Source organism: Rhinolophus sinicus, chromosome 17 (genome assembly GCF_057876585.1).
Source record: "Rhinolophus sinicus isolate RSI-liver-muscle chromosome 17, RSI-T2T, whole genome shotgun sequence".
Classification (NCBI taxonomy): Eukaryota; Metazoa; Chordata; class Mammalia; order Chiroptera; family Rhinolophidae; genus Rhinolophus; species Rhinolophus sinicus.
This window is the reverse complement of record NC_142517.1, coordinates 171,627,705-171,771,883: the sequence shown is the minus strand read 5'-3', so window position 1 is coordinate 171,771,883 and position 144,179 is coordinate 171,627,705. Positions and strand designations below refer to the sequence as shown.

Below are 144,179 nucleotides of genomic sequence, written 5' to 3'. Positions count from 1 at the left end.
AATATGAATATAATCTAAAAGTTAGGGAAAACAGAAAAACGTTATGTTAGATTAAAGGGGAATTATTGATTTGTAAGCATGTTTTTGAAACTAGTAAATGAAATGGAAAAGAGGAGTCTTATAGAGAGTTAGACATTACTTGCCTAGTAATTTTTATGTCATCACGAGTGAAAAAAAAACCTTAAACAAATGATGCATTTACTTGAGCGCCAATTTAATCTTTAGTTATAGTTAACGGCCAAAATTGAGTCTCAAGCAGTAAAGTCATAGATGCAGATCACTGAACTGCATGATTAGATCTTGATATATAAGACACTAGGTTGCCTTTTTGAAGCTGACTCAAAACATCAAGCAAATACTGTGCATTGATATTTTGTTTTATTTTAGTTTCTATGAGGTGGTAAATCAGTATATCCAGTTATCAGGAAAGAAAGAGATTTCTATCTTTTTATTATTTATATATTTTCATCTAAGAACTCTAACCATTCATGTTTTCTTTGACTGAGTGTTTCCGCCCTATTCTCCTCAATTTTGAATTCATTTTCAGAGAACTTGAATTTTATGTTGAAATTTCAGTTAGCTTACATCGTAGTTTAAAATTACCAAAAATGTAGTTTGAACTTTTAGTATTTTTATTGTATTTATTTATTTATTTATTTATGTTAGGCATTTAGTACTGTCTCAAATATCAGAATATATTTAGAGAGTGAAATAATAGCCAAAAAGCCTAATTATATCAAATATACACCCATAGATATATATGTTCTTGTTTATTATTGAAGTATAATCAACATGCAAGAAAATCAATACATTTAATTGTATATTTGATGAGCTTTGGCAAATCAAGATATGAAACATTCCAATCATCTCAGAAATTTATGTTTTCCCCCTGTCTGTCCAATCCCTAACGCAGTCACTGTTTGGAGTTTTAGCACCTTTCTGATTTTAGAAATGCATGTAAATGCAATTATATACCATGTGCTCTATTTTATCTGGATTCTTATGTGGAACACAATGTTTTCCAGATTTAACCATGTTGTTTCATGAATTAGTAGTTCATTCATTTTTATGTCCAAGAAATATTCCACTATATGAGTATACTGTAAAAGTTTTATCCATTCACTTGTTCATGGACATTCAGGGTTTTTTTATTTTTTTTAAATGAATTTTACTCAGGTATAGTTTACATAAATTAAAATGATTAGATTTTAAGAATACAATGTAATGAGTTTCAACACATTTATACTCTGTGGTACCACAATCTCAATCAAGATAAAAATTATTCCTATAATCACTGAAATTTTCTCCTGATCCTTTGCCTTCAATACCCTGACCTCTGGGTAACCACTGATCTGATTTTTATCACGATAGCTTTAATTTTCCTATTTTGGAACTGCATGTAAATTGAATCATCAAATATGTTTCATCTGGCTTCTTTCACTCAATGTTTTGGTTTTTTGAAAAAGTCATCCATGATAATTTAAAATATTCTATTATTTTAAATCAGTAGTTTATATCATTTATTACTTATTAGTTTCACAATGTAAGCATATACTAAAATTTTCATATTCATTCTCCTGTCAACGGGCATTTGTGTTGTTTCCCGCTTTTAACTATCATGAATAAAAATGCTATAAATATCAGTTTTACAAATCTTTCTGTGAGCATATACATTCTATACTCAGTAAGTTCCTATTGCTGGGTCATAGTATAAATATATATTTAATCATATAACAGTTTTCCAAAGTAGTTGTACCATTTAAACTCTCACCTGAAATTAAAGAATTATAGTTGCCCTACATCCTTGCCAGCATTGGGTATAATCAGTCCTTTGTATTTCAGCCATTTTAGTGGGTTTCAAGTGCTATCTTACTGTGTTTTTTATTTGTATGTCCTTGATGACTAATGACAATTGATGAACATTTATAAAGTGTCAGACATTTTTCTAAGTGATTTTCTTGTATTGTGTACTCAAAATAACTGTAAAGTAGGCACTGAAAGGACTGATAATCACAGAGAGCTACTTCATTTTTAAATATTTCCATGAGATTATGTAACAGTTGCAACTCTTCCCATACCTCACTCCCTTCACAACTGAACTTTGGGCAATTTTCAGAGCAAAGTGACATATTTATTGAATTATTTATGCATTTCTTAATCATTAACGTGTATAAAGCTGTATTATTAATTTTACTACATTCCCATATTTTTTTGTTTTTTTCCCGTGTGTCAATGACAGGATTTTTGAATTATGTGCCTGTAAGCCTATTTACCTATAATACCTGTGAATTTTGTCATTTATTTACTTAGCAAAATCATTTATAGGAACACATATGTCTCATTATAGCAGAACTGACTATGTCTTTTTTCCTTGCTGCTTTAAAAATCTTTCTTTTTTATTTTTTCCCCAGCAATTATACTATGATAGCGTAATACTGGGTTTTATCATGTTTTTCTAGTTTGGTGCACCTAGTTCTTATAGAATAAATAGATTGCATTATTTTATCAGTATTATGAATTCTTAATCATAAATCCTTCAAACATTTCTCCTGCCCCATTCTCTTTTAGCACTTCATTTATACTTTATGTAGCCTTTTTTCATCATATACATCTGTATACATCTGTATTTCTCTCTTTTTGTTCTGTGTTTCAGTCAGTATACTCATTTGTGATGCTTGTTCACTAATTCTCTCTTTAGCTATGCCTATTTTACGGTTAAATCATGAACTGTTTTCTTAATATTTTCTAATTCTAACATTTTTCTATGCAATCAATCCTCTGGCTAACCTCCTACATACAAACATCCATCCCAAAGTATATGCACCCAAAGTATATATGCCCCTGTCTTAGTGTGTTTTGAATGTTGATGTAGAGTATTTGGTATAAGCCAGATTTATTTTTTCTAAAACATATGAGGTCATCTTTTGGCCTAATAATCCATATACTTCTTTTATCTTTAAAATCCAAATATTTCTCTATTTTGAGATATTGGATACAGGGAAGCAGCCACGGCTCTCAGAATACCTGTGAACTCCATATTTTGCTCTTCGGTGAAAATGTGGCCATCTGAACAGTGAGTGTAACGTTCTCTTAAATGAAAGCAATAAACTCGTCTATTCTCCCCAATTTCCACCCTCTACTGGGATGGAAATTTGAATTAGTAAAGACCTAATACCAATAATTACTGACTTTTTCCAATCAGTAATGCTTGGGCAGCATTACTAGCTGCTTTGTATCTGTTAGGAAGCTAGGGCCAGGAGAAAGTCCCTTCAATCCCATCCTGCATTGTTCTTAATTGTTCTTCAATGTTTTTGAATTCTTAACTATGGGAAGTAAGAAGTTGGCATGCTCGTGATCTCCCATTAATCCCATCTATTACTCAGACAAAGCAGTGCATACCTAGGACATACGTAGTGCTACAGAAAAGTGTGTGAGCAAAAGGGCAGTTTCTGAGCCTGAATTTTCACTTGAATCATCCTTACAGTTTTTTCCTCCTGGATTATGATGATCCCCTAAATTTATTTACTGTCTACTGTCTTCCTTTCTCCACATGGTTCAATTACTGATGAAGATAGAATTTATGGTTTCTAACTAATTTCCTTATTTACCTTTAAATGAACACAAAGTGCTCATGGCTTTTGAGCTTTTGTTGTATTTTGTTTTATTCTGTTTTTGAGTAGTTTTTATACTCAAAGTATGTTAGAATGCAGAGAGAGTAAATCCCAAGATACAACATTTCTCTTCAAATGTTAAAAGAAAATAAGTTTCAACTATCTGAAATGATTTCTTCCCTATGCTTATGCTCTTATTTCTTGCATCATACTTTATGTCCCTAGTGTCTTTAATTATAGGTCTCTCAAATTACTCTTAAGAATTAAAATTCTTATTTTATTTTCTAGTTTGGAACACAGATTATAAACAAATACATAATATATTAAAAATGTTAAATCCTTGCCTCCCCCCAAACACCACGGAAATAACTTACTAATAAAATAAAAGTGAGATCATTTCTTTCTGTGATAAGAGAGAGCAATGTCATAGTCTTAGCAAGTCAGAACAGAGAAGCCAGAGTTGTGAACTTTTTCAATATTACAGTTTGATTAGAAATGGATAAAGATCATGACATAATAGTTTAAGCCTAATGGATATAGCAAAGTGAGGGTTTTGAGGAAAGTGTTTAGAAGAGTCTAGAAGAGAAAACAATCATTTGAAATTATCAATTGAAAAGCTTAATAGCCTAATATTAAGTGCAATACGTTTTTCAGGAAGTTCCTGAAATGAATAATAAAGTTATTTGTAACTTTCCTTTTATTGAGCAAGAAATTCCTGGAAAACACAGCAATAACAACAAAAAAGCTCAAAAGCCATAACCTCTTTCGGCCCACTTGATTGTGTTGATGAAAACAGTGGAAAACGAAAAGTCCTATTAATATAGGCAGTAAGCTGTGTGGGTTTACTGTAAATGGTTTCAGCTCTCACAGGTCTTATGGAGAAAAATAAGGAGGGAGTACCAGAGGTGGGGAAAGTGTGCTGTGATTTTAAACAGGGAATTCATAGAAGGCTTTACTGAGAATACAAGTGAAACATGAAGGAGGGAAAGTGATTGCTTCTCTATGGTGAATTATCTTCACAAAACTGCTAAGGCAATCTATTGATTGCTGTGGTGCTGTCAGATAACAATAAAGCCACAGATGGTTCAATCTGAGCAATATAAACTATCTTTGCTATATAGACTCTGCATTTTGAGACAGAAATTCGAAACCTGATATTTTAAATGTCAGGAAGTAAACAGCTGTCCATAAAATCTGATAAGTGCCTCCATTTACTCTAAGTTTGGCTATTATTTCAGCATTATGTTCTATTTTCTTTAAGAAGAAAAAAGAAGGCATTTAATACTTTTCTGGAAAGCCCATTTCTTTTGAAGTGCAAATAAAATTGTGGTGTTATTAAGCCCACTTTTTGTCATTCCAATTACTCTTCTCTCCACCAAGTTTGAAATAAGTTTTTGTTGTTGTTGTTTTGTTTTTTCCCCCTCCATTCTTGGACTAGTATAGGAATATATTTCTCTCGTATAGGAACAAGGTTTCTTACTTTGAAGTGGAAAAATACTAAATGTTGTTTTCTATTTTCTAATTCAAGGAAAAGGAAATACAAGGGACCTTCTCTAGAGTAACTCATAGAAATTTTATGAATGAAAACTTGTAGAGCTTGTTTGTTTAACTTATGGCAAGCTACTCCAAGGAGAGACAATTCACGAGAACTGTTTTAACTTAGAGCATGTGAGAGCTGACTGCCATAAATATAGATGAGAAAAAAAATCAGTTATAGTTTTAACAAATTTCTAAATGACGAGTGGTTAGTGTATCATTTTAGGATGACTAGAGTTTCAGATACATTTGAAGTTCTCGTTGACTTGAGAGTCACTGGGGGCTCACAGAAACAATAGAGAGCTCTGTTTAGTAGTGGAGAAATGTAGGTACAAAATATTGCATGCTTTTCCAGACCCTTGGTAGTTGGCACTTTTCAACTAATTTGTTTATTTCTTTTATATTATAAAATTTGTAGCCATATTTATTTTATAACTTTCTATTGTCCTTTAATTTCTACTATTCCTTATAGCAATACTTTATAACTTGTTTCTATTTTCTTTTCCCCATCATGCTAACTAGAGATTTATCTATTTTAATTATGTATTCAAGAATCATAATTTTACCATTTAAAAAAATTATATTTTAATAAAAGCTTTGATTCTGGATGAGAGAAACTTGGGAGTCAGTGTTGGCATACACGAGATAAGAGGTCAGATAGATGGAGAGGTACCAGAAATAGAGACTAAACAGTGGTAGCTGGTAAGGGGGAGGAACAGTAAGAGAATGATGTCCTGAAGGAAAGAATGTTCAAGGAGGAGGGAGTGACAAGCTATGCTGAACTCTTCTGATAGGTCAAAGAGAGGAACCTGATCATTGAATTTGTCTACATGGAGATAGTAGCATACTTAATGTATCTGAAACCTAGAGCAGATCATTTGTTAACACTTTCCTCCTCTATACAGTGTAATCATTTTCAGTTATAACCATGAAAAAACCCCAAATAATAATAGTAGCCTGAAAAGAAATACAGACAGTGAAATTTTATTTTATGAACTTTATGTATATAATCTGTAAAACTAGAGTATCCTGAGCAAATTAAAGATGTATAGTCATCCCGCAGTGTCCATAGGAGGATTGGTCCCAGGACCTCATGGATACCCACATCCTCAGATGCTTAAGTTCCTTATGTGCAAGACATAGTATTTGCATATAACATATTCACATCCTCCCTTATACTTTAAACCATCTCTAGATTACTTATAATACCTAATGCAATGTAAATACTATGTAAATAGTTGTTGTATTGTTTGGAGAATAAAAGCAAGAAAAACTACCTGTATACGTTCAGTATAAATGCAGTCATCGTAGTCATAACTCCATTAGCAACAAAGTAACATTTCCCCCCCAAATATTTTCAATCTGTGGTTGGTTGAATTGGCAGATATAGAGGGATGGCTGTATAGTAACCTTAGATTCAGAGTACAAGTGGACTGTTTGGCCTTAGATAGGACCTAAATCAGGTTAACCATAGTAACTGGAGGAAAAGCAGTGTACACAGGAACAGATTCAAGTAAGTTAGTAGACAAGATAGTGAGAATTGTGTTTGTTGTTTTAATTAGTTTAATAGAAACCAAGGTCATTAGCTGACAATAAGTAAGAAAAAAGAGATATTAGAGGTTAAAAGAGAGAACAATAGCTAGGGAAGTAGTTGAACATATTTGGAAAGTGAGTGAAAAAGGAAAAGTAGATAAATTATAGAGAAGCACTTTCCTGAAGTTAGTGTGACCATTCTGAGTGTGTGTGTGTGGGGGTGGGTGGGGGTGGGTGTGTGTGTTGATATACTGGATGCCTATTGAAGCACATAGCAGAGGAAAATATTTGAGTGGTCATCTGTTGTCCACTTGGGGCCTGTAAAATCTTGAAAGCAGGAATAATATTTTATTCATATTTCATATTTTATCTTTGCACTGAAAAGACTAATGATCTTTTTCTGCAAGACATATACATTTGAATTATAGTTAAATAAACCAATAAATATCAAAACAAAATACTAGTATGAAAAAATACGTAACACTACACAAAGAAGTATGTTAAGTCAGTATTTCTGACTGGACAGAACATAGATTCTTGGTGCAAGTAGAGATGACTAAATTGAAGTAGTCAAGAAAGATATCATGATACAGATGGGGTCTCTTCTGGGACAGGAAAGACACATAAACTTTTAATAATTAGCATCACCAGAGGATGTCATGTGATGTACACTAGATGAACAAAGGTACTAAAGTGGTACCTTAAATGCATAGTTAGGTACTCAATGATTTGAGTAAATTGCTAGTGAATTATGTGACAGTAAGTAGACTCTTTAACTGCAAATTTTTTCTAAGATACTAATAGGAAATATAGTTGAAAAACTATTTGGGCAAGATTATAAAAGATATTAAGTAAGATAATGATGTAGGCATTTTTTGTATAGGTAGTGGAAAATTGATGACTCTTCAGAGAAATAATTTGAGGGTGCCTTTGAAAGAATAAGCAAGCAGCATTATGCTGAGATAATTCAAAGGAGAGAAGCCAATGGTAGATATAGTTAGGAGATTGTTACAATATTTTATAAATGAGTACATGTTAATTTTTTCTTAATAGAAAGCGCAAGAAATGGGCATTTATTGAACATTTCCATTATGTTATACATTATGTCCTGTAATTTTGGAAATTTGTGGTCACTTAACACAGTACTTACCAAGTTATATTTGAATATAACTGAACAGATGCCACAATGTTACCTGGTCACGTTTTCATGTCACTTTTAGGTTATATGTGGATAAGCTAAAATACATATTAAAATCACCTAATTTTTCTGGATATAAAAGTTATAATCCTAATTTTAATTTATTAGCTATTTACCATTCTATTCTTATAACTGAACATGTGAAAAAAGCTAACATCTTTGCCAGGTTAAAATGGATTACAAAATGTTTAAGTATTGCAGTTAATAATTTTGTGGCTAACTCAGGATGTAAGGGTTAATGTGATTTAATTTGTTGGAATTAAAATTCTAATTATAGAGAGGAGTACAACCTTTTATAATATACTAAATGAATTGTCTCTGGTGTTGTCCACATAGTGTATGGCTTACATAGAAATTTTCATGATATAATCATGGCGGGAGGGAAAGCCTATACACTTAGCAACAATAGTTCAAGCACATTGGTTTGTTGACCAAAACTATTATAAACATTTATACATTTCCCTATTTAGGTTAGTGTAAAGTTAAGTGGAAATGAATAAATACTTTGAAGCAGCTTTGCAAACATATTAGTAAGTTTGACTGATTGATAGTATCAAATGAAAAGTCATGCAAGAATTATTGAATGTATCTTTTATGCTGAATTCTCTGGAATTGGAAGAAGATAACATTTTTACAGCAAATTGTGTTTTAAAACATACAAGGAGGAAAAATGACTAGTAATTTGAATTATCTTTAAAAACCTATTAAATTCTACTTGGAATTATAATTATTAATGCATATAATATATTATTAATGCACATGTCAACTTCTTGAAAATATAGATTTTTATCTTATTTATTTTTTGTATTCCCAATAGTATTTTTCGTATTTTAACTTATTAATTACTTAATAATTTTTGATGAATTTATAGTGGATATGGAGGTTGTTTAGATCAAAGTTATAGCAGCTAAATTAACAGGCATTTATCATTATATTTTGTAGTAAAATTCATCAAAAACTTACTTTAGAGTTTGTCTTTTTAGGTCCTGTATAAGAAGTCCTTCCCACTCCTTAAAATCACCTTTACTTTATCTTCTTGGGCTTTATAATTTTGCTTGTCATATCTGGGTATTTAATCTCCTGGGGTTTATTTTCATATATGATGTGAGTTAGTGATAATAAAATTTTATTTTTTTCATGTACTGAGTCAAATTTCCCAAAACAATTTATGGAACATTGTATTATTTTCACAATTATTTGTGATGATACCTCTTATAAACCATACTGATTTCTGTATTCTTTTGGTTTATTTTTCTATATCAGTTCCTTATTGTTTTACTTACAATGGTGTCAGATAGCTTAATATCTGTTAGGGTATATTTTTAATTGCTTTTGCACTCTTTGAGCATTTACTTTCCCATGTAAATTTTAGGAACCCTTTATATAATTTCATATTTTGGTTTGTATTTATTTAAATTTCATTAATTCATTTAATTATATATTTAAATTATTTGGAGAGAATGGCATATTTACAATATTGAATTTTTCATCACTCTGTAAACATGATATATATCTGTATTTATATAGGTGTTTTTATGTTCTTTAATAAAGAGATGTAAAATTATGCATACAGTTCTCTTATTTTTTTGTTAGGTGAATCTATTTATTTACATAATTTATGCTACTGTGTTATAACTGGTCATTTTTTATAAATGAAAAATACTATCAATATTTCAGTTCCTAGATCTGAAAACTTTCCTCTTTCTGTTAATAGTTACAACAGTTTTTTTTTTTCCATTTGTATCATAGAATATAAACTTTTTGAGGTCTTTACCCAGATATGGCCTTAAGTCATATATTTTCATAAATAATCACAGTAGCCCCCTGACTTCTCATTGATATGTTCTCCCATAAAGTTTCTTCATAGCAAAAACTTCAATACTGAGCCTATTGTTAATTTCTCCTACAAAAGTATTACATTCTTGTTCAGGGTAGAAATCCTTGTTTTAGTGAAAGATGCAGAATTTGCCAGATGGCAAATGTTACCATACCTTACCACTGATGAACAAATACACTGTATAGTAGCAAAAAGCTCAGAAATTTTTCCTCTTCCCAGCCATATCTAATTGATGTATGTAGCATCCCTCCCTTTGGGGAATCACTCTTTCCTACATATAGCATCATCCTAGTGAGGCACTCCAAGAATCCAAACTTCTAGGTTTTAGGGGAACGAAGACCAAGATCAAGCCGATTATGGCTTCCCTTTCTTTTTTCAACAATGTTTGTCAAAGAATTGGTTATGTAATCCCAACAGTGCTAATGTAATACACTCTTCAATATTGGTTTTAAGAAATAAGGAAAGAGAAAAAATAAACCCTCTCAGACTGCTACACTCAGATGTGACATTGGGACCTTCTGTTCATCATCTCATCTGTTTGAAAGGTGGAGAGCTGTGTGTAGAGCTCACAAAAGGAGCCCTGCATGGTAGGAAGCAAAGCTAAGTCAACAGGAAAAGAGAGGCCTGAATTCAGTTCCCCTCTTCAAATTCCCAAGCAGGCACTACATTTTCTTTTATTAGAACTAATTTGAGGTGTATTGGTATCATTCACAGTCAAAAGTTCCTCAATACTTAATCTGATGCTTGGAAGTAAGGTGCTGTATCTGACAGGCTCGAAAGTATAAAATTTTTGATGTCGTAAGATGGATGTGAATATTCCTTTACTAACAAGTGGGAACTTGGCAATCCTTATTTGATAGTAAAGTAACTGGTTAAATGATCTCTCTCTCTCTCTCTCTCTCTCTCTCTCTCTCTCTCTCTCTCTCTCTCTCTCTGTTGGGGAAGGGCATATATCATATGCCTACAGGGTTTGGAAGTTTAGAGAACTAAGTAGAAAAATATGAGACTGTAGAATTGTGTTGGCTTATTCTTGTGGTCTTTAATACTGTCTTGAAAGAAGTAGGGATGTAACTTCACTGAGAACTAGAGACCTTGGAGGATCACACAGACCATTGTGAGAACTTTGGCATTGCTCTGAGTGAAATGGACAACCACTGAATGGTTTTGAACAATAGAATTAAATGATCTAAATAATGATTTTAAAGGCTCACTCTGGCTTTTGAGCAGAAAATGGACACCAGAAATGCAAGGGAAGTCCAGTTATGTATCTGTTATAATGATCTGAGAATTGGTGGTTTTACAGGTTAGTAGCAGTGGATGTAGTAAGAAGTGGTCAGAATTTCCAATATATGGGCCAGTCTACATAAACTAACTAAAAAATTATTAGCCAATTGGCAATCCCATATTGATCATTTAGAGAAACTGAGTAATAGATAACCTAATATACCTATAAACACTTACCCCTTCCAGTTTCCTGGAGACCTCTGCCTGGCCTTTTCAGCTCATTCAATAGAAACAGTGCCAGGTTGAGATATCTCAAAGACTTTGCTTCCCAGAAGGCAGAATACTTATATATGTTTCTCCAGGTTCCACTCTCTATGATTTGCTGCTGTCATTCCAGCCAATGGAGGTGCAAGTGTTCAGTGATGCCTCTATATTAAGGTTATGTATTATAAATGTGGACCAAAAGAGATGACAAGTATATTATGAATGTTTATAAATGAATGTGCTTACTTAAAACTAAAACATCTTAAATGTATATTGTGCAATTGGTATCCTATAATTTAAAGAGAGCATAAATGTTTATGAGAATTATATGTTCTTTTCAATCTGTTACAGAGATGAACTATCAAAGGAAACTTTGCTTTTAGCCGTATATTGCTCTTTTTTGAGAATTGTATCATCAAAGTCATTAAGTAGTGCATCTGAGAAGAATAAGAGTGCTAATTATGTTTATAATGAAAAATAATATCTAAATAAAATGTGTGGATATCACATTAATGAATATTAAGAACATTAAGCAAGGTCTATGCTACGCTTATTATAGCAAGTCTTGTTAATTTGCATTGGCATTCTAATTTTCACTGTAATCTAGTGAGGAAGACATTTTAATGATGTAAAATAGATATATACAGAAAGGGAATTAGATAATATTGTATTGCTTATATTTAAGAATTGTTGCTGGATTTATGTATTTTCTGAAGAAAATCTCTATTTGATTAAAAACCAATTTGTCAAGATATTTCTCCATATTACTGTCTAATTCATAATTTATATCTTCCTAGAATAAACATTTTGAAAGCAAAGTTATTTTCTTCTGTATATTACTAATTTGTAACAAACAACCATATGTAAAACATTGCATACACTAGACTCCATAAAAACTCTATGGGGAGTTTTTCTCAGAAATTGACAAGCTGAGTCTAAAATTGATAAGCAAATATGAAGGGCCTAGAAAAGTCAGAACAATTTAGAAAAAGAACAAAATTGAAGGACTTAAACTGCCTAATTTCAAGATTTACCATAAAGCTACAGTAAGTAAGATAATGTGGTATTACTTAGGTAAAACCATATATATTGGTGTCATAAAATAGAGAGTTCAGAAATAAACCTACACAACTATGGTTGATTCAGTTTTGATAAAGGTGTCAAAGAAATTTAGTAGGGGAATGACAGTCTTTTAAAGAAATGGTGACGGGAAAGTCGAATATCCACATGGTGAAAAATTGATCCAAAAACTTAATTTATACTGTTTGTAATACTCAATTCAGAATTGATCATTGATCTAAATGTAAAAAGTAAAACAGTAAAACTTTTAGAACAAAACAAAGGAAAAAAATCTTTTAAACTTGTGTAGGCAAAGATTTCTTAAACTAGACACAAAAATCATAAATCATATAATTAAAAAACAATAAATGGAAAAAAATAAGTGGGACTTCAACAAAATTAAAATTATGATTCTCTTCAATAGTCACTATAAGAAAATAAAAATGAACATCGTAGAGTAGAAGGGAATATTTTCAAAACACATATCTGATAAAGGACTTGTGCACAGATACGAGTATATAATGAACACTTACAACTCAATAATAATACCATACTGTAACGAAAATTAGGAAAAGATTATGATCTTGTTAATACTGAGTTTTCAAAATATCTTCTTCTATTCTATGGCTTGCCTTATGATTTATCTACTGCTGAACACAGAGTTACCCAAGGCTTAGCAACCCAAAGCCGAACCATTTATTACCTCACAGTCTCTGTAGGCCAAGAATCTGGGAGGAGTTATCTAGATTTTTCTACTTTAGAGTCTCTCACAAGATTGCAATCAACCCGATATTAGATTGACATTTCATTACTTCTGTTTCATTCTGTGCATTAGATGCGAGTCAGTAAGTTCAGAATTGATCATCGGTGAGGATATTACACAAGGACACGACTACCAAGAGGTAAAAAATGTTTGGGGCCACCACAGACATTTCAGCACACCCTCTGGTCCCCCATTATCCATATGCATATTTATCCATATCCTTCCATATCCTTCTGGCATGCAAAATAGCCAATGTCTCTACAAGGTGGGTTTTGTTTGCTTGTTTTTGGTAGACAGATTTTTTTATTGAGTATAATTGACATCTACCATTATGTTAGTTTCAAAAGTACAACATAATGATTTGATATTTGTATATACTGCAAATGATCACCACAATAAGTCTAATTAACAGCCATTCCCATACATAATTACAAAAATTTTTTTCTTGTGTTGAGAACTTTTAAGAACTACTCTCTTAGCAACATTCAAATATGCAATACACTATTATTAACTGTAGTCATGATTGTGTACATTACATCCCCATGACTTACTCATTTTATAACTGGAACTTCGTATCTTTTGACCCCCTTCACCTATTTTGCCCACCCAAACCCCTCACCCCTGGTAAATAACCAATCTGTTCTCTGTATCTATGAACTTTTTTTGTTTGTTTTTTGATTCCATATATAAGTGAGATCATACAGTATTTGTCTTACTCTATGTGACTACTTCACCTAGCATAATGCCCTCAAGGCCCATTTAATTGTTGCAAATGGCAAGATTTCATTCTTTATTATGGCTAAATAATATTTCACCCTGTGCATATGCATGTGTGTGCATCACATCTTCTTTATCTATTTGTTCATCAATGGACACATATCTTTGCTATTGTAAATAATGCTTCAATAAACATGGGGTGCATATATCTGTTTGAGTAAGTGTTTTTGTTTTCTTCAGATAAATAGCCTGAAGTGGAATTGTTGGATCATAGTTCTATTTTTGAATTTTTGAGATCCCTCCATACTGTATTCCATAGCGGCTTCACCAATTTACAGTCCCACCAACATTGCACAAAGGTTCCCTTTTTTCTACATCTCCGCCAGTACTTTTTTTTTTTTTTTTTTTTTTTTTATTAATTAGTTTCAGGTGCACAAGACCTGGAAACAACCGAAATGCCCATCAGTAGATGACTGGATTAAGAAACTGTGGTACATTTATACAATGGAGTATTACGCAGCCATAAAGAAGAAAGAAATCTTACCATTTGCAACAACATGGATGGACCTAGAGAACATTATGTTAAGTGAAATAAGTCAGAAAGAGAAAGACAAATACCATATGATCCGCCAGTACTTTTGTATTTTGTCTCTTTGACAATAGCCATTCTAACAGGTGTGAGTTGAAATCAGGTGTGGTTCTGATTTGCATTTACCTGATTCTTAGTGATGTTGAGCATCTTTTCATGTACTTGTTGGCCATCTGTATGTCCTCTTGGAAAAATGTCCTCTGCCCATTTTTATTGGATTATTTGTGTGTGTGTATGTGTGTGTGTGTGTGTGTGTGTGTGTTTTTCCTGTTGAATTGTGTGAGTTCTTTATATATATTTTGGATATTTACTCCTTCTTAGACACAGGGTTTGCAAATATTTTCTCCCATTCAGTAGGTTACCTTTTCATTTTGCTCATGGTTTCTTGGCTGTGGAGAAGCGTTTCAGTTTAATGTAGTCACACTTGTTTATTTTGTTTTTGTTGTGCTTGCTTTTGATGTCATATGATGATCATATGATTTTTACCCTTCATTTTGCTAATCAGTTTATCATATTGATTGTTTTTCAGATGTTGAACCATCCTTGCTTCCCTAAAATAAATCCTACTTGATCATGGAATATGATCCTTTCAATGTACTGTTGAATTTGGTTTGCTAATATTTTGTTGAAAAATTTTTATGTCTATGTTCATCAGGAATATTGATCTGACAGTTTTTTTTAACTTATTTAAATGGCATGCATCATGATGGTGACTTTATATCTACTAGACCTCCATTTATAAGTTTAGTTTAAAGAAAATTGGCTTGAGTAGGAAGTTTTATTGTCCTCTTATTCTTAAAAATATATTTATATTAACATTTTATACAAATATATACCTTTAAGGAGAAATACCTTTTTATTTTCCTATATATCTTTTATTTCTAAATAAAATACTAAGATTTTCATAATATGGTCACAATCTCCAAGTAACTCTTCTTTAAAATTGTTTCACATAATCTTTATTTATACTTTCCATTAATTTCACTCTGAAGCAAATTGCCACCTCTAATATTTGAGAAATTTAACACTGATACAATTTTGAGGTATAAAATAAAAATTATTTATTTTTGAAACTTTGGAAGAAATTATGTTTAAGAATACCAATGGACAAATTTGTTTACCATTTTTTTCTGACTTTAGGTTAAAAATTAACTGTTTCTTTTTATTTCAAAGTGTTATAAACTTTACATTTTTCTCCTTATGCCTTTTAAGAAAATAATGTAGTTTGAATAGTTTTTACAAACTTTTTTCCATCTCAAGACAATTTTATTCTCTGATATATATCATATATCTCTCTTTAGAGAGCTCTTTATCCCATTATTGAAGCAACTCATCTAAATCATATCCCTACATGGATGAAGCCCTTTAAATTTAAAGTGCAGTCCCTTAATTATAGTTCCTCTCAATCTCTAGAACCAGGACACCCAAAGGACCTGTTATCTGCATAGGATAACTGCCATAGACATTCTAGTTTAAAAAAGGGGGATGCAACAAGCAGTCGCTTGTCCATAAGAATTTCAAAATCTATCCAAATGTTGGAAGCTCCTTGTTTATGTCTCAAGGCCCAGGACTAATTTCTCTTTGCAGTCATGTCTGCTCTCTGGACACTTGGTGCACCTTATGTGACATCTTCACCCTGTGTGTCATGTTTGCTTTTGCATGAAAGGCATTACTCTTTTGCAACTAAACAAATATAGCCTGCTTCCTGCAAATAGAATTAGGGAGGTCCATAGGCCTTTTCTCATTTGGTGTTTTTTTTAAATTTTAGCATCATGTGCTGTCTTAGAGAGACTGAAGATTTTTTAAACAATTAAGTTCTGCCTCTTTTTAAGTCTTTCTTTCAATTTACCTCTTTTCTGTTGTATTTCATTATTAGCAGCAGGAAAAAAACAGGCTGTACCTTCAAAATTTTTTAGACATTTCTTTAGGGAGGTCACCTGATTCATTAAGCACATTTTCTACTTTCTATACTATCCATTTTAGTGTGCTAATCTTTTTACCACTAAATAACAAGGATTCCCCTTCTTCTAATTTTCAAAGAGATGTTGCTCACTTTCCTGTTTGCCCTCACCCACAACACACTCAAAAGTCCCAAATTCTACAAACAGCACATTCAAGGCACTTTAAGTTTTCACTAACACTGTCCTCAAAGTCGACTGCTCAATTTCAAAATTATTCCCATATTTTGTGTTTTTGTAATGGCAATCTCCACATTCAGGCAACAAAATCTGTGTTAGCAATCTATTGCTGCCTAGTAAATTACTCCAAAACTTAGTGGTTGAAAACAGCAAACATTTATTATTTCACAGTTTCTATCAGTGAGGAAGCCAGGCAGATTTTCAGGGTGTTTCTGCCTGATGGTGTCTGAAAAAACTGCAATCAATGTATCAGCTGGAACTGCAGTTGTCTCCTATTTCTGCTAGGGTAGGAATCACTTCCAAGTTCACTCTTGTGATTTTTGGCATGCCTCAGAAAATCTACTCCTAGACATTTATGTGGACCTTTCTAGAGGGCTGCCTCAGGACATGTCAGCTGGTTTCCCTTTGACTGGGCAATCCGAGACAGAGTAAGAAAGTGCTAAAGATAAAGGCTACAGTCTTTTTGTGACATCTCTTCACTTCTGCTATATTGTTTTCACTAGAAATGAGTCAATAAGTCCCACCCACATTCAAGGGTAGGCTATTACACAGGGTTTGAATACCTGCAGACGGAGAGCACTGGGAGGCCGTTGAGGTGGGGACATCTTCAAGGCTGCATACTGACATAGTTTTGTATGGATACATACCAGTAGTGATTTGGAATTGTCCACAATATTGAGTTAAATATTGCCCCCAATTGCAGGCTTTTTACAAAAGGTCTTATACTTCATGTTTTAAAGGACAAATCACAAACTTTGAATAGATGGAAAATGTCCTCAGTGTATCTTTTAAGTTATAATTTAGCTGATTCTCATTAGATCTAGGGAAGTTACCTTTTTTTTTTTTTTTCGTACTTCCTAGCTCTTGTTTTGTATATGTATGCACTGTGAAAGAGAAGACTGCTACTTAAAACATTATGATTTTGTTAAATAATTTTTTTTATTGCTTTTCCAATACAGGAATTTCCATGAGGCTTGGCTTAGGCTCTCAAGCTGCCGCATCTTTTCACATAGTGTCTTCACAATGTTTATATTTATACACTAAAGGTTCTTGATGTATAAAGAGTTAGGTCACTCTACCCACAGTTCAGAGACAATATCCTGTATCAGGCAGGGTCCAGTAAACAAAACAACAAAACAAAACAGATTTAATACAGGCAGCTGTTTTCATAAGTGTCGTTTAAAAAAGAGGATGGAAGGGTTGTTAATGGAACCCAGAGAAACAAAGCTGCATAAAGTTCCCACCACCCTTTGGACAGGGAAATCAAAGGGAAGAGGTGACATTACGTGAACCTAGTATAGGGCACATCCTGTAGCTGATGCTCAGACCTCTGGGGTGGGGCTCTGGTTTGATGGTGCTCATAGTGTGGAGGAAAGGTGGATGCAATTTGGTGATTCTGAAACTCTACCTCCTGAGTGCATTTTTCTGGGCTGTTATTCATACCCCAGTGTGCAGCTAGATGTATCAAAAGGAGCTGGGTTCTGAGCTTGTCTGTCCTAACTGGAGAGATGTCAACTGGACCAGGGAGCTGGATGCTCTTCTCATTTCCAGCTTTCTAATCTTCCACACCAGTGACTACCACTAGGAGAGATTAACTCTCAGCTGGTGAAGGAGTTGGCTCAATATAGTCTGTAGATTTCCATCCACAGCACCACTGAGAGGATATAGGGTAAACTTGAAACTGAGAGACTCAAGGTAAGTAAGTGCCCCCTAAGAGAATGCTGTAATGTGTTTAGGTTACTAAAGAGCTGACACCATATGAAGTTCTGTGAGTTCTTAAAAATGTCACACATATTTATTTTCAGGTTGATATTAAGAGCCTTGATTCATGTAGGTACTGACTGATAACAGCAAAATTGTCACTTCCCACTAAGCAGGTGCTGAAAAAAATTGGCATGCAAGATTTTTATGAGATTAATGTAGGTAATGGGGAGGGAGAGGAAGGATTGAGGAGAGCGGTTCTCAAATTTCAGCATCCATCAGAATCACCCAGAAATTGCTAATACCCACTCCCAGTATATCTGATTCAGTAGTTCTGAGATAGGCCGAGAATTCGCATTTTTAAAAATATCCCAGTTGCTGCTGCTGTTGGTAGTATGGGCTTTGAGTAGAAGAATACTCAACCTGTAATGCGGGCTCAAGAAGAGCCTTGGCCAACCTGGCAGGGAGCTCTTGGGAGACTGTTGCCCATCCGATGATACTCTGCTGGGCTAAAAGAATCAGGCCCCTGTCCCCTCATCTCTCTCAGTCACTGGATACTGGTTGCCCTGAGAAGGGCGTGAAGCTCGGGGAGGCCAGCTCTCTGTGGCTGAGGCAGGCTCTGAAGTATGAGCTAGAGGCTGTCTGCTGATCTTCCTCTCCACTGGGAGGCAGTAAGCCTTCCTGGTGGGAGATCTGGGGTCTATCTCTACATCTTCCGAAAATTTGGAAGTAAAGTTTCTTCATTATGGACCACTGTTTTTTTGTTTAGTTTTGTTTTTAATTTCAAATAAATTAATGTAGTATCCAATATTCAAATAAAATACGAAATACAGCACAACCAATTCCCTACACAATCATAAAACACAATGAAAAGAAAAATATGCTTATAAAATGAATGTGATATCTGTGTTCTCATATTGTTATGAAATAATTGTGCAATAAATCTATAAAACAAATCTATTTTACAAAAATAATACAGGATACAATTAAAGTTGTTAGAGCTCTTCTGAAAGATATAGACATAAAGTCCAGGTATAATGAATAAAATTTATGATTTAATTACGCAAAATATTCATTTTCTTGTTTGTAAACATAAAATACGTTCAAACCATGGTTGGTCTAATTATGAATTCATACTGAAACCAAAATAAACTCATTGAGTTATAACATATTTCAACATTAATATTAAAGTACATTTAAATACACTATCTTCAAATCAATTTCTTAAATCTACATTATTTTAAAGCATTAAAATTTTATGTTTATATATATATATCCAGAACCACAAATACATTTTTTATTCAGACGATAACTAGCAGGAGATTTTTATTCTGAGAAATGAATCAACTATGTACCATATAACATTATCTTTTCTATTCTAAAATCTAATGTTTTTAACTGAATGAGTTAGATTTTTGTTTGCTTCGTCTTGCAAATCCCATTGTTGCTGAGTATACCACTCAGGTGATATTTCATAATAGTCTTTCTGAGCTATTTGTTTCCAACTCCAGGACTTAGTAATAAGCTTGTTCAAACTTTGCAGTAAAAACTCTGATGGCCAGATTGAAAGACGCAAAGCCTAAAATAATTATAAAAATGGCTGAAATAGGTGATAATGTTTAAGGAAACGTATTATCCAAAAATGTCCTATTCTTCATGATAGTCACTTTAAGGACTAAAAGTGACTCCATAAAGAAATAGAGTAAAACTTCACCTAAGGGATGATGTATTTTAAACACAGTGGAACATATAAGGGTTCTTGCTAAAATATTAAAAAACAGCGAAGAGACACAAGGAGACTTTGGGAGATACTGGATATGTCTGTTACCTTGGTTGTGGTGATGGTATCATGATGTTTGCTTATGTCCAGACTCATCAAATGGTATACATTAAATATATAGCGTTCTTTGTATGTCAATCATATCTCAGCTAAGGTTTTAAAAAAAACTAATATACCAAATAAAAGTATTTAATGATAACCTACATTGCTATATTTATAATTGTATATACCAGATTATAAACTGTTTTTAGGAATTTAAGAGAAGGTAGATTATTAAATTTATAAACTGAGTAAATTGAGCACTAAAGAAAATAGAAGCTATCATAAAGGTTCTTTACCAAATACAGAAGCCACATTTTCCCCCATACCAAAATCTCCAATAACGAATATGTAGAGGGCATGACAAAATAAACAAACACACACCTGCAGATGAAAAGTGATTTTTTTTGTGTGTGTGTGTCTATAAATGGTTTATTTTTCCTCACATGCCCTCCCCAACCCCTTTTCTGGATAGCAGGTAAAGGAAAAGGAAAATTAACAGAAATGCTAGATTTAGTATAGAAAATAAATAACTTCAAGGATATTTCAAGGAAACATTCAGTCTCTAGGTAAAAATACTCACTCTCTCAGGCTTCTCAGACTTCATCTACAAATGGAGAGAGGTGTTTGAAAGTATGGCTTCTGGAATCTCTTATTAGGATGTGGAGTCAGGATGTTTCAGGTCCTCTGGTCACTCTTTGCCCAGATAGACTTTGCAGCCAAAGTCACTGCTCAGCTCAAATACTTCATGATTTCCATCCCACAAATATGGCCTTGTTGTTCTTGGGACATAGTAAGAATGCCCTGAAATGTATTATATTGACATTCCAAGAGTTAACTCTTTGGCAAAGTAATCTTTCAGCAGAGACCTGAAAGAAGAGAAGGGAAAAAGCCACAGACTGTATTTGATAGAAGGAACTTGTAATGTCAAGTACATTTCAGTGCATTCTTAATTTCTCCAACAACAACAAGGCCATATTGGTGGGTTGGAAACCATGAAATATTTAAACGGAGCAGTGAATTGCTTTGTACACCTGAAACCAATTAAAAAATAAAAAAAATAAAAAAAAGTTCTTCTTGGACTATTTTACATAGAACAGTCCTCTCTGCATTGTTACTCTCTAGCTGTTACTTCGCCTTAATCTTCTTGATAGCATTTATATAGCCCCAGAATGCAACTGTAAACTAGGGACTGTGTCTATTTGGTTTACTATGTATCCCTAGTGTTTAAAAGAGTGACTGGAAAGTATTAGGTACTCAATACTTATTTCTTATGTGAATAATATATTTACAGCTAACTTCAAAGAGATATTAACCTAGGCACTAGGTTTTATGTTAAGTGGTTTAAACATATGACACATAATTATGCCAAAAATCCCATGCTGTAGAGCGAAGTGACCAGTTTTTAGTAGCAGAGAGGGGATTTGACCTTACGCAGTTTGATATCATGATATCAGAGACTACACTATTACTCATCATATCAAATTCCCACCCTGAGAAATGTCTCTTAGTATTTAAAGTAAAACATTGCTTTCTCTTCTTTGAGCTTTTGATGTTCTTCATTCTTTTAAGTGAATAGTGCAAATGCAATTGACATTTATTTTTACCCAGGCTGAGAGACAGTTTCGTTTGTTCTCCAATTATTAACTTTATCAATGCCTTAGAATATATGCTCTTTCCAACTTTTTATTCCAAGTTTTTTTTGTTTTGTTTTGTTTTTCTCCAGGAAAAATACGGTGAATTAAAAACTTAGAATTTGCCTTTAGGATCTTGAATCTGCTGATCTGTGTTACGCCTTATTTGTAATTTGCATTGCATTCACTGTCCTCTGAGGAACGCCAGGCTTTGATTTTTCCTCTTTAGTGTTTTATAGTATGTTCATGCTTATTGCACTTAACAATACTGTGCTTTGTGACACTTTTCCTACTTTACTATGTAATTTTAATTCTAATTATACATGACATGTTAGTGTTACTTTCAATTCCATGTATAAACTCTAGTTTTCAGAAAACAATGCAATATATATATATATATATATATATATATATATATATATATATATATATACACATATATACTTGGGGGCTGTATTCAAAAGCTGACAGTATAATTTGGTCAAAAAATTCTGTGTTAATGTTTTACTGCTTTTTCACTGAGAGTCTGAATATACAAATGGACGTTAGCCAGACCATATATAGAAATCAAATTCTGACTCTCAACCTGCAGCAAGCAGTTCAGCGAGAGCCTCAGTAGCCATTGACCCAAACCAGCCAGGACTTGATCAATAACTGACAGTTTACCCCCATTTTTGCCCGTGCTTTGAACCAGCTAGAGAAAGCCACATATGCACTCCTAACTAATCATATAGGATGCCCTGCCTCCATTTAGCCCACTTACAGCTTCTCCAGGGCAACAGCATCCAATCAGAGGATACTTGAAGCTCCTTTTTCCATGTAAAACTTTCCCATTCATCTGCCTGCCTTTGAGTCTGTGCCAAACAAGAAGTTGATGGCTGACTGCCTTTTTATAGCCTAGCTCTGAACAAACAGCTCTTAATCATTCTCACTTGGGTCATCTTCCTATATTTCCAGTTTCTTTATTAGTCCACTGATAAATTTATTTTCATTTGTCCATATTATAACTAATATATTAAAAATGTAGACTTCTACTTATTTATGCATTGTATTCATGAACACCCATTTTGAGAGTTTAAGTTTGGATGGAGTGACAGTCAGAGACACAGCTCCACCCCCCCCCCCCCACTCCTGGGCTAGCCGAGCTCATATGCTATCAGCATTCCTAGCCCAGGGACCTCACTTCAGAGACCACAGCAGCTGAAACCTTACGAAGAAATTTTCTCCACTCTGACTCAGTACTTTCTCACTCCCAGCAAACCCCTGCCCCTCTTCCTGTCCACCTGGGTCAATAAAAGGCAGGAAGTTCTTTTTTTTTCTTCTCCCCAGGATCCTCAGCCATGAGATGATTCTCCCCACTGCCCTGCACATCATCTCCCAGTACCATTCCATGGGGATAATGGAACATTGACAAGCCTGGGATTTTCTTTTTCTTTTCCTCTGGCCTGTACTATCATAGTTTTATGTGTGGAATTATTTCCCTGCTGTGGGCACAGAGCCCCAGAAAGCAGTTTCCAGGCTCTCGGCCTCACATAGAAAGGTGTTGGATCAGGTAGTAAATGGCCATCAACTGTGATTGGATGGCCATCAGCTGTGGCTCCTTGGCCGTCAGCTGTAACTAGTGAGCCATTGGCCACTAATACAACTGCTGTGGCTACGCTAGCAGGAAAATGGGGGCTAGCAAGAAGATGGTGGCTGAGCTAGCAAGAGCGGATTGCAGAAAGGCGGATGCCGCCAACAAGAGTATAGTGGTATGACTCCCTTATCTACGGCTCCGTGGGTGTTCCTTTTTGGCCGCACCCTATCCTGCGTTCTTACATGGGGAGCGGGAGCAGAGACCCCGCCGGACGCCCCCCACAACACCTGCACAACTCATATGTTGAAGTCTTAACGCCCAGTATCTCAGAATATGACTGTATTTGGAAATACAAGCTTTAAAGAGGTAATGAAGGTGAAATAAGGTCCTGGAATAGGCCCTAATCCAATATGACTGGTGTCCTCTTAAGAAGAGGAATTTAGGACAGAGACACACAGAGGGCAGAGCATGTGAAGACATAGGGAGAAGATGCTCATTTACAGCCCAGGAGAGGGGCCTCAGAAGGAACAGCCCTGCTGACACCTGATCTCAACTTCTAACCTCCAGAACTGTGAGTTTAAACCACCCACACTATATGGTACTTTTTATGGCAGTCATAAACTAGTACACAGGTTAAGTGAGGAAAAGCTTGATTTTTGCATTTGATTTGGCTCATTGTCCTAATTTACCACCTTGATACCTGGCACCTCAACAGTTTTTGTCTTCATTGTATAAATGTTGTCTTTTGAAGAACAATTTTTTATGAAGTCCCAATTTATATATTTTTTCTTCAATGTTCATGTTTTGTTTAGCTTATCTAAAAAAAAAATATTTGCAAGTTCACAAACTTGTGTTTTTCAAGAAATTTTATAGATTTGGTTGAACATTTAGGTGCGTGTTTCATTTTGAGTTAATTTTTATGCATGGCCTAAGAAAAGGGAAAATGCTCAATCTTTATGCATACAGATTAAATTTAATTGCTTTGGCATCTGTCAAAAACAAATTGACCTTGTATATGTGGGCTTATTCTGGATGCTCCATTTTGTTACATTGATCTATACGTCTATCTTTTCACTAATACCAAACAGTTTTGTTTTTTGTAACTTTATATATTATATATAATATATAACAAAACAAGTAATACACATATATTTCATAAAATACTTATACAATTTATATTTAAAGAACTATAAAAATAACTGTTTAAAAGAAAAACTAGCAAGAAAAGTAGCATCGTTTTATTATTTTGAAAATATCTTTTATGTTTTGTTTAACAGAAGAGAGCTTATTTGGTTTGTTGTAATATCACCTATCATGTGATCTGGTATATTCATAAAGCATGAAAACGGCAAACTTGTATATTATTATTATTATTATTATTATTATAAATTTTGACCTCACTGTTCATTTCATGAGATACAGAAGATCAATAAGCAGCCTTTTAAGTTACCTATTAATTTGTTATAATCATTTATTGTACCATTTGACAGCTACAGAAAAATTCTCTAATGTGTCTTCAGTGTCAGACCTTTGGGGGTATAAAAATTCTGATCAGTATTATCTGGTGAGCATTTAACAGCTCAAGCAAGTTGACAGAATGTGAACATACCTAGAATACAGAATTTCTCCACAAATTATATATATAATAATTGGGTTTTTATGTGCAGAAATGTATTTCAGGCTATACTACAAAAGGATAGAGGATGAAATATTGATGATAACATACAAGTTCATCGGAAATTCTTTTGTAATCATCTCCTTTCTTCACTAATTTTATTTTTTAAGCTTTTGTTCTTTTCTGTCCTATCATTAGTTTATTTCCCAAACTTGGTATGTAAATGTTATGATACTGACTTTATTTTGACAGTTATTCTGTGAACCTTACCCTTTTCACAGTCTACCATGCACAAAGATTGCAAATGAATAGATATGTAGCATTAGGCTATTTATTATAGACCTTTCTGAAATTAGTGGTCCTACCTCAAATGAAGCAATAATTTTTTCCATATCTATCTTACATAATTAAATATATTAATATATACAAACCTGTAATTAAACTGTAAGGCGATATACAAATATAAGCTATAAATATTTCAATAAAATGTGAACACAATACTAGTACTTAGTTGCTGTATGTAAATTCAAGACACATACCTGGATCCATGAGTAGATGATACCTTGATCTCTAATATCCAAATATTAGTGTGAGAGTATGATTCCAGGTTGAGAGTTGATACATAGCTGTTGGATAGTTGAGTGGTTTCTCCAGTTGACAATGATATTAGAAAACTAAGTTTAACTATAGATCCTTATAGATTTAGTGTTTGCTAGAAAATACAGTTAGTTTTGAAGACACTTTGGTAATTTTAATTTCGTTACAATAGTCTAATTTGTAATAGTTGATAACCAGAGGGTGTGTGTGTGTGTGCAGGTGTGTGTGTGTGTGTGTGTGTGTGTGTGTGTGTAAAATGAATTACCTGAAAACCACATATTGGACCATTCTGTATTTCCACAACCCCTACCCATTGGAGAAACTTAGTAACCTTTAGAAAAGTAATATAATTTTTATTTTTTCGTATCAATCGTATGGATTTAGTACATTTCTTACTGTTTGTCATTTAAGAGAACCCTGGACCCTGCATACCATGGGAAGTGGAAGTTAATTGCTTTGCAGTAGCTGAATGGACTGCATTCTGTCACTCAACTGATATCAGTGACCAAGTGAAATGAGATAGCTTCTTAGTAGTAAATTCAAAAGGAAAGCTCTTAAATGTTTTCCACAGAAATCTTAGTATGCCCTTGTCAGTATAACATAGCTGGTTTAGTGACAACCTAATTTCCCAGCAGTATTCACTTTAGCCATAGCCATACCAGCTGCCAGGCTCTACCAATAGCTACAGCTTTGATATTAAATAGTGATAGTCATTTTTGTAAAAAAGTAAATTGCTTTATTTATTACTGATGTTGCTTGTCTCATTTATTGAAAACACTATCATAGCAGGAAAATGCAGCTGCTTTCTTTTTCCCTACGTTACAATAAAATAAAAAAACATAAGAGAAATACATTAGAGAGTAAAATAGTTTATTCAGTGTTTTAAAAGGCTGTCAGCAAGTTAGAAATATATAATTTTCAGAATATGAATATATTATTTAAAATAAACCATATTGATAATGATCAATTATTCTAATTATTCTAATTGTGTTGCAGTATTATTTTGAAATTTTATTTCTTTGTTAAGACAAACAAAATACCCATATTTCAAACTTTTAAAGAAAATTGAAACTTGTGAAATTTGGAATCCTTTGTGTAATCACCTACAACAGATGATCAGATGTAAAGGTTTTATAAATATATTGAATTATATCAGAGCCTGGCACATATTAGCAATGGGAAACTTGAAAACACAAAATATAATTGTTCCTGACTTATATGACAAGCCATATCTTTTGTTGGCAAACAAAAATATATGAAATAATTGTTTTCAGACATTGGACAAAAATGCAGTGTAAAGCTGTGAGAACTTTGAGAAAAGAGAAACAAGGTGAGTCCTGTGAATTTTGCCAAATTATTACCTGGAAACACTTTTCTCACTGCAGGGCAAGAAGGGTTTCTGAGTGTGGAGTGGGAGTAGGTGAGATTTTCACCTCTTATGTTTTTATGGAACACCTGCACAAGACTCATAGTAGAGTATTTCTGGCCTGTGAAGAAACATTTAGGCACTGTTCGAAATTATGGGGCTGAGCATATTTGATTTGAGTGCAAATATCCATGTTATACAAGTTTTAATTTATTAATTTTAGGAAACATTGACTAAAACCATCAACATGTTATATCACAAAATAACTGCTATTTAGAATAATCAGTTGTAAACCAGATTTTAAATTTAACAATCTTTGACCTTGGATAAGTCTATTAACTTTTCTGGATCTCAGTTTTCTCATGTGTAAAATGAAATGCTAAACAAGATCAGTAGTTGATAATAATTGAAAGTAATAAGAAGAGTTAGAGTATCACCGACATGTGTCAGTAGTTTTTCACCACATCTGTATGAAATAAGGATTCTTAGTATCTCATTTTACAGTGAGAGTAAGTAACCTAAGATAAAATAGCTAGTAGATGATAAAGTGAATATGTACCCAGGTTATGTTTGTTTCCCAACTCTGTTATTATTCACCACATTATGATGCTTAAATGTGGATTAACCAAAAACCATATGTTTGGACATGCACTTCATAATAAAAGGAATACACAATAGATGATTAATGTAAATAACAAAAAAGGAAGGTCAATGTAATTATACCAAATATTTACAAAACCAAATTCTAAAAACAGACAGTCTGATCTCTTGGGCCAAGATATTTTGATAGTCTAATAAACTTTAGTTATGATGATGCTACTTTGCCCATTAAGAACAAGTTTTGGTTTTAGTGGAACTGATTTAGGCAACTGGATTATAATTTACTTAAACTCATACATTGAAAATTAACCATGTTTTAATTTTTTCTATTTAGATTTGTAGCACAATACACATCTTTGTTCCAAAATTCTTATATACATTTATTTAATCAAATGTTTGTGTTATAATTCATCAAAAAAATCCATTGAAAGTGTAAAAGTATACTTTCTATGAAGTATAAAATTCTATAAAGCCTGAGCGATAATATACCTGTAGAATCATTACCACAATTAAGAAAAAGACCATATCCAACATACCAAAAAATATTCCTTATGCACTGCTGCAGCCCATCCCTTCATCTGCCCCTGACTACACACGATCACTGTTCTGCCCCTTGTTTCCATTTTCTGGCAGTTTATATAAGTGGAATCCTATACTTTTTGGTGTTTATTTCATTTCACAGAAGAAAATTATCTTTAGATTCATCGATGTTGTTGCATGTATCAGCAGTTTGCTTTCTTTTTATCGTAGAGTCGTATTCCATTGTGTATACCATCATTTTTAACCTATTTTCCTGCTGAACATCTTATGTGCTTATAGCCATCCATGAATTTCTTTTTGTAAAGCGTCTGTTAAAATATTTTTCCTACTGAACTAGCAGTTGGATCAAGAATAGGAAAAGGAGCCAGGGGTGAGTTTGCTGTGAGTGGGAAAGTAGGAAGTAGCAGGGCAACTTAGCTGAGAGATTTGGGGACTGAGGGCTTAATATGATTAAGAAAATATTGAATCCCCAAATTAACACCTGTTGGCCAGGAAAACCCCAAAATAAAATGTGGTTTTTGTTTAGGGTTTAGTTAATTGTCTTAGCAGGGACTGAGATGTCTGCACAAGACGGGTTACTTGGTGTGGTCAGGAGCCCCAGAACTGCTGCAAATAGAAGCCATCGTGTGCCAGGCCCCAGGGTCAGCTTTACATGAATTGTATCATTTAGCCCTCACAAAGCCCCATGTGTAAGGAATGATGGCTAGTATCCCATTTTACACAAGGGGAAACTGAACACAGATATTAAGTAACTTGCCAAGCTCATAGAGGGTTGGGATTCACACGCCAACTCCAGCACAGGGTGTTTGGGACCATGCTTCTAAGCACTGTGCAATCCAACCTCCTTAGCAACTCAGAAAGAGAGGTTGGTAATGGTGCACTCGGGTAATAGTTACCTATGCCCTGTCTTAGGCCTGATATACATCAGGGTTGCTGAACGTGCGTTTCCTACTTCAGCATGGCGGGTGGAAATATGGTATTCTGGTATGTTCGTGGGGAAGAGGGCAGAGACTTGGTGAAGGATGGAATGTGGACTGGTGAGGTGTGTGTAGCACACGCAGACATGCATCCACACTCACCCACTCACTATCTGCAAGATGTGCCAGGCCAGTTGGCAGAGATGGTCCTGCTTCTCCTTACACACACCTATTTCTTCTTTCTCAATCTCACTCTGCCCAATTCCTTGGTTAACACACTGTTTCCTCCCCCATCCTCATCCAACTCACTCCCCAAATCCTGACCACCCAGTTAGAGCATATTCTTTCCTACTACCTGTATATCCAGATTTCCAGTTGTAACTTGGATCTTCATTACTCCTTGTTCTTTGAAAGCTGCAGACACAGAGGCTTGCTACTTACTTATTATATCCTTATGCTTAAAATCCTGGCTGAAATTAATAGGAGTGAAATTAAACCACAATAGAAAAATGCTGAATAAAAGTAGCACTCCTTTTTTAAAAACTTCATAAGCTTTAGTTCATTCTGACTTCTGGAAATTCCTTCCCATGAATCGTGTATATTTTCTGAGCTTAACACTTCAGTCATTGCGATCATTTTACATTTGTACCTCTTCCAACTGGGTTTTTACCACTCGGATATCAAATTTGTTATGTAACAACATTGACAGCTAATAAATTAAGCTCCTTTCTTGCCATTTTCTTGAGCAGGGCTGGCAGAAGCAAGGCCTCATGGATTTGGGAGGAATTTATTTTGAGGCTGATCCTCTACTTGGGCTGTTATGTCAGGCTTCCATGCCAGAGCTGCACTGCTCCTAATGAGAGGATGGGTCAGAGACAGCATGATATGGGTCCATAAGCTCGTCTCTGAAACCCTTTGAGCTGACGTAATTCAGAAAATTTTAGATTTCAGAGAAGAAAAATAAATAAAATAAAATATTTTGCTTACTTCTAAAGAAATCTTTTCTTACACTAAATGGCAAACAATTTCTATATTTCTTCCCAGAAATTTTACAGTTTTAGCTTTTACATTTAGATGTATCATCCTTTTAGAGTAAATTTTTGTGTACTGCGTGAGGTAAGAGTTGATTTTCATTTTCTTTCCTTTTTTTTTTCTTTTTCTTTTTTTTTCCCCCTATGGATATCCATAGGAAATAAATTTAAGTACAAATTCTATGATATCAGTTCACCTTTTTTTTTTCTCTGTTGATGTCTACTGGCTTCACCAAACATCTAACTAGTATTCAACCATAGTGGTGGCAAAAGTAGCTCCAAATAAAGAAGGTCCCATTTTTTATGTTCTTTTATACTTTTAACCCCTGAATATAATACATTGGCTAGTCTCCAAATACAATAAAATATTCTTATGGCCTTGTGTTTGGATCTTTTTTCTTTGGTTTTGTTCTGTGTGTTTACAAAACTGTGTGGTGGGTAGTAGAAGGTGGTGCGTTCTCACAGTCCTTTCATCTCTAATCAAGTTAGTCAATGAGGTTTCCCAGAACTACTTCAAGCAATATTACAATATTTTAGAAATGGGAATTGCTAGTTGGCCATTGTTTAAGTCCTTGCTTGTATTCATTTAAGGTTATGTTAGGAGGTTGTCACCAGTGTTTAGTTTCAGCACATGTTTAGATTTTCTATAAGTAAAATTTTTTTGGCTATTTTGTAAAGTGTCAGTAGGTAAGGGAAGAAGAAAGGTAGTAGGCACTTGGTCTTCTGCTGCCATCTCTCTATCTCTAGATTTGGGGTATTCTTTCTTATCGATAAAATTATTCATAAAAAACTTTCAAATCTTTCTTAACATATTTTCCTAGTGTTTAATATTTAGCACTATAAAAAGTCTTATAAATACTCTTTGTGAAAGGCTCCACTTCCTCCTATGTTTTATTTTTTTAACTAATAATTTCTTTAATGGATGTATATGCATTATTACACAGCTTTATGGTATACATTTTTTTGAATTAAAGTTTATTGGGGTGATGGTGGTTAGTAAAGTCACATAGGTTTCAGGTATACAATTCTGTAATACATCATCTATATATCACATTGTGTGTTCATCATCCAGAGTCAGTTCTCCTTCCATCACCATATATTTGATCCCATTTACCCTCCTCTACCACTCCCTTCCGTCTTACTTTCTGGTAACCACTAAACTATTGTCTGTGTCTATGAGTTTTCGTTTCTTTATTTATTTGTCTTGTTCCTTTGTTGTTTTCAGTTTTATATCCCACATATCAGTAAAATAATATGGTTCTCGACTTTTTCTATCTGATTTATTTCGCTTAGCATAATAATTTCAAGATCCATCCATGTGGATGGCACTATTTCATCCTTTCTTATGGCAGAATAGTATTCCTTTGTGTATATAAACCACATCTTCTTTATCCAATCATAAATCAAAGGACACTTTGATTGTTTCCATGTCTTGGCCACCGTGAATAAAGCTGCAGTGAACATCGGAGCACATATATCTTTACGGATAAATGTTTTCAGATTTTTTTGGGTAGATACCCAGGAGAGGAATTGCTGGGTCATATGGTAATTCTTTTCTTAATTTTTTGAGGAATCTTCACACTGCCTTCCATAGCAGCTACACCAATGTGCATTGCCACCAATAGTGTATGAGGGTTCTTTTTTCTCCACAGCCTCTCCAACACTTGTTACTATTTGTCTTGTTAATGATCGCCATTCTGACTGGGGTGAGGTGATACCTCATTTTGGTTTTTATTTGAATTTTTCTGAAGATTAGTGATGTTGAGCATTTTTTCATATGTCTATTGGCCATTTGTATGTCTTCTTTGGAGAAATGTCTATTCAGGTCCTCTGTCCATTTTTTAATTGAATTGTTTATTTTTTGTTGAATTGTATGAGTTGCTTATATATTTTGGGTATTAGCCCCTTATTGGAGGCATTGTTTGTAAAAATCTTCTCCCATTTGGTTATGGTGGCCAAGACATGGAAACAACCAAAGTGTCCTTTGATAGATGATTGGATAAAGAAGATACGGTACATATACACAATGGACTACTGTTCTGCCATAAGAAAAGATGAAATAATGCCATTTGCAACAACATGGATGGATATTGAAATTATTGTTCTAAGCAAAATAAGTCAGATAGAAAAAGTCGAGAACCATATGATTTCACTGATGTAGTATATAAAACTGAAGACATTTGTATTTTTATTTTCTACAAATTGATTTATGTAATTCCTTCGGAACTGAAAGTTCAATAATTTACAAATGGTATGATTTGGTACATTTAGATTTGTTTTTCATCTTTCTTTCATGCTCTGCTTACATTAGCCGTACCGCTTATTACACAGTATTATGATTGCTATCAGTTAATACGTATTTCCTTGTGTATTATATTGAGCCAAAGGCTGCACGATGTTTTACTTATTCTTGTATTCCCTACCGTGCACAGTGTGTGAGACATAGTAGAAGCTTAGTAAATATTTGATGCAGTCCACTTCATGGTATTCAAAAGCATCAGAATATAAATCTAAAACCCAGTGTGGAATATAATTTAGCTTTTGAGATTATTGGCTTAGCACTTGTAGTTTGCATATATCAAGGTGAAAAGTCATGTCTGTCTTGTCCAATCATTTGTCTCCCTTACCTCTGATCTTTCTGGGTACAAGTGGCGTTATTCCCTAAGGAAGCCACTGTGCCCACTGGGAGCCGTTTATCCTACCAACATACCATCTTTACATATTACTGGGTAAAAAGTACTAGTTAACTTTTCCAAAAACCCAATTTAACTGATATGAGCACTTCTTTAGTATATTTATTATTATTTTTTTTTTATCTCCAGAACTCTTAGTGTGTCTCCAAATTTAAGGTTTTATCTCACATAAAATTATCAAAAGACTTTCCTGACATATGTCCCTCAGGTGTCATAACTGCCTTTGACAATAAATAGTATAGCTGTTAACTTTGATCCTAAAGCAAGCTGGGTGCCTTAGATGAACCCTCATTTCTCTTTTCATATGATTTGTTGGATTGTTTTGGTATTAACTGTTTCATCTTCCCCAAAGCACCTCTCTGCTATGACTTTCTTGATTCTTCAGTAAGAATTTTTGAAGTAAGGTTTTTCTTAAAAATTCCAAGTGTGGTGATTTTTTTCCATCACACTAATGATTGTAGTTGTCATATGTACTATTACAAAATAATCTCCCTCACAAAAATATATTTCACTATGATTTCCAACTTTTGAAACTTAAATTAAATAGCATTTTTTAATTAAATAACATTAAGTACTATAACATTGACATGTTTAATTGAGAGCACAATATTGGGAAAATTTTAATTTATTTTTGAGAACTTCATATGATCCATTTAATTTATAATATAGCAATATTTAAACCAATTTTCTTTTCCAGTAAAGGCTATGACATTAAAATGATAAAAAACGATCTATTAAATTTGGGAAGGATTAGTGGTTTGTGATCTCTAATTTCCTTATGGTTAATAATTACTTTGAACATCAGTGATCTAAATGCACCAACTAAAAGACAATGATCATTAGACTGGGTCAAAAGAAACTCAACTATCTGTTGTTTACAGTAGCTCCATTTAATATAAAGACACAGATAGATTAAAGGTAAATGGATGGAAAAAATGTACCAGGCTAACATTAATCAAAAGAAAGCAGGCGTAGCTATATTAATTTTAGATAGAGCTGACTTCAACGCAAGGAAAACTATCAGAGATAAGGAAGGGCATTATATAATGATAAAGGAGTCAATTCTCTCAGAAAATACAACAATTCTTAACATGTATGCCGCTAATAACAGAGTGACGAACTACATGAGGAAAAGACTAATAAAAATTGCAAGGAGAAATCCACTATCATAATTTGAGACTTCAATATCCCTTTATTATAAATGGACAGATTTAGCAGGCAGAACATTAAAAAAGACAATGAAATGGATATAACCGACATCTATACACTACTTCACCCAACAACAACAGAATATTCATATTTAACAAATTTATGGGTCCAAAATTTTCCTAGTACAGGGGTCAGCAAACTACCACCCATGGGATAAATCTGGCCAGCCATCACTTTTAACAAGCCTTCAAACTAAGAATCATTTTACAGTTTTTCAATCACTAAAAACAATCGATAGAATAATATTTTGTGATGTGAAAATTAAATACAGTTCAAATCCCACAGTTCATATATAAATTTTCATTTACTCACAGCAACATTCATTTGTTCATATATTGTCTACAGCTGCTTCTGTGCAAACAAACAAACAAACAAACAAACAAACAAACAAAAAACTGGCTCAATGGAAGAGTTTTGACAGATATTACATGCCCTGCAAACCTAGGGTGTTTTACTATGGAGCCCTTCGCATAAAAAGGCTGCCAAACTCTGTGTTAGCTCAACACAAACAGAATCAACAACCTGAGAGATTGTACTAATGCCTTATGGATATAAAAGGCATTTTTCTGAATCAATAGCTCAAAGACTGTTACTTCTAGAAATTTCAGCTACAACAGATTTTTGTCAGGTAATATGCACTTTTAAAAAAATTCAGTCTTTGATACTTTTAGCATCCTTTTTACTAGGTTAGCCAAACATGCACAAAGTTTCATTTAACACATGATATCTAGTACAGAACCTTTCCTGGATTAAGGTTTTTTTTTCTGGAACTTAAATTTATCAATAAGTTAAACCACTTTTTTTCATAATTTTGACAACTTCAAGAATTAAATGTGCACTTGATGTTTCTTCCTCCACTTGAGTGGTAGAAAATTAGAAATCTACTTTACCATTAAAACACCTCATACAAAGAGTGCATTACTCATATATTACATCTAACTACAGAAGTATGTGAACCAGAGTACCTTAAAATCAGAATGTATTTCACCTGCTGGAAATTTGATAATTTTCTTATCAACATTTGAAAACATGGATAAAAGCTTTGATACAAAATTTTACAGTAAAATCTTCTGTTACGTTAAAAGGCAGCTTAAAATTTTGTGATATCTAAGGCTGGGGAACATCAGTGATTTGGATAACATCTGTGAGGTTACTTTCAACACCACTGTCAATTTATGCACACTGGGAGAATTAGTTCTCTGAAAAAGAGTTTTCCCCCCACCCCACCATAGGACAAAACATTTATTTATTTAATTTTTTATTAAAAATTTTTTAAAATGTTTAATTATAATTGAGATTCAATATTATATTAGTTTCAAGTGTACAGCATAGTGGTTAGACATTTATGTAACTTAAACAAAGTGATCTCCCTGATAAGCCTTGCACCCACCTGAAACAATATATACATAGTTATTAAAATATTATTGGCTATATTCTCTATGCTGTACTTTACATCCCCATGACTATTTTGTAACTGCCAATTTGTACTTATGATCCCTTCACCTTTTTCACCCATCCCCATGATCCTCCTCACATCTGGCAACTATCAGTTTGTTCTGTGTATCTGAGATTGTTTTTCTTTTGTTTACTTATTGTGCTTTTTAGATTCCACATATAAGTGAAATCCTATGGTATTTGTCTTCCTCTGTTTGCCTTATTTTACTTAGCATAACACCCTCTAGGTCCAACCATGTTGTTGCAAATGATACGATTTTTTTTATGGCTGAGTAATATTCCACTGTATATAGGAGGACTGATGACAAGTTTGTAAACTTGTTGCACTGATGTTGCTAATCTTTTTTGATATCAGAGGAATTCTTCATTATGAATTTGTACCAACTGGACAAGCAGTTAACCAAGTTGACTATTTGAAAGTGCTGAAAAGGCTGTGTGAAAAAGTTAGAGGACCTAAAATTTTCACCAACAATTCATGGCTCTTGCATCATGACAATGCACCAGCTCACATGGCACTGTCTTTGAGGGAGTTTTTAGCCAGTAAACAAGTAACTGTATTGGAACACCCTCCCTACTCACTTGATCTGCCCCCCAATGACTTCTTTCTTTACCTGAAGATAAAGGAAATATTGAAAGGAAGACATTTTGATGACATTCAGGATATCATGGGTAATATGATGATGGCTGATGGCCATTTCAGAAAAAGAGTTCCAAAATTGCTTTGAAGGGTGGACTAGGCACTGGTGTCAGTGTATAGCTTCCCAAGGAGAGTACTTCAAGGTGACCGTAGTGGTATTCAGCAATAAGGTATATAGCACTTTTTCTAGGATGAGTTCGTGAACTTAATTGTCAGACCTTGTATGTACCACATCTTCTTTATCCATTCGTCTTTTGATTGGATCATTTAATCCATTTATATTTAAAGTAATTATTGATAGGTACCCTGTTTCTCCCAAAATAAGACCTAGCTGGACAATCAGCTCTAATGCGTTTTTTGGAGCAAAAATTAATATAAGACTGAATCTTATATTATGGTAAAATAAGATCGGGTCTTATATTAATTTTTGCTCCAAAAGAGGCATTAGAGTGATAGACTGGCTAGGTCTTACTTTCAGGGAAACACGGTATGTACCATATGTGCCATGTATAATGAGCTCCCATGTATAATGCACACCCATGTTTTTGGCCCAAAATTTCAGAGAAAAATCTTTCATTTTAATCTAAATTTGTATATGTTTATATTTAGGTACTTGTTTTTTGTATCATAGAGGAACTTTAGCATTTATTTATTATTGTACTTTTAACTCATAAGCATATATAAAAGAATTAAAAACATTTATACAGGTATTGAATTAGTACTACCCATGTATAATGTGCATCCTTATTTTTCCCTCACAAATTTGGGCAAAAAAGTATACATTATACACGGCAAAATACAGTAGTTATTGTCAGTTTATTCATTGTTTTCTCATTGTTTTTTGTAGTTCTTCTGTCTTCCTTTTTTTATTCTCTTGCTCTCTTGTATGTTGATGACTTTCTTTAGTGCTGTATTTGCATTCCCTTCTCTTTGTCATGTAGATTTTGGGTTTGTGGTTACCATGTGCTTCATATATCCCAAGCTATGTTTGTAGCAGACTATTTTAAGTTGATGGTCACTTAAGTTCACTTTTTACTATCAGTACTATTTTTACTCACCCCCTCCATGTTTATGTGTCATTTTTTCGCATCTTTGTGTGTGTGTATGTGTTCATGTATCCATTAATTTACTGTTGTAATTACACATGATCTTCCTATTTTCACCTTTTAACCTTTATACTAGCTTTAGTGTTGGTTGATCCACTGCTTTTATTAGTTATTTGCTTGTTAGTGAGAATTTGTTTTCTTTGTAGTATCTTTTTATTCATATATATTTTTTTCTTTCTTTTTAAAACAGTCCCTTTAACTTTTCTTTTATAATAATATTTTGTTGGTGATGAACTCCTTTAGCTGTTTCTTCTCTGGGGAGCTCTTTACCTCTCCTTCAATGTTAAATGATAGCTTTGCTGGGTAGAGTAATCTTGGTTGTAGGTTCTTGCTTTTTATCACTTTGAATATTTTCTGCTAGTCCCTTCTGCAAAATTTCTGTTTGAGAAATCAGGTGTCAGTTTCATGGGGACTCCTTTGTAGGTAACTAAATGCTTTTCTCTTGCTACTTTTAAGATGTTTATTTTTAATCATTTTATTATGATGTGTCTTGGTGTGGACATCTAGGTTCATCTTGTTTGGGACTCTCTGCACTTCCTGGACTTGAATGTCTATTTCCTTGGCCAGGTTAAGGAGTTTTCAGTCATTATTTCTTCAAATAGGCTTTCAGTTCCTTGCTCCTTCTATTTTCCTTCTGGTACGTTAATGATACAGATGTCGTTAGGCTTGTTCTCACAGAGGTCCCTTAAACTATCCTATTTTTCTTTTTCTTTTTATTGTTATGATTGGGTGTTTTCTGCTACCCTATCTTCCAAATTGCTAATTTGATCCTCTGTTTTATCTGCTATTGGTTCTCTCTAATGTATTTTTTCATTTCAGTTATTGTGTACTTCATTTTTGACTGGTTCTTTTTTATGTTTTCTATCTCCTTTATTTATTTTTTATTTTTATTTTCCTATCTCTTTGTTAAAGTTCTCACTGAGATTGTCTATTCTTCCTGTAAGTTCACTGAACATCCTTATAACCAGTCTGGAGAACTCTTGCCTCCATTTTGTTTCATTCTTTTACTGGAGTTTTGTCCTGTTCTTTCATTTGGACATGTTTCCTTTTCTCCTCATTTTGGCTGCCTCCATGTGTTTGTTTCTGTGCATCATGTAGATCTGCTATGTCTTCCAGTCTTGGCAGAATAACCTTATGTAATAGGTATCCTGTGGGACCCAGTGACACAATCTCCCTGTTCATCTGAGCCATGTGCTCCAAGTCTGCCTCTTGTGTGGGTTGTGTGCCCCATCCTGTTGTAGTTGAGCCTTGGTTGCTGTTGGCACATCAACGGGTAGGATTGACCATCACAATGACAGGCTGTAAGAACTGGCTGTCACTACAGTGGATGAGCAGTTGTGCAGGGGCTGATGCCACAGAGTGGGCTTCACTTTAGGGAGGCTTTAGTGCCTGCCATATCCACTCTTTGGGCCTATATTTCTGGCACTAATTGTGTGAGGGTCTGAAGCTGGTCACTAGGTGTGTTGCTTCTGAGACCTCTTGGGAGGGGCTCTTGTGCAGGCAAAGGTCAGCTGCTGTCTGGCCTGGGGCCACCATGTAGGAACTACAGTGATCTGTGGTACATGACTGTGTTGGGCTTGGAGGCACATTGGAGAGGTTATGCTTGAACCAAGGCTGACTAACCACTGGTGCTGGGTTTGGGGCTACTTAGCAAGAGATACAGCACATACACTGAATTCAGCCGCTACTTGTTTGGGGTCTGTGGACCTTTGAGAAATTTTAGGAAAGTCTGCAGCATGGGTGTAGTCCAGCATCTTATGTGGATTAGTCTCTACAAGATGTTTGGGCCAGTGCATAGATTGGGTAGGTGGAGTCTCAGGGAATCATCAGGGTGGAGCTAAAGGGAACATGGTGTTAGCCAAGTTGATGAGACTCACATTTGGCACCTGTCTGTGCTTGCAGGCTGTGTGGGGGATTGCTCAACAAAGGAACAATGGTACCTGCCAGCACTTTAATCCCAGAGAGAGCTACCCTGCAGCCCTGCCCTGAAGCCAGACAGTTCAGTTTCTCTCCATATGTCCTTGATACTTTCGAGCTGCTCTCCCTTTTCTGGAGCTTTGAACAAGTGCTTTTGAGCAAGTGAGTCTGTGCTGGGGTCCTTTAAGAAGACACCTTGGTGTCCAGCAACCCTCCATATTACCAGACTCAATTCCCAGTGATTTTCACAACCGGATGTTGTGGGTACTACTCTTCCCAGCACTGGTGCTCTGTGCTGGGACACCATTGTGGGGGTAGGGCCTCTTACTCCTCAGGGGGGACTCTGTAGCCGAGATATCTCTCCTGCTTATTAAATGCAGCACATGGGTGTTGAACCCATCTATTTTTCATTTCTGCCTGTCATGCGGGAGACCCTGCTCGCTGCGCCATTTGTCATGCAGGGTGTTATGCAGAGTCTCTGCTCCCGCTCCCCACATAAGAATGCAGGACATGGTGAGGCCAAAAAGGAACACCCACGGAGCCATAAGTAGGGGAGTGTGGGGGCAGAGCCCCAGAAAGTAGTTTACAGGCTCTCGGCCTCACGTGGAGGGGTGCTGGCTCGGGTAGTAGATGGCCATCAGCTGGGCGGCTACGAAGGAGAGCCGAGGAGAGTGGAGGAGAGTGAAAGAGAGTCGTCGGTGGGTTGCAGACAAAACGGACAGCAGGTTGCACGTCCAGTGAACCCAGCCTCCAGTGAGACCGTAGTGGTATGACTCCCCTACCTATGGCTCCATGGGTGTTCCTTTTTGGCCTCACCATATCCTGCGTTCTTGTATGGGGAGCGGGAGCAGAGACCCCGCAGGCCTCCCTGCACGACAGGGAGTCATACCACTATATTCTCACTGGTGGCTGGGTTAGAGAAACAGGAAACAGGAGCCACACAATTCTCAACCCTCATTGCGCCGCTTGCAGGCTCAGCCACCATCATCTTGCTAGCCCCCATCTTTTCTCTTTCTGCTAGCATAGCCACAGCAGTTATATTAGTGGCCAATGGCTCACTGGTTACAGCTGACGGCCAACTAGCCACAGCTGATGGCTATCCAATCACAGTTGATGGCCATTTACTACCTGAGCCAGCACCTGTCTATGTGAGGCCGAGAGCCTGGAAACTGCTTTTTGGGGTTCTGTCCCCACACTGCCCCTCCTATCTGTCACATCATGACTTCTTCTTTATATCATTTATTATAGGAGTTCTGTTCAGCTAGATGGTTCCCAAGTGTGGTTGTTCTGTAATTTTGTTATAATTTTGATGTGGTTATGAGAGGAGTCGAGCACAGCATTTGCCTGCTCTGCCATTTTGACCAGAAGACCTCCTGAAAATAATTTTGAACTGGACTGCCAGTCATTTCTCATCAAGTGTCATTTTTGAAAATGTTTGCATCTATAGGTTATATGATTTTGTCTGATATTTGAGATAAAATAATTTATGAGATTATTATGAATAAACTAAATCATAATACTAATTGAATAACTTCATTATGATTAGAATGTAAACATTCTGCTGTATATTCACAACTTTTTCTCTGGAGCTCCCTGTCATAACCTCACTGACTAACTTTACAACAGAAAATCAAATTTTCTCAGCTGTTTCTGCTTTAGCACTGGATACGGTCAATAAAATGTTAGACAAAAGAGAAGATATCACATTCCTTATAAAATTATGAATCAGCATTAGGGTAAACAGTGATGATGACTAACCTTCTGTGCTGTTTGGTCCACCTTTTTAGGTCTTTTAAACAAGATCCTTAGATATCAGGAGCAAACATACCCCTTTATCCTCATGAAACGCTAGCACTCAGCATCTTCATACCAGATGCTTATCAAAATGATCAGCAAAAGCATTTATCAAACCCTTCCCTTACCCAGGCCTATATTTTACTTTTTTTTTGCTACTTCTTTTTCTCAGTATTATATGAATCATCTTCTAAGACAGTCTGTTATGCTTGAAAAAATGTTTTATTTTCCAAGGGTAGTAAGCAAAGTTTTATCACGTATAGAAATTCAGTGCTCTTCCTGGTGAGGTGGTGACGAAGATTTGGAAATATTGGTGTTAGTTCGAGAAAATACCATTGATAGAGCTGAAGATACCTTCGCCAGCATTTTAGATCCTTGTTGGGAAATACTGGGTTTGGGAGTTTCTGTGGATAAAGCAAAAAAGTAATATGGCTATTAGACATTTTAATATTATAGTCATACTAGAGCATTGATGATTTAGAATTTAGAAATTGACATTTATAAAATACTTCATGGGTTTAAAAAAACACAAAGATTCTTTTGATTTGATCTTTCCAACACTCCTCTGAAGGAGACAGGAAGAATGATGTTTCCGTTTTTGGACACTGAATCTTGATCATGTCAAATACTTTGCCTAAGATCACACGAGTGGCCAAGTTTGGGACACAGTCCAGCTTCCTGACGCTTGTGTTATCATTATACCTACTGCACTCTGATGCTTCTCTAGTCAGGTGTGCAAAAAATGCCTTTCTTTTTTTTTTGTAGCAGAAAACTGTGAAAAAGCCTGGTAAGCTATAGTCACATTGGGAAGTAAATTTCAACTCCATATAGTGAGGGTGTGTGTTTCAGCGTGTTCAAGTGACAGCAGAAGTCCACTAAAATTGCCATAATTTCTGATCGATTTGGGGTAAATTTTTAGTTGACTAACTTCAAGTGATTTTTTTTTTTTGTCACGTGAGATAAGAGTATTTATTTGAATTTATTTTTTCTGCACCACTTATGCAGCACATGGACTCTTAGAGAATATATTTTAATTTAACAAAATTATTTTACATGTAAAGATAGAAGTGAGCATTTATGTACTTTTCTGAAACTTTATGATAGGATGTGATAGGACATGAAAACACACACAGTAAAAGCCCATATTTTCTTAATCCCAGTACATGCCAAAATCCTGTACCTCTTGCAGTTACCTAAATGTATCTTTTCTAGCAAGATAATCTTCTATGGTTAAAGCTAAAATAGCTCACAGTAAATTTAGCTATAAATAAAGAAAAGTTTAGTTTTTTAACTGTACTATTATTTTTTAAATGAAATAAGAATTAAAAACGAAAAGACTACAATCTGTAGCAAATAAGACAAAAAACATGGCTGAAAGAGAAAGATGTGCATTCAGAAAAAGCAAGATATAAATTTTACTAATATGATAGAGGCATTGTTGCAAGACTTTTGCAATTCTCATTGGAGAGGTAAAAAGAGTGTCTTGAAACTTGGTGGTCTTATTAAAAATGCAGATTTCTAGGCACTACTCAATTAGCTAGTTCAGAGAGGATCCTGGAATCTGCATTGTTAAAAAGTATCCTGCCTGGTGTCTCTAATGCAGAGCAATTCCTGGAAACAAACTGAGGACACTGCCCCAAATCTGCTTTCATTATTAGATTCCAGCATCTTGTTCAGGACTGGTGGGTGGCTGATGTCCTAGCATACATGAGGCTCATCCCCAGAGACACTAATGAACCCTTATCTTTATCAGTTAATTGTTCTTTTTCACAGCAAAACTATAGGCTATCGTTGGTTATTACCCAACGTGGGCCTCTTTTCTGGAATGCAATTGCACTATATGGAACTACATTGTGGAAGAAAGAATGTAGGATCAAAGTCAGAAGACCTGTATTTGAGCCCTGAAAGCTGTACATTGTTTGACAGCGTAATGTCAGGCAATTATATACTTTCATTTCCTTTTTTGTAAATTAGGGCTTTAATTTGCAGAGGGGGAATAGCACAGTGTAGGGGATATGGACAAAGTTATTTTTGGTCCACATAGCGTTTCCCAAATCTTTGACTTATTTGATAAAATTTAAAAGTCAGGAATTTTCACATAAAACTTCCATCTCTAGCTTCCTTTGAAAAATGCTAAAACCTGGATTGGAAGACCTGGCAACAATCTAGCATGTCAATGATTGGACCTGAGTAGCAGCTGCCTCCTTTAGACGGGACATGACATCTCCAGTGGAACATAAACCCTTAGCTCAACCTAGTGTTCTTATTTATATTACCCTGTCTCCTGTGAACATTTGAGTGTGTGAACTATGATTATGTTGAAAGCTTAGACTCTGAAGTTGGGCAGATCTGTGTTTGAATCTTACCTCAGCAGCTTAAGAGCTATGGAGTGACTTTGAGTAACCTGCTGTCATTTTACTCCTTAATGACTCTGTTTTTCTCTTTAATAAAATGGGGATAGCTATTACCTAATAAATGTTAGTTCCGTATTACCCTCCTGTTGGTCTGAGTTATAGTAATAGAAGTACATGATAAATTGCTATCCATATAAACAGTAAGAATATGATTTCAATCTCATATTGATAATAGGTATAAATGGGAGGAGCCATTCATCCCAGCAGGCATATTAAAAGGTTAGTATATTTCGTACCTGAAATGGCTTCTTTTGAAGTATTCACACTGCCACGAATATTCTTGTTTCCTTCAAAGATGCTGATAAACTGCCAAGACAAAGCAAAGTACTTAACTTAGTCTTTTGTTGGACACTATAGTCTAGAGATGCCTAGAAATCCTCAAGAGATCGAGTACAACCATTGCAGCATCTTTCATAATAATATCTGTGCACTGCAGTCTCTGAGACAGTCTCGGAGAATTATTCTCTGAGACATAGGCTCAAGTTTTTTCTGTTTTTCTTGTTTTTTTTTTTTTTTTTTTTTGCCAATTATGATATCTAGGATTGATGCTATGGATCTTGGCTACCATTAAATGATGACAAAAGTCACAAAAAATGGCAGCTCTGTCTGCCTCCTCCTTCCTTTAGTTAAATTAGAATAATTTATAAACTATTTTCTAATAATAGAGACAATGATAAGGAGAGGAAGAAAATGGATATTCACTAACTAACTCCAATTTCCTTTTATGGAAATCTTAGCTATTGTGAGATCTAGAGCAATAAAGTGACTGTGTGGACCTGGTAGGGCAGGGAACATGGCTCAGATACTGGCTTTACTCTGTAGGCCTTTATCACTCTTTGAATGAAGCAGCAGCAATTTTCTTAGAAAAGCATAAAATAGTCTGGGACAGAAAGCTGGTCTTCATTGCGGATATTACATTATACTAGTAATTAAAACAGGAAGTGAAAAATCAATGAAGAAAGGCCTAAATATATGCAACATAAAATGTGTACGGATTATGTAAAGACCACCAGACATTCTTATAAGGGTTTACCATGGTTCTTCCAAGAGGACTTGAGGCAGCGTATGTATTAAGATATTTCAAACAGGATACCTGAGGAATGGAATAGAATGAAGCAAAGACTATCTAAAGCACTGATTCTCATCATTGAATGCATGATAGGGTGAGCTGTGGAAATAAAAAAAAAAAAAAAAAAAAAGAATCCCTGGATTTCACACCACCAATTGAATTGAAACCCCTGAGGGTGGGGCAGGTACTGATATTTAAAAACAAATTCCCACATTAATGTGTAAGAATTAGATTTGAGAATCCCTGATCTGAAAGCAGGGAGCAGATGGGATGAGTGACTGAGTGAGTGACTGAGATGAGTAAATATACTTAAATTCTGCTGAGGACATCTATCTTTCTGTTAGATTTTAGAATATTTGCTGTTAATACATGGACATTTTTATAATTACTGCTTTAAAGTTTTTGCCTGATAGTTTCAAAATCTTGGCCACGTTGCTGTTGACATTTCTTGTCCTTTCCCTTGAAAGCTGTGGACTTTTTTTTTATTTCTTTGTATATTGAGTAATTTTGGATTTTTATCCTGGGCATTTTAAACAATTTATGAGATTCTAACAATTGTTCAATCCTCTGGAGAAGGTTGGGGTTTTTTCTGTTTGTTTTTGTTTGATTCTTTGTTTTCTTAAGTAGGTAATTACTCACTTAGTTTCAGACCACACATTCTACCCTGCCTTCTATTGCTGTAGTTCCAATATAAATTCCATTTTCAAAGTCTTGGCAGTTTTTTTTTTTGTTGTTGTTGTTTTTTAGTATCCTTGTATATGTACCACTATTACAACTATAACTTAAGTTCCCAAAGTCTTTTGTCTATATATCATATCAGTTTCATGAATGCACAGCTCAGGAGAGTCTTTGAAAACAGATTTGCAGAGAATCTTTCTTGAGATTCCTTCTCTGATATCTTTCGGTGTCTCTAACTCTTATCAGTTCCCTTTGTTGATTGTATGGCTAGGATGCTGTAGCTCTACTCTCCCTGTGTTCTGTCTCACACATCCCAAGACTTATCCATGTCGAGGGTGAAATGACTAGAGAAAGCAGAGGAAAAAGTAGCAGGTTTTCTCCTAATATTATTCAGGTTACTGGAGGCCTTTTCCTACTTCTTCTGCTCAGGGAGAAGGATTTTCTTCCACAGTTTTAGGTGCCTCAGCAGCCTCTGCTGCCATTGCCATGCAGCGGTCATGACTGAAACCTGCCTCCAGGCAGGGCCAAGAGAGGGGGAAAAAAAGGGAGCTTCCCCACTTCCCACTTTATAGGATTTTATTCCTACTTATGGTAAGAGAGCAATGGTTTCTCTTGAAACTTTATTATGTGCATTTCCTCTATGTAATTGCAGGGTTTGAACTGCCCTGACTCGAAGCTAGAAGATACCAGTATGGAAGTAAAAAACAAACAGGAAACTCATCCTGGTATTGGTTGTTCTTTGAGTTCTGATCTCCCTCCCCAGACTCCTGCTATTATTCATTTTTCAGAATCCTCAGTAATTATCCACAGTAGGTACGCAGCTGTAATCAGTGAGGGATAAAGTGTGGAATGTGCTTACTCAGAACTAGACTGGCTAACAAGCATACACACAGTTTCACCATGGAAAAAGCAGGAAGTGAGGGAAAGAGCAAGGAGCCAAAAGGGTCCAGATTAGGCAGGAATTCAGCTTGGCACAGGGACTCACCTGTATCAGATTGTCTCCCTATTATACCCATATAATTTCACTTGGAAAATACAGCCTAAGTAGTCTGGGTTTCTTGAATAGATGTTTATATTCATAAAGGAGGGTTAGGTTAAGTGAGGAACTAATCCAGCATTTTTGGAGGTTTGGCAAAAGTTAAGCATGAGTTGTAAGATTTGGTTCTGAAAATTGCTCTGATAATGACAAGTGACTGGATAGTTGATGGATTGTGTGTGCATGGGGATGGGGAGACTTGATTAAAGGTGGGATTAAATTGAACCAAGAAACAAAGTGATTAAAAAAAAAAAAATAGAAGGAGCTGTAGTTTCAGCCCTCACCAGAAACTTTCTATAAAGGATTACAAGAGGAGAAATTTCTTGAGTTTACACTGAGGAGTACTGGGCTTTTTAGAAAGCTGTCTTTAAACACTCTATTCTTAGCAATATAGAGAACTAGATGGGATCAGCACTCATTTCCTGCAAGCCATTCTTCAGTTTTGAAGGTTCTAGTCCCTTCCTGCCTCCACCAAGTCCCGCACTTGGGTCTACCTGCCCTAGACAGGGCTAAGTGACTCACTCCCTCTAAGATTTTCTCCAGAAACTGCAATAACAGAGTTAAGGAATGGAATTGTATTTAGGTGCTAAGGAGGAACAGTTGTGTATCCTGTGCACTTAAGCAAGGAATTATAACTCTAAGGTGCGAATTTGATTCCAGATTTCTTGGGTACCATGGACAGGTCTCAACCAGGCAGACAGATGTGAACATGAAGAAAGTGAATAGAGAATGCTTCCTGATGTCCCACAAATTGCACCACCAAGTCTCTGATTTGACCTTGAAAACTGGGTTATGTTCCGCTATATACCATACATACCAAAGAGAGACTACTAAGAAACATTTACCTTAATACGGTCTGAATACTCTGGCTTTTGTTCCTGAGAACTTTCTGTAGGGAGAGAGGGGAAGAAAAAAATATTACTTTTTTTCCTGAGGCATAAATAGTGTTGACACAAACCTGGTCTTATTAATTTTCACCCAAAAGAAATAGAATTTAGGCAAATAGAAGAAATTATGTTTAATGTATAGACAGTGGGAACAAAACTGAAATACGTGAGATCCCTAGAATTTGGGGGCATGTCTTAGCCCTTCATCTAGGAATTATTAAAGATGAAGTGTGATGTAGTAGGAAAGGCAGACTTTATAATTTAGTACAACCACTCAATTGCTATGGGCCTATTTGTTTACATGTAAAATGAGAAGGTACCCTGGGGAATTTCCAGCTCTAACATTCTTTGATTCTGCATAGCTAATTAAAAGCAGATAATTGGAACAGAGAAAGGTGCTAGTAATATGAAAGACTTTGGGGGAGAATCTGGAGAATTTTGAGGCAATACGAAGAGGAAATCTGGTGGAGTTGTCACAGAACGAGAAGTTGTCTAAATTCCAAGGGAATTCAATATGACAGTTAAAAAGAAAAAAAAAAAAAAAAAATGAGCCCAAGAGTTAGAAATGATACTGTGAGAGATGTAGCAAGGACCCACAATTAGGGAGGAGGTCAACATGGTAGGGTATCAGAAAGTTGAGTTTGAGTCTTAGCTTCACTACTTAGAGCTGTGTGAACATTAGCAAATTAAATCTACCTTCTCTATCAGTTTCCTTGTATATGTATATAGAATGTGAATGAAACTATTCAACCTGCTCGCCTCACAAGAGAACTCAATGAGATATGTAAAATTATGCATTTTGTAGACATTTCATTAAGAGCCAGCACAAGTACTCTCTCTAAATTATCCTTTGGGCCATCCAATATAGGTTCTAGAAAAAGAAAGTAATAGTAAACCTCAATTAACTCAAATATGAGAGGGACTGATTATTTGACTTATCTGACAAAATTGGTAAAATTTCATTGCTATCTGATAATCTTTCTAAAGTGTATGACGCTATATGCCTATAATTGAACCGACTTCTGCTTTTAAATGACTGAGTACATTTGAGTTCACTACCAGGGATATCGTTTCACACAACCAGTTTTGAAGTTTCTAAGCTAATTGGCTAGGAATATTCCACTGTATACTAGGAATTATTTTGAGGAAGAGTCACAGAGAAATTCTTGTCATTATAGGAATTGAGATATTCAGATTTAAATTATTTGAGATTTTTATTGTATATTCTATATGAAACTAAACATGCATATGTTCAGCCTTAACCTTTCCATTAAACTCCTTAAATATCCTTAAATATCTTATGGCTTATGTGACACCTTAACTTGAATACTAATGGATATCTCAGTTCAACCCAACAGAGTTTTTGTGTGCCCCGCCCCCCTAGTTACTCCCATAGTCTCTCCTATTTTACTAAGTGTCTCCTCCTGTTATAGACTGTTTTAGGCTCTTGGAAATACAGCGGTGATCTTCATGGAGCTTACATTCTAGAGGTCGATAGTGAAAAAACAATGAACAGTTAGATAATCATAAGTGCCAGGAGTAAACCAAGCAAAGACGTGGAATAGCTAGTGCTATGGCGGGAATGAGATTACAATTTCAGTGTTCTCAAAGAAGATGTCACTGAGAAGGTGACGTTTGAGTAAAGACCTGAAGGTGAGGCGTGCGCCAGGCAGGCACAGGAGGAAGAGCACTGCACAAGGATCAGCACATGCAAAGGCCTTAGGTGCCTGGGATGTGTAAGGAAGAGCAGGTCAGTGATGCTGGAGCAGGGTGAGCCAGAAAGTGAAATAGAGGATAAGGTTAGAGAGGTCACAGGGGACTGGTGGGATGTCCAGATGATGTAGGCGTTTGCAAAGCCATTGCTATTTCTTTGGTTTTTGTCCCAGATGATATGGGAAGTACTTATTATCTGAAATTATCTTGTTTGTGTCTTTACCCGTTGGTGCCCAACCCCAAGTTACAATGTAAATTCTGAGATGAAAAGCTTTTTCAAGTTTGTTTACACATGGGATATAACACAAAGGAGATGCTCAGTAAATCTTTGAATGAATGAATGAATGAATGAATGAATGAATAAATAAATAAATGATTGAATAGAACAGCTGCAGTATTACTGAAGGCTATAAGAATTAAGCGTGATTATTGCAACAAATTTGGAAAAAACAAAACAGATAGCAGCTTATAATTCCATAACACAAGTATCATATCAGTGATGATTTTGACACCTTCTGGTTATGGTGTGTTCACAGAATTCTGGCATATTTACTGCTGTACTACGAATCATCTTAATGAAAATGATTTCCACCTCTGCTTTCCATAAGAGAATATATTTCTCAACTAACTTCTCAGGTGGATTGTATGTTTGAAATAACCATGGTAAACTTGTGGTTTGAGTTTCAAGGCCGCTTAGCCGTAAACACAGCACTCCACCTCTTGTGCATGCTATCATTGTTAGAACCACATTGATCTTCTATGGATTCAGCAAATAGAGTTCCAAAAAGTCCTCACAAATGTTATAAGGAGTCAGTACTAAAAGATTAAAAAAAATAGTGAGGTCCATACTAGCCAGTATACATTTTGGAAGAGCTAAGCACCAGGAAGAATAACCTTTCAAAAAATGGTTAAATTCTAGCGTCATATGTTCTGGCTCAGAAACTATAATATGATACACCCTTATTGTGTGGATGTTTCTCACAGGAGCATGGTAAAATGTAAATTTATTCTTGACCAAAATCATTAATGACATCTTAACAGAAATTCAGATAAGGCAAACTAGTTAGCTCATTTTAACATGTGAGTGATATAGGACTGCATCATTTTCCAAAAGTAGATAAGCTCATAGGAAAACAAAACAAAACCACAATATCAACTTTAGGTTCTATAACTAAAAATAATTATCAAAGCAGTAAACAAAGCACTTTTGAATACTTTCTAATTTAAATTAAGAAAAATATTAAGTCCAACCTTGTAATATTGTAGCACTTGTATCTGGGGTACAATCTTCGGTCTCACTAAAACAAAAGAAAAAGAGCATTTTATTTTCTGTACATTCAATGCATGAAGGAATTACCAGTTAAGCAAAAGAACAATCTGACAGTCACTCTTCATATGGAAGTAAACCAGAAATAGTATATCACCAAGTTTCCAAATTGAACACAAATAATTTCTAATTGACGTTTTTTTTTTCCACTTTAAAATTGTTGGTTAAATATACATGACATAAAATTTACCATTTTAACTTATTTTAAATATGCAGTTCTATGTTTGCATACATTCACATTGTTGTGCAACTATTACCACCATCCCTCTACAGAACATTTTCATCCTCCCCAAATGAAACTGTACCCATTAATTACCCATTTCCCTCTCTCCATCCCCTGGAACTATTATTCTACTTTCTGCCTCTGATTTGATTACTCTAGGTATCTCATGTAAGTGGACTCATAATATTTGTCCATTTGTGACTGATTTATTTCACTTAGCATAATGTCTTCAAGGTTCGTATATGTGGTTGCACATGTCACAATTTCCTTCCTTTTTAAGGCTGAATAATATTCTATTGTATGTATATATATATATATCACATTTTATTTATTCATTCATCCATCAATGGACTCTTGAGTGACTTCTACGATTTGGGTATTTTTTGGCTATTACTCACAAATAATTCTGCTATGAACGTAAGTGTACAAATATCTGTTTGAATCCCTGATTTCAATTCTTTTGGGTATATACCCAGAAGTGGAATTGCTGGATTATATAGTAACTCTACATTTCATTTATTGAGAAACTGTCATACTGTTTTCCACAGTGACTGCACCATTTTAAATTCCCAACAGCAATATTCAAGGATTTCAGTGTCTTTACATTCTTGATGACACTTGTTATTTTCTGATTTTTTAAAAATAGCTATCCTAAGTGGTGTGAATAGAGTCTCACTGTGCTTTTGATTTTCATTTCCCTAATGATTAGTGATGTTGAGCATTTTTTCATGGGCTTATTTTCCATTTGTATATCTTTTCAGGAGAAATGTCTATTCAAGTCCTTGTTCCATTTTAAAATCACGTTGTTTAGTTTTTTTGTTGGTGGTGGTGGTGAGTTATAGGAGTATTTATATATTCTGGATATATCAGATAGATAATTTGCAAATATTTTCTCCCATTCTATGGGTTGACTTTTCACTTTGTTCTTTAAAGCACAAAATATTTTAAATTGGGTGAAGTCCAATTTATTTAATTTTTTATTTTGTTGCTTCTGCTTTTAGTGTAATATCCAAAAATTATTGCCAAATCCAACTGTGTGGGGTTATCTAGTTTCCCTAACACTGTTTGTTAAAAAGACTGTTCTTTCCCAATTAAATGGTCTTGGTGTGCTTATAAAAAATTATTTGACCATATATGAAGGATTTGTTTCTGCTCTCTATTCTGCTCCATTTGTCTGCATGTCTGTCTTTGAGTCAGTTACCATCCTGTTTTGTTTACTGTGGCTTTATAGTAAATTTTAAAATCAGGAAGTCCAACTTTGTTCTTCCTTTTTAAGTTTGTTTTGGCTATCAGAAATTGTTTGAGATACCATATAACTTTTAGAATGGATTATTCTCAGTTTCTGTAAAATATGTTGTTAGTATTTTTATAAGGATAGCATTTAATATGTAGACTACTTTGGTAATATTGACATCTGAACAATTTAAGTCTTCCATTCCATGAACACAGAATGTCTTGCCATTAATATGTGTCTTCTTTAATTTCCTTCCAGAATGTTTTGTAGATTTCAGCATACAAGTCTTTTACCTCTTGATTAAGTTCATTCCTAAGTATTTTATTCAGTTTAATACTAGTGCAAATCACATTTTTAAAATTAATTTCCTTTTTGGATTGTTCATTGTTAGTGTGTAGAAATGCAACTGACTTATTTGTGTTGATTTTGTATCCAACAACTTTGCTGAATTCATTTATTAGTTCTAAAAGTTTTGTTTGTTTCTTTTTTTGAGTGTGGAATCTTTAGGGTTCTCTACATATAATGTCATCTGTGAACAGAGATAATTTTACTTTTTCTCTTCTAATTTAGGTGCCTTTTATTTCTGGCTTAATTGCTCTGGCTAGTACTTCCAGTAGTATGTTCAATAAAAGTGGTGGGATTTAGCACCCTTGTCCTGTACCTGGTCTTAGAGGAAGATCTTTCAGGCTTTCACCAGGAATACAATGTTAATTGTAGGTTTTCTATATATATGGCTTTTATTATTCTGTTCCTAGTTTGTTGTAATTTCATTCTGTTCCTAGTTTGTTGAATGTTATTATCTTGAGAAGTTGTTAAACAATGTTAAATGGTTTCTCTGCATTAATTTAGATGAGAATGTGTGTGTATTTTTCCTTCGTCCTGTTAATGAGTTATATTATATTGATTGATTTTTATACGTTGAACTTCCCTTTGTATTCTTGGGCTAAATCACACTTAGTCGTGGTGTATAATCCGTTTAGTGTGCTGGTGAATTCCGTTTGCTAGTATTTTGTTAAAAAAATTTTTGCATTGATATTCATCAGGGATATTTGTCTGTAGTTTTCTTATACTGTCTTTGTCCAGCTTTGGTATCAAAGTAATGCTGGCCTCATGAATTTGAAAATATTCCCTCCTCTTCAGTTTCTTGGAAGATTTTTGAGGAGCATTGGTATTAATTCTTCTTAAAGTGTTTTTTAGAATGCTCCAGTGAAACCATTTGGTCCTGAAGTTTTCTTTGTTAATAGGTTTGTGATTATTATGTCAATCTCCTTAATAGTTCTAAATCTGTTCAGAAATTTTATTTCTTCATGATTCAGTCATGCTATGTCTTGTGTTTCCAGAAATTTATCCATTTCATCTAGGTTATTTAATTTGTTGCCATATAATTAATTGTTCATAGTACTCTCATAATCCTTTTTATTTATATAAAATCAGTTGTAATACCCCTTCTTCTTTATGATTTTAGGTATTTGAGTCTTCTCTCTTTTTAACTTAGTCAATCTAATCAAAAGTTTGTCAATTCGGTTGATTTTTTTAAAGAACCAACTCTTGGTTTCACTGATTTTCTCTACCGCCTTTCTATTCTTTGTTTATCTCTGCTGTAATCTTTATTATTTCCTTCCTTCTACTAGTTTTGAGTTTAGTGTTTTGTTTTTTTTCTAGTTAAGGTGCAAATTAGGTTGTTTTCATAAGATCTTTTTTTTAAATGAAGAATTTACAGCTATACCCCTCTTAGTACAACTTTCACAGCATCCCATAAGTTTTAGTGTGTTGTGTTTTCATTTTCATTTGTCTTGAATGTTTTCTAATATCCCTTGTGTTTTCTTCTTTGCTACATTGTGTATTTAAGAATGTGTTGTTTAATTTCCACATATTTGTGAATTTTTCAATTTTCATTCTGCAATTGTATTCTTATTTCATTCCATTGTGTTTAGAAAAGATAATTTATATGATTACAGTCTCTTAAAATTTATTAAGACTTTTTTAGTGGTCTACATATGGTCTATCCTGGACCATACTCCATGAGAATTTGAGAAAAACATGTATTCTGCTCTTGTTGAGTGGAGTGTTGTCTATATGCCTGTTGGGTCCACTGGTCTATAGTGTTTAAGTTCTCCAGATATTCTGTCTGGTCATTCTATCCACTATTGAAAGTAGTCTATTTATAATTATTCTTTTTGGTGAATAGACCTTTTAATCATTATATAATGTTCTTCGTTTTTATTATTATTATTATTATTATTATTATTATTATCATTTTATTAGTTTCAGGTGCACAAGACAAAGTAATACTTAGATGTTTATCATTTATATCCCTCCCACTGTATGAACCTTCCTACCCCCATCCACTATCCCTCTGACATTGCACAGAGCCATTACATTTCCACTGTCTCCCAAATGGGACACATGTCCATTGGATACCCTACAAAATCTTTACAACATTATTGATTATGTTCCCCAAATTAATTTTCAAAACCCCGTGGCCATCTTGTGGTTACCGACTGTTTTCTAATCCCCTCACCTTCCCCCTTATCTCCACACCCCCGCCAATCTAGCAACCCTCAGTTTTTTCTCTACGTCTCCAAAACTGTTTCTGATTAGTTCATTCACTTAGCACGATACGGATTTTACACAAGGATTTTTTCTCAGATCCTCCATTCTAAGTCAGCTTATTTTGTTATGGCCTCATATAAACTTGTGACTTCCTTTCAGTGTATCTGTCTCATATAGCAATAATGTATCCATCAGCAGTGATTTAATTAATATCTGTCTCCTCTACTAAATTTATGAGTAAATACATGGGTAATGTGTGTCCATTACCCAGTGCTCACAGAGTAGTTGACCAAATCTGACTGTATATATGAACTTTGGATTTGGAGTAATCTAACTTCCCATGATATTATTTCAATAATTTACTTAGTTTAAGCCTGTTCAGTTGTCCTATTTTTTTTAAAAATATAATTTTATTAGTTTCAGGTGCACAAGACAAAGCAAAACTTAGACGTTTATCATTTATATCCCTCACACTGTGTGAACCCCCCTCCCCCATCCACTATCCCTCTGACATTGCACAGAGCCATTACATTTCCACTGTCTCTATTCCTAATGCTGTACTCCGCTTCCTGTAACCATATACATACATATATATATACATTTTATATATATATATGTATATATATATATATATATATATATATATATATATATATATATATATTTAAAATTATAGTTGGCATTCATTATTGTTCAGCTACCCTACAAAATCTTTACATTATTGATTATGTTCCCCAAATTAATTTTCAAAATCCCGTGGCCATCTTGTGGTTACCGACTATTTTCTAAACCTCTCACTCCCCCCACCCCTCTAGCAACCCTCAGTTTTTCCTCTATGTCTCCAAAACTGTTTCTGATTAGTTCATTCACTTATTCTTTTCTTTAGATTCCGCATATAAGTGAGATCATATGGTATTTATCTTTCTCTGTCTGACTTATTTCATTTAATATAATGTTCTCTAGGTCCATCCATGTTGTTGCAAATGGTAAGATTTCTTTCTTCTTTATGGCTGCATAATACTCCGTTGTATAAATGTACCACAGTTTCTTAATCCAGTCATCTACCGATGGGCATTTCGGTTGCTTCCATGTCTTGGCTATTGTGTATAGTGCTGCAATAAACATAGGAGTGCATAAAGATTTTTAAATTGGAGTTTTGGATTTCTCTGGATAGATATCTAGGAGTGGAATTGCTGGATCATAAGGTAGTTTCATTTTCATATTTTTGAGATACCTCCGTACTGTTTTCCATAGTGGCTGCTCCAATCTGCAATCCCACCAACAGTGCACAAGCGTTCCCTTTTCTTCACATCTGTGCCAGCACTTGTTGTTTGTTGATTTATTGATGATAGCCATTTTGACTGGGGTGAGGTGGTATCTCATTATGGTTTTTATTTGCATTTCTCTGATGGTTAGTGAGGTTGAGCATTTCTTCATATGTCTGTTTGCCATCTGTATGTCCTTTTTAGAAAAATGTCTCTTCATATCCTCCACCCATTTTTTAATTGGGTTGTTTGTTTTTTTGGAGTTGAGTTGAGTGAGTTTTTTATAAATTTGTGATATTAACCCCTTATCGGATATATCATTGGCAAATATATTTTCCTGTTCAGTAGGATCCCTTTTTGTTTTATTGATGGTTTCCTTTGCTGTGAAAAAACTTTTTAGTTTGATGACATCCCACATTTTTATTTTTTCTCTTACTTCCCTCGCCCGAGGGGATATAACAGTAAAAATCTTACTCCGGGTAACGTCTGTGAAGTTTCTTCCTATATTTTCTTCTAGGAATTTTATGGTTTCAGATCTTAAATTTAAGTCTTTAATCCATTTTGAATTCTTCTATGTAGTGTAAGGAGGTGGCCCAGCTTTATTTTTTTGCATGTGTCTGTCCAGGTTTCCCAGCACCATTTATTGAATAGACTGTCTTTACCCCACCATACATTCTTGCTTCCATTGTCGTAGATTAAATGGCCGTATAGGCATGGATTTATTTCTTGACTCCCTATTCTGTTCCATTGAGCTATGTGTCTGTTTTTATGCCAGTACCATGATGTTTTGATTACTGTAGCCTTGTAGTATAATTTGATGCAAGGTATCATTATACCTCCCACTTTGTTCTTATTTCTCAAGATTGCTGAGGCTATCTGGGGTCTTTTATCGATTGGAGTTACTGTTTAGCATTCTTTAGTTTCAATTTGAAGGACTTCTCGCATTTCTCTTAGGCCATGTCTAATGTTAATGAACTTCTTCAGTTTTGCCTTGTTTTTTTGTCTACAATGTCTTCATTTCGCTCTTATTTCTGAAGGGTATTTTTGTTGGTTGTAGAGTTCTCATTTGACAGTTTTCCTTCATTCAGTCCTTTAAATATATCATTCACTGCCTTCCAGCCCGGAAGGTTTCTTCTGACTATTTCACTGATAGTTTTATGGGAATTTCTTATACATGACATCTCTCTTTCTGTTTTGTCTTTGGCTTTTGATAGTTTGATTATAATATGTCTCTGTGTGCTCTCTGTGTGTTTACATTACTTAGAGTTCATTGAGCTTATTGCATTTGTATAGTCATGGTAATTTTTCCAAATTGAGGGAGGTTTTAGCCATTATTTCCTCAAATAATCTTGCCCCTTTCTCTCTTCTTCTGGAATTCCAAGGATGTATATATTGGTCTGCTGATGATGTCCCTAAGTGCTTCAGGCTCTGTTCACCTTTTTATTAGGTTTTTATTTTTTCTTTCATTTTTTTGCTTCTCAGATGCAATAATTTCAAATGACTTGTGTTCAATTTCATTGATTCTTTCTTTTGCCTGATTGAGCCTTCTCTTGATTGAACCATGTAGTGAATTTTTCAATTCAGCTATTTTATTTTTCAGCACCAGAATTTCTGTCTGGTTCTTTTAAATAATTTATATCTCTTTTAGTTTTAGTTTCATTTTGTTCACATACTTTTCCCCTGATTACATGTAGTTCTTTGTGTTTTCCTATAGATTTTGAACACATTAAAGACAGTTGTTTTGAAGTTCTTGTCATATATGTCCAATTGGTGTGCTTCTTTATGGACGTCTTCTGGAGATTTATTTGGCTTCTTTAAAGGGGTCCTATTTGCGTGTTTCTTTGTGTGCATTCTGATCTTACGTAAAAGTTAGGCATTTGAAGAAATAGCTACTCCTCACAGTTTTTGGAAATCGGTGTGGAAGCTCTTCATTAATTAGCAGGACCCTGAACCTTGGGAATAGACAGAATTAGAGCTTTAAGGTCTTTGGTCCTTCTGGGCCTATTTTGTACTTTTCTTTGTCTTCTTCTTCTGTTTTCCTGATCTACTTTAAATGTTTTATTTCCCAAGATTCTCATCATGTTTCTTCTCAGGTCCTTAGATATTCTACTATCATTTCTTGCTCTCAGGTGTTTGTGCATCTTTAGTACCCTATGATTTTTGTGCACTATGGCACATGTCAACTGCCTTCTGTGGTTTGCAGGCTTAGATACAAACTATGGAACTGTTCCCAGTCTGAGCTTTTATTCAGGTGAAACAGAAAATATTCCCTCAGACTGTCCACTGATAGGCCAGAATATTGCAGACAAGTTACAATCTATTCTTTCTATTCCGAGGGAAGAAACTGGGAATTGGGCTATTTCTACCCACTATGCCACATCATGTTGCAGAGGGGGTTGGGAAAGAGCAAGTAAAAATCTGTGGAATTTCCTACCATATTGAATATGGCTTCTTCTTGATTGACCATTCACTTGGTTGCTGCTGACATTTGACTCAAATATTCTGGTCTGTCATTTTTCTCTAAATTGAGTTTTATTTGGTATTACCTGTGCCCTTCTCTTTATCATTAATATAAACAATAGGGAGGTGCTTGCATTACCAATTATATATGTGTAAATAACCATTACACAGGAAAAAGAGTCACTAATGGTCCACAAATAGATGTCCTGATTGTGTCAAAAGGAAACAATTCCATTTTGCTATGTGGAAAAAAAATGCAACCATGTAGATTTCTCTCTTTATACCCATTGCTTCTCTCACAATAGAAAATGCTGCCTCTTCAAGGTTATGTATATTTTTATAAACTTAAGAACAAATCTAGGTAAGTTTTAACTATTCTAGATACTCATAGTTATTAAACAGATTTCAAGTCTACAGTGCGCTTTGCTTTCTCTGTCCTCTATAAATGCCACACAGTCCAGCCTCTGCTGCTATTGTCATCCTAACTTGGGTTGTCTTCTCCTCATGTAAATGCTGCTTATCCTTATAGTCCCATATCAAATTCCATTGCATTATAAAACTTATATTTGAATATACTAACTTACACTGCTCCCTCTCTTTGGATTCTTCTTACAGACAGTTAAAACACTGGGACATTTAGTTAAGAGATTTGAGCACGAACCCTTTGGGCAGGTGGTACAGATACCATTGTGACTCAGTGCTTATCTCCCAGGTAAAAAATTAGCAAAGTTTTGATCCAAGTCATGGCTGTACTAAAGGAGGTAGAGGGCAGAAAAGTAAAAATGGAGGGATCAAGTAGAAAGGGGAGGCCTTGGGAAGTGTCCACAGAGGGAAGCTTTGGAAAGGAAGAATGTGAAGGAAGGTCCAGCACTGAACACTTGCCCAATCATAGTTTTACCAGGGACTCCATTCTTCCCATAAGCAATACTTTCATCTCATATTTCTACTTTTATATTGTTTTTAATTTTGCGTACCCGGCAGATGAAATCAGATCTTCTTGGTTGTATGAAGATGAACTCATCATTCTGTGTATGAAGTAATGTGTTGGTTCAGTAATAACATTTAGTTCTTCTTTCTGGGAAATTGAAAACCAAGTATTATATAATATAGAGTTTGATGTGTACTTACTTTATTGGCATATTCTGTACTCTACAATATAATGAAAAAAGGTTTTTAGAAATTACCTAAAAGATGGATAAACCCTATACTTCTAATTAAAATGTTTCTTTCTAGTATAATTCTGTGGAAATGGCTCAATGAAAATGATCTATATTATAATATTGGAGTTTGAATAGATTTGAAAGGTAAACCTATCATAATGAAGAATGTAGTTTTCCATTTCTGCACTTTACTGATTTTAATCATATCTTACTGAGTTCAAAAATAAAAAGAACGGATATAATTCTGGTCAATTCCGAAACCTGTCTGGTCAATCATCATAAACTGTATTCTGATCTATTTGTTGGGAAGTCATGTGCAGTTTCATGGCCATACTTTATATGAAAATACTATTATTTTGATGTCTGTTAGAATCTCAGGAAAAAAGCTTTTATTAGATTATTGTTCATATAATACATTTTGATAATGTATTCTATAGCATTTCTTTTTTCTTTAATTATTATTACATAAGTTTCAGGTATAAAACATTGTAATTCGACATTTGTATACACTAAAATGTGATCACCCTCAAAAGTCTATTTACTATCCATCACCATATAATTGACCCCCTTCTTCCCTTTAACCACCCCTCTCTCCTATCCCCTTTCCCTATGGTAACCAATGATCTCTTCTCTGTATCTAGGAGTTGGTTTTTGTTATATTTTATTTTTCCGTTTATTTTTTTATTTTTACATAAGAGTAAAATTATGTGGTATTTTTCTTTCTCTTTCTGACATTTCACTTAGCATTACACCCTTAAGATCAATCCAAGATTTAATTATTTTTTATGGCTGAGTATTATTCCATTGATATATAACCACAACTTCTGTGTTCATTCATTCATTGATAGACACTTAGGTTGCTTCTATATCTTAACTATTGTAAATAATGCCAAATGAAAATAGGTGTGCATATGAGTATGTCTTTTTGAATTAGTGTTTTCATATTCTTCAGCTAAATACCCAGAAGTGGAATAGCTGGATCATGTGGTAGTTCTATCCTTAATAATTTGAGAAACCATATTGTTTTGCATAGTGGAAGCACTGATTCACAGTCCCACCAACAGGTACAGGGGTTCCCTTTTTTCCACATCCTCTCCAACACTTGTTATTTCCTATCTTTTGATAATAGCTATTCTAACAGGTATGTGGTTTTTATTTGCATTTCCCTAATAATTAGTGATTGCAATATCTTTTCATGTGCCTCTTGGCCATCTGTACATCTTCTTTGGGAAAATGTTTATCCCGATCCTCAGCTCAGTTTTTAAATTGGGTTGTTTTTGTTGTTGAGTTTTATGGGTTCTTTATATATTTTTGGATATTAAACCCTCATCAAATGTATGATTTGCAAATAACTTCTTCCATTCAATAGGTTGTCTTTTTCTTCTAATGATAGTTACCTTCACTGTGAAGAAGTTTTCTAGTTTGATATAGAAAACTTTCTAGTTTAATTTTTGCTATTTGTTTACTTTTGTTTTTATTTTTATTTTGTTTCCCTTGTGTTTGCAGTCAGAGCTACAAAAATATTAAGACCAATGTCAAGGTGCTTGCTGCCTGTTTTCTTCTGGAATTTTATTATTTCAGGTCTTGCATTCAAGTCTTTAATCCATTTTGTATTAATTTTGTGTATGGTGAAAGATAGTGGTCTAGTTTCATTCTTTTGCATGTGGCTGCCCAGTTTTCCCAGCAGCTTTTATTGAAGAGACTGTCCTTTCCCCTGTATAAGTCTTTGCCCCTTCGTCTTAAATTTATTGCTCACATATGTGTGGGTTTATTTCTGTGCTCTCAATTCTGTTCCATTGGTCTTTGCATCTGTTTTTTGTGCCAATGCTATACTGTTTCAATCACTATGGCTTTGTAGTATAGCTTAAAATCAGGGAGCATGATACCTCTAGCTTTGTTCTTTCTCAAGACTGCTTTGGCCATTTAGATCTTTTGTGGTTCCATGCAAATTTTAAAATAACTTGTTATAGTTTTGTGAAATATGTCATTGGAATTTTGGTAAGGATTGCACTGAATCCATAGATTACTTTGGGTAGTGTTGACATTTTAACAATATGAATTCTTCCAATTCATTAGCACAGAATACTTTCCATTTTTTTGTGTCTTCAATTTCTTTGAATAGCATGTTATATGAACCATGCTATTCATTGTATAGGTCTTTTCATTGTATAGGTCTTTCACCTCTTCGGTTAAATTTATTCTTAGAATATTTTGTACTTTTGAATACATGGGTTTGCTTACTTCATCTCTCTGTCAGTTGTTATTAGTGTATAGAAATTCCACAGATTTCTGTATATGGTATTTTTTTTATCCTGTGACATTACTGAATTTGTTTATTCTAGCAGTATTTTGTTGTTGTTTGTTTTTTGCTGGAGTCTTTAGAGTTTTTTGCATATAGTATTATACCAACTGCAAATAGTGACACTTTTACATCTTCCTTTCTAATTTGGGTGCATTTTATTTATTTTTATTGCCTAATTGTTACGGCTAGTACTTCCAATAAATACTATGTTGAATAAATGTGAGGACAGTGGGCATCCTTGTCTTATTCCTGATCTTTGAGGAAAAGCTTTCAGCTTGACACTGTTAACTATGATGCTTGCTGTGGGTTTGTCCTATATGACCTTTATTTTGTTCCCTCTGTACCCATTTTGTTGAGAATTATCATAATATATGGATGTTGAACTATTGCAAATGCTTTTTCTGCATCAATTGAATAATCATGTGAACTTAGATTACCCGTCACTATGTTAATGTGGTGTATCATGTTGACTGAATTGCGGATGTTGAACCTTCCTTGCATCACTGAAATAAATCCCACTTGATTGTTATGTATAATCCTTTGCAAGTATTGTTGAATTTAGTATGCCGATATTTTGTTGAGGATTTTTACATCTACATTTATCCAGGCTATTGGCCTGTAACTTACTTTTTTTTATGGTTTATTATCTGGTTTTTGTATCAGGGTGATTCTGACCTTGAAAAATGTGTTCGGAAGCATTTCCTGCTCTTCAGTTCTTTTGGGAAGATTTTGAAAAGGGTAAGTATTAATTACTTCTTGAATTTGTGGAAGCATTAACCAGTGAGGCCATCTGGTCCTGGACTTTTCTTTTCTTTGGGAGGTTTTGATTACTGATTCAATCTTTTCACTAATGATTGATCTATTCAGGTTTTCTATTTTTCCATGATTTAGTGCTACAAGATTGTATGTTTCTAGTTATTTATCCATTTCTTCCAAGTTGTTCAATTTGTTGGTGTATAATATCTGTAGTAATCTCCTGTGATACTTTTTATTTCTGTAGTATCATTTGTAATTTCTCTTTCATTTCTGATTTTATTTGAGTCCTCTTTTTTTCTTGGTTAGTCTAGCTAAGGTTTGTCAATTTTATCTTTTCAAAGAATAAGCTCTTAGTTTCATTGGTCTTTTCTATTGCCTTTTTATTTTTTATTTTTTATTTCTGCTCTAATCTTTATCATTTCCTTCCTTCTACTAACTTGTGGCTTCATTTGTTCTTCTTTTTCTAGTTAATGTAGGTGTAAATTTAGATTGAGATTTTTCTCCTTTCTTGAGGTAGGTCTATGTTGCTATGAACTTCCTTCTTAGTACTGCTTTTGGTACATCCCATAAATTTTGGTATGTTGTATTTCTGTTTTCATTTGCTTCAAGGTATTTTTTTTTTTTGCCCCTTTGATTTTCTTGATGAACCATTGGTTGTCCAGTAGCATGTTATCTAATCATCACGTTTTTGTGGGTTTTTTTTCTAGTTTTTTCTTGTAATTCATTTCTAGTTTCATACATTTGTGGTCAGAAAGATGCTTGATATGATTTTAATCTTCTTGAATTTATTGAGACTTGTTTCGTGGCCTAACATGTGATTTGTCCTGGAGAATGTACCTTGTGCACTTGGGGAGAATGTGTATTTTGTTGCTTTTGGATTGATATTCTCTATCACGTATCTATATATCTACCTATTATCTATCATCTATCTACCATCTATGTATGTATGTATGTATGTATGTATGTATGTATGTATGTATGTATGTATGTATCTATCTATCTATCTATCTATCTATCTATCTATCTATCTATCTGTCTGCCTGTCTAGTTCACCTGTGATGATTTAGTGATGATGTACTTTAGCTTTTGCTTATCTGGAAAACTCTTGATTGCTCCTTCAGTTCTGAATGATAACCTTAGCAGATCAGATAGAAAATTCTTGGTTGGAAATTTTTTCTTTTTAGCACTTGGAATATGTCTTGATACTACCTTCTGCTCGTAAAGTTTCTGCTAATAAATCTGCTATCCTTATGGGATAGTCCTTGTGTGTATTAAGTTGTTTTTCTTTTGCTGCTTTTGAGATTCTCTTTTTATCTTTATTTATCATTTTAATTATGATGTGTCTTCATATGTTTCTCTTTGGATTCATCTTATTTGGAACTCTCTAGTCTTCCTAGACTTGGATGTCTATTTTCTTTCCCAGATTAGGGAAATTTTCAGCTATTATTTCTTCAAATACTTTTTATTTTAAACCCAGACCATCTGATTTGTGTGTATCTTTTTACTTCCTCCTACCTTGTCCCACTTTCTGGTCACAAAAGGGCTGGAATACATTAAGTAATATATATAAACAATGGGTTTTCATTTCTCTTATATGATTTCTCCTTGGGCTCTAAATAATATAAGTCTCTTATTTGCTTTCCCTCAATTGAGTTTTATGACTTTTCTGTTAATTATTTTTCTTATCCTGTAAATATTACCAGGTTTAGGAGAAGACTAGGACCATTTTAGTATTCTGTTCTTCCTAATTAAGGTACATTTTTGGACAGAATTTCTGAAGATCTCTAGTCTTTCCATAGGTATCTAATCATTGACAGTCATGTTTCTCACTCACCTTACATGATAGTATTTTCTCCCAAGAAGAGTCTGTTACTGGTGTTATTGTTGAACAGGTGGCCATGTCACGCTCAGCAACAGCTTTCTTAACTTCTTTCTTCTTAGGTTCTTTTATATGATTTGAAGTTGCTTCGATACTTTCAATATTTGTACTGGATGTGGTCTGACAGCATTTGCTTAGTGACAAAAACTTTTTCAGACTCTTTGTGCTTGCTGTTGGATTGGGAGAAACATCTGTGCTTTCTATTGGCTTCATGGTTGCTTTCACTTGATCTGTCAAGTATTGTGGTACAACCTCTCCTAGAACAACTTCATCTTCCTCAAACATTAGTCCCTTGTCTATGTTACTTTGTGATTCTTCTTCAATATCATGAGCTACTAATCGGATGATAAGATCTTTTTTGTTCTGAACATCTTTTAAAAGCGCCACCTTCCTGATATCAGGCTTTCTTACATCCTTAAATGAATTTCTGCAAACAACCTGGAATTGAAAGTATGATGAATATTAACAACAAATGCCTCAATCACTTTTCCTATGGTAATTTTAATATATATCTATGTTAATGTGATTTGTAGTTTTAATTTAAGTAGTATTTCCTTCCTATGCTATTTACTTGTATATTAGCAATATTTTAAGAAGAAAAACAGATGAAAATTATAAGAAATATTTGGTATCTCAAAATTTTTATTTGTTTCTTTTTCTTCTTAAAATATTGCTAACATACAAGTAAATAGCATAGGAAGGTAATATACGCCCAATAAATTGTAATTTAAAAACAAAGAAATATTTGGTGTCTATCATTTCTTTTACACTTACTTTACATAGTAATTCACCATAACTTACTTCAAAGTACAGAAGACCTATCATGGGGCTTTTCTTTCTTAAACTTTACATTTTGTTGCATCAGAATTTTTTTTCCCATTTACTTCTAAAGTTTTGTGACAGAAGTAAACAAAATAATCTATTTTTTTTCTGAAATTCTAGATAGTGAATCATAGAGAATCCTATTTTTTTCATTAAAAAATCAAGCTATCATCTAATCTTGATTTTTAAAGGGTGAATAACCAAAATTGTGAAGTTCTTTGACTCTTTAATCACTATCCTTCCACTCCTGATCCTTTGGACATATTTTTCAAAAAAAAAATCTTCAAAACATAAATCTTCACTTTTTCCCCTCACATCCCTAATCACATTTCACTTTCCATTTTCAGTGTCTAAAGACAGATCAAAGAAAACTATAATTAAATAACAATGTCCCCACTTTTGTAGTCATTGATGATGCCACAGTACCTCCAAATTAACTTGATTTAATAAGCATAGACCTCAACATGCCTTTTAAACGTTGTAAGCCAGTTTCCAGAGAATGGTGCTCTAATAGAATATTTTTTGTGGAAGCAAAATATAGAAACTGCCTCTTTAAAACATTAAAACACAATCGGTTTTGATTTTTTGTGTTAGTGGAGAGAACCCGTGGTTTAGAAAATCCAAAGTCATTCTATATGGCTTTGGAATTTTTTTATTAAGTATGGTTTTAATAGTGTATATGCTTAGTGTGTTGGGAATTTACGGTACCTCAAAATGAAAAATAAAGCCCTGAGGTGGAGTGAACAAGTATCTGGGTTCTCTGATCTAACCTACTACTTTTTTGTCTCTTCTCTGTCCCTATGCGGGAGAAAGACAGCATTGGTACCCAATTTGGTAAAAGGCACATGTCTTAACAGAGTTTTTCCTCTGTGTCTGCTTCTTTGTTTTTCTTTGTTTATTTGTTTGTTTGTTTTCGTATGGCTTTTCTTCCTCTTAAGAGGACAGGGGTACTTGTTTGGTTTAAATGTTATCTTCTTGCTTTTTGTGGTCTATAAATGACTTAAACAAAGAGAGCTAGTAACTAACAGTAAGATTTGTGACAGACAATTCTACAGATAATTAAAAACTGATTTTGAGTACTGTTTTTCTATAGTCTGTTCACAGACACTTTATTCCCAGGGGATTACTTATATATGAATGAAGACTACCAAGCAATAAGTTAATGCAATGATGAGAATGCATATGGAAGAGGAAATTCTTGAGCTGGAAAAGGACTGGACCGTCAAAATTTCGGACAAAGGAGATGAAGTTATGCTTCATGCCATTATAATCGCAGTATTTGGGTATGAAAGCATAAAGCCCTCATTAACATATTTACCAGCCCTGAGGCTTAGTTCAGAGGGGTGTAGGACAGTGCTTGAGAAAATTCACTTCCAATTTATACTCTAGGGGAGAATGGCCCTAGTTTTCTCATTGTCCAGGCCACAGATTATATAACCCTACACACACTTAGTCCTCTTAGGAGTGAACACCATCGGTACAAGGGACTTTGGTAAAAGTCAAAATGTGTAGTGGATTAGCATAATTCCATTGTCCAGACAATTCTTTTGTCCTCAGTTGTGTAGTTTCCTTGTAACAAGGACATCATTTTGGCATTTTAAAGTCCCAATTAGTTTAATATATTTAGGGCCTGAAAGCTGCAGGGCAGAGCTAGTTCTATAGTAAGAGGAAATGGGTTCATAAAAATGGCAGTATTAGGGCTGCTGGATCTAGACCAAAAATAGAAGAGGAAAGGAACTGGGTACTTCTTGAGAGTATAGAATAAATTGAGAAAGGCTAATATTAAGTGAAATAATAATAAACAAGTATAATCTAAGGGTTTGTAGTCTAATGTCTCTTGATAAAGGTTGCTAAAAGTAGAAAGCAGACTACTGGTATGTAGCCTTAAGTTTCTGAAATTAAAACTATTTTAAATAATTTTTGAAACTTCATATATCCTGATATTCTAATTGGACCTTTAGATATTCACAACAAAGAACTATAGGAACTGGAGGAAATTGTGTTTCTTCTGAATTCTCAAATGAAGATTATAGTTTCAGTCAGCCTTGTTTAACTGCTAAGGCTGTGTCCATGTATTCCCATTCTACAAAAACAAAGAAACAAACAAACAACAACAAGAAAAACAGTTTAGACCTGAGACTTTTAAATTGAGCTACAGCGCTAATATGGCAAGTCCCAGTAAAGAGTATGATAAACCAGGTAATTCTCCTATTGGGATGGGCAATAGCAACAAAAATTCATTCCAAAATACCTATTTGAAGAGGAGAATCACAGAACAAGTATGTCTCACGATTCACCTGTTTTTCTGCTGCTGGTTTTGCACTTACCTGTAAGGGTTTTACATCCAGTCGTCCCATCGTATTCAACGATGTCCGTCTTTCTTTCTTCATCTGTCCTTCATTAGATGTGTCTGATGAGAAGTAACTTTTCCCACTTATTGACGCTCTTCTTACTTCTGCGATGCTGTGTCCAGTTTTTCTTAAACACTCCATCTTAAGTTCCTCAAGAGGTTGAGTTTCTATAGAAATCACTGCTAAATGTGCTGAAATAATGTCTGGGTCTACTTTGATTGGTTTATTCCCAACGTGTGGAACTATTTTAATTGGCACTTCTCCAACTAAATCTTGATCTGACTCTTCTTTCTCTCTGTCAGGGATCATTTGAACAGCATGCTCTTGTGCCTTTTGAACAATTCTATCAAGGTCTAGATCTCCAAAGAGATCAACATTTGAATACTTTGAGTCATCTGTATCTAATGGAAAACTTGAAACTCCATTAATAATTAAACTAGCCACTTTTTTAGGGAAGACTCTGTTTGTACCTTTTATATCATAATAAAGGTCTTCATGGGTTCCCGATTGTTGCAGTACATTACTATAAACTGAATCAATAACCTGAGAAATCATTTCTATACTTTCTGGATTTAAAAACTGTTCTTCAGGATCAGTAGCAACAAGACTAATATTACTTCTGGAAATTTCAGTTGTCACAGATTTTGTCAGTTGAGATGCAATTTTATTTAACTCAGGTTTTGATAAGTTTTTTCCATCTTTGCTTGAGGCACTTGGCAACTGTATTAGTTTAGCCAAGAACAAGGCCAATGCTTCCTCCAAAATTATGGCATCCAACATGAAATGTTTTTTGGATGAATACTTTTTCGGGGACTTAAATTCATCAACAATTTTGACCACTTTTTCCATAATTTTGACCGCTTCCAGAACTAATTCTGAACTTGATACTTCTTCCTCTACTTGAGGTTTAAATTCAGAATTGGAAAGTTCCTTCACCATTAAAAAACCTATTATATCAGAGAGGACATTGCTCTTACCGATTAAATCTTTGAATATACAAGTATGTGAGCCAGAGTGCTTTAAAACACCGCTGTAAACAGAATTAACTACTTTATCAATACTTTCATTATCAGCTAAAGATATAGCAGACAATTTCTTGGCTGGCGGTATCAGTTTAATTTTACTTCTGGAGATAAATTCTTGTATTGAATTTAGTATTTTTGAGGTTATTTTTTGCATTTCAGTTTCTAGAGAATTGGTACTTTCTTTATCCACTTTTGGAAACATAGGTAAAAGCTTTGATAAAAATTTCACAGCAGTTTCTTCTATTATGTTATAAGGCAGTAGATGAGCACGTGACGGTTGAGGCTGGGGAGCACCGATAGTTTGGATAACATCTTTAAGAATATTTTCAACAACACTGTCAACTTCTGCACACTGATGTGGAGTTAGCTCTCCAGAAAAATAGTTCTGTAACTGGTTGCCAGCCACCTCTCGGAGAACTAAGTCCACTATGGTTTTTGAAACGATTACACATCCGCTGGCTACACAATTTTGTATAACCTCTTGTGTTCCAAACTGTGAAAAGAGATTATTGTAAATAGAATGAGCCACTAATTGAATAATTTCATCATCATTGGGATGTAAGGATTCCACATACTGAATAATCAAATCTTTATCTTTGGCGATCTCTGTTGTGACTGTACTTAATAACTTCATTTGAAGGAAATCCAGCTCTGTGAGCCACTTACCTTCAGCTGTTTCTGCTTTGTTTTTGGATACTGTTGAGAAAATTTTGGATAAAAGAGCAGAAATCACATTCTCTAAAAACTCATGAGGCAGCATAATAGTATATGGTGATGATGTTTGACATTCTTTGCTGGCTGTTTGAACCACCTTTTGGACCTTTATAACAACATCCTTAGATTCCAGAGGCAAACATGCTGAAGCTGGAACCTCATCAGAAAATAGCAAATTAAGCCGATGTTGAAAAATTTCATTTATCACTGCACTAGTTAGTCTTCTTGCTAAATTTTCCCCATTACTCTTGATGTTCTTACAAATGGAGTCTTGAGATCTATGTTCCTTCAAAATATTGCATAGAGAGGCGTGAACAACTTTGTTAACCAATGTTTTATCGATTGCTGGTATTTTATCTAAGAAAGATATCTTATTTAGAGAGGGTTTTTTAGTCACTTTATGCATATGTGACATTTTATCCACAGTTATTTTCTTAATGCTAGGTGATGCTTCATCTGTAGTTGATTCTTTATGCCTGGGAGGTACGTTAGGAATTGATGACTCTTTATCTACAGGTGGAAAAAACTGATTTTCCTTATCTGGCCTAAATACCTTAATTTGAGCCTTTGAAAACTCCTTTAACAGTGAATCAGTAAGTTTCATAGCTGTGTCATAGAGTTCAGCTTGATTTTCGTCATCACTTACATTTTGGTATCTATCATCTGTTTGTGTTTCTGGTGAGGTAGAAAAGATTAATTTGTTAACCATTTCAGTGATAACATCTTCTAAAAATTTAGCAGGAAAAATTCCAGGTTTACTTTTTGGTGGGTACTGAGGACGGTCCGGTTTACTAGATTCATTTTTAATCCCCTTAACTTTCACTTTCTCTGTCTCTTGTTTTTCCTCTCTTTCTCTCTGTTTCTCTCTTTTATTCTCTCGCTCTCTCTCTCTTTCTTTTTCTGTCTCTTTTTCTTCTTTCTTCTCTTTGGCAGGGAGATTTTTGTTAATTGAGAGGGATGGATACTTTGCTGTAACAGACTTTGCAAAATCCTTACCAACCTCTTGAATTACATGAAATGCCGTATCACTTGAGGGACTTGGGAGATTTGAATAAGCTGATGATTCTTGAGCATAACCTAAGATATTGTCATAAATATTTTCAGTGATATTTTGAACATGTTCATAATCTGGGTATTGTTCATTTATATCTACTAGAGGTGGAGGTTCTTTTCTCTCTTCAATGTTTGGCTTTTGGGTTACTCTTTTCTCAGTTTTATCTGTTGTGGTCCCTGTATTTCTCACTTTAGATGTCAAAGAAGATAATTGAATGGGATTGTCTTCTTTTTCAAATGAATTTTCTCTTGTTTTGTCAATCTTCTTCTCATTGTTTATTTCAAAGTCTGGTCCCGGTATTTCTTCTTCATCTTCTGTATCATCAGTAGCTACTGGAATTTGTGTGTGTATCTCATTACCTTGCCTCTCTCCTTCTTTTGAAATAAATTTGCTTTTCTTCTCAATTTCATTATTTTTAAGTGTTACCCTCAAATCTGGCTTCTGAGTGTCTTTACTTTTCACACTAGTAGTTGGAGAAGTAACTTTTGATACATTCTCATTATTGATTTGAATTGTATTTCCCATTTTATTTTCATTCTCTTTCTTTTTATTTGCCATACGTGCAGCTGACCCTGATAACAGGTTAACTGTGTTGTATTTCATACTTCCAGTTATAGAAGTAACTTCTGGATCTTGGACTTCGCCCTTTTTAATTGATGTCTCCTCAGTTTGGAAACTTTTCTTTCTGTTCATTTTACCTCTATCTATTTCCAAAGTGCCCAACAAATTTTTCCAGTCAAAGGTTAGAGAAGTGTGTTTATATGATTGTTCTGGTAAAATAAGTTGGTTTCCTTTTAAGCATCTGTTTATCTCTGTAGAGGTTTCCTGTGGTAGGTGTTGAATCCTTTGGGTGATATTATCTGGATTTAGAAATGAAAAGAATGTGGAAGACCAGTCTCCTGAAAAAAGTGGTTGAATCTTGAAAGCAGAGATTGCCTTCTGGGCTAAAGCAGCAATCATTTCTATTACAATGTTACTTTTATCATCCTTCTGAATTTCATTAGATTTGTACTTTGCTATAAACTGATCGTACACAAAATTGGATATCTTATCAACTGACTCTTTACCAACTGCTGGAAGAGAAAACATTCCTTCAGCATTTGGTAAAACTCTAATTTCATTTTTCCTAAATTCTCTTATCAGAGAGTTTGCAAATTTTATAGCCAAGTCCACAACATCTGTCTCTGGAATTTTTTTCTTAGAATCTTCAGTAATACTTGGAAGAGAATAAAATTTGTGAACGAGGTCAACAATTACATCTTCCAAAAATGTAGCTGAATATAGAGAAGTCTGCGTCTTTTCTTTACCAGGTTTAGTAAGTATAGAGACATGGTCATAATCCTTGGAAGAGGATTCTTCACCATGTAAAAATGGCTGCAGATGATGGTCCATGATTTCCTTCATAATGAAACCAGCTATGTTACTAAGTAATGAGCCTACTTTTTTGCCTGCATCTTTTTGCATGTCAGCTTGAAATTCAGATTTTTTCAAAATATTATTACATACAGAGTCAACCAATTTCTCAATCATTTCTAATTGCATACTTTCTGCATTCTCCTCTGCTGTGGCAAGGCGGATTTCATGTTCAGAAATTTCTTTGATAATTTCATCAGTCAGTTTTGAAACTGTATTCATAAACTCATAGTCTGGTAAAGCCTCTTCCTCTTTAAGTTCACTTTCAGTGTCAGCTGAACGGAAGATATGCACTAGAAGCTTGTAAATCATATCTTCTAAAAGAGAACGAGGCAGCACAGTAATACATGATGGCAAGGTGTGACTATCTTTCATGATGACATTGAGCACATTTCTGATGATTTTATCAGCTTGAGGGCACGAATAGGAAGAAGACACTAATTCTCCTGAAACTAGCGATTGCACCTCATAATCATATATTTCTTCTAATAGCAAATGATATATTTTCCTTCCAAAACAAACAGTGTCACTTTGTATAGCCCTATATACTTGAATCAGAGACTCATATTCATCTAATATTTTTTCATAAATTAGGTTGACCATTTTTTGAACCATTTCTTTATACCCTTCTGACAAACACACATCATCATCAACGTAATCTGCAACGAAAATCTCTGATGTGGTGAACTCCAGAACAATTGATTTTACTAATGCTGTAACAATGCCAGTAATTTTGGCTTTTACTGTATCTGGATTTTCAGCAGCTAAGACATTATGTGAGAATGCATAAAGGAGTTTACATAAAAGCTCAGCAATTACTTCCTCTAAAAAGACAGCCGAGTTTACAATGAAAGACAACTCTCTTTGTTTAGGAGTTTTTGCTTTCTGTTTATAGTTTTGATCAACTGCAGCTGAAAGGGAAGTTTTATCTCCAGATAAAAATGACTGAAGATGGTGGTTAAATATTTCTTTTATTATAAAACTTGCTATTTTTGAAACAGTTATGCTACTTATATCTTTTTTATCTTTTGTAAGAGACTGGTATAGATTTGAATATGAAAGGTCAGCATAAATGGAATAAACCATAGACTGGATATCTTTTTCTGAAATCATACTTTGTTTTTCATTGCCATGTTTAATAATACATATTGCGTGTTTTGAAATTATTGACATGATTTCATTTATCAGTTTTATGACTGTATTGCTTAAGTCTGATTGAGAACTATCTGGGCATTCTGCACTGGAGGCCAGTGGATTCATCTGAGATATAAGCTGAGTGATGATTTTTTCCATATGAGTATGTGATAACTTAGTAGTATACATTGTGGACACCTGTCTTTGGGATCTTGATTTAGTAATGTCACATTGAACTCTCTCTGTTAAAACATTAGTGTTTAGTTTGGAGTGTGACTTAAAAGGAAGCTTTCCTATAAGACTTGGATGAATTTGGAAATCAACAGTTTCAGCCAAGATGATTTTAGTTATTCTTGCAGCCAATGTCTTTAAATCATTTAGAAAATCATTGTTGGGCATAATTTCCATTTCATATTCTTGCAAAAATTTGCTGTACACCATGTCAATAATGTTTTTCACTACATCTCTCTCCACTGGAGGCAAACACAATTGTTCCTCAGCATTCTCTAAAATAGTAACTTGGGCTTTTGAGAATTCCTCTGCTATCAAATGTATGAGATTTTCAGCTTTATCAAACAGTTCATCTTCTGAATCTCTTACTGATTTTGTTTGTACAATGCCTAACACCCTGTGGAATACTTTACTTAATACCCCAGAGACCACATCTTCCAAAAAAGTTGAAGAATAAACACTGGCATAAAACCACTGCCTTCTCTCATTGTCAAGAGATGTGGATGAAGAAGGCAATGACTTTCCATCCACAAATGGCTGAAGATGTTGTTGACAGATATGTTTAATGATAAAACCTGCGATTCTCTCAATAAGAACATCATTACTGCTTGTGATATTTTGCTCAACAGATTCTTGAGACTCAGAGTTTTGTAAAATATTTGTGAATACTGAGTCAACGAGATGCTGAACATCATCCTCTGAATAAACAAACTTGGTTTCTTCTTCATCTTTTGAAAATCGAATTTCATGTTGACAAATTTTCATCCTAATATCAGTGATTATATCTGAAGCAATTTCATTGAAATTCACTCTTGATCTGTCTTTTGGAATTTCTCTCTTTGGAACAAAGTTAGATGCAGAAGAAAAGATTCTAGATAATAATACTCTGATCATGTCTTCTAAAAATGTGTATGGCAGCAAGGTGTTATAAGGAGATAAACTCTGACTTGGCTTGGTAGATTTACTGATGTTATTAATAACATCTTGAACAATATTCTCAGCTGTGGAAATAGAATAAGATGTCCCATCTCCAGAAAACAGTGGATGAAGAAGGTAATCTGAAATAGCAGCTACAATTAAATTGGTAATTTTTTCTACAAAAATTTCACTGTCTTCAGACTCTTTATCAAGCTCAGGGTCCAGCCCATGCTGTTTGAAAACATTTCTACAAACTGAGGTGACGAGTTCATCCACAAGGTCTGTATCAACAGAAGGGTAAGATTGCTCTTTGTCATCACATAGAATGTGAATTTTAGCTTTGTCAAAGTAGTTATTTATTGAGTTTACTATTTTTTGTGTCATGTTTTCCAGCTCAATTTCAGTGTTGTGCTTTGAACTGAAAATCTTTGATAAAAGTCTGGCAACAATTTCCCTTACAAATGTATCAGGGTAAATACCTAAGGGTAATGGTGTATGGTGTCTGTGTGCCTCTGTGACTTCACTGGGAACCTGGTGAACCATGTTCGATATTGCATCCAATGGAGTATTGGGGTGAGGCAAACCTTCTTCACACAAAAATGGTTGAAGGTGATTTTCAATAATCTCTTGGATAATAAAACTGGCTATTCGGTCAACCATAATTGGTTTTTGGCTGACTATACTTTTCTGTATTGAAACAGGAGATTCAGAAGTTTGTACAATATTACTATACACAGAATCCACCATCCTCTGGAGGTTTTCTTCTGTATGTAGATGCTGATTATCATATATAGTGAAACAAATTTTATGTCTTGAAATGGCGGATATAACCTTATTTACTATACAGGTAGACATTTCATTAAAATCTGAACTCATAAAATATTTTTTTCCCAAAGAGCAAGCCTTACTGGGTGGAGAAATGAGTTGAGATAAAAGTCTTCTGATGATATCTTCTAAAAATGAGTGTGATAACATGGTGCTATAGCCTGCTGAAGACCTGGGTTTGGAAGTAAATTCTCTCAGGTTATTTTGAAGTTTCTGCAATATAATTGCAGCTTCGAGAGGGTAATATGAATTAGGTGTGAGCTTTGCCCTGAAGCAAGATGGGAGTTGGTAGTCTAAAATCTCTAACAATATGCCATTAGTTATTTGTTGTGTTACTGAGGTAGTGTCAAGTGCCAGATTACCACCACAGAACACTTTTAATTTATAGTTCTGAAAAACATCATAAAAAATGGAGTCAACAATCCTACTAACAGTTTCTTTATGGACCGGTGGAAAACACAGCCTTTCTTCAGCATTCCGTAGAACAGTGACTTCTGCGTTATTAAACTCATTCACTACATTGTTGACAAGTAATGTATTCATCTCATTAAGCTGGGCCTCAATAATGTTTTCATTTTTGGCCCACAGTGAAGTAGAGAGATTAAAAAACAGTTCTGAAATGATTTCCTCCAAAAATGTAGCTGAATAAACACCTGTATTAATAGCTCCCATATATAGCTTATTATGGATGGCTATTGTATCCATATCCTTTGTTCTCTGTCTTTCAAGTGTTGACACAGAAGAGCAATTTACTGAACACTTCTTGCCAAATGGTGCTTGTATTTTGGAGCTGACCACACTGGGATTTTTCAGGGATCCTGTCAAGTTATTGCTGTCATAACTCATGTATCCTAAAAAGCCTTTACCTTGTCTTAATTCTGCTAATTCTGGCCTTTTTGATTTTAAGAAACTAGACTGCATTTCTCTTGTCCTATATTTTAACTGAGTGTTTGCAAAAGGTGGACTCTGGGAGAGTTGCATACTGTGACATAGTTTGTCCATCAATGATTTAACTAGGCTGTGGGAAATAATAGTAAGCATAGAGTCTGATGACAATAAATCTTGATCCATTTCTGCCAGATTTTCCACAAGGTCTGACACACAATCTCCTTGCAATTGTTCACAGTCCATCGCTCCCTTACAATAATTAAATTCTTTATCTTTCACACTTTGAAACATTTTTAAAAGATGATGTTCTTCTGCTGCTATTTCATCAGAAAGAGGGCCGTTATCAAGAAAGACAGTGTTTGTGAATTTTTCCAAAAGTGTTCTAGTAAGTTTCTCACACACGATATTGAGAAGAAAAACTGATTTTGGGGTGAGCCCTAGGTTATTTCCAAGTACGCTATTACTTCGCTGGTCATTTGAGAATGAGAAAAATGTTCTTGCTTTTTTGTCAGAATCCATAGCCTCACGTAGGTGTTCATCTGGTAAAAATAAATCTAAAACAATATTAAAAACTTTATTGACTACTTCTTTGTATTCACAAGTTTGTAGGCTACCAACTGGATTGTCTAATTTATATGCCAGGTAATGTAATTTATTTTTTTGAGTGAGATGATCAATTTGGTGAGTAGCTGATTCCAAATCTCGGCAACCTGTCTGTCTTTCCATGGTGTTTGTTTTGTTGCAAATAGGCACACTATTGCTTCTAAGCATGGGAAATGGTGTATTTTTTCTATTGCTTTCAAGGTGATGAGTTATTCCTATTTCTTGTGACAGTACATGAATCACTCCTATTAAGAGATCCTGAAAGATATTATCAAAATCAGCAGCAGCTACTCCTGGGCAGTAAATGTACTTTGTCTTTAAAGACAACATTTGCTGTGTAATATCAGGTTCTATAATGTTACCATTAAAAAGGATCTCAGTAATGGTCTCAGAAATTCTTAAAGCAAGTTCTCCAATAGCAATTGACCTGTTCTTAAACACTTGAGAATCAATTGAAATTATCTTGTTAAATGCTGCATTTTGGCTTTCCCTTGCTTTATCCTTTCCTCTGCCATCATTGGTGCTATCAGAAATGCTTGAAATTAAATGGCAAATGACCGACTCAGTGAGATGGTCACAAAATTGATAAAGCGAGGAATCATTGTATATGCTTCTTAGAGGCTGTTTTGATTTGTAGTTTTTCTTTGACACTGTAGAAACAATAGATGCCTTCTCCTCACTGGGAACTTAAAAAAAGAAAACATTACCATTTTTAGCATGCATTAAGGGAAATATGGAAAATTCAATATACTGGTAACTATTTACATATGAATTTCACGTTTGGAACACCTCACTCGTCAGGAAAGAAATTGGGTTTTCTTCTGACATTCATTTCCCATCTGTGGAATCTTAATTTTAGCCAGAAAGTTGAGAAAACAACCCTGAAGAATTCAATCTCTAAGTCAAGTGCTGATAATCTGTCTTGCTTAGATGGTTAGCAAGAAGCTGGAAATCCGGGGCATAAAAATGATTTCCAAGTTTAGTGTTACATTCTAGCATGCCTACAGTGATCTATAGAGACATATAATTATTTAAAAAATATATTTGTAGTCAAAACATTTAAAGTTATACTGTGTATTACTTTTAGGAAGCTAAGGAGTTGTGAACTTGACTGAAATAAAAGTGAGCTAACACCACAAAGGTTAGGGATAGATGACAATGTCAGTAATACTTTAACCCCTGGATTGCAGTCAGTCACAAAGTTTGTCCCAAACCAGCCATATGGAATTAGGCACTCTTTGTGGATGTGGGAGGCTTTTAGCTGAGCTTTGACTGCTCAAAAGTATTTGGCCATATTGCGATGAAGGAAGTGAAGTAAGAATATTTCATGTGAAAGAATGAGCACAAGTGAAATCACTGCAAGGCTCTGGACATGTCTAAGAATAGAGAATTGATTTGATAGAAGAGCTAAATACCAATGGGATGGAATTATGGTGCTTCTCTTGTCTTTTCTTTATTAATTCTTTAAGTTAAATTATGCTATCCTTGGAGAGAGTCTGTTTATGAGCTTGCGATTGCAGGTACACAACTATCCATCTTGAAAAAAAATACCAGTTTTAAGAATGGGACATGACCTCCTCCTGCAGGTTTTAGGACTGGTAATATGTGGTCTCCTATTTGGATATTGGGCAAGTGATACATCTGGACTGGTAATGTAGCAACTAATTGCTAGTAACTGGAATTATTGATCCAGTTCAGGGCTATTATAATATCACTATGTTCAATTTTATGACATTGCCAGTAATTAACAGGCTTGGACATACAAAAATGGCTATTACATATGGTTCAACTTAACATATATAGATGAGCCTTCTTAGAAAGAGAGTGAAAATAACTTTGTAAGAATATGTTTGGAGCATTATACCTAAAAGGAATTTAAGAATACTGCAATGTAAATAAAACGAGATGCTTAATACCACTGTTCTTATAAACTGTGACTAACAGTGGCAAAGACTTCCACTGTAAACCTCGAAAAGGTGAATCACTGACTTCAATCAATTAACTGTGTATTTGGTATGATTATAAAGAAGTCATGCGTAAGAACTTAAAAAAACTCTTTGGAATTCATACCTCATGCTTAACCCAAATCCCCTGCTTTGATGTACCCTCATTTTCTCACACCTGTAGATATAGGAAACTGAGCAAGAGATACTTTCAGAGTCAAACCAGGTGAATGTATAACCCTTTTTTTTTTTTTTTTTTTAGTATCCTGGTTTATCAAGAAGTACTAAGTACCCCACCTCCAAGTCTATTTTCAGAAAAACAGTAAATATAGTTTCTTGGTTAGTTGATCTTTAAGCATATCAGACTATTTTCTCTAAATTATGCCAAATTGTAAAGTAAGTTATCTTTTGCTTACCTCTAGTTTTGAAATTCTTCAAATGTATGATCACACATGTAGTTACATGTCTTGCTACCAAATTAATTTCATTTGGACCCAGTTCATAATCAGCAAAAGCAATGACTTCAAGTTCCTTCAGAGCCTTTATCTTTGGGTACCCCTTACTTTCCCATTTTTGCAATAAAGAACAATCTCCCATGCTGGCTTCAGGTTTTTCTTCCTGTTCAGGTATACAGCTGATTCTTTTATCACACATTCCCAGCAAACTTTTCTCTTCATTCTCTTGTCCTGTAGGGTTTTGCCTTGATATGAAAAATGGTTTCATTGTTTCCATGCTTTCATTTCTGTGTGGTTGACTTGGGAAACCATAGCTTGACAACACAGTATTGACAATATTTTCTGCAGCTAAACATATTTTGAGTGGAGAAACAGTTGTCTGAGTTAGGTCTGGCTCAACAACTGGTTTTAGGGTCTCATAATGAAACACACTTGGATTTTCACCTTTTCCCATTTCTATGAATGACAAAACTTGCTTTAATTCTTCTTCTGTGGATTCATTTGCTCTCTTAATCAGCTTTTGTAAGACACTGTCTGCAGGAAGGGAGCTATGTCCTTTTATGGCTTGATCAAAGGGGCTGAAATTAGATTCCGTTGGGCTGTAGTCTTTCACTTTGCTTCTAGGACATAGTGGTGTATTTTCTGAATCAGGTCTTTCCATTGGCTCTGTGCTTTTAATTATGTCTCTGGCATATGAGGATACATTTGATGAAGCCCTATATTTTTTTTTCATGTCTTCTTTGGAATAAAACACCAAACCAGGTACACTGATTTGTGGAGGATTATTTCCCAAACTAACTTCCTTTAACTTTGACACTGGCATTTTCATATCCGTTGCTAATTCAACCTGATTAACAATGTAGATATTTTCCACTCCTTGGAATGAACTGTCCATTGGAAGGTTTTTGATCAGAGACTCATTGAAATAAGTACACTGGTCTAATAGTTTGCCAATGACCTCACTGGCTACAATGTTCTCGTTCAATATGCTAATTGAAGATGGTTCTATTTGGCTTATTTCTTTGTCTACCTTGCTCTTAATTATACCAAGCATGTCACTGACGATATTAACAGCATATGTATGTAATTCTGAATGGAATGAATGAACTCGTAGAATAGCATTCTGTGTATTTTCCTTGGAAATAACAGTACTTGACTTGGATTCATCAGAAAACATTTTCAGTGGTTGTAATTTTGGCAACATCGTTTTGCTTAATAGTCTCTGCTGGACAGAAAAAAGGTTTTCTATAGGCATTTTCACTATTTCAGAAAACTCATATTTAGAGATATGTTTAAACTGCACGTCTACAAATGACTCGAATATTTTTAAAATTCTTTCGACAATTTCTTGAACAATTTGCTTGCTGGAGCCCAAAGACATATGGTCTTTTATCTTCATGTTATAGATTGGCACACTGCTGAGGATATCCTTGGTTGGAAAACTGTATTTACTTTTAGTAGCAATGTGTTGTTTCCTCCTTGCTAGAGTTTCTTTACTATCTGGGGTAGGCATCTGGGACAAAAAGCACAGCTGTAATTTTTCAAATACCATTTCAATAATTTCCTTTCCAAACATATTAATTTGTGCTTTGGTATCTTCACTTCTAGTAGAAGTTCCTTTAAAATTATTATGGAACCTGTTTTCACAGTCCTCAAGATGTGGCGAATTTAAAAATGAAAGAGAATATCCTAATTCTTTTGCTTCTATTGAAATTTTGGTCAAAACATTTTCAGCTATCATCCATAGCTCACATTTTTCACTTTCCATGTCATTTGTTTCTGCTTGCCATTTGTCAAATATTTTTTTAAATATACCATCTTTCGGAAAAATCTGTTCTAGCTGTGAAGAAACATTTTCCAAGTAAAAGCATCCTTGTGTTTTGGCAAGAGAACCTGTACCTATATTCCCCTGTGACAGTTTGTGACCATCCAGATGTGAGAATTTGATCTGATAAGCCAAATTGTGATTACTTATAGCATATAATCCTTGCAAAACTGTAGTAACTATTTTATTTGCTGCCATGATTTCATCGGATGGTAAAGCTTTCACCTTCTCTATTGCTCTAGTTTGCTTCACCTTTTCAAATTCTTTCACAATTGTTTCCAGGATATTACTTATTACATCCTTCGCATACATTTTTAATTCTGAAGTGGGCAATTTTGTTTCCAGTAAGACTTGTGCATCTCCTGTTGACAGGATGTGTGGCAGCTCAGTGGCAGTCTTGGACCGGCTGTCCTTTGGAGTCTTTTCTACAGGATTTAACTTGGTCTTGCTTTTGGCCTTAGCACCACTACGTCCTAGATGTGGTTTTCTTCTAAATTTAGGCAAAGAAGTAACTTTTGATCTTGCTTTTAAACTTGTTTTAAAACCTGGCTGAGGGCTGCCTTTAGGGCTCTCTTTAAAACTGTGTAGCCTTAGAGATTGCAACTCGTCAGCACGACCTTCAGCGGAAGGGGTCTCTTCTAGATGAAATGAGGCAAAATTTGTGATCTTACTGAGAACCAGTTCGACTAAATCCTTTGCTACTTGCAGAGATGAATACTGCAGAACATTGTTTTCCAATAGAGAGACACTTTTTTTGTCTGCATAAGGATAAACCTGTGGTATCACATATCTAGAGGATGTACTTTGTTGCCCTGCTTGTTTAGTTTCCCCGGCTGAAAGAAACGATGGTTTCTTGGGTAAGGTATCATTGTCGTCAGATGCTTCTTCTTTTTTATTGCTTTCATATAAGCATGCCACAACTACAGAGTACATTTTCCCCAAAACACTTTCAACTATGTCATTTGCCACACTGTTAATATGTGATTGAAGAAAGTTTCTTTGTGCCATGTCTGATGTTTTAATTTTAGAGTTATATACAAAGTAGGGGATTTCATTAAATGGAGGCAAATGGCCTGTGATCTCCATTATTCTTTGATATACTTTACTTAAAATTTCTTCCACTGCACTGAGTAGTGCAGTTTTTCCTTTTTGTTTTGATTCTCCATTTCTCATAAATATGTCTTCCAAAACAATTCTCTGGCTTTCCTTTTCCGGTGTTGTTTCGTTTTGTTCTAATGGATTCTTGGAAAACAGAGAGACTTTGGTGTTTTCCTCCTGCTCTATTTGCCCCGGCAATATTTCATTTGATACAGTTAATTGTGAAAATGAGTTAGGAATGTCTTCTGAGTAAAAACTAATTTCTTTTACAGATTTTTTATCACATAAAATCTTTAAGAGACTGTTGACAGTTTCACTCACAATGATGTTTTCTTGGAATAAAATATTGTTTTGATACGGATACACCTTTTGGATTTCTAGGTCTAAGTCATTTTTAATAAGCTTCAAAACGGCACTGGCAATGATGTCAGCATATTCCTTGAGACTAGTTTGTGATAGATGAATTGTGGATCCAAGTTTTTCTCTGTAACTGGCAAAAGTGTAACCTGGAGGCTCTTGGCTGAGAATATTTTCAGTTGATATTTTCAGAACCCTCACATTTGATTGCATTTGATTTGATTCATGAAAGATGCTATCATCTTGTTTATGATTTTCCAGTTCTGGGCAAACAAACAACTTTTCTTTAGGCTGGAAAGCTAAAGTAATTAACGAATCTATTCTTTCTGTGGCAAAAGATTCTAACCGATTAAAAATAGTTTTAGTAATGAAGTTAGCATTTTCCTCCAATGGGTCAGGAGCAGATTTCTTGGTGTATTCTTTCTCTACTACAGTTATCTGACTATCATCAGCATAAGCTGATTTCAGATTTTTTGAAGATGAAAAACACTCTGTATTTCTTTCACTTTTTGACTCCGTGAGAGGAGGCCGTTGACACACTGCTTGTGAAAACATATCACAAAAGGTAAGGGGCAATCTTGCAGAAGTAGGGTCCTCTGTATTTATGCCAAGCATGACAGCAGAACTGAGATTATGAAGAACGATGTCCACTATATCATTGGATATCAAAATGGCATCTGATTTAGGAACTGAAAGTTTTGGAGTAATCTTATTTGCACCTTCAATGTACATTTCAGAATTTGCTCCAGACTGTTTATCAGCTATGCTGCATTTCAGAGCGGGTGTGGAAAATGAGAGATTATTTTGATACAATGTTTTTTCATAAATATCACATAAGATCCCTTCAATGGTATCTTGTATTTGAAACTGAAGTACTTTTCGATATTCAGTCTTACCAAACATCTTTTCAATACCTTCTTGCCGATCTGAATTCGTCTCTTTGTCACAGTTGTTTCTGTCACATTTGCCTTTAGACGATACAATATCTAATACTGTGGTAACAATTTGACTTGCAATACCTTCAGAAACCACAATGTTATGAGTTACGAAAGGACTTTCCCTTTCTTTATCTAACTCATGTTTGATTGTTTGTAGAATTTTTCTGGCCACTTCTGTTGCATATGTATTTAATTTATTTAAAGAGAGTTGGCATGAGTTGGTCTTTTCTGATGTAATATGATCCACTGAGTAGCAAGAAAATCGATCATCGGAACATGAATCTTCAGCTGATAATGTTTTGCTTAATGTATTTTTATCCTGCTGAACAGGTAAAGCCATTGGAACTGTGAAGTTGATTTGGGGACAAAAAAGGGATTTTACTTTGTGAGCAGTAAAAGTTTCTAGATTTGTTAATATTGCCTGTACAATATCTTCAACTACATTTATGTTGGCCTGTTTGTCAACATTGAATCTGGACTGAATAGCACATGGATTCTTGTCCAGCGCAGTAACAGAGGACTTTTCTTCATAGGTGTGTTCATGAAAAGGAACATTGGTTGAAAAGGTGATGGTTTTATACCTGGTTTTACTTGCATTTCTCTCTGTCATGGCAGCTGAATAAAGTTTATGAAATACAATTCTAACAACATCATCTGACACTATGGTTACATCTGCTTCAGACACTAAAGGGCCCATCGTCTTATCTAAAAATTGAGATGTTTGAGCGATTGGCTCATCAACATTGTGAAGAATGTTATTTAAAGGAGAGTCGGAGAGAGAAAGCACATTTAATTGCTTGACCAAAGCACCTTGAAAAATTTCATTCAAAATATTTCTTATGATGGGAATGATCGGAGACTTCTGTGGTTCTTTGAGTTTCACTTCAATTTTGTTTAAGGTTCTTTCTAGAACCCATTGTTGAAGAGAATCTGATTTAGTTTCTTCTCTTAGTGATGTTCTCTCTCTGGTGAATTCGTTCTCTGTATGTTCAGCATCTTCTAGAAATGAATCTGATTCAGCTCCTCCAGGAAGGAAATTTCCATAGGTTGGCCTGTATCGATAATTTTCAATGCCTCTTTCTTCATGTTCAGTTTCATTAAACATACCTTGGGATACTGCTTCTAAAATTAAATTGACTATATTCTTAAGCATTTGATTCTCACGTGGTGGAGTTTTTATGCTTGTCTTCAAATCTGAGTTCATATTTAATTCAGTTTGAATAGCTTTTAAAATACTACTTGATACCTTCTTTGCATGCTTGTATAAAGTAGACTGCAATAGTTCTTCATGTGTGTCTGTGAAAACATTGGTACTTTCACATTTTAAGTCCATCTTACTGCTATTTTTATTTCCATCACTAATAGAATCCAGAGTTTCTAAATTTCCGTTGGCAAATCCCTCCAGTTTGGCAAAAACCATATTAAGAATATCTGAAGCCACAGATTTCAGTTTATTTGACTGTATTTCTTTTGTCCTCCCTGTTTTGGAAGACACAGGAGCAATAGTTTTTACCTTATTTTTACTCCCTTCTTCATTACTCTTCTGAACCATCATCCTGGAAACTATGCTGTAGATTATGTCTGTGCATTTGGCAATTTCCTCAATAATCGAAGCAAATGATAAGCTGTCAATATCAGGAGCTTCTGAGACAACTTTAATTCCAGAACTTGTGAAACTGGTATCCATGTCAATATTACATAATTTTGCAAGGATATATTCCAAAATTGTTTTGGAAACGAGCTGAATATTAGACTGCAATTCAGTAGCCCTTTGCTGATTCTCGTTCTTCGTCTTTCTGTTTAGCATACTACAAGATGGCTGACAGTCAGGATGAGCTCCTATGAGCTTAAGAAGCATGTCATACAGTGTTTCCCCAATCCTATCTACTATTTGCAATCTCATCTTCTCTGTGAGATCTTTTCCATTAGAGACACTATGGAGAGCACATGGAGTAGCCAAATATTGGTGAAAAGATTTTTTATCCTGCCTACTTGGCAAAATGTTTTGTTTTTCACCATTGTCAGAGCCATATGAAGCTGAAGGCATTGACTTATCTGAAGGGAGTGAAATACTGCTTTGATCTGGATGCCCACTTGATAGTATTTCACAAATACAAGTTAATAATGGAGATGCCATAATGTCATCATCAAGACTTGAGACAAGAGATTCTAATTTATCAGTGTCAGCAAAAAATCCTTCAGGAGATTTGGTGTGGTCTGTTTCCCGAAAGTTGCGGTTTTTCTTATCAAGTTCCAGTTCATCCTGGATAGCACGCAAAACAATGTTTACCACTTTAATTGTGTATGTACTAAGCTGAGATTGTAGGGAAGATTGCTCTGCAAGTGGAGATTTGGAGCCTATTTGCAATTTTGGATAAATGAGTAACTTCAGCCTTTTGAAAACTGTGTTAATGATCTTATCAGTAAGATCACCTATAGGTTTAAGTTCACTTTCTTCAGATTTTAACAGGGATGGTTTGGTAGGAGGTAAGTCAAGCGAAGATAAATATTTCATTTTCTTTTCACTGTCAAACCATATATTTAGTGACTTTTTATTTGATGCTTCCTTGGCCATGTGGGGTATATCAGAAGTATCTAGAGAAGTTTGATGAACTGATGAAGAACTGTGGCTTTTGGTGGTACTGGGCATGCAGCTGGATGCCTTATGGAGTATATTTAGCACAGCATCTGTTATTTCTTGGGCCACAGTATGAATTTCTGACTCAGAGAACATCTGTTCCATCCATTCTTGATGTGAGAGTCCTTGCGGTTTTTCTGCAACAAGAGCTGAAGCTTCTTTCCCAGTTTTACTGCCTAAGTGACCTGGAGGAACCGAAGATATGCCCTTGAACATTTCTGTTAAAATACTTTTAATTATGTTTTGTGAAGCCTTTTGCATTTTATGCTTTTGATCTTGGTTGAAAATCAAAATGTCTTCTTTCAGACATGGCTTTTCCTTTAAAATTTCTTGATTATTAAAACATGGTAACTCAGTCTTTAATCCCGCATCATAAAACGCAAGTTTGCTTCTTGGAGAGGCAGGCTTTGTGGATGGTCTGCTATTTCTTTTGTATTCAAAACAAGTCTTTCCTTTTGTAAACCAATCCTCAGGATTCTGTTTTAGTGATTTTGCTTTTTCTTCTTTAAAAGATGAATCAAGCACATTTTCCACAATTTTGTCTATTTCTTCATTATCATCTTCAGAATACAGGACCATGCCAGGAACATTGACAGGTGGAAATGGTTTTCTAGACCTAGGACCGCTGGGTAACCTTGTGCCAGTTATTCTGTACTTTCCTTCAGGGTCAGAAACATTACTCAGTCTAGAGCGTCTACGTTTTTTACCATCTGCTTTTAATGGCTTCTGGTCCAGCTGAGTGAAGATATCATTGAGTAGCTGAAGGAGTACTACCGTTTCTTCAGAGGCAATCAGCCTCTCACTATTAAGTTCAGTGTGTATGTACCCTAGTATAGCACTGATTGCTTCCTCTACATAGCCAACCAGAGAGGACTGCGAACAGATATTTGATATTAAGTTTTGTATTTCTTCTTTAAGAGTTAAATTGGCTTCATCAGTTTCAAGACTACATTTCTTTTTGTCAGCTTTTTTAAGGAACGTACGTGTTTGGTTTGTCATATGTTGCTGATAGGAAAGTTTAGTTGGATCTCCGAGAGGAGGAAGGTCATCTTGCTTACAAGGTACAAGAGTCATAAACTTTTGTAAAATGGCATGCACCATATCCTCTGCAATATCACACATGAGTTTCATAGGCAGTGAAGGTAGTGAAGCTTCTAAAGGTTTTCCATTTGATGGAGTGAGATATTCTCCACTGGGTGTTAAGCTTGGTTTTATGTCGACTGACAAATCTTCTTGTAAAAACATCTCAAAACATTTTTTTTCAGCTGCAGACTGGAGCTTCTCAAGCATATTTTCCACAATCTCTGAAGCAACCGAGGAGATATCAGTATTGGAGAGCAAACCTGTTTTATCAGGCTCGGTTTGATCAACAAACACTTCAGCAGTAACAGAAGAGATAGATGGAATGGCCTGTGTTAAGTCAGACATTATTTCTTTAAAAATTCTTTCTAAAATTAATTCAGTTTCTGCTTTTAAGTGACATTTAAAATTAACAAAAATATTCTTTAAATTCTTTATTTCACTCATGGCTTTTGCTTTTTGGTCAGAAAATTCTACACTCTGTAAGCCATCTGTTTCAGTGGTAGCATCCTTAGATTTTTTTGTGCCTGTTTCAAATGATGCTAAAAGGTGACTATCAGATTTACAACTTCTTAGCTTAGGGTATGCATATATCATGCTGGTTTTATTCTTTTTTAGTCCAGATGTTATAGATTGTCCTTTTATGTTATATGTATTTCCAACTGCCCTTCCCACATGTGCAGAAGGTGGTTTTAAAGGTGAGGTTGGCCACCTCACTGATCTGTCAACTACAAATGCACAGGGCTCTCTCTGAAATGTTTTAGTTGTTGCAGATGTATAGCTTCTATATGTAAACTCTTCACTGCATGTGCTACAAAAACTTGAACTATCTGAAGAGAGGACAGACTCATCAGACACTATGTATGTATTATTTTGCAACCTTTCTTCATACTTTGTGATGGCTGGATATAATATACTGGTCACTGTAGCCACAACCCAGGTCATTATATTCTGAATTATGCTATTTAGTTCTTCAGACGTTACCTAGAAAGGAGGCAAACAGGAATGAAAACACCATATCAGAACTCACCCTATTCTGGGACAGAGGGTAACATTTAATTATTTATTTTTATATCAAATGATGCAAGGCTGGATACCATCACGGTTATGAAGAGAACATGGTAAAAATTTATCTTGAATTTCAGATTAACTTCAAGTTGGTTTATTTTTTAATACAATAAAATAATTTTATATAAATTCCCATTTGATTCACATTCCCTTAGAAGGTTTTTTTTTTCCTACCTCTCCGCTCCCCCCCCCCCAACATTTATTGCTGAGCTGCATGAGAAATTATTTTAAAAATACAACAGATAATTTCTATCAGAATATTTCTCAAAACAGATGTGGTGAAAATATTTGGGTGCTTTGAGAGGCATGTGTCTAGCTAAGATGTAAGGATGGAAGATAAGCCATCTCTGTTCCCCATTCCCTGGCACAGCTAATTGTTAAGAATTATTTGATAGGCACTAAAATAATTAATGCACTACAGAGATTGAATGGCTTTGTATCCAACAAAAGAGTACCTGTACAAACTGTCTTACAGAGGCTGAGAAAAGATGATACAGTGAAGGAACCATTTAGTTTAGAAAGAAAATAAGGGCTAAGCTAGAACTGGGTCTTAAAAGAGTCAGGAGCTGAGCAAGGGTGGGGAAGTTGGAAAATTCCTCATTTTGAGCTGGAAATAAATTTGGATGACCATTTCCTTAGTGGTCAATGATATTGTCACAGATTAAACTGGAATAAGAGTGGACACTGAATGCATCTGTAGAATTCTATATACCTCTCCTTACTTACTGAAAATCTGTTTGGGGCTCACAGAAATCCTTATACCTATAATAAACTAGTAGTCTGTTTTTCAATTGGTACACTTGAGACATAAAGGCTGTAGACAATAACCGGTAGCAAAGCCTGCAAGGCTGGTATGTAGGTAGCAGGGTAAGCAATAGGATTCTTGTAATGGGCTGTTCACATCCCAAACATTGTCTTATGTTTGTATGGCATTATTCATGTTTTGGGCCAACATTCAAAAAAAATTAACACTTATGTAGCATACTGTCTCCTGACACATTTGAGAGTGTTTGGGGGCACCCCAGGAAAAGTCATTTTATTGTGCTCTAATCGCCAAATCTCCTAAAGATACTGTCTCACTTATTGCACAATTATACAACATATTACGTATGTATAATACTTGTCTTATATAATCAGATGCTAAATCAAATATTTTAAGAATAACACCTAAGTTTTAACAGAGACGACACTTGTTCTAATCTACTATAACACATATAAACTGAGACATTCAATATATATTATTTTTCATATAATCATATAATAAACAACAGATCTACATTGTTATTCTCTGGATAGGTGCGCAAGAAACTGTTTCCAATCTTGATATGTGAAAAAGAGATATTCCTAAAAGTTTTCTACGTAGTGAAATATGGTATATAGAACCCAGTTTTCACTTGCTTTCCATTATAAAATTAAACTGGGAAATACTCTCTTGAATCAAAGCTTTTGTATTTGATATATATTGTATGAATTGAGCAGGTGTCCATGTGAAAAAGTATGCCAGAATATGTGTTGTCCTCCAATCCCTTTCTCTTTCCTGGCTGGTCTGACTACATCCAACTTACAACTATGCCCTCTTATCTGTCTGTTCCAAGTCTCAGCTCATAGGTGACCAGGTACTTTTTTTTGTGACCTTCTTGGGTGATCAGGTCCCTTCCTATGAAAAGGGCTAGGGACAGACCTAGGCATTTCAGCTCACCAGCCAAGTCTGCAAAGCTGTATCACTTAATGGCTTCCCATGACAGAAAGGGTTTGTGGTTGTCTCATGCTGTTCTTATGATGGCTAGGCCTGAATGCCTCCTCTTCCTTCTGTCTCCATAAGACCCCTTCCTGACAGGCCAACATTATCTTTTGATTAGAACTTTAGACCACTGAGAAATCTAAGAGTTAACCGAAGGTAAACATTAAAAAAGAAAAAAAGGGGGGGGGCACAAAGAGAGCAAGACTGACTAATATCAATAGATGATTACTCATTATTTGTTTCACAGATTTTTTTTCTATTATGACACATTAGAAAGTATCATTAATATGCTGCTTTATCAGTGGTTTTTATGATACATACTTTTTTTTGCAAGCAATTTTGTAGAAGATTCTGTTGTCTGTAAAGTCAAGAAAGGTTGATCATTTAGTTATTATTTAGGGTCAAGAATTTATGTAATTTTTCCAAAATTTCTGATCTTTGAATGTCGTTTCTCTATATAGCTGAGAGTTTTTCTACAGAAATTCAAAAGGAAGAATTGACTTCATTTTTGTTCAACCCCCCCCCCCACACCCACCCATTTCTCCTCCTCCTTCTCTACTGACCCACATGCTTTATTACTCAAAGGAGGAGAATTGTAGCTAATGCATAAAATATTTATCTATCTGAAAATTCTATTGACCAACCTTATCTATGCCTGCTTTGTGGGTCTCTGAGGAAAGACAGAATTGGAGGGAGAGTGTGGGCTCGTCTTTTCTGTCTTCCAAAAGACATGAGGTAGCAAGGCATCTGACTGGAGATTTCTGATAATCCTTTACTTCAAATTCCATAGACCCACCCACATTCTCATAAAAAAGTAGGAAGGGAATATGTGGATGATTATTCAATAACTATGGTTAAAAACATAGATTTCTAGCCATATTCAATATCAATTGATATGTAGCCCTTTTCTATGTATGACAATATTCTATCATGTGTTCTATTTACAATTGTCATCACAACTAATAATATAAAAACATATGAATTGTAACAAATGAAAGAAAAAACTCAAGAATGAAAATTATAGAATAACAAAACAAATACTGAGATATGATCTAAGACTGTAGTTCTGGTTTATTTTCACACGTTTCAGATATATGATAATTATTTTTCATATATTTCCACATAGGCCCTTTCTTCTCTTCTTCCTGTGTTCTTAAAAGAAAATTGACTCTTTAATTTTTTCAGGCCTGTACTTTACATTATGAAATTTGATTTTCCCAAAGCCTAAAATTATGAGAAATGTCAAGGCTGAGAATTATATCCTTCATCTTGGCAGAAAAAGAAAACCTCACTGGTTTCAGATCAGAAATTGGGCTTGTTAGCAACAGTCCATAATTAGATTAGTATCTTTGTGCAATATGGAACCTGGAGCATGACAGCTGATGTAGGTGACATGTTCACGATCTTTGACTCATTTATTTTTTACAGTATATGGTTTCTTAGCTTAACCCAAGCATGGTTTTCTTCTTTCAGATCCTGCAAACTATCTCCCATATTCATTTTTCTATTTTCTTCACATTATACTGTAGGCACCAAATTGAACTCAAGGAGTCCACTGTATTGATGGAAAACTGTCCCCAACAGGCTTTCTGCCCCAAAGACATGCATATAGATCCAAACGAAGAGCAAAGACCTAAGAATAAAATTAACCAAATGACTGAGAAAGCTTCAGTGAGGACCACTAAAAAACAAGTGTAATAACCAGATAAAGAATGTCAGTAGAAATGACAGAGTAAGGAGCTCTGAAAAATGTACACCTCCATAAAAGTAATGGGTAAACTGGAAAAAAAAATTTTTTCATAATTTTATAGTAAATGTTTTTATAATAATTTTTTTATAGTTTCAGAACTCTGAAAATTAACTGAAGGCTTTCAGCATTCCAGAAAATTGTGTATTCAAGAAAAATGGCTGATCTAGCTATGAGCAGTTAGCTTTGTGTTATTTTTAACTTTCCGTATTTCCAACCCCTTTCTCCAGCAACACAGTGTCCTTGAAAAACCACACCTCACCATTCCAGGAGCATATCTGTTCATTGGGGTGGCTGCCTAATATCTAGAAGCTACCATAGTAGGTTCTTATTAAATGTTTGATAAATAAATTCCCATTTAAAGTCTTTTGGACTGGGATTATTCTTTAGTCTAAAATAATGTCTTTGTGCAGGCGACTAGTAGACTTCTAGAACTGGTTCCTAGTTTCTTGCCTTTGAATTTTTTTATATATATTGCTGCCACAGTTATCCATCATATATGCTAACTGGACCATAACATTCCCCTCCAAATCATGTCAGTAAATGACAATTTATTAATGTTACCCAATACATAAACTTTGAATTTCTTACCATAGTCTGCAGGGCAGCCGATTTATTGTCTTCTTTACTCTGTTTCTCCTTACATCTTCCATCCCAATAATACACACTTACTCATTATCAAAGTACAATGCTTAATTTTTGCAACTCGGTTTACTCCCAGTGCTATCATATTTGCTTTATCTTCATTCTCTTGGTCATGAATTTCCATGTCTATTTGATAAAGCATTCTGTATATGTCTTTTATATTAACATTAGGAAAAATTAGAATTAAGCAACAGGGGAGCAGGAGGTGGGTGGTAGAACAGATGTGATGATTCCACTGTAAAGTCTTATGACAACTGGAGTTAAATTAGAAGAAGAATGTGACATGTGTCTGATGGACAGAGTCATACTAGGAAGTATTAACTGTGTTTTGTTTGTAGTCTGACCCGATGTTAGGCTGGGTGGGTGCAGCTAAAAGTATTTTATTCCTATGAATTTGGGAGGGAGTGATGGGGAAGCTCCAAATCATGCATAGAGTTTTTCATTTTGGCTGAGCCAAGCTTTTTCATGAAAGAGTATCCAAAGTATTTGCTATGAAATATTCAAGTGACTCAGTAATCTTGGGTGGGGAGAATTAAGAGGCAGGAATTAAGACTTTAATATGAGCCCTCTCTTTTTTTATATACAGAGGCAGATATTTATATTTTCGCTAATAAAAATGTATTAAATTAAAAAATGGTCATTTTGTACTCATACTCACCATTCTCCCACCTTGTTCTGTTGCTTTCAACTAGACTACTCAGTTTCCTTCCTTCTGCATGTATTACAATGCTATGTGTTCTGTGAACTCTCAGTAAGTCAGTCAAATTGACATCCATTTGTCCTAAAGTCAAGCTCCTTCCTCCAGAGAAACTTGGTCTGAATATGTCAACCCTTTTACCACCCTATACCACTTAACTTTACCCATTTTCATAGAAATTTGGGTTTTGTAAAATCTATCCTGGACCTTATTTTGTGGATTAATTTTTTTTAAAGGTGATGGTTTTAGGTCTAAAATAATAGTCTATCTTATTTAAAGTTGAGAAAACCATACATAAATATCAACAGAATAGGTGACCACCAAGGTTTGAGGAATGAAATTCCCTCAGACCCCAAAATTTTTTTTTCCTAAAGACTTGTAATTTCTACCATTAGAGATTATTATTTTGGATTATACTGCAAATACCCTTTAAGAGAGGAATAACTGATTATCAATACTTACAGTAACCTCATTTACCATCCTTAGGAAGTCAACAATCTCAAAAAGCCTAAGGAATGGTATAAGTTGCAAAGCGGAGAAAGGCAAAGGGACAATTTCAGTTCCTGAAAAGACACCTGAAGAGGAGAGGTCACAGTAGGACATGCTTGAAAGTGGCATAACGACTTTGAATGTAGGGGAAGTATAGAACCACAGTAGGATAAGGAAATAGACAAGGAAGAACACATTTACTTTGTCTATTCTTACAGCTGAAACCTAGTGGTGAGAGTTTGCAAAAGACAGAATTTTCACTAATTCCAGGTAGAACTACAAGAATGAAGGATCCCACATAATCATTTACTATTGAATAGAACTCATGTAATTATTAAAATATTAGTTTATAATTACACATTAATTTCCTTAGATACTTACGTATTTGAGAAAATATGAGAAGGGAAAATTCCCTGGGCTGTGGCAGGAGCCTGAAGTCCTATTTATCAGGAAAAGAAAATTATAATTAGTTTGTATCCTTCCCCAGCAACTTGTCAAGTTGTCATTAATATCCTCTAGTAGGTCTTCATTCTCTGTTGTCACTGCCTTGCTTAAAAGTCTCCAGAGACTCTACCACGAAGTCTTAATTCTTAAGCAAGGCATAAAACATACCATACAATCTGATGCTCTTACCTACCTACCCAGGGTCTTCTCTGGCTATTCTTTCAGATGGGTTCTATGGTCCAGACACACAGAATGACTTATAATCTACATATACCATGTTTTCAATGCCTCTGGGCTCTTGTTTTTGCCATTTCCTTTGTCTGGAGCACCTCGTTCCTGCTTTTAACTTCTGATGTTTCAGGTCTCATTCAGCTTGTGTTAAGTCCTCTAAAAAGCTTTCCTTGCAACTTGCCTAAGTAAGTAAATATCCTTCTCTATTTCTCCTTACCTATTCTGTATGTTTCTATTGTAAAACTCATAATGCTATATTGTAATTAAGAGTTTACTCTTCTGTCTCTCAGACTATGATATAAACTTACCACTAAACACATATTATGTAATGTGATTTATTTGTTGAATGCATAATTTAAAATGGTTTATTTGTTGAATGCATGATTTAATTAATATGTTTCCTCAACATTTATTCATTGGTTTGTCTGTCAGTCTTTTCCCACTTAAATATTGTCAACAAGACTCCATTCCTGGATTTTAGTAACTACTCGGGATGCAGATGACACACGGAGTCTTTGTGCAGAACATCTCTATAGGCACACTGGATTCGTGTACGTCAATTATGCAAATATACAATGAATACAAGTTTCAGACAGAAAGAATGTCCTGGTTACAGAAAGTAGTATTAGTAATTAGAGCCAATTCAAAGTCAAGTTTAAATGTTTACTCTTGTTTCTTCCAATAAATGAATGAAAAATAGGTACACATGATGTGTATAAAAATTCTTACTTAAATCCTATGAACCTTTCTGAGTTTGTTTTTGTAGATATGTTTTTGTGTGTGTCCAGTTTTGGAGAAGAAGTAATGGGAATTAAGAGTGCACTGACCTGAGAAATTAATCATGAAAACAATACTGTTTTAAAAGCACAATATAAAACAAACAAAAACCTCTTCTACAGTTTCTAATAATAAGCTGCAATGAATAGTCTAAAAAAATTGCCTAGAATTATGTATAAAACATTACAACCATCCTCTTAAAAATAGCTAAGCTATCAAGAAGGAAAGGGAAATCCTTGAGAATAAAAAATTTGGGGGAACACAAATCTGGAGTGGTAAGCAGTATTAAAGCTGATGTCTGTGCTATGAGTATTGGCCATAACTACACATTTAATAGCAGATTAGAGGATTTAAAACAGGATATCAAGGGTAAACAAAATGGGGAATTAAAACAAAGAGCCCCTAAAAATATACTGGGACCCAAAGAGCTACATCTTCTGAGAAAGAGTAGTCTAGAAAAAGGCATGCCACAGAGGTAGCAGTACAAATAAACTATGTCTTAGTTTTAGCATGGATAGAGGAAGAAGAGTCATGGCAAGACATACTTTAAAGTGGCATAAAGGCTGACAGATACACAGGGTATGAAGAATTAAGAGGGTCCTGGGACCTCTTCTTGACACGAAATTATTTAATTGAAACTCTGTTCAAAAAGCAATAATTAGTGTCTCATTCCTATGGGGTTCAGCTGAAGATCAGTACACAGTACAGTGTGTGTGGGTGACGTGGAATTTCAGAATTGAACTCTGTGCCTGGAAACATTCCCTAAATAATTATTGTGTATATGACACCTGTATAATAAAAAGTATTCTTGATAGAAAAAAAAAAAAAGAAGTGCTAAGAAAAAATAACTGTCTCCAAGAACTTTAAACCCAGCCATAATTATATCCCAGAACATGGGTAAAATACAGTTTTTATCAAATAAAATTTGAGCGTTTACTCCCAAAATGCATTCATTAATGATATTTCTAAAGAATGGATGTAATTCAGGAAGAATGAAAGTTATTCTATAACATAAAATGCAAAAAGGACTGGTAAACAAAACATGGTAAACACGTGGGTAAATATAAATAAAATTTGGATAAAAAATAGAAAACGTAATTTAACTAGTAAAAATTCAAAACTAAATTATTGGTTAAATATGATATAATGATTAAATTATTCTAACTCTGACTTTTACTTTAAGTATCTATGTTCAAATTTAAGTGTAATTGTCAAAAGAAATATATAGTATACAATTTCTAAACCAGTAGAAGGAAAACTGAATTAAAAAATAACTTTAATACTCTAAAAGCAAGAAAAGAATAAAATACTAAAAAGAAGGACAAACTGAAAGTACAAATAAGGCAGTAAAAAAATCTTCCAAAAATTTATAATTAACATAAATATAAGTGGCTAAAATTCAGTTAAAAGTAGTAAATTGTAAGAGTTAATAAAACTAAAGCAAAATCTAGGGGAAGAGTGTTTACAGGAGACACATCTAAGCATATAAAGACATTATGATTGAAAGCTGATATAGCTATATTATCAAACATTTTAAATTTAAGACATAAACATCATTTACAATAAAGGGCACTGTATAATACGTAATAAGATCCAATTCACCAGGATAAGCTTGGATATGTCTAATAACCCAGATCAACAAATTAAAAGCAATAATGGACAGAACAACATGGAGGAGTTGAGAACTATCTTATCATGTCCAATAATTTTTAGAATAAAGATTTTTAAAAAATTAAGTATATAAAATAATAGAAATGCACAATTAAACATCTTGATTGAATGGGAATTTTTAGAACATTGAACCCCCAATTGACAACATTGTTTTCAACCACCCAGAACATTAAAAAAAAAATCATCATGTGTGCTAAGCCAATAAAGCAATTCTTCATAAATTGCTTTCTTTATTAGAGTATAAAGACTGTGCTCTCAGTCCATAAAGCAATTAAATTAGAAATCAATCACAAAAATAAAACTAGAAGTCCAGAATGCTTAAAATTTAAAAACTAGTTCATGAATACAAAATAAGAAGATGGAATTTAGATATGATTTAGAAAATAATGAAAATGTTGCACAGCAAGTGTTGCAGGACATTTAAAACTCATACATATCACCAATTGTCACACATTGTTCTAAGCACTTTACAAATATTAACATATTGAATTGCTATAGTAATCTTATGAACTATGTACTATTATTCTCATTTTATAGTTGGAAAACTAAAGAACAAAATTAAATAAATTGGCAAAACATAAATTTTAAGTGTTGGAGTATGGATTCAATTTAGCTAGTCTGGGGTCAGAGTATATGTTCTTACCCATTAGGCATACTGCCTTGCAATCATCTGATCTGTATGGATAGGATATATGATGACTTTATGCCAATAAATTTGAAAATTTAGAAAAATTGAATAAATTTACAAGAAAAGTGTAACTTGATAAAAACTTGAAAATAAATAGAAAATATGAACAGTTCTGAATCACTAATGTAATGAAATCTGTAGTTTAAATTTTTTGTTTACTAAGAGACCTAGGACCAGCTTAAATATTTTGCCAGTGATTTCTACCAAACATTTAAGGAATATATAATTCCAACTCTAGAAATTTCCATAAAATAATAAAAGAGGCAGCGCAACTCATGAAGCTATTGTCATCTTGACAAGAAAACCAGACCAGGATACTATGAGCAGGGAATATTGCAGCCCAACTTCTCTCAAGAACCTAGATAATAAAATACTAAAAAATTACTAGAAAACCTAATCTAAAAGTATATGAGGAAAACAATACATGATACATAGAAATAATTTAATCAAGCAATTCATCATTGCTCTAACAACAAAAAAATGAGTAAACAGATACATAGAATACATTTTTAAAAAGTCAACATTCCCTGATAAAAAAAAAAAAAAATCTTAGTAAATTGCAAACAGAAGGGTATTTCCTTAACCTGGCAATGTTATATACCAAGATATTACAGTCGACATCATTTTATGGTGAATAATTTTAAGATATGTTTTTTAAAATCAGAAAGAAGACAGAAAGTCCACTTTCATCACTTTATTTGCCATTTCTATGAAGGCCCTGGGAATGGGAAGAGTTCCAGAAATAATTTAAAACTATAAGATTACAAAGGAAATTAACAAAGCTTTCATTATTTGTAGATGATATGATTATATTAAAAAACGAGAATCAACAGATAAGGAAGAAGAATTAATTAGAGAATTTGGAAAGGTTGCTGGACACATAATCATAATACAGAAATCAATTACATTTCTATAAGCAACAAGCAGTTAGATATTGTACGATTTTAAATAACAACAGAAGTATTAATTAAGTACCTAGAAATAAATCTAACAAAAAATGTATAAGAGCTATCTGGAGAAAATTACTAAACTTAAAACAAAGTAAAGAAATGTAATTTCCATTAAATAGAGTGACAGATCATTTACATTAATGGGGAGAATCAGTAGTCTAAAGATACCTATTCTCCCTATATTGATCGATAGTTTCATTGCAATTTCAAACAACAGCTCAGATGTGTGTGTGTGTGTGTGTGTGTGTGTGTGTGTGTGTGTGTGAGAGAGAGAGAGAGAGAGAGAGAGAGAGAGAGAGAGAGAGAGAGAGAGAGAGATCAATTTCAAATTTATTTGGAGGAAAGTAAGGTGAGAATTAGCCAAGGCACTCCCAGAAAAGAACAAGAAAGTGGTAGGAGTGGGCAGGTGGGGCAGAGAGTGTGAGTTTTTTTTTCCTTTGTTGATCTCAAAGTCTTATGAAGGCTCAAGAGTGTGATACTAGCACAATGACAGACAAACTGGTCTTTTGGAACAGAATACAGAAATCAGAAACAGATCCACACATATATGGTATCTGAATATATTAATGATATAGCATTCCAGAACGTATGTGTCACATATATTTATCTACATGTTGTATCTGTCATATATACATTCTGAAACAATACTTATGACAAATGGAAAGGCATTCAATGTTCAAAGAAAGAGAACAATTAACATTAAAAGTGTCAACTTTCTCAAATGAAAACATAAAATTCCTTCTCATTTTTTGATGTATGTTTCAAGTATGTTTCTTTCATAAGGCTTGCCTGACTACTCTAGGCAGACCTAAGCATAGTCTTGCTCTGATTTGTTTACACATCTACTGTCTCTATTAATACCGGGTTGTGGTTATTGGCATGACCGTCTCCTCACTTCACTGTAATAGCCCTGGATAAGAACCGTTGGTTTTCTTCATTCAATATTTAGCACCATACCCGCCATGAAGCAGGAGTTCAATAAATGCTAGTTGAAAGAATGAATTAAAATATTGCATAATTTACTCAGTAGCTATTGCTGATATTTACCTGACTCACAGATGTAGTTTGATCGTTTGTTTTGTCTTTCACTCCAAACAGCATTTAGCTCCTTCTGTATAATCCAAACAACAAAACAAACATTTTTAAGGTCTTTTTATCGAGAGTTTGAAAAAAAACTATATATATATATATATATATATATATATATATATATATATATATACACACACACACACACACACACATATATACATATATATAAATTTGAAATACAGAAATTTCAGATTTTGAGAACTTCCCTTAATTGTCAATTTTTAAGAAGTACATACATTTTGTGATTTTATAATACACCTATCATTTACAGAATTCAAATTTTCATCATTGTGTCATAGGAGGTCCATAAGACCACCTACACATTTGGTGGTTGGTTAAGACTCATGGGACTCAGAATATATTTTTACTCACATCTAAGATTTATTACAATAAAAAGATACACTATAGGATAAGTAAAGAGAAAAGACCTAGGCTGAGTCTGGAAAGATCCATGTATAGTCTTCCTGATGTTCTCCCTCTCCTGTGAGAGAACATGCCTGAGCATGCTCTTTTCTGCAGCAATCAGAAATGCAGGAACATGTGTGCTATGTGTCTGCCCAGGGAAATCCTGGGCAGAACTTAGCACTCAAGGTTTGTACTGAAGGCTGCTCGTGAAGACAGCCTCAAAGCATTGCCAGATTCCAGCTTCCCAAAAGAAAATCAGAATTCCGCAAAAATTGTTCTCAGTGTCTAGGTATAGTGTACCACCCATTCAGTTAGGAAAAATTCCATATCTGTTGGGAAATGTTAGAAAAGCCAAGTTCCCAAACACTGGCCAAAGGACAACCTTGCAAGCAGGCCCTTTTAAAGACAGCAGTCTCAAGCCTCCTACGTTAACATTTTTCTGCATGATAGTATTCACTGGTATTCCAAAAGTAACTGCACTGATGAGGAAGGAAGTTATTCAACTCAATAAAACAAAAGCATAGGTGTGTTTTTTTAACAAAGCTAACAATATAGAAAAGTTTAGGCAGAGACTGAAGGCAGAGAACAGGTTTCCTGAATACATAAGGATGTAGTTCTCTAGACCTGTCTGAGAACTCGACCTGCTCAGAGAGGTAAATCCAGGGCAAGAAGATTTCTTTTCTTCCTAGGTCTGAGAGACAAACATGAGCCACCACAAATACATTTTATGACCGAGGAAGCCTATATAGAAAATGTTGAAAACAGGATGATTACTTATAATAAAAAGCTATTTCTCATAATAAATTAGATACTTGTGGACATATGATACTCATTTGAGATCAATGTGGGTGGCGGATTTAATATACTCATTACCCAAAAAAGGTCAATAATAAAATTTAGGCACTGTTTTTTAAGCAGTTTATTATTTTCCTTTTTTTTTTTCAGTAGAGGACATAACCTTTGAAATCTATTGGACAATATGACAACTTCAAATGTTAAAGTTGTTAAGAAATCTTTTCCTGACTCATCACACTTAATGTAGATATTGACATAGAACATTGATCTGTAAAATGTTTATTTGTAATAAAACTCCACTGCAAATAAGCATATTATGGTACACATACTACATTTTAGGAGTTATGCATAATGTAGTCTGCCATATATTATGAATTAGGGATCACAGAAAATGCCACTTTTTACCCTAATCAATTAGATTAGGGTATAATTCATTTGGAAAGAATTTAGTAAATTTTCAGTTTATTGAAATCTCTTTCAAACCATGTTAACTCTTTAGCATAGTTGAACCAATTAACACTGCTACTAATAGAATTGAAGATGTGATTTTGACTTCTATAATAATAAGTTGGCAAGCCATAGAGAAAAAATTGTTACATCCAGCAGCTGAACCCTGAATCTTTGCTGGTAACTTTTCACCAGCAGTTAACTGGTCACAGGTCAGAAGGGAATGGGGAGAGATAGTATGGCTGTCCCTGAACAATCCATCAGTACTAGTCAAAGCCCAATCAAATAAATCCAATTTGATACTTCCTCTTAAGGCTGAAGGTACATACTGTGAACTATCATGATAGCCTATATTTAGGAAGACTACCCTAAGGCTATTAAAATTTTATTATGGCATGATTAATTTCAGGGAATAAAGCTATTCTGTATGTTCACTTTATGAATGAAAATTTGTTATACCAATGATGATGAGGTACCATAAGATGGTACCTCATCTATTCTGTTTGCATTTGGGGCAAAAAACAATATTATATACCTCATGCTTTGTAGGACCCAAATGAGACTGTGAAGATCTGGGAATATTTCTTGTGGGTGAAGTTTGAGCTGATATAATTGAATCTTTAGCTGAGATGTATGTAGCTCCTACAGGAAGAAGAGATAAGTTTAAATATGAGAAGATAATATTGCTGGAACGAGGGTGAATATTAATGAATTGACCCAGTGTTCTCTCTGCTGAGAGTCCACAATCACTGGATTACCATAATAATGGATTTGCGTTGAGGAAGTACCTGAAAGAATACTATGACCTTTTTGATATTCACAAGTTTTCAGTGGTTCACTATTACTCTCAAGGACAAGTCTGAAATCCTTAACCTCTGATCTTAATCCACTTAATATTATGGCAGCTTAATCCCTGTAACTAACCTCAGACCATGGCCTGAATTAACTGTTTGCATTTCATTCAGTCTGCAGTGGAAAACCAGTAATGACTCGAATAGGGGAATAACCAAAGCTATGTTTAGGGAGATTGCTTTCACAGTAAACGTACGGTGGATTCAAAACAGGAGGACAAAACTGGAGGAAGGGTACTGAAATAGAAGAGGATGGAGGAAACAAGGGCAGAAGCTGTGGGCATGGAAAAGCAGAGAGGGCAAGATAAGTTAAGGAGATAGATTAGGCAGAAAGTGGCTACGTTGGAATGCAGAACACAAGAAAGAGGGAGTCAAAGATAACTCAGGTTTTGTTCCTGGGGGAAATAGAAGGATCAAGAAGATGATTAATTTGATTTTACATTGAATTTGAATGACCACTGAATAATGTGTATATGTAGGGTGGATCTTAATTGACTCTGGAACCCTAACAAGGCACATAAAAACTTAGTCAATGTACGTTCTGCTCAAGGCTACATAGGAAATAGGATGTATTGTCCATGGGAAATTGATGGCAGCAGAGCCCATAGGGAACTTCTTGGCTCAGTACCATAACCTACTACACCACAATATGTCAGTAACTTACTTTAGCTATCTTTATAAATAACCACAGCAGGGACCCTAACTTTTCCCAGTTTGCAAACTTCAAAAGCCATACTCATCAAGCAATCACTCAAATATTTGGGCTAATTATAACATCTATATGCATAAACAAATTTATATCATACTTTATTTTCTAAACAACCATAATTTTTTATAATCAGGTAGAACAAATACCTTGGAAACCTATATAATGAAGCCATAATTATGTACTTAAATAATAAAAGAATTATATTTTTCATTTTCTTACCTCTATCATTGTCAGTACTTGATTTTTTATGTATCACTCCATATTTCTATATGGTACAACATTAAAGAGAAAAGCATTCATGAGTAACAGTACTTCTGAAAAAGATTTTGCTTTCTATCACCCAAATAAAGATTTTTTCCCCCTTTATCCCCTCACTATCTCATGAAAATTGTCTCAGGGAGAATACATCTTACTAACATCATATGCTATCTTTCACAGGGATCTCAAATTTAACTAGTTCAAAATTGAGTTCAATATGTAGCAATGCATAAGTTTGTTCCTCCCGTTCCATATTTTGTTTAAATCATAGAATCCATTCAATGGTTGTCTTAAAAATTTAGAGTCATACAATTTGTCTCAGGGAAATACAATCCAACCAATTACAATCCAATCTAATACTTAATGAATGCATTGCTTAGACTCAGAATTTATCACCCCAGACCCGCTTTTGATTGTAATAACATTTTACTGTGTCTATGTGGCCCACTAGACAATGAGTCCTCAAGTGATTATGGCTTATTCATCTTGGTATCCTATGTGACTTAATTTCCTCATTTTTCCTTTCCTCTGGCTTACCACAGGGGTTGGCCAACAGTAGATGCTCAATAAATATTAGGTATTAATATCATTATAATTATTAAATATTTGCTTGGACTGGTTTCTGCTAAATTACATAGTGAGTGTAGCACAGAGGTAACTCCACACTTCAGGGAAAGGGACCAGGTCTCATGAATAGACCCCGATATCCCTAACCAATAAGTACCATGATAGTAGTGAAGGAGACAATTTATGGAAGTGAAAGTTAACTAGATAAATTAATAATCACCATACAAAAGTTTGAGACAACTTTATACCTTTTCTTCAGTACTATTATGTCGTGCATCTGACTGAAAAACAACTGGAGCTGCTGAGTTTTTGGCATTCTTTGAACTACTTAGACATTGATGAATAGCATTTGCTGCAGATTCTAAAAATAAATGAAAGAGATACACTGTGTGTTTTTTAAACAAACAACTTATTGAAGTATAACTGAAATACAATAAACTGTACTCATTTAAATTGAATAGTTTTAAAATGTCTACAACTGTGAAACCATCACTGCAATCAAAATAACACTATCACCCTCAAAAGTTTTATCATCCACCTTTGTAATCCATCCATCCCTCTCCTCTCACCCCCTGACAAACTGCTGTCTACCTCTCACACAAGATTAGCTTGAATGTCTTTGAATTTTATATGAATAGAATCATATAGTATGAACTCTTGGCTTCTTTTACTCAATGTTGCATGCATTAATAATTTGTTTCTTTTTTATTTCTAAGAAGTATCCCATGGTATGGATATGACCCAATTATTTATCCACTCACCTGTATTTGGGTTGTTTCTGGGTTTTGCCTCTTGGAACTAAACCTTTATTAACATTCATGCACAAGTGTTTGTGTGAACATATTTTTTTTTTTCATTTCTATTGGGTAAATACCAAGTAGTGGAATTACTAGATCATATGGTAAATATGTGTTTAATGACAAACTGTTTTTCAAAGTGGTTTTACCATTTTACATACCATTCAGCAGTGCATTGGCATTTCAATTCTTCCACATATTGTCCATACTTAGTAAGCAGAAGAAGGGAAATGGTAAAGAGCAAAGTGAAAAATCAAAGAAGTAGAAAAACAAGAGAGAAAACAAAATAGCTGATAAACCAGATCAGGAAAAAGAGAAGACACAAATTTTTAGCATCAGGAGAATTAGAGATAACAATACAACAGAGTTTATAAATAATACTAAAAATGATAGTAAAGGAATATTATGAAAAATGGGCAATAATTTAAAAAAATAAATAAATGCCAGGGACAAATTTCAAGAACAACACAAACTACCTAATCTCATTCACGAATAAATAAATACTATGAAAACCCTGATATGTATTAAATAAATTAAATATGTAATTGAAAACTTTTCCTCAGAGAAAACTCCAGTCTCAAATGACTTGACTTTGGAATTATACCAAATATCTAAGAAGAAATTAAACTAATTCTACAGAAAATTTTCCAAAAAAATTGAAGAGGAGTGAATGCCTCTTCCAAATCATATTTTGAGACCAGGATCATGCTGATATCAAAATCATTATATGATATTACAAGAAAAGAAAATCTCAGTCAATATTCCCCATGAACAAATATATAAAAATTATAAATAAAATTAGCTGAAACTAATAATGTATAATAAAGGTAATTCATAATGAATAAGTGAAGTTTATCCTACGAATGCAGACTTGGTTTAACATTAAAAAATAAGTCAAACTAATTCGCCACATTAAGAGAAAAAATAAGAAAATGTAGATGATTATCTCAAAGATGCAGGAAAAAAAATATAAAATTCAACACCCATTCATGATAAAACCTCTTATTGAACTAGGGATATGAGGTTATGTCCTTTCTCTGATAAAAGTTCTCTTCAAATGTCTAGAGCCAATATTCTAATTTATATTGATCCCTTTCCCTTAAGTTTTGGAACGAGATTAGAAAGTACACAGTCACAATTTTGTCCATTGCCATCCTAGAGGTCTTAGCCAGCTAGAACAAGAAATGAAAGGTGAACCCAAATAAAATCCCAGCATGCTATGCAAGGACGCTAGAATAACTAAGTCACCCTAGAAGCATAACAAATGTTGGAGAATTCAAACTTTGAAATTTCAAGCTTGTTATAAACCTATCGTAATTAAAAGAATACAGAATTTACATAAGGACAGACAAATAGATCAACAAAACAGAAAAGAATGTCCAGAAATAGGGTCCATCTATATCTATATCTATGTCCATCTCTCTCTATATATATATCTTTTCAAAGATGCCAATAAAACTCAATAGAGTTTGAAGCAATTGAAGGTGTACAAGATAAGCTTGGGTAATCTTCTTGTCTTCCCAGATAGCAAAGAAGCAATTAAAAAACACTAGGGTTATGTCACAAAGGACTCAAAGAGTTATCCTGAAGCGGCTCCAACTGGCCAGAGAAGTAACAATTTCAGCATTAATAAACACAAGAACGGCAATGTTTTGAAGCACATCGAATTTATTTGAATCTGTGAATCCATAATGGCACAAAACAAAACTAATTGCTCACTGTTGGAAGATGCTACTGAACCAATTCATTCTATTAAAAACTGATAAATGATGGTAAAATATTAAGTATTTTTCTGCCATTCCTAAGTATCCTATGTGACAATGTAACCAAGTAGTAGTTGAGGGGAAGTTTCTCTTTATAGAAGTATTCCAGCTAATCTATGAAGGAATTATAGAATCAAAATATCCCAGTTTTGCAGTCCCTAATTATTGAATAGATCTAGGCCTTGAACACAAATGGCTGCTAATATTACAAAGAGAAAAATGAGATATTACATGCCTCTTAATGGAGACACACACCAACATTTATAAATCACTTTTGCTAAGGAAATTGAACCTAAAAGTGTATTTAACTAATATTTTATAGGAAATACAGAAGAAATAATGTACATAACTATACCACATAGGGGTGTGTGTGTGTGTGTGTGTGTGTGTGTGTGTGTATATATATATATATATATATATATATATATATATATATTCTTAATATATACCATTATTAAGAAACTTCAATGTAACTGATATGCTATTGTATCCAGTCTTATGTGACTTGCTTTTTACACTCAGCTTTATGTTTCAGAAGTTTTTTCTATGTGCTGCAATCATCAAAAGTCCAGTCTGTGAGGAACTCAATAGGAGAAGCAACTCAGTTCCTTCAACAATAAACTGTAATTTAAAAAAAAAAAAAGAGGGAGGTAGAGGGATATATGGAAAGAGAACTTACAGAGTAAAAGAGTCTGAAAAGACAAGAAACTATTGCAGTGTGCGTCAATGTAGGTTGAAAGTAACATCAAAATGTTTTTGTGACATTCATGATATGGGAAAGTTAAATAATGATTAAATATTTGATTACATTAAAGAATTACTAATTTGTGCAATGTGATAATGGTATTGTGGTTCTGGATTAAAAAAAATGACCCTTATATTTTAGATACATGTTGACATATTGATGGACGAAATGACATTATGAGTGGGAAGTGCTTTAAAACAATATGGGCAGGGAGAGTTCAAGGGCCTAGACCAGGGGTGTCCAAACTTTTTCCAACGTTTTTCACCAAGGGCCATATGCGGTAAAATACACAAACAGCCGGGCCACTCACTCGAGGTGAAGTACGTATTGCCTCACCTGGTTTATTTAAGTAAACTAAATATATTTTTGGAATTTGCTGCGGGCCAATTAAAAATGGATTGCGGGCCGCAGTTGGCCCGTGGGCCGCAGTTTGGACACCCCTGGCCTAGACAAAACAAATATCTCCACTGATTAAGTTGAATGCTAAGCACATTTAGGTTCTGTTGCTTTTTGTTTACATTTGAAGTGTTTAATAAGGAAAGCTTTAAAAAGTTAACAAAACTGTGGAAATATTTGCCACATAAATAAGACAAAATATTAATACCTTTGCCATCTCAAAAAGAACTCATACAAATTGACCTCAAATAAATGTTAACAAAATATCAAACCATAAAGGAAAAAAAATGTAAAATTTTATTACATTGAATTAAGAACTTCTGTACATTAAGAAAATAAAAATAGAATAGAAGCAAAACACAAATCAGAAGAAATTTGCTGTATGTATATATGTACGTATGTATATAATAACGAATGTCTAGTATGACTAAAAACATCTTTCAAATTCATAAGAAAAACAACCCAGTAGGAAAATGGACAAGAGATTTCAAAAGATAATTTCTCAGAAGAGGAAAATGGCTGAGAAATCCTATAGCTAGGCATACAACCCTTAAAGAATCTCTTTTCGATGAATACCCGGAATTATACATGTACAAGAATATTCAGTGCAAGATTGTTCAAATAATAGATAATAATTTCATCAACAGAAAAACAGATGTATAAATTGTGGTATATTTACATAATGGGATAGGGTCAAGAATGGAATGAAGTAAAGTGTCAGACAGTACACAGATAAAACTTCTGAAACATAACGCTGAGTGTAAAAAGCAAGTCACTGGATACAATTGCATCAGTTGCATTAAAGTATCTTAATAATGGTATCTATACATATTATATATATACATATATATATAGTTTAAGGATATACACTCATGTAGTAAATACATTTTACAATTAACGGTTATGACAATCACCAAATTTGGATAGCAGTTTTCTTTGTGGAGGAAGGAGGTCTGCTTAAGGGAAATTTGGCAAAAAATAAAAACAGTTTAAAGAAACCCAGTGAATGCTAAAGTGGGGGGAAACAAAAACAATGAATTCCACACCAAGATACATCATAAACAAATTGCTGAAAACTAGCTTCCTTCCAAAAAAAAAAAAATCTTAACCAGAGAAAGCTGTCACATGACTTGCAGAGATCAAGAATTCAAATACTGCAGATATCTCCTCAGAACACAATGAAGTGGAACAACATTTTTAAAGATCTGGTGAAAAAAACCTTGTTAACTTACAATTCTATATATCGAGTGAAAAGATTATCTTTCAAAAATGAAGGTAAAATCTATTCTTAGAGGAAGGAGAACTAAGATAATTCAGTGCCAGAAAATCTGTTCTAAAAGAGATGTTAGGGAAATCCTATAGACTGAAGAAAGAAAGAAAAAGAAAGGAAGGGAGGGAGCAGGGGGAGGGAGGGAGGAAAGCACAGAAAGAAACCTGGGACACCAAAAATTGAAGGACAACCGAAATGTAAGTATTTAACTAGGTATGATAAAACTATTCTTCCCCTATTTTGTTATTTAAAACAAAACCTATTACACTGTCTAAGTGGATGTTTGATATATAGAGGTATAATGCATAATACAACCAAAACAAAGGTGAGAGAGATAAGGAGTCTTATACAGTGGTAAGGTTTCCACATTCCATCCACTTAAGGAGATAAAATGTTTATTCATAATGGAGTGTGAAAAGCTAAATACATTGTTATCTAGAACAACCACTAAAAACTCTGTACAAAGAGACATAAAAACAATATCCATGGACAATTGGAAACCAAGTTTTAACAATACCAGGTACAATAGTACCAAAAACGAACTGTTTATGTGCAAACATAATGCAACATATACAAGCTCTCTATGCTGAAAACTACAAAATGTGTATGGAAGAACTTAAGGGCAAACTAAACAGAGATACTATGTTTATGGATTGGAAGATTCTGTATAGTAAAGACGTTTTACCCCTCAGATTCATCTATTTTTATTTAATTTACTCTATTCAAAAATCCCAGCATAATTTTTGTAGACAAGCTGATTATGAAATTTACATGGAAGAGGCAAATGAATTAAAATAGCCATAAAAATGATGAAGAAAAAAAAATAAAGTTGGTTGAATTATACCTAATATAAGACAAAAAGCTACAGTAATCAAGGCAATGATGAGGGATAGACACATAGATCAATCAATGGAACAAAATGAAAAGAAAGGCAAGTCACAGACTGAGAGAAAATATTTGCAAATCACATATCTGAAAAAGACTTGTATTTAAATATGCAAATAACTCCTAAAACTCAACAGTAAGAAAACTACCCTATTAAAAATGATCAAAAAGCTTCAAGATATAACTTCACCAAGCAGTATTTACAACAGGCAAACAGAATATGAATAGATATTCATCATCATTAGCCATCAGGAAAGTACAAATGAAAACCACAGTGAGATAGCACTACATCTATTAGAATGGCTAAAATAGAACTTGGTGGTAACACCGATGGTTGCAAAGATGCATAGCAAATGGATCTCTCATGCATTACTGATGGAAATGCAAAATGTTATAGCCACTCTGGAAAACAGGGCAGTTCTTTATAAACTTTAACATACATTTACCATAGATCCCAATAAGTCCTTGTTCATACAAAATGCTGAATACAAATATTGGTAATCTTTCTATCTGTAATCACCAAAACCTAGAAAAATAACAAATTTCTTTGACTGGTGAATGCATAATCAAACCTTGGTGCTTACATATAATGGAACACTAGTCTGCAATAAAAAAGCAGTAAACTATGAACACATTCAATAACTTGAATTTCAAAGGCATTATGCTAAGTAAAATAAGCCATTATCAAAAGGCCAAATATCATATGATTTCATTTCTAAGACATTCTCCAAGGTGTGGGGGGAACTATAATGATGGAGAACATATCAGTGATTACCTGGGGTTATTAGTGGGAGTGAGGAAGGTGTGACTTGCAAAAGGAAATTTTTAGTATGTTGGAACTATTCTTATGTGATTGTAGTAAAGGTCACACAAATCCATACATACGTTAAAATTCATGCAATTGTACAAAAAATTCCATTTTGCTCTTAAGATCATTTAAAAACCAAAATAAATACCTGAGGATATTTTTTTGAGAATGAAAACTTACAGAGTTTCTAACCTTGTCAGGTTAGAAGCAGGGGCAATAGGGAATTCAGGGCTCTGAAAGCTGCTTGAGAGTTGCTAGCGGCAAAATGCAGGGCAAACTGCCCATAAGAAAAAACAGGCTGTGACCCTGTCAAAGTTCATAGTTAAGGTTCAGTGATAAAATGGAAAGTAGGAAGGTTTGAATTTGATGAATGGGAAGAGGGGTACTTCTTATAATACATAACTTGTGATGTCACTGTATATTTCTAAAATTCAAATAAAAGATAGCAATGACTCACATACAACTCTACCCTCTTAGAGAGTAGATATAGATAGAACACACCCCCTTTCCTATATGTATCAATATAGTTTCAGAATGCATCTTTTAATAGACTATGTCTCCCAACTATGCTTAAATGGGTAGGTATGATTCCTGGACAGTTGTCACAGACAGATTGGTAAATTGGTGAGGCTGAAAACGATCTTCCATCTACCATCCTTTCTTTCAATACTACTGAGATTTTTTGACTTTGGTGAGACCAGTTTGGGCTGCATTAAACACTAGAGTTTTAAATCATTCTGTGTGAGGTAATTGCTTTAGAGACTGAGCTTTTAGTTTTACTGTCTACATTTCAATAGATGTGGGGCTGGTGTAGTCATCGTTGTGTGTGCTGTAAGAACTCATTGGTGTGCTGTACAAAAATCTCTTAACTTTAAAAATGGAATCCATAAAGCTTATAGTTGAATTAATTCAACCTGAGTGGTCCTCAGAGTGAAAGACAGCTTCAGCAAAGGCAACCCTCTCTTTCCCCAGGTTTCTGAGTCTTGATGAAACTGAATAATCAAATGACATACTCAGAAAGATTTTCTTTTTTTCTTCAGATTTTAACTGATAAGGACAAAGAGATTTAACTCTTACACTTTAATTTTTCCCTGAAAATTTACTAGCGAAGGAGATTCATATTGATCAACTTTGAACAGTCTTATACTTTTGATGGCGTGATATTTGGAGGATTTTTGTGTCATTTGGGTTCCTGGTCTAATCCTGTGAGCTCTAATAGAGAACGTGAAGTAACACAGTATGAGATAAATAATAAGTAAAGTGATATTTCAGTAAGGTTCATGGTGGCTTTGGAGTTAATACACTTAATTTCTGACCCACTTCAGAGTTTTCTGAAATCATTTTGAGCATCATTTTGGAATTTGTTGGGTTTCAGGTACTGTTCATTTAACAGCAATAGACGCTTCATTTTTCTATAATGATGATATAATGTTAAACTCAAAACACTAAATCAGTAACTAGAGATCAAATTCCTTAAGCAATAAAGGTTGTATCATTGTTAGTAAGCATCACTTATTAAATCAGTCATTTGACAACAGAGAGCACAGGAAAAAGGCCATCTAAACTCAGTCTTTTCCTAAATTACTATTTAGTATTTCTTATCATAATATTCCATTACCATGTCCTCCTTTGTTTGTTTTCTGATCACCAAAAGGATAAATTATCTTTATATCATCATTCACCTTCTTTTTCTTCTTTGGAGAAGCAGCTTAAAGAAATGTAATAAAACATTTATTTTTAATAATGGTGAGATACAATTATTCAATATAGACTATCTTTTTGTGCTTAAATCAAGAGGAATTAAGTCATATGGTAATTTATATGTGGATTGTGGGGAAGTATTGGCGAAGATAGAGAGATGTGAAATAGGAAGAAAAACAATTGCTCATGAAATGTTGGACCTTCAAATTAAAAGATATACTTGGAGGGACAGAATTTTCTTCTGGCAGAGAGAAAACGCTACACCCACCTCAAAATGTCATGTCCTCTCTGTGGGGATGCATAACCAACATAGCTTACTGGCTGGAGACCCACCAGCCCACAGTACTATTGCAGTCCTTGGACGTGCCCCACAGCCTAGCTTAATCAACCATACACATATCCCTCCTTCATGATGGAGGTGATTATAGTTGTGTTTCTAACCATTTAGGAGGGCAGAGGATCCTCACAGCATGTGTGCTCAGTGGGTTTTCATTAGAAATATAAAGTGTGAGAGTGATCTGTCTCTCCGCTGGAGCAGATTCACTTGATAGTCCTTTCCTCTCTCATTCTCTCTGCGTTTCCCTTGGAAACCTTCTACTTTGTGGAAGATGACAACATTACTATAGAAGTATAATTCAATTTCATTTATGACATAGATATTCTTCTGTCACCTTGACATTATAAATCAAATTCATTTATATTCTACTTCTTCAGTAGAAGGGGATTTGAGGTAACAATGTTTAAAATGTCTACTTGAAACTCTTTTCCTATTAAATGAGAAAGATAACAGTTGAAAATGTAGGGATGTATATAGTTACAGAAGTGATTTCTCTGACGCATGAGATTGCTGTCATTATCTCAATGAGCTTAATAGATTGAATTAGTTCAGTCAGCAAACATATATTTAATCTATACCTACATATATACAGTACTAGGTGCTCTGTGAAACACAAAAATGGAAGTTACATTATTACAGTGATGAAGACAGTTGGAAGTATGTAATAAGTGTATGATGAATGACACAAAGTACTGTAGGGATTCAAAGGAGCGATATCTTCCTATTAGGGTTATTAAGACAGTCTTTATGGAGCTTCATTTACAGTAGAGCTTAAAAGAATTATACAATTTGGATAGATGGACAGTGAGCGTGTCATTCCAAGCTGAGAAAATTGGATAAAGGGAGGCACAGAAGTACGAAAGGTAATTTGTGTTTTAGGAATGATCAGTGGTAGTCTCATTTGATTGGACAATGAAATAAAGTGAGTGCTTATTATGGGCTAGAACTTTTAGGTTCTTTACGGTAATTGCTTAGGAGTATTATCTTTGTTTTCAGATTCTGAAACTGGCTCAGAGAAGTTAAGTAATTTGTCCAAGCTACGGTGTTTCCCCGAAAATAAGACCGGGTTTCATAATAAGTTGTGTTCCAAAAGACTCTTTAGGGCTTATGTTCAGGGGATGTTATCCTGAAAAATCATGCTAGGGCTTATTTTCCAGTTAGGTCTTATTTTTTGGGGAAACACGGTATTAACATGGCTAGCAAATAGTACAACAGGATGTAGACTTCAGCAGTTTGGCTCATGAATCTATGCATGTCACCCCTATATCAGAGCCTTTCTTTGGCTGCCTTTCTTCAAGAAGGTAATGTGAAATGAAGTTAAAAAGTTAGGTGTGGGTTGGACTCTAAATGGCAATGAATGCTTGCCTAAGAAGTCCAAGTTTCATTTTAGAGGCAATGGGAATCTTTTAAGGTTTTAGGCCAGAAGTAGAAACCCTCAGAAGAGAGTTTTAAGTGGAATTAGGTAGCAGTTTAAAATATGGACTTGAGGTAGGTAAAAATAAGAGCCAGTAGAGATTAGCTAATAATCTACTGGAGTGAAATAGGTAGGTTCTCACCTAGATATAGGATTAATAGGACAGAGAAAGAATTGATGGGATGCTATCATGATAACTGCTTGGGAGATGATCATGTTCTTTCCTGTTACTATGTAGTCACAGATAATTAATACAAGTCTACAGTTTTACATTCTGGCCATGCAATTTTAATTAATATCATCAATTAATTTAATTTCATAAAGCCCACTGTAATCTTATAATGTTATACACAAAAGGAAGCTAGTAGAGATTGTTCCTCTTTTAAACTTTCTTCATTTCCTTCTTTATTTTCCTTTCTTTCTTCCTTATTTTCCCTCCTTCTGTAACTCCTCCCTTCCATCTTCCCTTTGTTTTTCTCTGATACTGCCTGTTCTTTCTGACTGGCAACATAGCAGAACACTGTGTTGGTATATGATAGCAATTATCTTACACTTTTTTCAAATTTCAGTAGCAAAAAATACTTATTTTGAGTACAGGGAAATTAGTGAGAACTGCAGTATAGGCAAGCTTGTCTACTGAACCACCTGATAAGATTATTTTAGTTTATTTTAATTTTTTACATATATGTTTACTTTCCAACTTGAACTGTAATAGGGAAATGCCTACAACTATGCCTGGTATAAAGCAAGTAGTTAAGTGTAAGCAAACAAAGTTTTACAAAAGAATTTTTATATAAATACATACATAAGCACTTTATACCTAGCTATATCAGATTTTAGTGTTCTTACATTCACAATGTGTTCCACTTTGTCCTCTATTATCAAATGTATTTTTTCCCATCTCTTCTCTTTTAAAGCCATTTTCTTGCATTTTTTGTAAATGATAAGCCATTTTTTTCTCTAGAAGAGCTTGTTTCTAATATATTAAAGAAAATATATTGGTTAACATCAACTTGCTATTTAGAAACACAACACGAATATTTATAATATGACAGTATATTGGAAATGAACAGTCATTCCTGTCTTGTGACTTACAAGTTTATGCTGAGTGCAAATTTGGGATAGTAGTAAGGGGTACATTTTCACCTGTGGTCAAACATGAAGAATATATTTAACCCATAGATGCAATTTACCTCATTGCACACATTTGGGGAACTAGTCCAGTTTCAGATCAGAAATGGTCTTTTAATCCAGAGCTACCCTGGTGAGTTCAGGGAATTTTTAAATCATCTTCAATTAGAAGATGCCTGAGTGACTTAACCACAAGTCACTCAGGCCTACCATCGGTAAACATAATATAATATATAAAATGTGACTTCCTTTTGTGAATCTCTGGGCTAATATTGATCTTGGATATACCAGAAAGGATATAATCGCACAGAGAAAGAACCCCAGATATCCTCAGAGAATTCCCTAGAGTATTTAGTAAGAGAATGGATCAATACTGTGAAATAGCTACCCAAGGTCACAGAAAGGACCATCCTAAAGAATTAGAACAGTGCTCAGCACCTACCTATCATGTCTACTCTCACCAGCCACTTTGAAAAAGTCCATAAGTCACATGGCATTGGGTAGAGGAATAAAATGGGTCTTGCCTCAGTAGTGGGGAATAACTAGTCCCCGATTGAACATGGTTATGGCCCCATCTAACAAATCTTAAAAAGTAAGATCTATAACAAACTGTTTCCAAATAAATTATTTACATCCAAGAAAAAAAACTAAAAATATTATGAGAATATGAAAATATTCAACACCCCAAAAGTAAAATTCATGATATATATAGATTAGATTGGATCTGGAATACAATTATAGAATACCAAGCATGTAAAGAAGCAGGGAAATATGACCCATAAATGTGTAAATTAATCAATCAAAAGTGACCCAGAATGACACAAATGTTAGAATTAAAGACAAGAACATTAAAACAGATTACATAACTGCATTCCACATATTCACAAGGTGAAGCAGACATGAAAGATATAAATCGGACCAAAATAAATTTCTAAAATGTGTGAGATAAGTAATACAGAGGATATATTAACAGCAGAGTGGACAATGCAGAAGAAGAAGTTAATTAATGTCTACTCATGAACAGAAACCACCCAAAAGGAAAACACTGAAAGAAAAAAAAAAATGACAAAATGAAAATAGTATCAGTGAGATGTGGGACCACATCAAGCAGCCTGATATGTCTGCAGAGAGGAGAGAGGGGACAAACAAAATATTTGATGATAATGTTCACTATCACTGCTTGTATTCTACATTATACTGGAGGTTCCAGTCAGTGCAATCAAGCAAGAAATAAAATAAGAACATAAGACAATTTGAAGAGAATAAATAAAACTACCTTTATTTACGGGCAAATATGATAATCTATGTAGAATATCAATTGACATATGGAAAAAAAACTAAAACTATTAAGTTATTTTAACAATGCAGGATATAAGATGAATACAAAAATTGCTTTTCTATATACTAACATCAAATAATCAGAATTCAAAATAAAAATGCAAATTATAATAGAAGAAAAATTGTGAAATACCTAGGGATGAATCTATGAAAATGATGTGTAAGACCTGTACACTGCAAACTACATAGCATTGATAAGTTAAGGAAACCTATAGAAATGGAGAGACATACTTGGGTTAATAAGTTGGAAAACGTAGTATTGTCAAGAGATTGATTGTGCCAAAACTGATCTATGGAGTCAACTAAATTCTAATTAAAATTTCAGCAAGACTTCTCGGTAGAAATTGACAAGGTGATTCTAAAATTTATATGGAAATGTTAGACGGCTTAGATTAGCGAAAACAACTTTGAAAATGAAGAACAAACTTGGAAGGCTAGCACAACTGATTTAAAGAATGATTAAAGATACAATAATCAGTAACTTAAATTAGACGAATAGGTCAGAGAACAAAAATAGAGTGATACAACTGATTTTTCTGACAAAAATGCAAAGGCAAAATCCTTTAAAGATTTTTATAACTCTGTAATTTAAGCTCATAATTTGGAATAGAATATATAATATCAAATCTGAAAGAAAAAGGTATAAAAATAAGAAACACACACACATGAATTGAAAGCCTCTCATATTAAAAAAAATGATTTTAAGAAACACAATTTAGAATAACTCCATTGGAAATACCAATACTTCAAACAGCTCTGCCATTAACATGGCTTGAGCAGCCCGTGGTGTCACCCTGCCTCCCATTTGTGATCATGTCTAATGGGCATACCCAGTGCCCAGAATTTAATTCATCACACTACTTGCCACTAAAATTGGCCAGGATTCATTGAACAGAAATTGGTATCAGGCAAAAATTAAGAGCAAACCTGGGGTATTTTGTTGCTCTCCAAAAACAAAGATACTTTTGGGGATGTATGGAAGGAAAAAAAAAAAAAAAGCCAAAATGGAGAGAACTTACACTGAAAAAAACTGGTGAAAAATTGAATATTAGAAAATAATAATTCCAGTAAATTAAAATGAGCTGAACTTACCATGTAGTATGAACAGTGAATCCCTGACAATACTAAAAGGTACATGTAACAAAAGTAGAATAAAATACCATGCATATTTCAATTTCCAATATTTAAAAAACTTGCTACATAGCAGTATATATAAATACAACCAGATTATGTAAATCTTACACTTACATCTAGTTTTGTCAAAAATAAACTACCTAAGATGATTTAGACTTGTAGACCAACATTTATTGACATGGAAAGTTGTCAATATTACTTTATTAAATGAAAAAGCAATCTACAAAAAAGCCTATGAGTTATAATAACATGAACTTATTTATTTGTTTAAATATACAAACATTCATAGAAATTTTGTGCAAGTGTATGTGTGTGCATGTTTGTTATGTAGTGTGTGTGTATGTGTGTGTGAGTGTGTGTGAGTACGCACACCAGTAAGTTAATAGCACGGTGCTGGAATTAAAAATGATTTCCTCTTTATACTGATTAGACTCTAAATCATAAAATATTATATATCATTTAAAATTAAAAGCAGTTATTCTAAAAAATTAACTGGTGGGGAAAAATTGAGAACATTTTCCAAGAAATGTTGATTCTGAGGAAAAGTCAGTTATGTTATTTTTTTTTTTTAATAGGAATTACAAGTATAGTTTATGGTGTGAGATAAAGTCAAAAGTAGTTAGATCAAATAGTAGGGTAGTACTTTTTATATTATAGTCAAAATATAGTATGGTCAAAATATAGTAAAAAGTTTGATAACTTTCAGTTTTTTATAAAGCATTATCATTTCGGGTAACAGATCCATCGTCATCTTATATAGTTAGTATACGTTCAAAAATCAAAACTAGCAAAAGCTTTTCCCAAATTAGAGGTTAAACGTACCTTCCTGTCACTTTCTTCTCTGCTTCTACGCCGTTGTTCCTCTATCCTAGCTTCTCTTTTAACGTCTTCTCCAATCTTTGTCAGAAGTAACATCTCTTTTGTCTTCCATTCCTACAGAGCAAAGTATTACTGTACTCAGTGCTTACAGTAAACCTTTGTATTTTGTCCACCACCAGCAAGCAAATTAGAAGTTAAGGGCCTACCGGAAATCAGGTCAAGCATACTGAAAGTCATACATTGGCTTTTGAATGGGCTTTCCTTACTGTACTCAGATTAGGAATGCAGGCATGGTTAGTTTTTACTAAAGCTACATTTTTAAAACATGGCCCTTGGAGTGGCCAGTTAGCTCAGTTGTTTAGAGGTGGTGCTGATAAAAGATAACACCAAGGTTGCGAGCTGCGCCCTCCTTATTAAAAAAAAAAAAAAAAAAAAAAGGCTCTTCCCATACTGAAGGATATAAGGGAGTTAAATAGTGTCTAATAACTTTCATAATCATCTCTTAAAGAGCAGTTACTGACTCATATCTATAGTATATAGTTTGTGGTGTCAGCTTCCTTGTTTTACGTGAGGTAAGATTAATGTAGGTAAATTATTTAGATCTGAAATAACTTCAAGAAGTATGATGTCCACCTAAAATTATTTACAAATAAAACAACTGTACACAAATTTTCTTTAAATATTTTAGGTTGATGCCTCTTACCTCTTCAATTTTTCTACGAAGACAAAGTTTTCTTCTTGTATCTTCCCGCTGTCGTCTTTCTTCTCTATCCATCCGCAGTAGGTGCTGCTCCTCGGCTGTGCGCTCACGTTGTTCTAATTCCCTACTTATCATATCCAAATATCTATTTAAAAGTGCAAATTCAAATGAAGGTGAATTGGGTCATCAACTGCTTTGATATGCCCAAACCACCTCCTTGCTTGCTTTTTATTTCTTGAATTATAGGAATTTTATAATTTTTCTGTCAGCTCTGTTCATGGACCTGTAAGCTAGCTCTCACCATATTTTATTTGTTATACAACTCTCTCTACCATATAAGTATCTGTTCTTATGGCCAAAACAATGGTAAAATGTGGAGCAAAGTCATAAAAAACATTTTGCATAGTAAGTATTCATAACAGTAGGTTTAAGAATCTGAGTTTGCAGAGAAGGCTGAAACAACTGAAACAGTGATTTCAAATCTAGAATGAAAAACAGATTTGAATGTCCTAAGAAAAAGATGTATACTGTGTACCATGTATTTTACAAAGTCTTTAGCAAATCTTGCATTGATAGTCTGGGTCTCTGGTATGTCAATATGCATTATAGAACTACCACAAAATGAAGCCAAGGAATATAAAAGTCATGCTATGGAGCCCAACCTCTTACCTTAATGAAGGACAAAAAGAACTATAATATCCATTCATTTCCTAAGATATGGGCCTGACCACAGAATGGTCAAGATTGAGCATGAGTAGGTCATATATGAATAGTTTACACATTTTCTTTTTAGGGACGATGCACATTTATATCAGCCTTATATAGTTATATTAAACCTCCATTTTTGACTTTGCACTAACTTTCTCAAACTTAATGCTGTCAGCCCTTAAAGATGAATCAAAAAAAGCTATTGCTAGAGGCGTGTGCTAAAAGATAACTTCCCTCCATCAGCAACTATACGAAGGATTTGGATCTGATTCATTCCTCAGTTATCAGTTTGGATTACCCCTTGGACTTCCAGAAACACTATCTTCTCTGGTAGAAATTGTTCTTCATAGCTTTGGCACCAAAGTTTTCTATTCCTGTACCTCTTGGTCTCCCTTTCTTTCCATCCTGAGGGCAATAGTGGATTTAGGGAGTGTCTAGTACTTTTTAAAAAAGCTTAACTTCAATTCTTTCTAGTATTTTCCTAACTTATTTGAGTCCACAATATATACATAAAATATGCATTAACTTCGATCTTACCTGTGCCTTATTAATCGTTCCTGGTCCTTAACAGATGGGGTGTCCTCCTGTAATAACCAGTTTTGGAACTGTGTGACATCAGAATGTCCAGGTATTTGACTGTCTTCTTGTAGTTTATTTACTTGTTTTGCAAGCATTTTCTATTTTAAAAATAAGTGTGTATCATATATATATGCATATATGTATGAGATACACACAAACATGTGCATGAATTTATACATTCATATGCAATGTTCTTTACATTTATCAGAAATAAAACTGTCCTTTTATATTCCTTTTCATATTCAGTGTTTAGTAAAATTCCTAGACTTTGTAAATAACTAATTCTGCTTAACTGCATTCCAATCTATTTTGAATCCGTTGCAGACATGGACAACTGAACCAAAGTAAAGATTTCTCTCTCTGAAAATAAAAGATAACTTATTCATCATACACTTCTACCCATTCTGAAAAAATTAAATGAAAATATGGAAGAAGGGGAGGAGAAACTCTAGGCCCTGAAGGGGAAATGGGGGGAAGCTATAGAACACTTAAAGGTATAGGGAAGTCATTCTCATTTCTATACAACTGTCTCAGCTTAGAACATAAATTTGTAAAAGTACACATACACACACCTTTTTTTATTTTAATTCAACTCTCTTGACCCTAATACCTCAATTACACACAAACACACACACACACACACACACACACACACACACACACACACACAGAGTCAAAAATTAAAAGGAAGTCACTATTTGTACCCACTCACTCTACAACCAATAATTCCATTTCATCGTTAGAATGTCATTGTATAGATGAACACAGCTGCATGTACGTGGGTACAAACACATAGTGAGACATTATAACTATTCATACTGTTCCTCTCCTTACCAAACCTCAAACTGTTTTGGGTTCCAGCTTAAGAATCTTGCTGCCACAATAGACACGTCCAATTGGCCCCAATTCAGATAGAAGGGACACATTGGAGTAGCAGTTTAATTACTAAATTATGCCAGCTCCCACTGGCACATTAATGGATGACCTGGTCCCTTTCCCTTTCTTGGCTCAATATAGCAACCTCAAAATATTTGTTCCTGCTCTAAATTTTCATTTGGAAAAAAAAATATTTAATTAGTTTGTCAAAATTAAAGGTAGAAAGATTATAAGAAAATACTTTGCATACAAATAAACCTTTCTTCTAAACTCTATGTAAGAAACCAAATTTAAGTATTTAACTTACTTGTTCTTTTATATAGTTTCTTTCAAAGTCTAATTTTAAACTAGTAAGATATTGTCTGTACTTATTCAATTCCCGCAAGTTACATACAATCTATAAAACAAAACAACAGCAAAAGTATATATAAATATAAATATTTAAAAATCATAGCAATTACTTTCAGGAAAAAAATAGTTAATAATATACAATTTGATAGTATTTTGTTTTCAAGAGTAATAAATTGCTATCTATTTTGTATCTCTACAATTGTTAAACAACAGGGAATTTCTATCCAAATCTCATTACTTTATTAATATGACTTATGCCATGATAGGAATTTAGCATACACAGCTGTATTTTAATATAAAATACCAATGTATAATAATGCTCAATACAAATTAGACTATTCTTATGTTCTATCAGGATTCTATCAGGTTGATTTTGCTAGGTTCCTATTTTGTCTCAAGTTTTTAAAAGTGTATAAGACACAATCCTTGAAAAGCATATAGTGCCATTAGAGACATAGAAATAGGACTATGAAATAGGACATTTGGGAAATTACCTTTATATCCTCAAGTTATTTAGTAATCATCTTTTGTTATTACAAAGAAAAAAGGTTGAGGAAGTAGTATCCTTTAGAAACTATTGTCCAATTTCTATTGACCCAAATATTAAGTAATTTATGGAATTTCCCATTAAGTATTTCTCATGACCAAGTTAAAGGTGATACCCCACACCCATCACAGTGAGGTATAGAAACAAGCTTATTTCAAGTCTTGGAGGTCTTCAATGATTAAAAAGAAGTAATCTCCGACCTACTTTATTACTGCTGGTGATGTAGCCACCCTTCTTTAATCTCCTCAGGATATCTTTGCGCTTATAGTATGCTCTTAAATGTGGATCATGGAGACTTTTATATTGGTTTTCCATAAGTCGGCAATAAGGATCAGTCAGGTTAAAATTATAAGAAGGTTGAAAAAGCTGCAAACACAGATTTAAAAATATGACAAATGTAAAATTAACTAATTTCACTTTTGAGTATCAACCTGTTGAAATGACTAGAATGTTCACTAAAAATAAAATATGCAAGAGTAATCTGAAGTGGGAAAAAACCAGCAACAACAAATTTTGCATTAAGAAACACTATTACTTATTCCTACATTATTTTTACTCCACTGACCTGAATTACTCTAAAAACCCACCCTCATTCAATTAATTTCTCCTCTGATCTCCATCATTTCCTGGCTCTGAGCCAGAGAAGAAAGAAAGGAAAAGAAAGAGCATAGGATAAAATTTGTTTTAATGTATAAAGCTAATGTTAAGATTCTCCATTTCCTTCCTCCCTCCTTCGTGGTCAAGGCATCGTATTCAAAGGGTAAAGGGATAATATTTATTATGACTATTATATTTCAATGTCTGAAAATGAAGAAAAATAGAAAATCTTTCACCAAGATTCATGGAAATAACTTTATCAAAATATAGTAAAGTAAAACTCAGATATTATAGATAGATTAAAGAGTTCGTATCTTGAGGTCTTATCTAATGCAAGAAACCCAACAATATTTGAGTGCTACACTCAGGAAAAAATTCAAGATCTATATTATAAAGTTCAATATATTGAATAAGTAGTTATAAAGGATATTGATAGGAACTGAGATTTCTCCATATGTGTAAAGACCAAATACAACCCTATACAGTAGCCATTAACATATAAAAGAAGGAAAATATCAGCTGATAGTCATGTTTCTATATCTGTTACTTTAGAGGAAACAGCTCAGTTATTTAATCTCATTTATAAATTAAAACATTAACAAAGGGAGGGTTTTGTTTGTTTATTTGTTTTGGTGTGAGTTCTTGGTCCATTTTTTAATAGCTGATGGTGTTAATGCATTATGGAAGAACCTCTGAAAGGGAAGAAGTGAAGGATAGAAGTAGGTGTAGAAGAATGTCTTTACATTCTTTCTTTTTGTTTTTCTTTATTTTTATTTCCTGCCAGAACAACAGAAGTTTTAGTTTAATGTCAAAGCAGGAACTGGCTCAAGTGAAAGGCAATTGAAATGTGTGAGAGATGTGGAAAACCTGAGAGCACTTGCCCTGTTTGCAGGCATCCAACTCAATTTATAAGACCCCACAATCCTGACCTGTCTGCAGGTACCAGTTTGTGACCTCCATGATGTTCTGTCTGGCAGTATCCAACTCAGTTAATTTCTAAGGAGTCTGGCTGGGTGGGATTCTAAAACAAACTCCCTCAAGGTAGTTGGGAGGATCCTTCTTATGTGGGAAAAGGGGGAGATTGATGGAACTTGATATGATGTTAGCTTTCCTTTTCCATTTAAAACTTCCTTGATAAGTTTCTGTTCTCTTGCTTAATACCAGACTTTATTTCATCCTTTCCAACGGGTCTAAATCATAAAATGCAATTCTTTAATTACCAATGCTTCACTGAAAAGACAAAGAAAGGAATTCTACAGGTCAATGTTTTGAATTCAGTGAGACAGATATGAAACCCGTATCTTTCCTGTGAGGGAAACAACCACCAATCATGAGTCAAAGATTGGACTGATTGTTTCTTTTAGCTGTTGCCATTTAGTTGTCAACCTCTTTTAGATACTGACTTTTATCTGTGGTGAGATGTCTCTCAAGATCAAACCTGGGCTACAGACCTATAAACAAAGAACACCTTTTAAACAAATTCATTCATTGGAGCCAGGGTAACCCTTCTGTTGTCAATTAAAATAAGTGGTTTCCCTCTTTAAAAAAATAAAACAAAACAAAAAAGTAAAAATGTACATATAAAGCATTACTTCATTGAAGAGCTTGTACTGAAAAAAAAGACAGGTCTTACAAATTCAGTCTTCAAAGAAATAGTCTGGTGCCTAATTATGATTAAATGAAGACAGTTTTGAGGGAATTAATGTGATAAAGATAGAGAGAACATCTTTTTAAAAAGTAGTTGACAAGTGAATTAATGTTCAACAGAAAATGATGATACAGCAAACAATACATTTAAGGAAGCAGAGAAAAGAAAGACGGGGCTAAGTTTCTACACAAAAGAGGAGATAACAGCTTTCAAACATGCTTTAGGAAAGCTAGTTTGTCTGAGTGTGACTCAGTTAAATTGTGTGAGGTTAGCTCCCTCTATTCTAGTAGAACATATTTTTTTTTAAAAGTACATATTTTCCAGAAACAAAACTTACGTTAAGAAATCATGTTTATTAGGCAAGTATCAAATACCAAGGGGCCCTATGCATTTCTAATGATGTCATAAACAATAGAAAGGTAAGGGGGTCACTCAGAATTCTTCCTTGTAGAACTTTTTGCAATAATAATCAAAGTAACCACTCAACAAGAATGTAATGAGCCTCTTTCAGTGTTAGTTACTGAGTCAAGGACAGGGGCAATTCAAGGGTAGGGGTAGCATTGAGGACTGAAAACATATAAGGGTTCGAGGGAAGTATACATTACAACCCAGTATGATTGAAGGTATAAAACTGTAATTATAGAATTAGGTGTTGAGTAAAATTGTACAAACCAAGGGCAATGAAAATTCTTAAGAAATATAAGCTAATTGAGGGCTATGATAGTTCAGAAAACAATCGTGAAAGATGGCTGAAATTCCTAGGTTGAGGAGAATATGAGAGGGTATGCCAGGTTTGGGAGGCAAGGGGAACAAAGGCACAGAAGCATTAACATGGTATGTGTGAGCACATATGAAAGACTTCAGCTGAGGCTCTGGGTTGGAGAAAAGACTGGGTAGAAAGGTTGGGGCAAATCCTAGAGTCTCTTCAGGGAGGCAGAGCCTTCTTCCGTTAAATTGAGGTTAAAGTACTAAACATGTTAACTCATTTCAACTCTACTTTTTTCTCACTTTTATGTGTGAGATAGAGTTTGGCTCAAAACAATATCATAGAGAAGTTTTCTGTAATGAGAGTTTTGTCCAAGTTATTACTGGTTAAAACTGTAACATCTAATTCAATGCCAGCCAGCACCAATAGCCTTCCACCTTTTAAACAAACATTTCTAAATAAATGAAATCTCAATAAATAGGTATATATTCAGTGTTATTATAAAGGGAAAGTTAATATGGTTCCATCAGTTACAACTTAAGACAGAACTAAGAATCTAAACTTTCTAGACCCTCATTCTATATGAAGTTGTTTGGTATTCATCCTGAATAATACTTTAGTTTAAATGTAGGTTTGATTATTTTTTTGCCTGTGAATATTAATGTAAATTCCCTTAGTGGACTTTGTATAACACAGTGCCTGACTTTAACAGCACGTAGAAAAGGGCAAAGACAACTAATGTTAACACAAAAAACTGTTTTACCTTTTCACTTAACTTCGTAGTATAGTATAAAGTATTGCTTCCTGGGATCATAGGCAGCTTGACCCCAAGAGGCAGATCCAGTAGTTGAGACGCTCCGACCTCAGGAAAGTGGGTTTTGTGAGCACCCTGTCAGATAACAATAGGTGAGCTGTATCTTTCCTTTTAGGCATTACTCATTTAGTCTAGGCCCATCTACTCCTACTTTAACCAAAGGAAGCAAACGGCCATGCAGTCAGTGTAGGGGCCCACCCTGCCAAACAGCCTCCAAGACCTGTTCCCAAGTCACCAGCCAGTTGTGGCCAGTGACAACTGCTGCGACGCACGAGGGCGCCAGAAGCAGACAGTTACCAAGCGCGGGACTCCTCAGTGGCTCTCCCTGCCCCGCCCCACCTGGCTGTTGGCCCAGTGGAGGACAACGACACCAGACCTCATGCCACTCACATCTCCGCACTTCTGGCTGTCCGCTTCCAGGCTGCTGGTGGCTGTCTTGGTGGCGGCGACGCTAGCAGCCTTGGAGCAGGCGCTGAGGTACTGCTCCATAGTTGGCCGGGGCCTCTGTGCCTCCCTGCCGCCCACTCCTCCTTCCTTCCCTCACACCTCTTCCCTGTCGCCGTCCCTCGGTCCTGACTGGACCAGGAATGACCAGTACCCCGCGCGTGCTCTACGCTCCATTCTCGCAGCGTTCCAGGCCTGAACCTGAGGCCCCCAGAAGGGCTGAGCGCTCAGAGGGTTGCCCCCTAGTGATTGAGGCTTGAGTGCCCAGAGTTGGGGAAATCAGTCTAAGTGGCCCACAGTCAGAATATAATTTCTCTATGACACCAGCACCCCTCAGCCAAATCAAACCAAAATCACAGAGTATAAAACTTTGCTGGCACATAGCTGGCTAATTTCAACTGGCCCCCAGGGAGGTGTGGTTCTGAAAAAAAAAAATAAAAAAAAATCCAGAATGACTGTGTGGTCCTTTCTAGGACCAGGGGCCCGGCTTTCTACATGTCCCCCTCATAGACACTATGATCACAACCTGTCCCTGGTCCCCACAACCTCTTCCCTCTCCAGATCCTACATAACATACATTGGCTTTCTTAGGGGCTCATTGCCTTCCTCCCTATAGGGAGTTCTCCTCCCTATAGTCTTCCTCTTTTCTTTCTAGCTGGCTTCTCTCTCTACCACTCTCTCCTCTCTGTCTCCCTTGCTTTCTCTATATCCCTCTTTCTCCCCCTCTCAACCATCCAGCTAAAATTTATAAAGTGCCTGACACTTTGGGGTCAGTCGTTGAGTTGGGCACTGAGGATTCAGCAATGAATAAAATATGACCCTTTTCTTCAAGGAGCTAAGTAGACTGTGAGTAGTTAAGGGCAGAGACTGTACCTGATTTCAGGAATTTGGAGTTAGCCTCATAGGTTCTTGGCCCTCTGTTGTTCTCTGTTATTTCTTGGCCCTTTAGTAGCAATTCCTACCATTTATTGAGAATTGACTAATTCCAAATGCTGTACTATTAGGTTAGTGCAAAAGTAATTGTGGTTTAAAAGGTTAAAAATAAATGCAAAAACCGCAATTACTTTTGCACCAACCTAATAGATACCACATTTTATCTTTACAACAGCCTTGTCAATAATTACCCTTTTTTTTCGAAGATTAGAAAAGAATGATAATCACTATAAAACAGTATCCCCACAGGCAGTTTCTTAATCAATATACTCCACCTTTTCTTCTGCTCTATTTGTTTTGATGTTACTCATATGCTTAGGACTCCTAAATTTGGAAACTAACTTTGGGATACCAGCTCCCCACACGGATGTCTCACAATCATCTCAAATCCAGCATGCTCAAATTTCAACCCACCCCCTTCATCAAAACAGGACAAAACAAAAGCCCTGTTCTTCTTTCTGCATTTCTCATCTCAATGACAATACCAGTATCTACCCACGCCAGAAGCTGAGAAATGCTCCTAGACACTTCCCTTTCCACTTATTCCACACATTCATTTGATCCCTTGGTCCTACTGATTTTTTTCACTGAAATTAATTGGTCCTCTTTTATCTATCTCTACAGTACTCACCCAGGTAAATCACTCTTGGTTTTTTTTTTGTTTGTTTTTTTTGTGTGTTTTTTTTTTGGTCTGTGTGATTGCCATGATCTTATAGCATCTCCCTGCCACCATTTATACCAACAACCCATCTTTTATCAAATTGATGTTTGATGTCATTTCTCTACCCTGCCTTAAACCCTTAAGTGCCCCCAAGAAGACTAAGCACAAAGCATGAAACAGTCTCTGTGACCTGATCCCTCTATTAGTTTCTTATTGCTGCTGTAAAAATTTGCCATAATCTTAATAGCTTAAAACAACAGAAACACATATAATAATTGAGGTCAGCAGTCTGAAATGAATCTCACGTGCTGAAATCATGGGCAAGGCTGCAGGACACAATCTATGTCCTTGCTCTTTCTGGCTTCTAGAAGCTTCCCTTTGCTCTCACTACAAATCCAGGGTGCAGCATATTCAAATCTCTCTCTAACTCATATTTCTACCTCCCTCTTCTATAATTAAAAATATTTTGATTACACTGGGCCCATCTAGATGACCCAGGATAATTTCTTCATTTTTAAGGTCAGTTGATTAACAACCTTAATTCCATCAGCAATCTTAATTCCTTGTAGCTATGAAACATAGCATTCACAGGTCTTGGAAATTATGATGTAGACACCTTTGGGGGATATCATACTACTAATCACAACCATTTTTTCCCTTTCAAAGACACAACTTCCCTATACCACCTCTCAAAATTGAACCTGGAATGATGCAGAATTGTTTGCAGTTGGTTCCCTACACTAAGCTGATTCGAGTCTCTGTGTCTTTGCTGTTTTATTCCTTCTGCCTGGCAGGCCTTTGCACATCATTGCATGGCTAATTTTAATCAGCCTTTAGGACTGCTTAAGTATTGTTACCTCTAGAAAGGCTTTGTGACATTCTAAGCTTTGCCAGTTCTCTGCCTCTGTGCTTCCTTCTATAGAGCACTTTTCACATTATATCAAAATATCTCTTTACCTGTCAGTATCCCTGTAATAGAATGGAAACTCTTGGAGAGCAGGTTTTTGCTCCTTCAACTTTATATGCACAGCAGTTAGCAATAGTACCTAACAAGCATTTAGTAAGCCCTACGTATAATTTTGTTGTCCTTAGCTAGGCAGACCTGAGTGAGAACCCACTGAAAGGTTTCAATTTTAAAATATTACTCTGGCGACAATATGGAGAGTGGATTTGTGGGAGAGAGACTGGAGGCCTGGGAGATTTCATGATATTTAGTCATATAGGCAAGAAACATTCACATACCAAACTAATGAGTCAAACGCAATTGGAATGAAGGGGACAAAATGGATTTGAGAGACATTTGAGGCAACATTGTCATAACTTTGGGGTTCTTCCTCATCTCACCTACTTTAAAAACAACAGGGTTTGAGGAAATGATTGCTGTTGTGAAGCTGACGAGGGTAGATGACAAGCTTGGAGTGTGGAGGGAACCATTAAGCCAGAAAAGTAACTGAATTCCCTAAAAAACCCACATAAAATAGGAAAGCAGTTGGGAAGCCAGAATAGAGAGTCAGCAATCTGTGATATAAAGAAGGCTTTGTTGCATTCTTAGAGATGTTAGAAGAATACATGTTTGGAATACATGAAGAATACATGAAGTTTGGGGTCTTTTCAGAGACTGTATTTATTGGTATTTGCTTCATAACAAACTACTCACAAAATTTAATGGCTTTAAAAATTATTATTTCTCACAACTCTCTGGGTTAGCGGGAATTTCTTTGGGCTTTGCGCTGCATTAACTAGGATGGCTCTATTCACATGTCCAGGCCCTAAGCTGGGATGGCTGGAATGGTAGAGATTGCTTCACCACTATACACAGATGTTCTTTTCATCCTCTAGGTGGTTAGACCGTGCTTTGTTTTCCTTTTTTCAAATTTTTATTTAGAATGTAGCTAACACACAATAATATATGAGGTCGGACAATTGAGTTCGTGAATTTGTTGCAATGAGGTTGCTAAGCTTTTTTGATATTAAAGGGATTATTCATTGATTTGTACCAACTGGACAAACAGTTAATCGAGTTTGCTATTTGGCAGTGCTGAAAAGGCTGCATGAAAAAGTTAGACAACCTGAACTTTTTGCCAACAATTCATGCCTCTTGCATCGTGACAGTACACCAGCTCACATGGCACTGTCTGTGAAGGAGTTTTGAGCCAGTAAACAAATAAGTGTATTGGAACCTCCCTCCCCACTTACCTGATCTGGCCCCCAATGACTTCTTTCTTTACCCGAAGATAAATGAAATATTTAAAGGAAGACATTTTGATGACATTCAGGACATTAGGGTAATACAACAACAGCTCTGATGGCCATTCCAGAAAAAGTTCCAAAATGGTTTTAAAGGGTGGATGGGGCGCTGGCATCTGTGCACAGCTTCCCAAGGGGAATACTTCAAAGGTAACCAGAGTGATATTCAGCAATGAGGAGTGTAGCCCTTTTTCTAGGATGAGTTCGTGAACTTAATTGTCATGCATCGTATAAATTTGGCCTAAAATACCTGTATCACAAATTAACAATAATCTTGAACTTGTCAACCTAACTGTATAAAAAGAGTTAAGATAGTAGCCTGAGACTATAGTTCAGAAAAGCCTGCTTACAAGATTATTTCTGGGCTGGCATCTAGAAATTTGGCAGTTGAACCACTTACAAATGGATAATACTGATTCACTGTACCTAGACTGTAAAAACAATGTGGTTTATGCTGATCACATGCTTTCTATCTGGGAGTTTGGAATTGTTATGGGCTGAATTATGTCTACCTAAAATTCACGTATTGAAATCCTAGCTCACAGTACCTCAGAATGTGACCATATTTGGAGAGAGTGTCCTTAAAGAGGTACTGAAGTTAAAACGAGGTAATTAGGGTGAACCCTAATCTAATATGATGGGTATCCTTATGGGGAGGTTAGAATACAGACAGGCACAAAGTAAAGACCATGTGAAGACACGGGGAGAAGGCCATCTACAAGTCAAGGAGAGAGGCCTCAGAATAAACCAATCTTGCAAACACCTTGATCTCAGACTTCTGGCCTACAGAATTGAGGATATAAATATCCATTGTATAAGCCACCCAGTCTGTGATACTTTGTTATGGCAGTCCTTGAAAACTAAGCCTAGGTAAACTAACACTCTGAGTCTCTAGTGGGCACCTTGCAGAAACACTGCACATATTTTACTGCCTTTTTACTGCTGAGGAAAAGAGCACACTTGGTATGTTCTCTTATAGCACGTGGAGAGAATCCGACCGAAGCCTGTGTATGAATTTCTCCGGACTCCACCTGTCTTTATCCCTTCCTTATCATGTTGTGTATACTTTCCCTATAACAAACCTTAGAAGTGAGCAGAACTCTAAGGTCCAGATATTCTTGGAGATGGCAGAAACACTGACCCAGCCAGAAGAATCTTCTGATGAATCAGTTTTGAAATCAGAGTAGAGTTTTTAATTTTTTGACCTACAGTTTCTCTTCTTTTTGGCAGAAATTCTGCATATCTGAATCTTGGTGGTTGTTTAGCCTTATTTTTAACTGAAATCAAGTTGGGACTCTGCATATAGTTGTACTTGTCAGTCTCATCTTGTTTGTCTCATCAAAATAAAATGAAAATTCTTTAGGGAAGAATTTTGTCTGTCTTGTTCAATGTACTCTTCAATAACTAGAACAGTGCCCAGTAATTATTATTAAATTTAAAGGACTCAATAGTAGGTATTCAATAAATACCACATCAGTAAATGAGTGAATCGATTATCTTTTCTTTTTTCTTTTTTTGGTCACTGCTTAATTGGACATTGTCAGTGCTTGCTTTGGGATATCTTCATTCTTTTTTTTTTTTAGCATTTATCAGTGAGCAGTGATCCTTGTAATTGATACTGTCTTCTTTTCCGTGGTGTCTCATGTTTTTAACCTCTAATTATTCTTTTCCTACACAATGTTAAGAACATGAGCTATGGAATCGTAAAAAAGTGTTATGGCTTGTCATTCATCTTTCTCTCATTTATTTATTTATTGAATATGTATATCATTAAATCTGTAGTATTCACTTTGCTGCAACTTTCTTTGACTGCAACAGAATATTTAAATTGTGATTGTTCAGATTTCATACACTGAATCTTATAAAATCTATGAGCATCTGCAGATTAAACCTAGTACAGGGCTACCAATCTGTATAAAGATGTAGTTATTTTTTCACTTAACAAAATAACTTGTGAAATTAATTCAGTAGATCTAAATCAGTATCTTTAAAGATAAAGCAAAAGAAAAAAGATAGTGTCTTTTACTTTTAGAGTATTACTTGATGCAAGTTTTAAAAAATTATAGCTGTATAATTTACATATTTTGCATATGTAATATGTGTATTATAAATTTCAGGAAGGGAAGTTTGAAATTGACACATGATAAAGGATTATGAGTGTTTATATTTCAGTAAAAGTTTCTTAAAAGTAAAGACCCTTCAAAATTTTAGAACAGAAATTTTTTTTGGACATCATTTTAAAGAACTCATTTATTTTATAAATAAGGATACAAGGAATCAGTAAAATAAAATTACTTTCCAAAATTACACAATAGACTAGTGGGAGATTTAAGGTTATAACTTAAGTCTTCTGTGAATTTTCCATCAAATCATAGAGCTTAAGGGAATATAGTACTTTATGTTGTCCAAGCATGTAATTTTGGATCTGTTCTACTCATAAGACTGAAACTGGCATTTAGTTAAGATTATTTTTTAATAAACATTTTTGTTATAGTAAGTGGAATCACCATAACAATGTGGTTGTTCTTTCAGTTTTTTTAAAGAATGAATATTCATTTAAATGATAAATTTAATAAACATTTACTTAATGTTTGAGTAAATGTTTATTAAATTAATAAACACCAAAGTCTTTCTAATTGTAGTTATGTAATTTCTTTACTTTTTTCCTCCTAATATTGAAGTAAGATAAATTGGTTTCTTGTTAACATGGAATAATTGTCACCTTTTCATGTAGTTACTTTTTATTACTATTCTGATATAAATGTTCAGAATAAGCACCAATTAAAAGTATTACTACATCCTTATCGTTTTCTGCCGGCTGGTCATTTATATTAGCATTGCAGGGATCACAGAGTTATTTCAGGAAGCAGCTTATTCAGTTATGGTGCTTTTTTTGTTTGTTTGTTTGTTTGGGTGGTTGGTTAATTTTTTCACCTAATTAGTGAACAGTCTGAGAAAAGTTTTATCTTTAGTATGGTTTCAGAAGAAAAAAGACTTTAGAAGACAGTCTACAGAAGAAAAAAAATCTCTCAATTATTCTCTCCCTTATTGATGGCTTTTCTGTCTGAATTCTACATTGCCTGATACCAGATTCTCACTCCTGTTGTACTAGTGTTTGCATGTTTGTCATACCATTGCCTCTTTGTTTTAAATCCTTTGTGTTAGATTTTATCTCCTACATACATAAAAAAAAAAAATTGCATTTGGTTTTGTGAGACAAATTAAAATCTTTTTAAAAATGTATCAGACTAATCCATTTCACCTATTAACATAAATAATATGTAGGCTCTACACAGTCAAATTGTTTTATGCTATGTTTACTAAGATTCTTTCTTGGTTAACCTTCTTAAAGAGTTTATGGTATCTGTCTTATAAATATTGCTTCTAAGTTTCTTTGATAAATTTACACAAAAAGTAATAATAACAATATTTTTTAAATTATGGACTCACAGGGATGTGCTCTTAATATTTTTATTCTGCCCTAGGGAATGCGTATTGAAAAGAGAATAATCTTTCAAAGTTCTGTCTGAATTAAAAGAAAAAAGCATTAGAGTCATTGTTTCTAGGTGAGATCCTGAAGATACAAAATAGAACATGTTTTATTTGAATAAAAGAAAATAATTCAGAGAAAGTAGAAAATTCAGAGAAAGTTTGTCATTTAAAGATTAAATAATTTATATGTCCTCCTTTACATAAGTCCTTCATTTTAAATATGATCTTATTAGTCTCTGATGGGTCTCAATATTGGAAAGACATATTTTAAATTTGTTTTCATTTGAAATTTATTGTATCCTGCCTTAGGTAATTTTATTAATCACTGAAATCATTATTTTTGTAGGTACTTAATTATGTAAAAACAATTATGTCTTGAAAAAACATTCCTTGTAATGGAAGATTTTAGGATGTTGGAAAATAGCTTATTTTTTTCAGGATTTTTTTTCTTTTCTTGTTTAGCAGTAAGAAGAATAATGCATTTGATTTGCCTAAATTAGTTTTTATTGTTCAGATACTTACACCAGATTTTATCAAAAGTGTTCAATTATAACAATTTTTTTAAAAATATAGTTTTGTCTTGTAGCTTAGTTTTGTAAGGGAATGCATTTGCTTTGCTACGAAAGGTATAGACTTGTAAATACATCTTTATATGATGATTACTGGTATATTGTGAAATAGTAACAGCTTCAGCCTAAAGCATTGGGGCAGGAAGAAAAGCTGTTGTTCAAAGGGAAGTCCGATGATGGGATGTGTTTATCCAAAAGGTGGGAACATGAAGAGGGAGCTAATAGAGAGTTTTGCAAAATCTGCCACAGTGGGACAGTATGAGCTTGTAAAGTCATCTGCAAAGTCACTCCCATTAAGGCACCCTGACTGATCTGTGAAAGTAATGACTTCAGGACTTCCATATCACACACAAATTACTTTCATTGGCAAATTGTAACCGAGAGTCATACTGGGAAGAAGATGGCAGAAATAGTGATTCATCCTTTCCAAGATTTATGGTAGTGACAAGTACACAAGAGAATTTAGCACAGTTATAATGTTTTCTTCATATTTAAAAATGTAAACATTTCATAGTCTTATTACAAGAACAAATTGTGTTGTCTGTATTTATAACAAAGTGAAATATAGTCAAACAGTAAGTGATCAGAACTTTAATATGACACTGTGTTAGTAGTTCCTTTCCAACAGTTTCCCCTGGATTTGTATCTTAGGCATAAAGTCAGTCCAAGTCACAATCTCTCTGAGTATGAATATGGGGATCTTAAAATTATGAAACAAAAAATTAAGAACATTTTCTTAGTTAAGTATTGAGCATCACACATTGCCATCATTATGCATTTCACATGTTTTATGTTTGTTTTTAAATATAACAGTTTCTTTACCTTATTAAAATAAATAGAAGATTTCTATGGGCTTAGTGCTGTCAGTTCTCTCTGAGCCACAAAATTACAATAAAGCAGACCAAAGTGTACATGAATTTGGGCTTGATTTCTTATCGTTCATTTAGTCTTTTCTATTGAATCGTAGTCTATGAAGCACAATATGATCTCACTTATATGTGGAATCTGATATAGCTGAACTCATTAGAGCAGAGAGAAGATTGATGGTTTTCAGGGGCTGACAGATGGGGGAAACTGGGGAGATGTTGGTCATAGGGTACAAATTTCAGTTTTAAGATGAGTAAGATCTGAGGATTTAATATTCAGCATGGTGACTATAGTTAATGAAGCTGTACTATATATTTAAAAGATGCTAAGAGAATATATCTTAAATGTTATTACCACACACCAAAAAATGGTAACTACTATGTGAGATGATGCATATGTTAACTGATCTTATTGTGGTAAATATCTTACTATATATATTAATATGTATTTCAAATCATCTCATTGTGCACTTTTAACTTACACAATGTTATATACCAATAAGTCAAAGCTGAGGGGGAAAGAAATTGATGAATAAAATCGATAATATTTTGTAGTTTCTTTGTAGAAATCTTGTATATATTTTGTTAGAATTATTTCTTACTATGGAATGTCTTTGATAGTATTGTCAATAGTGACTTTGAAAATTCATATATTATGCATAAAAGGGTTAACTCAGCATCGCTGGGCTGCACAAGCCCTGCATATTCCCAAGAAAAAACTGTTTTCAAGATTGGCTCTTGGCTGACTCTTGGAAACTGAGCCCTGGTAGGTTTTACCTAAGAATGTTTTTCCAGGCAGGAGTCTTTGAGACATGCTGTACCATTTTGGTTAGTTTATGCTAAAAATATGATTCATGGGAAATATCAGCTTTTCCTGTAGGAATTTAAAGCTTGAGTATCTGAAAACAGTTACGCAGGTGCTGCACGGCTAGGTAACTGACCCTCAATAAAAGAAAGCCCTGGACACCTAACCTCAGGTTATCTTCCCTGGTTGGCAACACTTTGCATATGTTGTTACACATTGTTGCTGGATGAATTAATTATGCCTTGTGTGACTCCACTGGGAGGGGACACACACACAAAAAGTGCATGCCTGGTTTCCTCTAGACTTCAATCCATACTTTAGCCTCTGCTGATTTTATCCTGTATTCTTTTGCTGCGATAAGCGATAACCATGAAGGTAAAAACTTGTAAGTCTTGTGTGATTTTCTAGCAAATCATTGAGCTGAGGATGGTCTTAGGGATCCCCACCACAGCTGGTATTAGACGTGAAATTTGGCCGCGGTAGCAGGGAAAGATGCTTTGCATGGCCTCAGTGTCATGGCTTTCATTCAGCAAAGCCAACATTGATATAACCATGGCTGTGTGCCCAACCTGATAGAAGCAGAGACCTACACTGTGTCCCTAGTATGACACCATTCCTGAGGATTGTCAGCCAGCTATGTGGTAGTAGGTTAATTACAATGGACTATTTTCCTCATGGAAGAAGCAGTACTTTGTGCTTACTCAGCAAATCATTGAGCTGAGGATGGTCAATATACACTTATCCTGGATATGGATATGCCTTCCCTACATACCATGCTTATATCAAAACTACCATCCATAGACTTACAGAATTCCTTATCCACCATCATGATATTTCATACAGCATTGTTTCTGATTAAGGAAGTCACTTCAAAATGAATGTCAAGGATCTCACGCTCTTGGGATTCACAGGTCCCAATGTCCTGATATAGCTGTCTTGATAAAATGGTGAAATGGCCTTTTAAAGGCTTGGTTCCAGTGACAGGTAGGGGGCAATACCTTACAGACTGGTGAAATGTCTTCAAGGATGTGGTATGTGTTCTAACTCAGTGTCTAATACATGGTGCTCTTTCTCCCATAGCAAGGATACATTGATTGGTTGAGTAATCAATGGGTGGAAATGATAGTAGTTCTAGTTATTGTTCTACTAGTGATAAACAGCAAAAGTGTTTCTTCCCATCTCTGCAACCTTGGACTCTGCAGGTCTAGTGGTCTTAATTTCAAAGAGAGGAATGCTTTTCACTAGGAAACATAACAATGATTTCATTGAACTGTAAGTTGAGATGGCAGCATGGAGGAATGAGCATCTCACATAGTGGACCTCTCGCAAATAAGGTATTAACACCTTTTGGGGAAAACAAAACAAAACACTGTCTGGGGCTCTGTAGTTTTAAAAGAGTAAGTGATTTTTTTTTTTTTTTGGTGGGGAGGCAAAATGGGAGAATCAATCAACATGGAATAATTCTCACCATTGTTGCAAAAGGGGCAGCATTGGGCTCCAAATCCTAATAGAAATGTGAAATCTTTTAAGCTGGATGAACAAAGTGAAGGCGCTCCAGCAAACAAGAGCTGCTAGAAAGTGAGGAAAAAGTCACCAGAAAGGAGAAAGCCAAGAGAAAACTAGCGATTCTTTCATTAACTCAGTCCATGTCACTGAATGATTCCTGAGCAAGGCATATGAAGGTCAAAATGAAAGTAGCTTACAACCAAAGCTTAAGGAACTGAGTGGAAATTTGAGCTGCCACTACATGCAGGCATGAAAGTCAGCAATTTAAGTCTAACAAGTTAAAAAAAACAACAATATTCTTTGGAGCAATGTAACAGAATTTAGAATGTATCCAACATACTATTCACAATGCTCAGGAAAAAATCCAATTATTCAACAGTTAGGAAAATGTGAACTAGTATCAAAGAACAAAACTATCAACAAATGATATCTACTAATTAACTCACATGCTACAATTGTCAGACCAAGACTTTAAAACAATTATTTTGACCATGTTCATTGGAGTGAAGGAAAATATGCTCATAAGGAATAAAAATATAAGCAATATCAGCAAAGGAATAACAAACATGAAAGAAAATCCAATGGAAATATTAGATCTGAAAATACAGAGATGAGAAGCTTCAAATTCCATGTATAAATTCTGATAAAATCTCTGGCTGACTCCAAAACATCTATACCTGAGGCAGACTCAAAGCAGCACACATCAACATGACTAGTCATTAAGGAAATGCAAATTAAAACTACAATGAGATAGTACTACACATCTACCAGAATGTCTAGAATTAAAACGACTGTCAACCTCTAATGTTGGCAAGAATGTGAAATAACTAGGCCTCTCTGGATATTAATTGGAATGACCAACCAATATATGGTTGGTTGAATGTAAAATGTTAAAACAAACTTTGGGAGGCCCTCTGGAAGCTTTTCTTTCTTTTTTAATTAAAAAAATAAACTACTTTTTAGTCTATCAGTCCTCCCTTGGGTATTTATTCAAAAGAAATAAGACTTATTTCAATAGGAGAATTGATAAACAAATGATATGTACCCACCATTACAATCTCATACAGAATAGACTCAATGCCCTCAAAATTCCCTATGATCCACCTGTTTCTCCTCTTCACTCTCTCTCCCACCTAAACCTCTGCAACAACGGATATTTTTTACTGAATATTTTGCCTTTTTCAGAATGTTATATAGTTGGAAACATGTAGCCTTTTCAGATTGGCTTGTTTCCCTTAGCAATATGCATTTAAGATCCCTCCATGCCTTTTCATGACTTGTTAGCTCATTTCTTTTTATGCTGAATAATATTCCATTTTCTGAATATACTGCAGTTTGGTTATCCATTCATCTACTGAAATTCATCTTGGTTACTTCCAAGTTAGGGCAATCATGACTAAAGCTGCTATAAGTGTTTGTGTACAGGCTTTTGTGAGGACATAAATTTTCAGTTTATTTGGGTCAAATAAATACCAAGCAACACAATTGCTGGATCCTATGATTAAGAGTATTTTTGGTTTTGTAAGAAAGTGTACTTTGGCTTCCAAAGTGGCTGTACAATTTTGCCTTTCCAAGAGCAGTGAATTAAAGTTCTGCTGCTCTACATCTTCACCAAGCTTTGATGTTGTCAGTGTTTTGGATTTTAGCCACTCTAATATGTACGTAGTGCTGTTTTATTGTTGTTTTAATTTGCCATTCCCTAATGATATAATGCTGTTGAATATCTAGTCGTATGCTTATTTACCATCCATATCTTCTTAGGTGAGGTGTCTATTCAGATCTTTTGACCATTTCCAATTGAGGTGTTTGTTTCCTTATTGTTGAGGTGGGCATTTTTGTATGTGTATATTTAGTATGTTAGAGAGTTATTCGCATATATTTGATATCAGTTCTATATCAGATATATGTTTTGCAAATATTTTCTCCCAGTCTGTGGCTTGTCTTTTCATTTTCTTAGCAATGTCTTTTGTAGTGGAGATGTTTAATTTTATTAAATTACAACTCATTATTTTTTTTCTTTCATGGATAATGCTTGGTGTTGTACGTAAGAAGTCATCACCAAACCGAATTTTCAGCTATGTTATCTCCTAGGAGCTTTATAGCTTTGTATTTTACATTTATGTCTGCAATCCATTTTGAGATAATTTTATAAAAGGTGTAAGGTCTGTGTTTAGATGCTTTTTAATTTTTTACTTTTCTGTTTTTTTTTTGTTTGTTTTTTTGTTTTTGTTGTTAATATGGATGTCCAAGTGCTCCAGCTTCATTTGTTGAAAAAACTGTCCTGTCTTAGTGAAATTGCTTGTTTCTTTGTCAAAAACAGTTGACCTCTGAAATTCTCTTTCTTTGTAATTTCCTTCTCTATAGTACTCCATTCGGAGTAAATTTTTATTGCAGTTGAACAATTTATTGTGGTAGGTTTCTTATAGAGATTCACTTAATATTAATCTCCATGGGAGAAAAGCTGATTCTAGCTTATTATATTTTATTAATAAGTTAAGTTCTTAAATTTATCTATTTCACTAGGTAAAATTACTTGGAAGAAAGATCATTGAACTTACAGAACTAAATAGCATTTAAAAACTAAAAATGCGCTTATTCTACATGGATCCTAACCTTATAGTAACATCTTCAAAACAGATTTTCAAGTTCAGTCAGTTAAAATATTATAAAATGAATATTCTTGTTAGAATGTACAAATACTGTTAAAATTATAATAGCAATGTCAATATCTAATATTACAATTTCACAGGTTATAGGAAGAAATAATTGGAAATTAATACAACTCATCATTAAATAGGAAGTGTGCTATATTAGATCATTTTTATTCCTGCAAATTTAAATAATTAAGAATTATATACTGATAACAACAGATCATAAAAAAGTTACAAGCATAATCTCTTAAATATAGAGAGATACGCAAAATTGCTAATCTTGATTTTATTCTCACCTCCCATTTTATCATTATTCTGGATAGTTTAGTTCCTGGAGTGCTATTTTGTTATACGTTGTGAGCAAGGTTATCATGCATAGTTCTCTAGAAAATATATCATATTTTTCTTTATATTTAAATTTTCCCTGACTGTAATATTACCATGGAACTCATTCTGAAATATCAGTCTTAATGACAGTTTCTGTTTATCAGGATATATTAAAAATATTCACAAATTTTTAAAGAAATTAACTTAATTCCACTTTACTGTCTTGAAAATGTTCAGTAAATGCATACATGACCATATTTATCATGTATTAATACTTGATTTTATTGCACAAGATACCTCAACTTTAATAAAAACAGTTACTAGCATAAATATACTCGTATTTAAAAGTTACAATTGTGTAGGAGTAAAAAGGACATATAATAAAGTCCATCAAATCCATAAACAAAATCCATATAAACAACATGATGAACCCACTTTATTGATTAGGTCTGTATGTCTATATACTTAGGAAAATATTTTTCTTTATGGTTAGCATATTTTAATTATGGGTTAAAATAATCCAGAAAGAAAAATAAATGTCTATTGCTGCACTATTTGAAATTATTTAAGAAGGAACAATATAAGAAAACTTTGAGAAGCTCAATAAGAAAAAATGGAGGTATAAACGTAAACACAAGGAGGAATGTGGTTGGATTGGAATGATACAGAGGTCCCGTTGATTAATTCATTGTTGAGAGTTAAGAAAAGGAAGGAGTCAAGAATAATTTCTACATTTCTGTCTTCACAACTGATTATTAGGTGGGATTATAAAAGGTAACAGAGAAGCAAGAGCACTTTGGACAAAGTATGTATATGTTAGGAGTAGATGAGGGAAGGGAAAGTGAAAGAATATATGAATGATGATGTACTTTGGAAACATTTAAAGAGAAAATGAAGATCTAAATGTCTATGTAATTATTGATTATAAATGGTAAGCAAAATAAGCTGTTATTTTGATAAAGAAAATGTATAATGTAAACTAAAGTATTTTACTGTTATTCATTGAACTTTCTAAGTTACATAATCATACCCCAGGAAGCATTTGGAGATTATTGGCCAATAGATTTTATTTGATGTTTGATACTGCTGATCAGCAGAATTTAGTCTCAAGTAATAATAATATTATTAAATATTAGATTAGATTTTAATAGAAAAGGGTTTCTTTTTATATTTTATGAACCTTAAAGGCAATCTGCATTTTGCAAAAATGAAAACATAAAAACAAAAAAAAACAACACGAAAGAACCTAAAAACAGAAAGAATGAAGCAAGCTATCAGAAGTAAGTCTGAGTATAGCAGTTATTATGTATGTAACTGAGTAGAGGTCTTTTATATGGAGATGTAGTATCGTGAGAGTGGGAAGGGAAAACAAAGATTCTTAGGCGCATTTAAAAAAAAATAACTATGTGTGGGAACGGGCGGCATATGGGAAGCTTCTGTACCTTCCCCTCAATTTTGCTGTGAACATTGAACTGCTCTGAAATATAGTCTTAATTTAAAAATACGACCTATAATATGCAGTTTTTAATGTGTCACACATAAAACAAATTAGACTAAACATTTATGTTTTAAAAAAGACTTATGAAAAGGAGAAATTAAAAATATGTCATAATACTGGACAAAGAAAAAGTCCTGGCACAAATATATTAAACGGAATGTATTCATTATATTTCCACAGAGACTTTAGTAATCCAAAATTCCAGAATCAGAGGCAAAAATCTTGTATGGTCAGTATAGGGACTCTTCCTTTGGATATATTTGATCTATTTACCTTGGTACAGCAGCCAGCTCTTCTGCTATCTGCAGCTCTCACAGGGATGGTGGGCTGGAAAGAATGGATTAAGTGCCTGATTGTAGCCCTGGCACACTCAGACAATTAAGCTTCCCATATTCTTTTGTTTGCTTAACAAATCACATAGGACAAATTAAAGCAGCAGGCCAAACATGCCTTAGCACCCCCCCAAGGGCAGTCCCCATCTTCACGCATGTGCATATGCCCCATTGTGACCCTTTGCTGTTTGTCTAATGACTTATCATTTTACTTATCTTATATGCCAGATGTGCTCTAAGCATTTATGACCAAAATTCAAATTCCCTTCAGAAGACAAATTCATGTTACTTCAAAATAATCTAACTTTCAATATTCATTTTCTCTCTTAATACAGGGGAAGATAAAAGAGTGAATTTTTAGCCCCAAATCTTGATTTCAACTGATTGTAACTATCTCATGCTAGAAGTTAAATTCAACAAGGCACAGAGAGTGTCTGTGTTATTCAATTACTTGTGTGCAGAAGGGATTTAGTAAGAATTTATTGCAAATTAACAAGCCAAAATATCTCCGATTCAGAATTCACATGAACATTTGGAATTGATTTATTATTTAAGCAATTGATAATCAACCCACCTTCCTAAATAATGATGTCTTTGACTCACTGAATAGTCCCTAGGAGAAAGGAAAGAATTCATGAGAGGAATTAAACCACGTATTTCCATTGTCTATAGAAATAACACACAAAAAAATCAGCCTTTGATTATGAAGTATATTTTATTTCAATACTGAATTTCTCGAAACTACCATGTATTTAAAAATGACACTGACTTACCTTCTGGTGTCATTTAACTATAAATCAAAAACATAAAATAAAATAGGCTTATTGGAATAATATCTCTAGTCGGTATTTGCATGAAAGAAAAATCTTTTTCTGCCTCTATTTAGACAATGTACGCTCTATGTAATCTTATTTCACATTCAATATGAAATAACTGAGAGTTGATGGGGAATCAAATGGAATAAGCACTCTTTCCTTTAAAGTCAGTTTGAGCTAATTTACCTGGAATAAAATACTTTTATTTTTATTGGACCATATCCCCAAGTCAGTGCTACTTAAACTCTAGTGTGCCTAAAAATCAGCTGGGAATCTTGTTAAATACATAGATTCCCAAAGACTCAGGTAGGTCTATTGTCCCATCAGAATTAATCAATTGTGTTTCTTTAGAAACTTTTGATACCTCTTTCTCATTTGCATTTTTTTCCACAAAGATAAAACTTCGCTCAACTTTTATTTATTTATTTATTTAACGTGGAAGAAAATTTATCTTAAAACAATGGCTTAAAAATATTGTTTGAGGGGAGGCTGGGTGGCTCTGGTGGTTGGAGCGCTGTGCTCCTAACACCCAGGTGGCCCCTTGGATTCCCACAAGGGCCAGTGAGCTGCGCCCTCTAGAGCTAGACCGAGAACAATGGCTCCACCTGGAGCTGGGCTCCTGTGAAGGGCTGTGAGTGGCCCTGAGTGGCCAGTGGTCGGCTGGAGACCTCTTAATTTAGTGGATCTGGAATGGATACCAATATACTTCATTTCTTAACAAGATATAGGTATTATGCAACTCATATTCTCTTCCCCCCAAAGCTTTCAACTGCTCAGTTTGCACTATGGTAATTCAAATCTGTATTATTCATAGAGCTGCTTATTGCATAGGAATTTTATAGTGTATCCTTGTGCTTCTCCATTAGTTCTTTCCAACTTGTCTCCATTATACGTCTATGCTCAGTTAAAGCAAACCTGACGCAGTTTTGTATTTGAGAAACTATTGATTTATTTTCACTTTTTCCTTTTATATCTGTTTTTTCTTAATAAAATATAGTTTTGTATTTTGAAAATACATCACATACTGTCTATTTAAAAATATAATGTTTCCAAGTAAGGACACATGAGATCTAGGGTATTCAAATGACCTGGTAAATCCCATCTGACTACATATTCAGCATCTGGTTTGTTGTATGTGTCAGCTATAGATATGATTTAAAAAACAAAGCACTTTTGTGAAAGTGTTGAAATATGGTAGACCCTTGGAAAGAGAACAAGGGCATGCACAGAAATATAGTCTAAGAGTTAATACGTCCAAAATATTTTACTGAGTATAGAACAGCCAGTCCCATGATTAGATGAAAGCAATAATTAGGGCTATGTCTTTACTATTGGCCTGACAATTACTGTACAAAATATAAAAGGAAGTCATAAATGTCTAAATGTAACACTTATATTAATGTATAGTCTTATTCAACATTTGAAATTGCTTCTCACAAGATTATCATTACTTTACATGGGTACAAACAAGAAAAAAAATCAAGTTATAATTGAATCCATAGTTCCCAATGCAAATATTCTTAGTGTCTTGAAATGTTCCCTTTATCTTTGTTTTCATTGTACACTAGAAATACAGATACCTTTGTATCTATCCATCATTCTTAAAACAATTTGATGTTTGTCATGCCACTCAGTTGTTTTTCTTTTTAATTCAGGATGAATAACTCTTCTTAGAATTAATGTGAGATTATATTTAAGCTACATTTTTCTGATACTGATTTTTCCCTCTTCTTTTTTGAATGTGATGTCAATATATTTGAACAAAATAAATCATGAAGACAATATCCTAGTTCTTGCATGACACATTTTCAGATTCTAAGTTCAATATCATTATATTGTTTATTTAAAGTCATTTTTTATCGTAATAGAAGCAACCTATGAATGTAAACTATGAATGTAAAGACTAGCATATTGTGTACAATTTATTTCATAGGAAAGAAATTCTTTCATTTGAAGCCTAAAGCTATGATGTCTCTTGCTTTTTCCTCATTAAATATTTTTGTCATTAAAAAAAGTGATGAGTAATTTATAACACATAATTTTATATATGTATGTTCTCTTTTTCAGAAAGAATTACAGCAGTTTATCATTTGTCAATTCATAGTATCTAGTAAACTTGAGCATATATTTTCAAATATATGTTAATTGATCTAATTATCCCAGAAGATCATTAGATATTACCTTAGAAGAAATCAGCAATTATTGCTTTTCTTTGGCAAATAGGAAGGTATGTCGATGATATTAAATAATTTCCTATAATTTTTCTACAGCATAATATTTTTTAATGTATTTTGCTTGCTCTAAACTTTATGTTTGACAAATAAAACGGATTGAAAAGAAAATTGAATATGGAAAATTTACAGAATGAATATATGTAGAGTTGTCAGGCTTACACATAATTGCTTGCTAATCATCAACTTGGAGTAATAGAAAAAAGTGACCCTGATTTTCTTGGCATCATATTTTGGGGCAGTTCAAAATTATTCCAAATACATATTCTAATGTTTTTTCATGCTTACATATCTAGAACATGGTGTGACTATGTTTATAAAATAGTTTTTAATTCAAACAACAAAATTGTTTGTATTTAATTTTAAAAAGACTCATTTGTATCTGTTGAATCTATTAAAATATCAACCAAGCAAAACGATATGACAACTGTACTATTCAACATAATTTCAGACAATTTCTAAAATGACATAAGGAGGAACATAAGGAATAGCAAACAAGTAAGATTTGTTTTCAAAAGTGGG

General features: G+C 34.3%; 1 protein-coding gene across 1 annotated transcript; it reads right to left on the bottom strand.

The window, feature by feature from the left end:
• Positions 1 to 40,943: 40,943 nt before the first annotated feature.
• On the bottom strand, positions 40,944 to 124,769 carry FSIP2 (fibrous sheath interacting protein 2). Its single transcript, XM_088794168.1, has 23 exons — positions 124,671 to 124,769; positions 124,230 to 124,355; positions 120,720 to 120,881; positions 119,925 to 120,014; positions 118,700 to 118,839; positions 117,458 to 117,599; positions 116,758 to 116,868; positions 113,188 to 113,308; positions 110,499 to 110,588; positions 102,465 to 102,577; positions 101,611 to 101,656; positions 100,367 to 100,473; positions 98,140 to 98,203; positions 92,713 to 92,770; positions 89,075 to 89,111; positions 77,970 to 86,928; positions 66,782 to 76,296; positions 63,588 to 64,070; positions 58,510 to 58,610; positions 49,725 to 49,771; positions 46,719 to 46,762; positions 43,327 to 43,396; positions 40,944 to 41,080 (listed from the first exon to the last, which is right to left on the bottom strand). Exons 1-23 carry the CDS (start codon positions 124,767 to 124,769, stop codon positions 40,944 to 40,946), a joined length of 20,862 nt encoding a protein of 6,953 aa, XP_088650294.1.
• Between the last annotated feature and the right edge of the window lie 19,410 nt (positions 124,770 to 144,179).

Coding starts and splice junctions, on each gene's coding strand:
- FSIP2 (XM_088794168.1), bottom strand. CDS start 124,769: ATGGAGCAGTACCTCAGCGCCTGCTCCAAGGCTGCTAGCGTCGCCGCC. Junction 102,578..110,498: donor AACAAACAAAGGAGGACATG/GTAATGGAATAT, acceptor ATTTATTTTTAG/AATCTGCAGCAAATGCTATT. Junction 64,071..66,781: donor TGGATGTAAAACCCTTACAG/GTAAGTGCAAAA, acceptor TTTCAATTCCAG/GTTGTTTGCAGAAATTCATT.